This window comes from Callithrix jacchus, chromosome 4, assembly GCF_049354715.1.
Source record: "Callithrix jacchus isolate 240 chromosome 4, calJac240_pri, whole genome shotgun sequence".
NCBI classification, from domain to species: Eukaryota; Metazoa; Chordata; class Mammalia; order Primates; family Cebidae; genus Callithrix; species Callithrix jacchus.
Window position 1 is genome coordinate 110,189,639 of NC_133505.1, and position 144,179 is coordinate 110,333,817.

Consider the following 144,179-nt stretch of genomic DNA (forward strand, 5'->3'; position numbering starts at 1 on the left):
GATGGATTTTCTCTCTCAAGTCTTTGAAATTTAGCACTATGATTCAAAATTAGAAAATTTTAATTCAGTACTTATTCATTCTATAAGTAATAGCCTGACAAAACGTTGGACAGCCTCAAATTTCTGAGTTTACTTCCCATGTCTTCCAATTCTTGTTGTGGTATCTTTCCCTTAAGAGTTGGTACATGTTTCTTGTGAACAGACAAAAGAACATCCTTATTCATATTTTAAAAAGAAGAGAATAGATAGCCTCATTTGGAGATAAAATGAAATAAGAACTGGTAGTCCTCCATTAGATTTGGCATCAGAAGGACCTGAAACCTGATTGCAGTCGATCATGAAGATATGGGAAGTCAGGTAGTGGAGATCGTACATCTGGGTTTCTCTTTCTAAAGACAGTATGAGAAGACTATGATAAAAATAAGTTGTGTTAGAGGAAGACCTTTGAGTTTGAATTGTTTCATTAGATGTGAGAGACATAAGCCTATTTATAATCTTGGAAAAGCCAATAGAGAAGCATATTCTGAGGCTACAAGAGGGAGAAGATCGATGATAAGAACAAGACAGGAAAGAGGCAGGTTAAGAGGGTGTAAAATGTATGCATGGAAGAGACTAATGCTGAATAGGCAGAAGGGCACTGCGTTTCATGGACTGCATAGACTCTGAGATAGTATGAATCAGGAAGCAAAGGAAAATAGCCTGCTAACCTTACTTTTCTCCTTAAAGCAGGCAGCAAGGTCTGCAGCTGAGAATAAAGGTGCAAGAGCAAAATATTGGTTTAAAACTTATGGTTAGACTAACTTTGAAAGGAGGAGACTAACTTTTAAGGAGACAAAAGAATAAAGACAAAAGAATTAATCAAATACACTAAGAGTGGTGTTGACATAGAGACCATGAATATATGTAACTTTTCAGCTGCCCAGATAAAGGAGCAGAAAATGTAGATTTTTGACCTAGAAGTTGGAATTTGCTGTTAGATTGTTGTATTCAAAACAAGGTGCAAGATAAAACCAATGAATGAAGCAGATGGGGTTTCAGGGTGAAAGAGAAGAAAAAAGAGAAGAGAGTCTGATGTGGAAGGGCTGAGAAGGGTGGCTGCTGCTGGTTATCTGGAAGAAAATTGAGGGAGCTTGAGATATTTAACATGAGCATCATCTTTGAGCTTGAATGATATGTACAGTGGAATGAGAATCTGTGAAATCTAAAAACATAGGTGGTTACAACAAAGTGAATTATGGTCTGGAGTTCACATTACAGAAGCTGCTAATGAAGATTTGATCCATAACTGAGAAACAGAACAGAAAGACAGAAGTCTCTGGATTAAGTAGAGCCAAAAATGTAAAGACTAAATTACTGAATGGATTGAAATCCTCTAAGATATGGCAGGACTTTGAGTGAAGGAAAAGGAAACGTCTATACATAAGAAAGTCTGAATAAGAAGATGGTTGATTAAAAAAGAGTCATACATTAGTGCAGCTACATGAGAGGAACCACAGAGATGAAAAAGTATTCTTATGTAAGACTGGCTGAATAAAGGGGTAGAAGCAGCAGAAGGAAGCTAATTGAATGCAAACTCGTTCCTCTGAATCTATTGACAATAGGGATAAAATCAAAGAAGTGGAGAAAAAATAGATACATTTCTACATTTGATTAGATGAAAATTACATGCAAATTAAGTAGGTTACATCATCGTTCAACCGAATATAGCTGTTAGTCATCTGGGATATTTTGGTTGCGTGTTTTTTTTTTTTTTTGTGCGTGATTATTCACAATATGAAAATGATCATTCTTAGCTAACTTCCTCATTCTCCCCAAGACTTTTCTCATGGGCAAAAGTTTGGCAAGAATCGTATCACAATATTGGTGCCTCCGTCCTGATAGAAGGTCAGAGCTCAGCTACATGAGAAGAATCACAGAAGAAAAAGTATTCTTATTTAAGACTGGATGAATAAGGGGGTACATGGCAGCAGATGGATGCTAAGGAAATACAAACTCATGCCTCTTAATCTACAAACCATAAGGGATAAAATCAAAGAAGTGAAGAACAGAATTTTCTTGTATATTGCCAGCCTATTACATCAGAATGATCTGAGATGTCTTGCCCCTTAGCATTCTTTTTTGGAAACCACATTTTGATTGATTTACTGCAGATAGTTTTAGGATTTGCTTATGCCTAAAACTTTTACTCTCAAAATACAACCATTGTACAAAGCATAAAAAATACTCAAATATTGTATAGACAATATTTGGAGCTATAGCTTAATATGAATAATCACTTAATGGTGATGATTTTTGTACGGTGACTGAAATACATAATCTAATGGCAGTAACAGTAGAAAATTTAGGTTTAAGATATGACAAAGAAACATGTACAATTTTTTGATAAATGTATAAGGTATTATTTTCAAATATTTTTATTCTTAAAGTATTGGCTCCTAATTGGGAAGAATTAGTTGAAACAGAAGCAATTTTACAACATAAGCCCACCCAATTCTTTCAGGAAGATGTGTTCTAATTTCAGAAAGAAAAAAAAAACCAATGTGTTATTTGAAATTCTAAAAAGGTATGTGTATCACCAAACTATCTTAAGCTTCCTCAGCAGAGTACAAATATAATACATTCCATCATAAAATACTGTTTAAAAATTCTGAGTAAATGACCATTCCAAAAACAGTGTCACAGATCATATATGAATTTATGAACAGCATCACTAAAGTGTAACTTCAGCCAGATCCATAGGTTTCCATTTATTCAGTGTGGTGCACAGTTTTGTAAAGTTCCCTTTTGGCAAAATGTCAGAGCTGTTACTATTCATGAAATAAAACACAAATTTATATTAAACAAAATTAAGCAAAACTAACCATTTGGTTCTAAAGATACCTTCGAAATACCCTGACTCCCTCATTGAGCCATATTTTTATGATTTTATGTAGCCCTGATGTTGGTCATACTGGTAATGTTAACAATTGTATAATCATCAGAACTGGTCTCACAGCATCATTTCAGGGCCGTGTTCCCATAAGACAGGCAGGGTGATCTTCTCAAAATGCAATTCTAACCATGTTACTCCCCTCCTCAAATGTCTGCTGTGGCCATAACCATAGCACTATAGGTTTTAGCATTGTCTTTTTCTCTGATTCCACTTCAAGGCATTCTGCCTAGCTCTCCAATACAACCATATTCCCTGCATCCACAGGGCCTTTGCATTAGATAGCCCTCCTTCATGAACTGCTTTCTCTCTTCTCCCCCTCTCACTACCCGCTTCACCTATTTCACTGTTCCTTTAGGGCCTAGCATGTTGCCTCAGAGCATTTTTCTCTGACACCTCATATTCCATCAAACTTACCCTGTTGCATACTGTGCTGTGCTTTGCTAGCATCTATGACAGTTTCATTAATGAGTCCCCTCCTCAAGAGCTCAGTGAGACCAGGGCATGTGTACCATGCCTGTCACTATACTGTCTATATCTAGCTCAGCACCTGGCATATAACAGCCCTTCAATTTGTTTGGTTGAATAAATGAAGAAAACCCTAAATATAATTACATTGTACAGTAGCTTTCATTTCATCAATGCTCACTCTAAAATTTATTCAATTTTAATTTGGGAACTTAGAACATTTCTACATTTTCTAAATCTGAAATTAATTGCAAATAAAAATGTTGCTTAAGGAAAAATTGTGAAAAGAATTTGTAATGGGCAAAAGATTACTGAGTGTTCTTCCAATGGAATGCTGGTTATTGTATTTTTTTCCAGTGACAAATTTTTTATATTAAAAACAAAATCAACTTTGTCTCAACCCCCAAACAAATAAACAGATTAAATAAAATTTACAGTGAATATACATAGCAAACATCTTTATATGCAATTAAATACTGTGTCTGTCACTTTGGCACAAACATTAAACAAACAATATTCAAGTGTTCTTTCGGGTGAGGGGAGTTCCAAGTGTTAACACTATGGGGCATGGGAAGACAATTGAGGAAGTGAAAGAATGTGGAAATCAATTTTATCATAATTCTGTCCATATTTCTGTCCATATAAATACATGTATAAAGACAAAAAAGGGCCAGGTTCAGTAGCTCATGCCTGTAATCCCTGCACTTTGGGCGGCCAAGGCAGGCAGATCACCTGAGGTCAGGAGTTTGAGACCAGCCTAAGCAATATGGTGAAACCTCATATCTACCAAAAATAAGAAAATTAGCTGGGTGTGGTGGCATGCACCTGTGATCCCAGCTACACAGGAGGCTGAGGCAGGAGAATCGCCCGAGCCTGGGAGGTAAAGGTCACAGTGAGCCGAGAACGCGTCACTGCACTCCAGGCTGGGTGTCAGTGAGATGCCATCTCAAAAAAAAAAAAAAAGAAAGAAAGCTTGAGATACTTCTTCCTGACCAAAAAATAGAAAAGAGGTTAATTTTATAGTGGGAAAAGAGATTAAAATCATACAAGAGAATGTGAAGACAAGGGAAGCAGAAGGGGCCAACCAGAGGAAAAATGGGGACCTAAGAAAAGGGAGCCAGAAGGAGACCAATGCCAGTGTGGATGTTTTTGTCTGCTTCCATCTTCACCACTATTGTCTTAGGCTCTGGTTTAGTGTCAGTCTCCTTACTTCCTGTCTCCATCCGTGGTCTGTCAGGATCCTTCAATACCCTCTACCCTGACCCCGGCCCTTCTGTGCTGCTCCCTCCTTCTTCTCCTCCATTTATTGGGAGCTGACTCACTCTAGGATCCCCAGGTCATAGTTCTTTTTGGCCATTCAAAGTTTGATATAACTCAGGAGGTTGTTGAGATGAAGGGAGGCATTTTGGGCAGCCAGCGGGCTGGGGAAGACAGCCATGTACAAGGAAGCAAGGTCCAAGCAGTGGCCAACCTCAGCAGTTCCACCATTGTTCCTTCCTCCCGTGCCAGGCATCCCCTGAGCTAGGTCTTGGCAGTGGACATGGCAAGCTGTGTGAAAAGTTTGTCTGCCTCAGTACATATGAGACCCTCAGGGAGAACTGTCACCTACAGCACCTGCCCCAAGACAGCATCTCTTGTCCCCATGTCAGGGGAGGTAGATTTGAGTGCTTGTCTCTTGCCCTGGTTTCCATGCTTCAGTCCACACAGTCCCTGGTGCACTGCGTCAAGTTGACTTGCCATGGAGCAAGGGAGGACAGATGGACAGACTGTACTCTAAAGGCTGGCTTAAGAGGGAGTAGCACCTGTCACCCTGTGCTAGAACCCCAGGCCAGGGGAACCGTCTGAGGACAAGCAAGGAACTAAGTCCTGTGCAGACGCTCGCCACTGAGGCTGGTGACAGGAAAGGGTGGTGGAGCCTGCATAGGAGACATGTCAGGGCTGCTGCTCATTTGTGTGTTGGCCTGGGGGCTGATGTCAGGACTGAAAAGGTCTCCAGGCTTCTGCACCTCATGGTCCATGCTATGGTATTTACAGTGAATCCACTGGATGCTGGATGGGTTCTGAGAGGGTTGGGTTCCATTAGTGAAATTCAGGGGTGTGACAACTGTAGCTGGTCCAGACAACACTCCTGACTACTGGTGCAGCATTGATAGTAGACTGCAAGGAGAGGGAAACTGAAGCATCTGGTACGGCTGAGACCCCGCCCCCACCCCAACCAGGTTGCAGAAACCCAACAGAAGGGCTCATATGGTTCTGCTGAGCCAGTGGGATCATGCTGTGCCCCCTGCTGGGAGGCCTCCTTACCCAGTCACAGGGCCCAGCATGGGCTGCAGGCAGCTGGACCACATTTTGTGAGTCATTACCCAGTGAGACTTGGTAAGAAGGCAGTGGACTGCACTGAACCACCAGGCCTTGCATCTGGCCCCCCCATGCTGCTTTCTCTGACTAGTGAGCAGGCCCTGGTTCTATGGCTGCTGGACCCCAATCACTCCTTGGTAAGATGCCTGCTGCTGGTTAGGCATCATGGGATATAAACCAGGCTGCTGGGATGGCCCAGCCAGCTATTGACCACATTGGGATCTGTAGGCCACTGGGTGATAGAGAGGTCAATATGGCTGGTTGGGATTAGGATATTGTCCAGGGGGATTAGTAACAAACATAGATCTGTTGAGAGGGCTACATGTAGCCCCGGGATAGCCACACTTGCTGAGTAGGTGGTACATGGCTAGAGGTGGAATAGTTAGAAGTGGGGAGGGGCTGACCCATGAAGCTAGTCCACTGTCGGTGCTGGGAGATGAGTGGGGGCTGGAATAGAGCTGCGGATGAGTCAGTTGCTTCAGTAGAATCTTGGCAGCTAAGGCCCATTTGTCCCAAGGAGTTGCTGAGGTCATCTGCCTGTGAGATCATGTGATTATTCAAGGGTGGCTATTGCTGAGGCGTGGGTGGGAGAGCACAAAGTTGCTGCTGCATCAGCTGCCATTGCTCCTGCTGCTGTTGCTACTGTACAAGGGAGAAGGCCCTGGATAGACTGCAATGAGGTGATCTGGTTGCACACTCGGGGCATGTAGTGCCATACCTGGCCTGGAGATTCTTCCTGCATTGCCACCTTTACTGCTGCCAATGTGGTCACCTTGGGTGAAGACAGAGATTCTGCTGAAGCTGCTGGCATGGGGACAGGATGCTGGACAGAGCCATCAGTGTCCATACTGCTCCAGGGCCATGGCACCAAGGGATTTGAGTTCAATGTCTATGCTTCTCTGGCAGCTGCTTTAGGTGTAGCTGAACCCTCTGCATTTCCCCGTAATGTTATTTATATATCCTTTCTTGCCAGTCTCTTTGGGGAAAATATTCTCTCTCAGACCCTTGGATATTTGTCCCCTCTCTCTTCTATTAACTTGCTCCTCCATCCTAAAGCAACACTTTTATTTATAATTTCAGATTTTAGAAAAATGTATAAATGTTCTAAGTTTCCATATTAAAAATATACAAATTTTAGAGTAAGGATTGATGAAATGAAAACTTCTATACAATGTCATTTCATTTAGGGTTTTCTTCATTCATTCAACCAAACAGATTGAAGGACTGTCATATGCCAGGAGCTGAGCTAGATATAGACAATACAGTAATGAGCACAGTACACATGGCCCCGGTCTTACAGAGCTCTGTAGTCCTGTGGGGGAGACAGTCATTAATGTTTGACAGTTTCATCCATGAGATGGGCAAGTAATATTAAAATTTAAGGAACATATTTCCTAAAAAACACTTCCCATATACTTAATAGCTATTTTGTGTAATTACATATTGCTGCTTGGTTGTTTTGGGTTTTTTTGTTGTCTGTTTGTTTGTTTGTTTTCCCCGTTTAGTTGGGTGTCGTGTTTTACACAAAACTATTTTTGAATTAAGGCTATGTTACTAAGAAATTTGGACTGTTGTTCTGCTTTTCCTGGCACTCAAAATCATGATTAGGTTTGAGGTCAAACCTATGTTCATAATTGGAGGTTTTATAAGGATCAGTTGAGAAATGGAAGGCAGGTGAAGATATAAAACCCTAGAATGCTTAAATGTGCTGTAAAGCTATTGTAGATGTCACTGGATTTTACCAAGTAATATCCTTTCTTCTTTTTTTTTTTGTCTACTGTGGCTTTTCAGTTAAAATTTTGTTTATAAAAGGAATTTCTTTATTACAGCTCTATCTAGAGAAAAAAAAGGAACATATTCACAGGGACTGCTCAGTATTTAAAAATTAATTTAATCTTTTAAAGCCGCAGTATGGTATATATCTTGATTATTTATATGTCATTTCTTTGATCAGGATATTCTACCCTAGAGACATAAGCAGATGCTAATTTTTCCAGTGATTACAACAGGATTAATACTTATAATCATTTGCTGATCCTACAGGGAAATGATTATGTAAGTAATTGTACAAGTATGCTAAAGAATGCTTATGCATCAACAAAAAAATACAGCAAATCAACTGATGGGGACATTAAAAGACTACCAAGATATTTTACTAAGTGCAAAAATGTTTTAGGATAATATATATAGTATATGGTATGACATCACTAATTTTAAAACTCCACAGAAGTATACATTGATAATATATATAGGCATATATATATATATATAGAGAGAGAGAGACAATTAAATAAATTTGCAAATACATAGAAAAATAGTCTGGACTATATTCACCAATTAATAATAGTTGTTATGGGTGAGAAAGAAACTCAGATTAAAGCATCAGGCACTTAGTACTCAAAGATAAATCATTGGTGCTATTTGAATTAAAATTATGATACTGAATTTAAGTACAACTTATACATTCACAATTTTTAAAAGAGAAAGAGAAAAAATAAAGCAGACAAATTATACTGAAGAAGAAAATTAGTCTTGTAATGACTAATTTTAGCACCAGCAAGTGAAGGCAATCACAGAAGAAGAAAAATGATTTTATCTCTGACATCTGAACCAATGAAAAGATTCATATGTCAGAAAAGAGAATATGGTCTTCATTAAAGGAGAACTAAGAAGCTGTTGCCAAGATATTCTCCATTCATTCCACAAATGTGGGTAAGAATGCCATAGAAGGACAGAAATGCAGTGGTCCTCTCCCCAAGTCTCTATGGAGCTCTGTGCTCTAAGAGGTGCTTTTAGGACCACCTCCGAGGAGTGGCATCTAATATCACCTACCATCCAACTTAGATAGTGAAGAAATGTGGACCAGAGTCCATGAATGAAAACTGTATACTTCCTAAATTTTACAACTTTCTTAAGGTTGTCATTTTTATTTTCTCTTACCTGTTCACTTGTGCTTATTCTTAGGAAGAGAAAGAAAGTGGGAAATTGGGGAAAACAGTCAATATTAAAGGAGAAAAATTTGCCAAGATATTGAATTAATGACGGTAGCTTTATAAAGCAAAGGCAATCAAGATATTCAGGGTTCATTGGTATGGAGACAGAATCATAGCTCCCCAGTGAGGTCTCCATCCTAATCCCTGGAAACTGCAAATATATTACTTTCTATAGCAATGGGGATTTTGCAGATGTGAAAAATCATCCTGGATTACACAGGTGAGAGCAATGAAATCACACGGGTCTTTTTAATGTGTCAGAGAGAATGAGAGACAGAAAGAAGATTTAAAGATTACACTCCTGTCTTTGCAAATGGAGGAAGGAGCCAGGGGCCAAGACATCACACAGCTCCACCAACACCTTGATTTTAGCCCTGTGAGACGTTTTACATTTCTGACATGACAAACTATAAGACAAAGAGTCGTGCTGTTTTAAGCCACTAAGTTTGTAGGATCCTGTTTTTGTTTGTATACATTAATATAAATGCCCTTTAGGTACTAATGGGCCTTAGAAAAATTTTTGTCATACTCCTTTATATATTACAGATAAGAAAACTGAGGGCTAAAGAAGCAAGGTGATTTGGCACTCAGCTATTAATGAAAGCATTAGGACTAACATGTTCTGATAGCTCCAGATGATACGAAAGATGGAAAAGGAAGAGAAAGTGTTGCTCAGCTTCATTTTCTCTAAGTTTCTGTGATTTGCAAATATAAAAATTGGATAATATCAGGTACATGCTAAGGTTAACCCACACTGTATGCACAGCAAAAGCAACATATTAGTAAAATCTGGGGACTGTTCAATGCAGAGTTAAATTTTCAAGAGAAGATGTATGTAGAGCTAGATTTTAATGTAAATTAGAGATATTCATTTTCAGGTTTTCTCTAAATTTCTCTGTAGTAACTTTAAAAAGGTGCAGTAGTGAAAGATAAAGGCACTAAGATGGGTTCCTTTACATATTAATGGATAACTAACCAAAGACTAATAAAAATTCAATGATCATGCTGATTAGATTATTCTGGATTGTTTATCACTCTGCAGGCAGTGCCCATACCCAGCTTCTATTACAAATTACACAATTAAATGTAGCTTTGGAAGTTGTATCTGCATCTCTTTCAGAATGTCTAATTTGTTGCAATGGTGCAGAAGGATAATGTCTGGAAAGTTCCAAGGATCAAACTAATCATCTGAGGCCTTTTAAATAAATGTCTTTTGTATTGATAATTAACACACACAAAGGACAAGATAATAAAAAAATCTTTTCATGAATTTAGGAAAATTCAAGAATCATGAATTACAAGGCTTTTGCAATGATAGTTTTCTAACATGAACTTGCTTGGGGATTCTCTGAGCCTATGTGGTGCTTTTATTTCTGCCACTACATCTTGACAAGTAGACAACATGGAAAAATATGTATTCTGCCAAATAGGTATATAAAAATAAAAGTATTGAGAGGCTATGATGATTTGGATCCTTTTTTATATATGCTGGGATATCTGAAATCAATGTTTCTTAATCTATAAGAGGAGAGCTCCCAGCTGGTGTGTTTTCCATCTAATTGAAATGCATAAGTATGAGTCGACACAACAACCTTATTTGTAATTAAATTTTGGATTTAGGCTAAATCCACTTGCATCATAAAAGCTTGGGACAAATCTCTTCTTAGTGATAATGCAAATAGAAATATTCACATTTGATGAAATGCTAATTTTTGGACACTGGCAACAAATAATAATATACACAAAAAATACTTTGACTATTATAATGAAAAAACATTCATCCAAACTGACATGTACTTTATGATGAGTTAGTTTTGCAATTTCTCATCCTAAAACATTATTTCTGCCATCTAATATAATTCAAAATCCTTCACTAGCCTGTAAGACTGGGAATAAATTCACATGCTTATTATGTCTTAGGCATTTTTTGATTAATAGTATCTATTCTAATGTAGATCTATGACTAACTTAAACATAATGTGGATATTAGAGAAAAAAAGAAAAACATATATATCATTTAGGGAAATTCAATACCTTAGGAGCTTTTTTTAAAAGCTGAAATTAAAGTATAAAGCTTTTTTACAGTTGTGGATAGGTCTTGATCCTAAGCCCTACACTGAGGAGGGTCATTGTGAAGGTTTAGCCTTGAGTTTTAATATCTACTATAAAAGAATCACCCAGGGAAAACAAACTATCCTGAGAGGGCTTTTATTAAGAATGTTCAGCCATAATATTTTTTAAAGGCTCCCAGCATCTTTTAGACAACCTCTCTAAGGGGAAAAAAATGCTGATCACACATTTTAAATAGAAAGAGGCAGAAATGTACAATTTTCCATTCACCATTTTTTAAAGCACTTAAAGAGTTAAAAATAACTTATCCAGCTTCCTTTTAAATAGAATCTTAACTGGTAAATTCTAATCAATAATAACAGAATATTATAAGCTTAAACTATATGCAGGTTTGCTTCTTCCCAATGAGGGGCAGACCAGGTAACAGTCCAGGTGTAGTAGTCTAGCCTTGGTCTGGTGCCTTCAGGGTGTCAAGATCCTTCTATTTTACTCCATCATCCCGAGACTTCTGCCTACCATGCTACACCCTCAATTCATGGCCTCAAGAATTGCTCTTTACCCTATCTGATGCTGATCGTTAGGAAATGACCTAGGAGTCATTAAGCATCAATTCTTTTAATATACCAGGGGTCGCAGCTTAGTTACAAGGCCATACATAAATATTTTGTAAACTGGAAAATGCAGTCTTTACTCTGGTTGTCTTTTTATCCACCTAAGTTATCAGGATGTGATTATTTTAGAGGAGAGAAAGTAGATACTAGGAAAAAATAGCAGATCTTGGCCACATCATCCTAATAATACTTTGAATAAATCGATATAACTCAAAATTATTGGAGTTAATTTCCTTAGGAGATATGACTTTTTCAAATGTTTTCAAGTAAAACAATAAGACATTTTTAAAAGTGTTGATATGTACATATATACATAGACATATATACAATAGCCATGCACATGTGTATATATAATTATTTGTATTATAATTATGACCTATACTTGTTTTATTCAAAGAAAATTTTATATATAAAGCCTTATGTTGTCATAATTTCTGAAAGGTTAAACAAAAAACTCTTAAAGACTTTGCCTCTGAAGAATTATTTAGATAATCTTAGCACTGTATGCCCATTTTATTACATTTGAATTTCTTATGTGTACATATTATTTTTAATTTGAAATAATTGTTCTAAAATTAAAATATCAAATAAAAATAGTACTTTTACTCTCTGAGTCCTTAAAGTGGTCCTTAAATTCCTTAAACTACTTTTGAAAACGTTAAAAATGGTGACTGCACATAAAGAATAAGGAAAAGGAAAATCCAGCAATTTTGATACAAAAGCCGTTTTATGATAACTAACTCTCGCAATGGCCACTAACCTTTGATTTCCATGTGTGTGTCTGTTTTGTTTTGTTTTTGTATTAATACTGATTTTTTTTATTTCATTTTTATCCTTTTGTTTCCCTAATTAAAATACAGATATTTATAAACATCTCCAGTTTGGATATCAAGGCATATCTAAATATACTTTCTGCTCATAAGTAATTTTTTTGCCATTCAAATTTTTTTTAATAATACACTAGTTTATTTCCTATGTATATTTTTGTTTTCACATCATTTCCATGTCTGACCACTGCTTCTACTATGTCCTCCCTAATTTCATTCATACCTAAAACCAAGAAAAAAATAGTTTCATCTTTAACAACTGAACAGGCACTGTGGACAATATATTTTTGGCAATGGAACATGGGCAACATTTGTCAAACATGGCAGGGAAAGTTCCCACTCTGTATTATAAAAAGGAAAGCCAGATATTAACTGTTACAAAAATAAAATAAGATGGAAAATTTTAACAAACCTTAAACTATTTTCTTAAAGAGATTTCTGTATTCAGAGATTTAAATTGCCTCCTAATCAGTCATACAGAAGCAATTCTTTATATAATTTATGAACATGGTTTTCATTTCAGGAAAGGAACCACCTTTTTCTATCCTTGCTTATATTTTTGATTTAAGGTCTTCTATACGACTAGGTCTTTTTGGTGTTCTAAGTGTATTTTCTTCTTTTTTTTTTTTTTTGGAGGATTTTTGACCTTTTAATCTTGGTTTTATGTCTTTTCATTCTAGTTTGATTTTTGTGCATTTTTAGCTGGAGTGCCTTATATAGATTTCTTCACTGGAGTTTTTCTTCAGTTTCCTCATCATCAAAATTATCATCAATATCATATTCTTCTTCATCAGCAGTATGTTATACCTTTCTCTGAGGAAACTTGCTACCACTCCCAGGGACAGATCACTTTTCAGATATACTTAAGAGTTTAACCTCCTCCTCTTCATCTTCTGACTCCACATCTTCATCCACAGTCTAAAAGTGCTGTCTACTAATACGTACAAGGTCTTAACTACACTTCATTCATAAGACCATGTACAGTACTCTTTCAAAGCCCCAGGAAACCCATCTCACATGCAAGGATACACAAAGGCTCAAAATAAAGGGATGCAGGAAGATTTAACAAGCAAATGGAGAGCAAAAAAAAGCAGGAGTTGCAATTCTCATCTCTGATAAAATAGACTTTAAAGCAACAAAGATCAAAGGAGACAAAGAAGGTCATTACGTAATGGTAAAAGGATCGATACAACAAGAAGAGCTAACGATCCTAAATATATATGGACCCAATACAGGAGCACCCAGATATATAAGGTAAGTTCTTAATGACTTACAAAGAGACTTAGACTCCCACACAATAATAGTGGGAGACTTTAACACTCCACTGTCAATATTAGACAGACCAACCAGACAGAAAATTAACAAGGATATCCAGGGCTTGAACTCAGACCTGGAACAAGCAAACCTGATGGATATTTACAGAACTCTCCACCCCAAATCCACAGAATATACATTCTTCTCAGCACCACATCACACCTACTCTAAAATTGACCACATAATTGGAAGTAAAGCATTCCTCAGCAAATGCAAAACAATGGAAATCATAACAAACAGTCTCTCAGACCATAGTGCAATCAAGTTAGAACTCAGAATTCAGAAACCAACCCAGAACCACACAGCTTCATGGAAACTGAACAACTGGCTCTTGAATGTTGACTGGGTAAACAATGAAATGAAGGCAGAAATAAAGAAGTTCTTCGAAACCAACGAGAACCAAGACACAACACACCAGAATCTCTGGGACACATTTAAAGCAGTCTCTAGAGGAAAATATATAGCAATAAGTGCCTATATGAGAAGAGTGGAGAAATCTAAAATTGACACCCTATCATCAAAATTGAAAGAGCTAGAGGAGCAAGATCAAAAAAACTCAAAACCTAGCAGAAGAAAAGAAATAACTAAGATCAGAGCAGAACTGGAGGAGATAGAGACACAAAAAACCCTTCAAAAAATCAATAAATCCAAGAGCTGGTTTTTTGAAAAGATCTACAAAATAGACCACAAGCCAGAATGATAAAAAAGAAAAGAGAGAACAACCAAATAGATGCAATAAAAAAACGATAAAGGGGAAATCACCACAGACTCCACAGAAATTCAAACCATCATCAGAGAATATTACAAACAACTCTATCCACATAAACTAGTAAACCTGGAAGAAATGCATAAATTCCTGGACACCTGTGTCCTCCCAAGCCTAAACCAGGAGGAAGCCGAAACTATGAATAGACCAATAACAAGGTCTGAAGTTGAGGCAGCAATTAAGAGCCTACCACAAAAAAAAAAGCCCAGGTCCAGATGGGTTCACAGCCGAATTCTAACAGACACACAAAGAGGAGCTGGTACCATTCCTTCTGAAATTATTCCAAATAATCCAAAAAGATGGAATCCTTCCTAAATCATTTTATGAGACCAACATCATCCTGTTACCAAAACCTGGAAGAGAGCCAACAAGGAAAGAAAACTTCAGGCCAATATCCATGATGAACATAGATGCAAAAATCTTCAATAAAATACTGGCAAGCCGATTGCAACAGTACATCAAAAAACTTATCCATCATGATCAAGTAGGATTCATCCCAGGGAAGCAAGGCTGGTTCAACATACGCAAGTCTATAAACGTAATTCACCACATAAACAGAACCAAAAACAAAAACCACATGATTATCTTAATTGACACAGAGAAGGCATTTGACAAAATACAACAGCCCTTTATGCTAAAAACCCTCAATAAACTCAGTATTGGTGGAACGTATTTCAAAGTAATAAAAGCTATTTATGACAAACCAACAGCCAATATCATACTGAATGGGCAAAAACTGGAAGCATTTCCTTTGAAATCTGGCACTAGACACGGATGCCCTCTTTCACCACTCCTATTCAATATAGTACTGGAAGTTCTAGCCAGATCAATCAGGCAAGAAAAAGAAATAAAGGGTATTCCAATAGGAAAGGTGGAAGCCAAATTGTCACTATTTGCAGACGACATGATAGTATACCTAGAAGACCTGATCGCCTCAGCCCAAAAACTCCTGAAACTGATAAGCAACTTCAGCAAAGTCTCAGGATATAAAATCAATGTGCAAAAATCACAAGCATTCCTACACACCAATGACAGGCTGAAAGAGCCAAATCAAGACAAACTGCCATTCACAATTGCTACAAAAAGAATAAAATACCTAGGAATACAACTCACAAGGAACGTAAGGGACCTCTTCAAGGAAAACTACAAACCACTGCTCAATGAAATAAGAGAGGACACAAACAGATGGAGAAACATTCCATGTTCATGGTTAGGAAGAATCAATATTGTGAAAATGGCTATACTGACCAAAGTAATTTACAGAATCAATGCTATCCCCATCAAGCTACCATTGACTTTCTTCACAGAACTGGAAAAAACCACCATGAACTTCATATGGAACCAAAAGAGAGCCCACATAGCCAAGTCAATTCTAAGCAAAAAGAACACAGAGGGGGGCATCACACTACCGGATTTCAAGCTATACTACAAGGCTACAGTAATCAAAACAGCATGGTACTGGTACCAAAACAGAGATATAGACCAATGGAACAGAACAGAGGCATTGGAGGCAACACAACATATCTACAACCATACAGTCTTTGATAAACCTGACAAAAACAAGCAATGGGGAAAGGATTCCCTGTTTAATAAATGGTGTTGGGAAAACTGGCTAGCCATGACCAGAGAGCAGAAACTAGACCCCTTCCTGACACCTTACACCAAAATTAACTCCAGATGGATTAAAGACTTAAACATAAGACCCGGCACCATAAAAACCCTAGAAGAAAATCTAGGCAAAACTATTCAGGACATAGGAGTAGGCAAGGACTTCATGAACAAAACACCAAAAGCATTGGCAACAAAAGCCAAAATAGACAAATGGGACCTAATGAAGCTCCACAGCTTCTGCACGGCAAAAGAAACAGTCACTAGAGTGAATCAGCAACCAACAGAATGGGAAAAAATTTTTGCAGTTTACCCATCTGACAAAGGGCTGATATCCAGAATTTATAAAGAACTCAAACAGATTTACAGGAAAAAAAACAAGCCCATGCAAAAATGGGCAAAGGATATGAACAGACACTTTACAAAAGAAGACATATATGAGGCCAACAAACATATGAAAAAATGCTCATCATCACTGGTCATTAGAGAGATGCAAATAAAAAACACATTGAGATACCATCTCACGCCAGTTAGAATGGCGATCATTAAAAAATCTGGAGACAACAGATGCTGGAGAGGATGTGGAGAAAAAGGAACACTTTTACACTGTTGGTGGGAGTATAAGTTAGTTCAACCATTGTGGAAAATAGTGTGGCAATTCCACAAGGCCTTAGAAATAGAAATTCCATTTGACCCAGCAATCCCATTACTGGGTATATATCCAAAGGGCTATAAATCATTCTACTATAAGGACACATGCACACCAGTGTTCATTGCAGCACTGTTTACAATAGCAAAGACCTGGAACCAACCCAAATGCCCATTGATGATAGACTGGATTGGGAAAAATTGGCACATATACACCATGGAATATTATGCACCAATCAGAAATGATGAGTTCATGTCGTTTGTAGGGACATGGATGAATCTGGAGAACATCATTCTCAGCAAACTGACACAAGAACAGAAAATGAAATACTGCATATTCTCACTCATAGGCAGGTGATGAAAAATGAGAACACATGGACACAGGGAGGGGAGTACTAAACACTGGGGTCTACTGGGGAGAAAAGGGGAGGGCCAGTGGGTGGAGGGGGAGCTGGGGAGGGATAGCCTGGGGAGAAATGCCAAATGTGGGTGAAGGGGAGAAAGGAAGCAAAACACACTGCCATGTGTGTACCTATGCAACTGTCTTGCATGTTCTGCACATGTACCCCAAAACCCAAAATGCAATAAAAAAAATAAATATTAAAAAAAAAAGAAACTTTACATTGTTTCTTTTAACTTTCACCAAAAAAAATCCTCTGGTTAAGGAAAAACAAAGTATACTCATTCAAAGACCAATTTTCTTAGGAAGTTGTAAGAGTATGAAAGCAAGGTTGTGTTTCCAGGAATTTTATCAACTATAAAAGGGATTATCACCTCCTACAATGCCTTCATATGACTTGTCTTAACAAGATTTGCCATTAGTGTAACTTGCTACAAAGTAGTCTTTAGTGAACCTTTTAAAGCATACAGTCAGTTGTGATTATGATGTGCTATTAGACAAGACAAAATACAGAAAAAATACTTTTAACAGGGATTGTCTGTCAATGCCTGAAATTTATTTTTCTAACTTCACATCACTTTCTCATATACTGTAAATTGTCCAACCCACAATAAAAGCTTCAAGCAGGGAATTTTCTTAAAGATAAAGAATGAGCCATTATCTGAATATTTCTGAAACAGAAGAAGTAATCTTGATGATGGTATGCATGAGATATAAATAAGACATGTATGTAGTAATTAATTCTAAAAATATTATGCAGTGGAAAGTCGACTGGATAGAAATGCAACCCTGATGGCATTTCTGATTTGCTGCATGATTCAGAAGTAGCCTCAGTTTCCCCCCTTGCAAAATGAAGGTCCTAAGTGGAAATCCAGTAGAGAATATTTCTGATCATTGAGTCAGAGAACCTGAGCCTGTGTCACTGGACTGCCATTTCCCAACTTTGTGTAATAACTAGTTGTAAATCCACAAAGCAAGGAGATAGTGAATATAACTTTCCTCAATCTTGCCTATTCTATACTGGGAAACACTATGCTAACTCAAAGATTTGGTCCTAATTATAATATGAATCACTGTTCACTAAAAGTTCACATTTGTATCCTTTAAAAGTATAGCCATTTTATCCCGTCTTGCATGTTTAGATCCATTTGAGATCCAGACATATGATATACTTAACAGTTAATCCTTGCATTCTCCACTCTTAGCTGGCTGCTAAAACAGATGTTCAAAATGTGAGATATTTTAATCCAGTCTAGCATGTCTGAGGCCCCAAATCATCAACAGCCAGAATCTGGAATTCCTTTGCTACCTCCAGTCCTGAGTGGGTCTATTCAAGCCGAACATACCTGTAAAATGAGTGATATCTCATCTACTCCCCTTATTTTACCTGTACCAAATTAATAAAATTATACTCTTGCCCCATTTCCCTAACCCCACCTAATTTGATTAGGACCAGGAAAATCACCCCAAACCTTTTCAATCCCATATCCTAAGGAGTCAGCCTTATAGTTGCACCTCTAACTGCTGCTTGGTGTTTCACTTCAATATGGATAGCAACATCTTTACATAAACCAAACTTAGTATCAGAATAAAACAATGTCCCAAGGCATTCTGCTGCCCACACACTAGCAGCTTAAGCCAAAAGCCTAAATGGGCATAAGTATACTAGGTCTCCTTAGACATTTTGATTTGGCTTTCTAATCACTGTCCTTGGGGACTACTAAAGATAGTGGTCTAAATTGAGCTTAAAACATTTCTACTGTCCCCCTGGATGACAGGTGAAGATCCAAGATGTTTACACCTAAATCCTTGTGAATTATGACAATTAGATCTGCACCAATATCCTATTTCCTGCCACCTTCTCCTACAACTAGATGTTGACCTTATACTTGGAAAAGCTTTTCTCCATGTACATTTTTTAATGTCTTTATGATATGTCCAGGTAAAATAGTAAACGAAAATTTACTTATTCCAAAGCCTTTCAATGTTCTAAAATTTTTGAATTTTCAAATTTTCTTGGTAATTCAACATCTCTAAAGAATGAAAAGTGAACTCTTTGTTGAATGATTCATAACACGTATTCCATAAAAATGATATAAAAGAATGTATTTCATAGAATTATATAATCTATAGATTGTGTTATTTTTAAAATAACAAATTTTTCACTAACATATATATGGTTAGTAAATACTTATGTGTACATATAATATGGCATATATATTAATATAGTCTTTAATATCAGCTTTGTTCATAACATATTTTCTTTTGTTATACTTAATAGTTCAATAATCAGGTTAAAATCATTAGAAATGTAGTACTTTTAATGACTAAATAGTTGCTTCACTAATCTAACATTGCTGTTTCCAGAATTAATCCCCTAAATTCTATGCCAACCACTTTCTCTATACATAATGTAGGAAATGCTTAATCAAAGTAGTGAATAACTTCATAAAGCTGAAATATAATTAAGAATATACAAAATTAAAATCTAGTTTTCAAGCTATATGAAGCATATCGTTAAGTATTCAATGTGTTCCATTTTCCTACCAATTAGGAATACAATCATTTATATTAGAAGACTAAAACCCAGGTTTTCTGAAGTTAGAATGAAGAAATGTAGCCTTGAACTCAGAAAATCATAACTGGATAGAACCTACATTTTATGTAGATTTGGCTTATTGGCTTATATTCTTAAATTCCTTTGTGACAACTTCTTTCTGTGATCTACCACAACTTTAGAACCTTTGAGCCTGATGTCTTCGCAAAGGTTTAAACGCTGTCAATCATTCAACAGTCAGATTGGCCCTCCTTGAAAAAGATTTAATAGAAAAAGAAATCATGAATCAAGAGAAAAAAACTCAGGGAAGATGCCCTTAAGGAATTACCTTATAGAAAGATAAATCATCTTAGCCAAGAAAGGGGAGTTGTGGTTTTGTTTTCTGTTACTCTGTGTTTTTTTTAATAACTAATGCTATATTTTGCTTGCTTTTCATTTTCCAATATAGCTAAAACACATTAAAATCCTTCCAGACTATTTAAAATGAAATATTTCTACAAATAGATTTAAGTGACAGGAATTGCAATTTTTTTTTGAAATAACATTTCTGGAGCATAGAGGAATACCTGCCTTGTCCTTGCAGCCCTCCTGAAATTAGGTAACAAATAGGTCAGTCCTCACCACTCATCTTACTGACTGGAGAACTGAAAAGTTCCCTTCTGCCTCAATTCTAGACCTGCTTTTTTTTTAAAAAAAAAAAATATGTATCTTCAACACTCTTTTCAAATCTCAGAGTAAAAGGACTAGACAAAACCTAATAAAAAATCAGCAGTTCATTTTAGCGATTGCATTATTTTGGACTGGTATTCATGCTGCAATCAAATTTCCCAAGCCTATATGCTTTTCCCCACAGTAGTTTCAGATAGAGTCTTGGGTAGATATCTATATGATCTTGTTTCTTTTTACAAAAAAGACAGCATGATCATTCCTACAATAACAAGCCATGGTTCATCATATTTTCTAAAAGAGTGTATCATGAGATGTTACAGCAGTCAAGCAACAGAACGCTGAGTGCCTCCTGAGTTCCAGGCTGTGTACTGGGCACTGGATATAAAGGACTAGACATAGTCTGTTTGGCATCTTACTCAACCTTCAGCAACATGTAATGTAGACTATTGATTCTCAGAAACCTCTCCTCCTGGGTTTTTTGAAGTTATGCATTCTTGATTTTCTTCCTAGCCCTTCATATGCTTCTCGTCTGTCATTGTTGCTAAGCCCTCTCCCTGTGCCAGATTTCTGAATATTGGAATTTCCTATGAATTCCTCAGTGGAAGGGTTCTCTTCTCTCTCTCCCAGGTGATCCCATTCATTCTATAGGCCTTAAATACCATCAATATAGTAATAATCCATTTACATGCTTTTTAGTTTTTTTTTTTGAAAGTCAAAGAGTAAGACTCAAATTATTGCTGATCAAAATTATTTTGAGAATCTTTTGCAAAGCCACTTTCTTAGAGAACAATCTACCACCTTTTATTCCTTCAGCACTGACAGAGATTGCTGTTTCTTTGATAACCAAGTAAATTATCTGGCTTGTATTTCAGATTTATGTTATAACAAAGACAAGCTGACTCGTTATGCACTATAATGATAAAGTCTAGCAGGATGACAGACTTGCTACTATGAGAAGTCAGTAGAGATTGAGGCCGTTGAAGAACCTCTGGAACCAGCTCAAAGTGTCTGCATTTATCTGGGGCTTATTATCAGTAAGATAAAGGTGGAGAATTCTTCAAACTATGTAAATGAGTGTGAGTGTGTGTGTATGTGTTGTAATCTATGATTTATCTTTCACCTAGGCCTTCTTTCAAATTCCCAGATGCTTCAGTATCTCTACCTGAGCATTTCACAGTCATTTGAAATATAACATTCAAATCAAAATTCTGATTTTCCCACTGGAAACCAGTTCCTCCTGTAGTCTTTTCCATCTCAGCAACCTTTCACTAGTTGCTTAAAGCCAGAAACTGAATTATAATGCTTAATTCTTTTTTGTTTGATGTCAAACTTACTAAAACCATTTACAAATGTCATGACTACTATCATTAAAATGTATCCAGAATCTGTTCACACTTTTCCATCTGCACTTTTATCACACCCAATCCACTTTTATCACTCTCATTTGCCAGGATAATTAATCTTCTAGTTTATACTTTAATCCCCATCTCAGGTCTCACACCCTTATCCCCACTCAACACACAGACACATGGACTCATTATTCACATCGCAGACAATCTTTTGAATACATGAATCTGATTAGGTAAACACACAGCCCTGTTAAAAGCATTTAATAATTTCCTTTTATATTTCAAATAAAATCCAAACTTTTGATTTTGAAGAGCCCCTGACACCATTCTAATCCTATCCCTTGCTACTGTCTCACTTTTGGCTTCCTCTTAGTTTCCAGACTATTCCAAGTTCTTTACTATTTTGTAGCTGTTCTCACTGTCTGAATAAATCTCTTTCTGGTATTCCATGAACTTAGTTTCTTCTCATTTGTTAAGAGTAAACTTCATTGCTATTTCCAAAAAGTCTCCACCCACTGCCCTGATATTCTTTCACAAAGTACTCTTTTCTTTAATGCACCAACATTGGTTTGTAAACAGTTTTATTGAAATATAACTGACAAATCATAACTAACTCATATTTAAATGCTAAGTTTTGACGTATGTATATTTCCATGAGACCATCACAAAGGTAAGAGAGTATGTTAGTCTTTCTATAATTTTCCTCATACCATTTGTATTCTCTCTGTCCACACCTCCTATCTCTACACCATCCCCATCACCTGACAACTACTCATCTCTTTTTCATCACTGTAGATCAGTTCATGTTTTCTGGAATTTAATGTAAATGGAACCTAATCCAAACACTTTAAGCTGGAATTCCAAATTTGTGTAAAACAAACATTTTCTCTATTCGTAAGATGTTGAAAAGGAAGACACACAAAAAAACGCAGAATTATAATTAAGGTGAAAATGTAGCTGTGTAAGACAGCTAAAACACTCGTGCATGGCTGAAGGGGAGGCAAAGACCATATTTTGTCGCTAGAATCAAGAAAGGGTTTGTGAAGGTGAAAATATTCTGAAATCCACCTTGAACAAGATTTTATTCTTGACAGGTGGAGCTGGAAAGAGCTAGATAAGCTAGCAAAGGAGGTATTGCATGCTGGCTAGAAATAATACCAGGCAAAGGAATAATATGACCAATGGGATGAAAGAGAAAAAATGTAAAGTTTATGTGACAAGCACTTAGTGATCTGTTTTAAATACAAGTTTCTGAGAGTGTAAGGGAAACTACGCAGATGTATAAGAGCTGGTGCTTACAGGGCCTTTTAAGAGAGGTGAAAGAATTGGCCTTAATGCAGTAGGCATAAACCTTGGAAATCCAGTTCCATTAAGATTTGGTGTCAATTATAGAGAAGTCAACACTCTCAGAAATGTTCTTTTTAACACTCATTCTGTGGAATCTTGGGAAACATGTTGACATATTAACTGAAACCCTGGGATAATCAATGATGAAGCTCAGCAGTATGTCTTTTCAATTGCTTTCTTACCAAGAAATTGCAATCTAGCAGCCCAGAAATTTGTTATATTCCCCCAATCCCCAGATTTACACTATTCTTCTTAGTGATACTAGCTCACTTTTATAAAACTAATAAGAGAAGGTTACAATCTTTAGGAAACAAAAGAATTCTATGCATGACATAAATACTTAAAACTCTTCAATATATGTATAATACCATTAAACTTATGAAAATATGTATTTGTTTAATCTTTGAATAAAGAAGGGATTTTCTATAAGAAAAACAATCAATGATTTAATCATAAAATAATTTAAAATATCTATACTTACATAAACAACATAGGAAAAAACAAGCTAGGAAAGATGTTTCTAAAAGACAAATGGGCTTCTATGCACTTTTGCTTACTGACAATAAATCCTAAGTGCTTGCTAAAAGTTTTTAATGAAAATATAATTAAATCGCTGGGTTGGAATCTACCTGTCACCTCCCTCAATGAGCAAAGAGCTTCTGCCTGTAAGCTCTGGAATGTGTCTGATATGACATTTATAGGAAAATCAAGGTGACTTTCAAACTTGTGCTCATTCTGCAATCTTAAACTGAAATATGGAAAACACACTAAAGTACTGGAATCTACAAAATAAGTAAGTACGTCTTCTTGTTCAACAATTCTAGCAAAAATTGGGGGAAAATATTTTGTGTTTTGATATTAAAATCTTTCTCTATTATGGTTTATAGTACAAAATTCTCATAAATTTTAAAAATTAAAAGCCATGACCTTGAAATTTGAAAGACCAAAAGTATGATCATGCTTGGCTGATTCCTATTATGGTTGTGGGATCTACAGCATTTGTATTATTGCATTTATCTTGCATTTATTACCAATTCTTTCATTGCATTTTAAAAGACTGGAGAAAATCCCAGTATCTTTGAAGATTGAATCCACAACTTCAACATTTTCATAAAATCTGCAGCTACAAAAATACTTTTCTGTGTAATTATGTGGCATGTAACTTTGATAGTAGTTTGCTTGAATGCCTAAGGGTTATTTTACTGTTGTCCCAAAAGAGTCAATGTATTTCTTAGCAAAATAATAGCTTCATTTTAGTTTGCTGGTCAAATTTTCTTTGGGTAATTATATTTTTGACTGTCCTAAATGTAAGCCACTATGCTTTCAGTCAAACCTGATGTTGCTCCTGGGTAATAGAAGCATTCTGGTATGGTGTTGCGCATTGTGTCGCAGATGCCACATTTCGCCCTGGAGTATAATATAGTGGAAGGTGCAGCAGTTTCTACATAGCTACTTAGCAAACTTTGTGCAATCATTTGAAATAAAAGACACCATGCAAAGGATGTTTACTCAAATGAAATATATGCTGTACTAAAAAACACAATGATAGCAATGCCTTGTATATTTCTATATAACTATTTTATACAATCAGTTCTTTTTTAGTATCATCACCATTTTTATTCATTCTTTGAAAAAATAATTAAACTCCTACTATCTACAGTACATTGGTATTAAATTGAAAATAAAATTTTGCATAACTTCCAAAATTTATATTATAATAAGGAAAATAGACATACTCAGGATCATTGTAAAATAAAATAGCATATGAAATAAAGTCGGTAAGTTTATAGTCTACCTTGAGGGACCATAACCTTTCAGTCAAGAGTAAAAAGGATTCTTCACTTTCACACAAGGCAGTATTTCTTAACATTAATTGACTTGTGTAAATTTTCTGGTTTCTCCCTGGAAATTTATAGATTTTTAATTTTTGTATATCTTATGATAAAGTAGGGATTTGAATAAATATTTAAAATTTACATGTCTAAAGTATTTACAATGCAGAAGCAATTGTTTTTATGTGTTGAATGGTGTCACCTTTAAAATTTACATGTTAAAGTCCTTAACCCCCACTGTCTCGGGATGTAACCTTAATTATTAAAGATGTAAGTAGCAGTGTTATTCATAATAGACAAGATATGAATGAACCTAAGTGTCCATCGACAGATAAAGAAAATGTAATATGAATATACAATGGAATATTATTCAGCATAAACAAAAAGGAAATACTACCATTTGTGAAGATATCTTCACAATATTGGATGATCCTGGAGGATATTATGCTAAGTGAAATAAGCCAGACAGAGAAAAATGAATACTTTGTGATCTCTATTTATCTAAAATCTAAAAATGTTAAACTCATAGAAACATAGTGGAAGGGTGATTACCAGGAGAGAAGAAGGAAGGGGAAGTGGAAAGATAAAATGGGGATTGGTCAAATGTATAAACTTGCAGTTATAAGATGAGTAAGTTCTAGAGACTTAATATATAGCATGGTAACTATACCTAATAGTAATGTATTATATTCTTGAAATTTTCTAAAGACATAAATCTTAAATATTCTTACCATCAAAAGAAGAAGATAACTGTGTGAGGTGATGTTTATGTTAATTAGCTTGACTATAGTAATGATTTCACAATATACACATATATCTAAATATCACACTGCAAACCTCAAATACATACAATTTCTAATTGTCAATTATACCTCAATAAAGCTGTAAAAAAGAAAAAACAAATAAGATTATACTAGAGTAAATATGAATGGTGTTCTTATATAAAAAAAGAGAACTTGAAAATAGAGATGCAGAAAGTATGACACATGTGCATGAAGGCAGAGAGACTGGAGTGATGTTTCTATAAGCCAAGTAATGACCGATATTTCCAGGAAACCTTCAGACACTAGGAGATAAGCATGAAACAGATTGTCCTTTACAGCCCTCAGAATAAACCAACCCTGTTGATACCTTGATTGCATACTTGCAGCCTCCAGGACTGAGAGACAATAAATTTCCATTACACTACCCAATTTTTTGTAGTTTGTAATCTATTATATTTCTTAAAATATGTGTAATATGAGCACATAAGAAGACAAAATTTGGCGATTTTTTTGGTACAAATGATGCAATTGAACATTAATTATATAAGTATGTATTTGCTTATAAACACATTTTTACACTGGATATTTCATCACATTTTGTATTAGATATCAAAATGTATATTAATTGTATATTAAAACTTAGGTTGAAATCGTTTTGTGTTTTGGCAGCAGAAATGACAAAAAAATTACATTCTTGATGCGAATGTTTAGAATCCTTGAATTTTTTATTCAAGGGATAGATTATGAGTACACTACCATAGAGAGAGGGAAAGGGATAGGTACAAAAAAACAATTTTTTTAATGAGTGCACCACCATATTAATATGTGCTCAGAGTCAACCAAGTAATTTTAAAAAGAAATGTACTTAAGATTTTATATATTTATTTTTAAAGCATACAAACTAAAACAAATACTAGTAATTGAAAACTACAAAACACTATTTAAAGAAAAAAAAGAAGAACCTGGAGGAGGTTGGACAGCAGGTGGGAAGGTGGTGCAGTAATCAGTTTAAGTCCCAGAGTCCAGAGGCCCAAGAACTAGGCATTTCACTGTCCAAAGCCAAGATGGATATCCCAGCTAAAAGACACAGAAAAAGAAAATTCACCCTTCTTCTGCCTGTTTGTCCTATTTCATCCCTCAGGGGATTGGATGATGCCTACCCATCCATATTAGTGAGGATGGTCTACTGTACTCAGTCTACTCATTCAAATGCTAATCTCTTCCAGAAACAGCCTCATACACACCCAGAGATAATGCTTTACCAGCTATCTGGGCATCTCTTAGCTCAATCAAGTTGACACATAAAATTTACAATCACAGGGCTAAAACCAGTGTGGTTAGTATTTAAATGATATTTATTATTCTTTGAGATAGAGAATTTAAAAAACAGTCAATGCTGGGTACAATGTCTCACACCTGTAATTCCAACACTTTGGGAAGTCAAGGTGGTTGGATCAGAAGGTCAGGAGTTCAAGACCCTCCTGGCCAACGTGATGAAACTGTGTCTCTACTAAAAATACAAAAATTAGCCAGATGTGGTGGCACATGCCTGTAATCTTAGCTACTCAGGAGACTGAGGGAGAAGAATGGCTTCAATTCCTGGAGGCAGAAGTTGCCACGAACTGAGAGTGCGCCATTGCATTCTAGCCTGAGTGACAAAGCAAGATTCTGCTCAAAAAAAAAAAAAAAGCAGTCAAAAATCCTTTTAACTTATTCCTTATTTTAAAAGAACAAGAAAGAAGAATTCCCAAATCTCAGTAAGTCCTGAAACAGCAACTGTGAAACTCTTCATGAAGAACCCCACTTTTCAAGAGGTACTATCCTCCCATAGACTCCCCATTAGCGGATACACAGAGGTACAGCTTGAAAATCTTTGCACATTGGGCTAGAAAGACCAGCCCTGCACATACAAGTTTCCATTGTAAAAGTTGTTGGAGTGAAAATGGAGTAACTTGTGTTAAAAATCCTAACAAAAGATGCCAGAGAAGGCCATGAAAAGAAGGTTATCACACACAAAACCCTGATAACAAGAACTATCACAAAAGATTCTGCAAAAACCACAACCTTGCACAAAGATCATCACAATCTTTCATAAAAACAATACTTCTGCAAGGACATCTGCCCCGATTTGTCCAGCCTTGAACTGGTGCCACCCTTGTTATTCATCCTTATAACCCAGGATAATTATCTCAAAACAAGTATGCAATCCTCTCATTTTCCTTTAAAAGCCATTATCATCTTTTACCATCCTGAATACACACATTCCTATTGCTTTGCCTATTCCCAAATAAATATTATTTTCTTTAAAAAGAAAAAAAGAAAGAAATTAAAAGGACATACCATATTCATGAAAGACACAATCATTGTAAATGTATTTGTTCTTGCCAAAGTAATGTGCAGCTTCAATGAGATTTCAATAAAACAAGAACAATTTGCTAGGGGAATTGAAAGGCTGATTTAAAAACTTGTATGAAAATACAAATGACATAAAGACAACGAAAAACTACACAGTTGAAGTAACCATATTACCATATTTCCATGTATATTACATCAATATAGTAAATAAGATTTTATGGTATCTATACAACAATGGACAAATAGACTGATGGAATAATAGAGTTTATAGTCCCAGATCAATTTCTAACTTTTCCAGAAACCCATAAGACTCTTTCAATATAAAGATAGAAGTCTTTTCCCTGGAAAGTATTCTTGGATTAGTGTTAAATGTTAGTTAGGTTACATTGCTTTGTTTATCTTTTTCAAGGACTCTACTTTTTGCTAGTCTTCTATTTCAGTTACTTTCTCTCTGGTCTTTTACACTTTGTAGCTAACTCCCATTTCCACTCTGTTTATTATTTTCTGGCTTTTTCTCAATGCCTCTTACTAAATTTTTATTTCAAACCATATTTATTTCTAGCATTTTGTTCATTAGTCATTATTTCTCAAAAGCTTTTTGTCTTGTCATCTATGTCTTTCTTGAATTCAAACAACTCTCATTTTCTTTTTAATTTTTTTGTTCCACTTCTATTCTAAGGGTTTTTGTTTCAGATTAATAATTTTTCCATGTTTGTTTTGGTTTTTTAACATATATTCAAATGTGGGTTTGATATATTTGACTTAGTTCACAGTATTATGATAGAGATGGTAGATAGTTCTCTTTTTTCATATTTGATTTTAGAGATTTTTCATTAGGTAAAAAGTTTTCATTTTCTGTTTTCTTTTGATAGTGGTTTTGAATAGTGAAATTTGCTTGTGTCTATGGATTACATGAATGGGTTAAAATTTGGGGATTAATGGAAGGAAGTCTAGCTTAGGGATCCCTCTTACATAAGTTCAGTTACATGCAGTTTCTTTAATAAATAACTTTTTGGGAAAATTGCTAGGGGAGAAATTTGGATTCTTCCATTTTTCAGGATCCTAAATTTTCTCCCCCTTTTTCTTTTCCTTTCTCTCATTCATTCTCTTAATGCCACCTCTGCCTTCATCCAGTCTCTTAATGTCTCCTCAAATTCTATGTTTTAAGTCCCTTTTCTAATAGAACTTTAAGCTAGGGGATTTAATTCTTCAACATTTTTACTTTTGGGGTGGACTTTTTCTTAATGGGGATGATTTTAGCTTTGTGTTTTGTTTTTTTTTTTTCTATACAAAAACTTCAGCAAAAGCTTAAGAGAAAGCTTGTTTGGAAATTGATGTTTGTATTTATGGTTAAAAGCAACATTCTGCTTTCTAGTCATGATAGAGGCATGAAATTGTATGAATTTTTTTCCTGTTGATTTGTAGGGTTTTCAGTAAGATGAGTGGAGACTTTCAAATTTGGTTCATTACTTTAGCTACCAATGTTAATTTTTTTGTACAGTTCAGCAACATTCTTAATTGAAGAAGGTATTACTTAGAAGTTGATTTGGCAGCTAGCCAGACTAATAGCTTAAATTAGCAGAAGTTTATATTTTGCCCTCGGAAAAACCTGAAAGTAGGCAGTACAGTGGTGACAAGGCCACTGAAGGCTGCTACTTGTTGTCACCATTGCTCTCAAGATTCTTCACTTTTATCTGCATATCTACCATTGCTGTGTGGCTCCCTCCTTAGGGCTGCTTCCATGTTACAAGATGCTGAAGGTTCAACCATTACTTTAATGTTTTGAATAGGAAGAGAAAAATGAAAGTAAAATGGGGGCATTCTCTCAGATGACTTAGCCACTTTTTAGGTTACTCTCAAAAGTCTGCCCAATAACTCCTACTTATGTCTAATTAGCCACCACTGCCTGCAGGAAAAAAGGAAAAATGTACTGTTTTAGTTAAATAATCTTCTAACTCCATTAATGTCATTGTTCTCTTAATAAGGAAAAGGGTAAATGATAGCTGGTAGGTACTAGAGGAAATAAAAGTCTTTGTTTAGATAATATGAGTGCCTTGGTTTTACTCGAGGACTAATATATTTCCATTTCTAGGCATACGTTAACCTAAGTGATTATGTATTTGAAATGAATAATAGACAAGATATATTTGGTTCAGCTAACTCATTTTAAATCTGTGCATGCATTAACCATATTTTATACTAATATGTGTTTCAACTTTATAGAGCCTAAAAGTCTTAAGTCAGCAAAACATGGCTAGTTAAAAAATCTTATAAATTTGAGCAACTATTTTAGCCAGAGAAGTCAAATCATTGTAAAATTTTCGGTTATTTATATATTTGAATAATCGTTCATGTTAAATAACTATATTTTAGGCCTAATAGCTCTAATAATACTTTTGATATATTTCTTTCTACTTGAATCATTCAATATTTTACCACTGACTAGAAATTTCTGGTTAGCAGTAAAACTGTCATTCAGCTTCTAGTTTCAGAATTCAAATTTTAATTATTTGATTAATACTGAACTTTTACTACTCTGAAGACTGCAAGGCACTGAATGGCTAATTTATACCTGAAGGGAAGTAAAGGGAAAAAGAGATAAGGCAATAAAGAGAGAATAGAAAATGGAAGTAGAGAGCAGACAGTGACAATTTCCAGTCTGGACAGCATTCCTAGGCATTATTCTCTGAGCATGATTCATTAGGGAAGAAAGGGAGTTTCCCATTCCTTCCCCTTGGTGGCTGTGATAGTCATTTACCAGTAGTCAAATTGCCTCCCCAGTTTATTTTTTGGATTCCCAAATCACTGCATCCATTTTCCAAGCTATCCGTAACCTTCTTCTTTTTTTTTTTTTTTTTACAAAAATACATATTTATGCATTCATATGAAAGGAGTATAAAATTTTAGAGGGTTCACACATAATCTCTGAAGCTCATCCTGAAGTCTCAAAGTTGGAAACCACTAACTAAAAAGTTGAGTTTGTCCACTAGATAAAAGGGAGGAGGGAAGAGATTATATTAGGTGGATAAGTAGATAAGCAATACGTTCAAGTTGCTTTAATTTTAAGTTGCTGTATTTGGGCACTGATGATAATTTTATATTTATTTCCAAATTACAGGGTTTTGTAGACGAATTATGGGGATAAGGCATGGATAAAAGGTGTTGATATATGATGAAATTATGCTGAATTTTGAACTGTATTTATTTGTTTATTTTAGCAATGAATGGAAATGCTTTTGAATTTCCAAGGTGTCCTCCTGCAATAGACTTATTTTGTTGTCCTACTGTCTGCTATTTTACAAGCCTTTCTATGCCTTATTCCTGATATGATTTGAGAGTTCTGTTTTTCTAACTAATCATTTTCCAGGAATTTACCATTGGAAAGCCCTTTCTTCCTGAACATTCACTCAAAAAATACATTTTCTTATTGAAGACCCATGACACAGCCAATGAAGGCCAAGTGCTGAACAAGATGAACCCAATTCTGGCCCTCATGCAGGCTATCTTTCATCAAGAAAATGCAGCCATTAAAAAACTGATTAAGTCCTTGCCTACTCCTATGTCCTGGATGGCTTTGCCTAGATTTCCTTCTAGGGTTTTTATGGTGCCAGGTCTTATGTTTAAGTCTTTAATCCATCTGGAGTTAATTTTAGTGTAAGGTGTCAGGAAGGGGTCCAGTTTCCCATCTGACAAAGGGCTGTTATCCAGAATTTACAAAGAACTCAAACAGATTTACAGGAAAAAAACAAGCCCATGCAAAAATGGGCAAAAGATATGAACAGACACTTTACAAAAGAAGACATATATGAGGTCAACAATCATATGAAAAAATGCTCATCATTACTGGTCATTAGAGAGATGAAAATCAAAACCACATTGAGATACCATCTCATGCCAGTTAGAATGGCAATCATTAAAAAATCTGGAGACAACAGATGCTGGAGAGGATGTGGAGAAATAGGAACACTTTTACAATGTTGGTGGGAGTGTAAATTAGTTCAACCATTGTGGAAGACAGTGTGGCGATTCCTCAAGGCCTTAGAAATAGAAATTTCATTTGACCCAGCAATCCCATTACTGGGTATATATCCAAAGGACTATAAATCATTCTACTATAAGGACACATGCACACGAATGTTCATTGCAGCACTGTTTACAATAGCAAAGACCTGGAACCAACCCAAATGCCCATTGATGATAGACTGGATTGGGAAAATGTGGCACATATACACCATGGAATATTATGCAGCAATCAGAAATGATAAGTTCATGTCGTTTGTAGGGACATGGATGAATCTGGAGAACATCATTCTCAGCAAACTGACACAAGAACAGAAAATGAAATACCGCATATTCTCACTCATAGGAGGGTGATGAAAAATGAGAACACATGGACACAGAGAAGGGAGTACTAAACACTGGGGTCTATTGGGGGGAAAGGGGAGGGCCAGTGGGAGGGGAAGGTGGGGAGGGATAGCCTGGGGAGAAATGCCAAATGTGGGTGAAGGGGAGAAAGGAAGCAAAACACACTGCCATGTGTGTACCTACGCAACTGTCTTGCATGTTCTGCTCATGTACCCCAAAACCTAAAATGCAATAAAAAATTAAAAAAAAAAATCTGCCAACCAAGAAAAGCCCCAGACTAGATGAATTCACAGCCAAATTCTACTCGCTATACAAAACAGAGCTAGTACCAATTCTACTGAAAATATTATAAAAAGTCAAGGAGGAGAGACTCCTGCCTAACTATTCTGTGAAGCCAGGATCACCCTGATACTCAAACCTGGCAAAAAACAAAAATTTTTTTAAAAAGGAGAAGAAAAGGAAAGAAAACTACAGGTCATTGTCCCTGATGAACATAGACACAAAAATTCTCAAAAAATTTAACAAACTAAATCCAGCAGCACATCAAAAAGTTAGTATGCCACTATCAATTAGACCTCATTCTGAAATAAAAGGTTGGTGCAACAAATGTAAGTCAATAAATAAGATTCACCATATCAACAGAATCAAAAATTAAAACTATATGATTATCTCAATAGATGCAGAAAAGTGTTTAATAAAACCCAATATCCTTTCATAATAAAAGCCCTCAACCAACTAGATATTGAAGGAACTGTATTATTTCATTTTCACACTACCGTAAAGAACTACCTGAGACTGTGTCATTTATAAACAAAAGAGGTCTAAGAGACTCACAGTTCTGCATGGCTCATAGTTCTACATGGGGAGGCCTCAGAAAACTTAAAATTATGGCATAAGGTGAAGGGGAAGCAAGGCATGTCTTAGAAGCAAGGCCAGAGAGAGAAAGAGAGCAAGGTGAAACATACTACATCTTTAAACCGTTAGATCTCATGGGAACTCTATCTTGAAACAGCAGTAGGAGGATGGTGCTAACCCATTAAAAATCACCGCCATAGTCCAATCACCTCCCACCAGGTACCTCCCTCAGCCCAAGGGGATTACAACTCAAGATGAGATTTGGGTGGGAACACAGAGCCAAACCATATCAAGAACATACCTCAAAATAAGAGCTATCTATGAGAAACCCCCAACCAACATCATAATGAGTGGTCAAAAGCTGGAAGCATTCCACCTAACAACTGGAATACAACAAGAATGTCCACTCTCACCACTACCGTTAAACATGGTACTAGAAGTTCCAGCCAGAGCAATCAGGCAGATGAAATAAATAAAAGGCATCCAAATAGGAAAAGAAGAAGTCAAATTATCTCTTTTGGTGGGCAACAGAATTCTATATCTAGAAAACCCTAAAGATTGTGCCCTGGGGATCCTGGAACTGATACACAACTTCAGTAAAATTTTGGGATACAAAAATCAATGTGCAAAAATCAGTAGCATTTCTGTACACCAATAACATTCAAGTTGAGAGCCAAATCAAGAATTCAATCCCATCTACAATAGCCACAAAAACAATAAAATACCTAGGAATACATCTAACCAAGGAAGCAAAGGATCTCTGTACAGAGAACTACAAGACAGTGCTAAAAGAAATTATTGATGATACAAACAAATGGAAAAACATTCTATGCTTATGTATTGGAAGAATCAATATAGTTCAATTGGCCATACTGCCAAAAGCAATCTGCATATTCAATGTTATTCCTATCAAACTACCAATGTCCTGTTTCACATCATTGAAAAGAACTATTCTAAAATTCATATGGAATCAAAAAAGAACCCAAATAACCAAAACAATCCCACCCAAAAGGAACAAAATGAAAGCATCATATTACCAAATTCAAACTATACTATAAGGCTGCAGTAACCAAAACATCATGGTACTAGTACAAAAATAAACATGTAGACCAAAGGAACAGAATAGAGGATGCAGAAAAAAAGCTGCACAAGTACAGCCATCTGATCTCTGACAAAGTCATTTTAAAATGAGCAATGGGAAAATGACTTCATATTCAATAAATAGTGCTGGGACAGCTGGCTAGCCCTATGCAGAATAATAAAACTAGACTTCTTTCTTTCACCATTAACAAAAATTAACTCAATATAGATTAAAAATTTTAATGTAAACCTCAAACTGTAAAAATTCTAGAAGAAAATATAAGAAACACCATTCTGGACACTGGCCTTGAGAAAGACTTTATCATTAAGTGCTCAAAAGAAATTGCAACAAAAACAAAATTTGACAAGTCAGACCTAATTACACAAAAGAGCTTGTGTACAACAATAGAAACTTATCAACAGAGTAGACAGATAACCTACAGAATAGGAGAAAATATTAACAAACTATGCATTCAACAAAGGCCTCATCCAGAGTGTATAAGAAACTTAATTCAATAAGCAAAAAAAAAAAAAAACCTCTTTAAAACTTAGCAAAGGACATATACAGATACTTCTCAAAGACATCATGTGACCAACAAACATGAAAAATGCCAAATATCACTAATCATCAGAAAAATACAAATCAAAACCACACTGAGATTCCATCTCACAGCAGTCAGCATGGCTATTAAAAAGCAAAACAGTAACAAATGCTGGCGAGCCTGCAGAGGAAAGGGAAGGCTTACACACTGTTGGTGGGGATGTAAATGTATTCAGCCATGTGCAAAGCAATTTTGAATGTCTCAAAGAACAACTACCATTTGACCCAGCAATCCCATTACTTGGCACATATACAAAATAAAAGATATTATTCTACCAAAAAGACACATATACTAGTATCTTCATCACAACACTATTCACCAAAGAAACATGAAATCAACCTAGGCACCCATCAATGGTGCATTGGATAAAGAAAATGTGGTACATATACACCATGGAATACTATGCAGCTATATAAAACAAACGAATTCAAGTCCATTGCAGCAACATGGATGCAACTGCAGGCAATCAAGTGAATTAATGCAATAAGAGAAAAACAAAAACTACATGTTCTCACTAACAAGTGGGAGCTAAACATTGGGTACTCAGGGACATAAAGATGGCCACATTAGATACTGGGAACTATTAGAGGAGGGAAGGAGAGAGCAGAGCAATGGTTAAAAAACAAACTACTGGATTCTATGCTCAATACCTAGGTGATGGGATCAATCATACACCAAATGTCAGCATCCTACAATATACACAGGTAATAAACCTGCACATGTATCACCTGTAACTAAAAGTTGAAATTATAAAAATAAGAAAAAAATTAGTTATTTAGAGTCATAATGAATGCTATGTAGAGAAAGCACAAGTCTGTATTAGTCATCTTGGGCTGCCATAACAAAACACTACATACTCGGTAGTTAAACAACAAAATGTAGTCTCTTATAGTTCTGGAGGCTAGATCTCTAACATCAAGGTCTGGCAGTGTAGACTTCTGGTGAGACAGCTCTCTCGTAGATACCTGCCTTCTTGCTCTGATTTCATATGATCTTTCCTTGGTGAATGTACAAAAAAAAAAAGAAAAAGAACACGTTCTCTGGTATCTCTTCTTATTAGGATATTAATCTTTTGGAATTAGGGCTCCAACCTTATGACCTCATTTAACCTTAATTACTTCCTTAGAGGTTCCATCTCCAAATATAGCCACTCTTGGGTTAAAGCTTCAACCCATAAATTCAGCAGAACACAGATATTCACTGCATAACAAGATCTAATTAGAGTATTTAACAAGGCACCTAATTTAATCTGTATTATTAGGAAACCATCTATGAGCAGGAAATAATTAAGCTCTGAAAAAAAAAATTAAGAAAATAAGAAGGGGAAAATCATACAGACAGAGAAAATAGCATATAAGAAGGCCCTGGAGTGCTATGCATACCATATTGGAGTAACTAAAGCCTGGGCAGTATTGTTGGAGGAATGATGTGATAAAGAGTAGTAGGAGGCAAAGCTGGAAATATAGGCAGGATTCAGAATTTACAGGCCCCTGTAGGCCAAGATCATAAATGGGTACACACCGAGCAACTTTTAAGGTATAGGAGCAACATGATTAGATGTGCCTTTTATAAAGGAAATTCTCTGACAGCACTATAAAGAACCAATTAAAGAGGATCAGGAATAAAATTAGAGATTAATTATAAAGCTATGGCACTATTTCAAGTGAGAAAAAAAATGGTGGCTCAGGACACAGTAATGACTGGAAATGAGGAGAGATAGATTGAATTGGATATATTTTAGAGGTAGAATGGATATAGTTATAGAAGATTAGCTAAGAAAGGAGATAAAGAGAAAAAAGTTAAGAATGACTTGGGTTTCTGGTTGAACTGGGGTTCATTCACTATGATGGACAAGAATAATCTTTTTGGTAGGGGCTGAATAGACAGAGAGAATCAGGTGCTCAGTTTGGGACATGTTGAACCTGCAGTGCCTATGATACATTCAGTTGGATATATGTGCTGCTGAGGATTTTAAGAAGCTCTGGGATAGGGGTTTCCATTTGAGAATTATCAGCCATACATGATAAATAAAACTATTATTCCTAGCTCAGATTTCTAAAGGATAAAGTATAGAAAAGGAGAGCAAAAGCTTAGGACAGGACCTTGACAAAAAGCCAAGATTTAAAATTCAATAAGAAGCTGCTAAGGACACTTAGAAGGATTCATCAGACAGGGATGAGGAGACCCCAAGGGACATGTGTGTTTCAGCATAGTCATAGGCAATTGAGACAACTGCTAAGAATCAAGTAAGATGAGATCTGAAATTTGATACATGTGTTTAGCAAAATGGAGTGAATGGAGAGCCATTTAGGGAAAGAGTAGTGGTTGGAGCCAAATTGAGTATGCAGGAAAATGTGTGGGACACAATAGAAGATGGAGAGAACAGCAGCTCCAGGGACCTCCTGTCGCTCAACTAGATATATACCTGGGAATTCTTACAGCTTAAAACAAAAAGATGAATCTGAAACATAAAACAGCTGAATTTATCCAATTTCAAATCAAACAACAATGCTCACTTCCATTTTTTCCTGGTGCCTTGAAGATGATGGGAATATTTTGGATTTATGCATTCTCTGAGTAGCTTTTCAACACCTAAACAAAAGGACTGAAATTGAAATGTTATGTACCTTATCAGGGCACAAGGACACAATTCCCAAAGACTTTTATTCAAACAAGAATGAAACTCAATTTTGCCAGGAAAAAGAGCAATGATATTGAAAATAAATAGGTAAAAGTCTAAAAGAGAAATAAGATACTTTAAAAAATACTATGTATTGTGGTATTTAAGGGAGTAACTAGAAGATTGAGTCACCATGATAAATATAAATTATTTTATGGGTTCTCACAGAATATTTTTTAAAATAAGATTTTAGTAATGATCGAAATGTAATAATTGTAATCTTTTTGCACATGAGTGATGAGGTCTATAATAGACAGGTAAGAGGCATTTTCTGGGCAATGAATTACCCAGAGACGTTGATGAAAGCATTCAGGAAATAGTACGACTGCCACTAGGAGAGGAGGTAATTAATGCAGAGCAAATTTATTGCAAGGGCTTTAGTAAGAAGGCATGTTCTGAGAGCATGCTAGAAGCCTCGTTTACCAGGACAGACCATCAGAACGTATGAGAGCTGTTTTAAACACCAAAGGCAATCTTCATTATTCGATTCTCCCCAAACGTATTCATTTTTAAAACAATATTTTGGGGCTGACTTGTAGCAATTGTTCAATTTCCACTAAGGACCAGACAAAAGGGGATAGTTGTTATAAGAAAATATGTAGTTAGATTTCTTCGTTAAATGAAGCACTGCATTTGTCACTCGGTGTCTATGAACAAACCAAGTGCTAGTCATAAGAATAGGATAATAAGAATTGCTGTGCAATCAATTTCTTTGAAAATTTTAAGGAAAAAGAAAACATATTCCAAGGGAAGAGTGAAATACAGTCCTACAAATAGACAAGAGGATACTTGTATGATTTCGGCTCACTGTAAATTTCACTATGTTTAGGTGTGGAAGCAAACGGGAAGAAGAAAAATAGCTTTGTTGAAGAATCAGATAAACAGTTATGCTTTGGTGGAAAATTTTCCAAATAATATCTCCTATAACCAGACCTTGTGCAATTCTAAATGTTTACACACTCAGTGCCTATGGAAAACTTTCACATCTATAAACAACTCTTATTCCAAGCCCAAACATCTCCCTGCTGTGGGATAGTTAGTAAGCAAATACAAGCTGTCAAATAGCACCTTAGAGCCAGATTCCACATACAGAACAGCATGTATCTGTGTGCAGGCTGATTCATGTGCACAGCACAACATTTTCCAATAGCTGAAATTCAATTTAGAAAAAAGGATTTGGGAAGCCAAATCTGTTTCACCTAAATAAAATACAATTTTTTTCAAGCCATCTTTCTCTTCCTCTTTCTTCTCTTTCATAAATGTCATCAAGAAAACTCAAGTATCAATTAATTATTTATGGAAGTGAAAACCTAAAGCAGAGAAACTGTGTATGTTAGCTATTTGTCCCTTTGGTGGTCAGGAGAAAGAGAAGGAGCAGAAGCTCAGTAGGGAAGACAGTTGCAAGTGAATACTATGGACTCCATTTCAGGAGCATTTACTTAAAGATAAAATTTTTGGAAAGTAGGCACAAAACAAAAACACACAGATGCTAAGTGAAATGCAGAATACTGTTGCCCACGACGCTTACATAGAATGACAGCAGGGAGCAAAAATAATTGAAACGCTCTGTTCTGAAAGGTTTTGAACTTTGTCATTGTTTATCCTTTGCCTGTATTGGTTCCTTAAGTCAAAAACAAATCAAAAACACTGGCATATCTCAGCAGTGGGACCTGGTGTGTTTTCCAGCTCTAAATGTACAATTCTAAATTCTACATTTTTTAACTCTTAGCAGAAAACATGCCTCACTTCTTGAAACACTTTAGAAATCAATCCACAATGACATATAGTTTTATAATTTCATCACTGCATTCACATCACTAAAACAGTATCTGCCAAACATACAGTGACGTCTCCTTGCTTTGGTCATTACTGTTCTCAGATTCTTTTAACTGTATCAAAATTGGAATATCAGCATACCACTGCCAGACAAGGGTCAATGGGCTTCACAAATCCTTTGTTCACTATTCAGTATACTCTCCAGATGATATCCAGTCTGCTTTATTCCTCTCCCTTATGATGAGAATTGCCCTTAATAAGAAATGTCCTGAGTCTCAAGCTGGCCTTGCTTACATTGGAGGTTTCACACAACTGTTCAGTTGGGTATTCCTGGGCTAGACCAGAAAACACTAATGAAGAAGAAAAACATAGAGATCTTTATTTCCCTGGCGCTAGTCAAATTATAAACTTCTGATTAAATAAATTTTGTTTGCCGTTGTTTAGGAAAAATGGGCCATTCCCTTTCCAATCTATATAGCTACATACTTCTTTTTATCTATCAATTCTATATATCCACATATCCTCAGTGAATATATTCTATTTTCCAGCTTGAGCAACCACCACCAGGCTGATAACTTCATGATTTGGATCATCAGTTATTTTTTTTCTTGAGCTTTATAGACACATAGGCAAATAGAGATACTGATATACATATAGGTCAAGATGTAGATGTAAAGACAAAGGAGCAGGATTATTTCAATCACAGATTAGAAAGTGTTTCTGATTTTTCTTCAGAGTAGCCATGAAGCCTGTATTAAAAATCAAAGTACAGAGGGACTTTGGTTCACGTTGCACTTCCATGATCTGTGAGAGCTCTCTGTTTCTATAAGAAAGAAAAAGAAACATCTTGCCCTCAGCTTTGTAGGACTCATTTGGGGATGATGCTGAGCAACATCTCTAGCCTACCTGCGGGAAATGGTGCAAACTGTGATCTCCTGCTTTCAAGGCACTTAGAAGCAATTAATAGACAAGACTAACACATATAATAAGGTAATACAAGAGAATACCTTAGAAAAGCTAAATTATGTTATGCTAAACATGCCACAGGAGAGAGAATTTAAGGAAGGAGATATTGCTAGCATTTGCCCTATTCTTTTCTCTATCTCTCCTGCTGAGATAAAAGCCATCTTTCTTCCTTACTACTGAGAGGATAATCCTACTTTCTTATCAATATTAAAAATGGCTCTAGTCTCTCTCATTAAAAAAAACTTCATTAACTTTATAACCTTTCCAACTCCTCCATAATCAAATTTAATGAAAAAAAAAGGTTCACATTCAAAGTTTTGACTTTCTTATAAATGGTTTACTTTTCAAGCCACAGGTGTGATACTGTGGATTAAGAAATGACTAATACATGGGATGTTAAATTATAAAATAGTCCCTTTTTCCTGATACTTGAACATCTCTTATGGGTCTATAGGAGGCTATTGCTCTCTTTTCTCTGTGAATATATTCTACTTTCCAGTCTGAGTGATCATTGCCACGCTGATAACTCCATGATTTGGATCATCAGTACATAGTTTCTCTGTGCAGCTTCATATGCACATTTTTAACTATATACTGAATATCCCTTTGAAGATCCCTTTCATAATGCAATTGAGTATGTTCAAAACTGAAATTATCTTACTCTTCTCTCTTACCACGCAACGCCCTGTAAATTACTAAATCCCATTCCTTCCCTTTGTACTTCTTGCCAACATACTGATACTACTCTAGGTCATTATTTAGCTATACAAATACTGCCTGTATGATTTCAACGAGTCTCCATTTTCAAGTCTGAAAATTTTTATTTTTATTCCCTCTGATCATCTCCCACATACTAAATATAGCAATCTTAAAAAAGAAAACTTAAATCTGAACATGTTTGTCCCTTCTAAAATGCTTGAAGGTCCCCTGATTAGCTATAAGAGAAATATGATATTCTTAACAAAACTGACATGATTCACTTTCCCCTCCCAAGTGAAAAGCCAGACAAACACAGCTACCTTCAATTGTCCAAAGGCCCTAGACTTCAACATAGACTATTGCCTCTTGCCTAGTAGAGTCTTTCTTCATTATTTGTCACAGATTATTTAAATTACACTAATGTTTTTCTGTGGACATCCCTTCCTCTTAGTAGTCTTTCTTTGAATCTGCTATGATACTTTTGATTACATTTATCTCACTTCTCTTAGCTATATCCTCTGGTAAGCTCAATGGGGTCATTGTCTGTCTTAAATCCCTTACCTTCTTAGAACCAAACACAATGTCTGACATACAGTAGGTGCTCAATACATGTGATCAGAGAAAGATACATAAATAAAAGGCTCTTGAGTAGAATTTAAGTGGGGTTGATTTTTCAAGAAATAGTGTATATGAAAGAGTTCCCTCTGTAACACTTTAAAGCCTGGCCAAATTTAACAATCTACTTAGCAATCATTTTCTGGCAACACAAAGATATGATAAGACTTTGCATTATATATTGGACTTTGGAGACTCAGGGGAAAGGGTGGGAAATGGGGAGGAATAAGAAACTACACACTGGGTACAGCATACACTGCTCAGGTGGTGGGTGTACCAAAATCTCGGAAATCACCACTAAAGAACTTACTCATGTAACCAAACACCACCTGTTCCCCAAAAACCTATTGAAATAAAAATATTAAAAATAAAAAACTTTACAAATGTTGTTACAGAGAAAAAAATAAATCAGAACTGAGTGAAAATAAAATAATGGAATAATTTTAAAATGAATACCAATGTATAAGTTTTTACTAACATATGCCAAACTAGACTAAGAAAGCCTTAGTAGAAGTGCTAAGGAACTCAGTCTAAAAAAATCGAAACAATTTCAAGTTAGCATGTATATTGTAAGTATGTGGGCGTTTCTAAAAGTGCTTCAAAATCACCCATTCACTTAAGTATTTTAAGCATTCCTCCTACAATTTAGCTCAAGCTGCAATTTAGAACAATTTGAGAGAAAGATTTGCTAAGTTAAAGTAATTTCCAATCAGCCCTTTTACAAATTATTATAAACGTTAAATTTATATTAGTTGTTTTAATTAATGATATCTCAATGTCCTTAAAATTGGAAAATGAAGTGGTTGATCCTGGGGAGTATATGGTACTAAAAAGGAAGTACACAAATTTTACAAAGTATTGTCAACATCTATGGGATAAAAGAAAAACTTCTCAACACAACCAAATAATAGTATTTAAAAGTTGTCAGAGACACCTAATTTGTGAATCATCCTTTTAGTCCAGCAGTCCGAATGCAGAGAACTATAATCACAGACTACACCTAGACTAGCTCAGAGAACACTCAGAGCCTTTTGCTAAGGATGTCCCTAAGCAGTGATTCCCAAATCAGACTACATGTGCAGAGAGAGGAGAGAGGGTAGGCAAACAGTATCCGTGAGGGTAACATTTCAGAACAGTATAAATCAATGTCTACTTAGTTTATTTTAACAAGGAACTGCCTTCATTATATTTGTGTGTGAATTCTTACGTTTGCAAGGTCAAGTTATAGAGCACAACATTTTATAAGGTTTTCCTAAAGCAGTTTTATTTATGTGATTTTAATCATTTTACTTTTACATATGCATGTACAAACATACATTTGTGTACACAAATGTCTGCAAACATTTTGCATCAAAAAATGAAGTATTAAAAATATATATTTTACTATATTTATTCTCATAATCATTTCATAGAAAAAAAATGATCCTATTTTTAAGGCCATAAGAATTCAGGAAATGCCATCATTTTCATCCATACATGTTTTGTAGAATTACACATAAACAACACCAAACTGATGAGAAAACATTCTGTGTTTAAAGATCTTCAGACAAAGAGATCTGCAAAACACTTTCTACAATGCAACCCTGAAAAAATACCTAAAAACTTTTGCTGGAGTTAACTATTTTCTATAATAACATGAATTCCTCAGATAGCAGAAAAAGCCCATTTCCTGTTGTTAGGTTCTTAATGGAAAGGAGATGAATAATTTTTCTTCATATCTTTGAACAATGTTTAAATTATTCCACAATCTTTTCTGTTTTACACTAAATAATTTCTCACTCCCTGAGCACTTCTTCAAGGGTGTTATTTGAAATTATCATTGTTGATCTCTATTGCACCCACTTCAGAGTCTCTTTATGAATTATAGAAACCTGGACTCAAAAATGTAATAAGAGTAAAACTCAGATTTCACATTTTTTATAGTCTTATTTGTAGATCCCCATCTTCTAGTTAAAAAAGAAAAGAAAAGAAAGGAGAGAAAATAGCAACACTACATTCTGGAGCTTATTTTCTGACTAAATGTTTATTATTGCCTTCATCTCCACCTGTCATCCTCCCCTACCTGTCCCCACTCTCCTCTATTTCCAGAAAAGCACAATACTTTACAAACCGGAACCTCTAAGCACTATACATATCACTATCGTATAAGTCCCCATGAGGCTATTTAAATAAAATAAGAGAGCGCCAGAGCCCTTCATTAAGTTAAGACAGGATTCGGTTGTGAAGAACAACGCTGATTTTTCCAGTGGACAGAGGGAAATGGTTTTAATTGGATTACTAATGTGACCCTTGGGTCCACAGAGATCTATAGTGCTTAGTTAGATAACATTGTACCCAACAAAAAGGATTTGCTAAAGAAATGTGTTTTTTTTTTTTTAAGTTCCCTGGAACAAAATGTATTGTTGGAGCAGTATATCTTAGTCACATTGCAGGCTGTAGGATTTATGTTACATTTTACTGTTTGATCAGAAACTCGTTTAGTCTTGTGGAGGACAAGCTAGACATTCTCAGTATGAACTTATTAATAGTTGTACTTAAATAATTGCCCAAGAGCCTCATTACTTGCTGGGCTTAATACTATTTTTATGTAGTTGATGTAATTCTAATATTGAAAACACTTCCTTCATCTTGGTGAAAGGCAGTGTACTGCATTGTTAAAGGTTCTGTAAGGCTCTGGAGTTAGACTGCTTGAGTTTGAATCTTGTATTATGCATTTATTAACTCCGGATCCTTGGACTAGTTAAGTGTTACTTTTCTCATATGTAAAATAGAGATCGTTTTTCAAAGGGTTACTAGAAAGATTAATTAATACATAATTTTGAACATGGTAAATATTCAATAAATTATAGTTACGATTATTATCATCATTATCATTGTTTATATTTGTGACTTTTTTTCCTTAACATATACAAGAGTCTTATTCCAGACTGTGACCCTTCCTCTTACTTCCCTCTAATCTGGTAATCACTTTAAGTATGACTAGAAACTGAGTTACATGCAAAAAAAGTACTGAAAGTACTGAGGAACTTGAAATCACATAATGAGAGAATGTAACTATCAAATCCAAAAAGATTCATTAGCATAATTTCCTCTAGAGTATGTTTCAACAAATAAACAGATGAAAAGTTAAATTAAAAATCAATTATATGAAAACTTGAGTCCTAAACTTGAGAGCAGGCACCAAAATCTCTTCTCAGGAGGGCAGAGATGAATAGAGAGAGGAAGGAAGGAACAAGAACAAATTCCTTCTACTCGATATCTATGCCTCCTTCCCAAATCCTAGAGAAAATACCTAGTGGCTTCTGTCTTGAGAAGCTTGAAATCTAGCATGAGAAGCCCATGCAGGCCCATTATGAACATCTCTCAAAGGGAAAATTGGTAACCATGATAGAAGTAACACAGACCCAGATTATTTCAATATTGACCACACAGACCAGTTCAGGAGTTAAGATGATTCTTTATATGCAAATTCTCCTAAGGGTAAAGCTTATCATTCCTTCCTGTATCATTTTGACTAACTTTATTCTCATACTTTCTTTAGCTGTCATTTAGCTGAATCTGTATAAATGTTAATTTTAATATGAGGGGGGAAAAGGGGTCAGTTCACTCCATACATTTTTATTAGGCTAACTCTATAATGGATGCATTAGCTAGCCAGTGCAAAAGATAATATAATGAATATACATCTGCCATAAAGGAATACATGCTTTAATAAACTTGGAGAAATTTAGCATATATAAAAACATATAGAATGCAAAGAAAATATAATGTGTATATTAGTTCATTTTTATACTGCTGTGAAAAAATATCCAAGACTCAGTAATTAATAAAAAAAGAGATTTAATGATCTCGCAATTCCATATGGCTAAGGAGGCCTCACAATCATGGCAGAAGGCAAAGGAACAAAGGCACATCTTAAATGGTGACAACAAGAAATGCCTAGCTAAAAGGGGGAAAAGCTCCTTATAAAACTGTCAGATTTCATGAGAACTCACTCACCGTAACTGCCCCTATGATTCAGTTACCTCCCATGGGTCCCACTCATGACATGTAGGGAGTATGTTAATGTTCACTTAAGTTTTTATTTTCTAATCTGTTCAAATTGGTAATAAATGTTTTCTAGGAAATTATTTTCTGTAGGTTTTATATTGCCTTAATATTTACAGGAATGTGAATTAAGATAACAATATCACTTCATACCTACTAGATGGACAAAATAATTGTTGTTAATACTTAACAAGTATTAATTCAAATTGTTCCTGGGATTTCAGGTGATAATGATATAGTATATTGTCATTTTAGACAGTAAACTGGCAATATTTATTCACTGTAAAAACACAGTAATCTCACATGGAGGCATCTATTCCACAGAAACAAACTTGCAAATGTAAGGAAACACACCCAACACACACATAGAGGACATTTATTAAAGTTTTGTTTCAAGTGGCAAAAAAAATGTTATGTTTGGAGAAAAACTGAAGAAATCCAGCAACATAATATTTATGGAATACTATATATCAAGGACCAGCCAGGCAAACATGATAAAACCCCATCTCTACTAAAAATATAAAAATTAGCTGGGCATGGTGGCACACACCTGTAATCCCAGGTACTCAAGAGGCTGAGGCAGGAGAATCACTTGAACCCATGAGGCGGAAGTAACAGTGAGCTGAGATCATGCCAGAGCACTCCAGCCTGGGTGACAGAGTGAGACTCCATCTCAAAAAATAAAAAAGTAATAAAACAAATTACAGGTTAGACTTATACCAGTTGATTTGAAGAAACTGCCATGATACATTGTTAAGAAAGAAAAAAGGAAGAAATGCTGAAAAATGTTTTATAAGTCCATGTTCTCCAAAAAGCAGAAGCTAGATATGAAAGAAATTTATAACAACAATTCTGGAAAGGCAAGTGAGGTGGGTGCTGGGGGAGTCTGGGAAAGTCTTCTGTGAAGGAGAGAGGGAACAAGGAAGGTTTGAGGAATGAGACATTTACTATATTCTAGTTCTAATAAAGTTTGTGCAGAAGCTCTTAAGTTTAATTAGATTTCATTTGTCTATTTTGGTTTTTGTTGCCATTGCTTTTGGTGTTTTAGTACTGAAGTCCTTGCCCTTGCCTATGTACTGAATGGTATTGCCTAGGTTTTCTTCTAGAGTTTTTATGGTGTTAGACCTCATGTTTAAATCTTTAATCACTCTAGAGTTAATTTTTATATACGGTGTAAAGAAGGGATCCAGTTTCAGCTTTCTGCATATGGCTAGCCAGTTTTCCCAATACTATTTATTAAATAGGATATCCTTTCCCCATTGTTTGTTTTTGTCAGGTTTGTCAAAGATCAGATGGTTATAGTTGTGTGGCATTCTTTCTGAGGCCTCTGTTCAGTGCCATTGGTCTATATCTCTGTTTTGGTACCAGTATTATGCTGTTTTGAGTACAGTAGCCTTGTAATATAGTTTGAAGTCAGGTAGCATGATGCCTCGCATGGTCTCACTCATAAGTAGATGTTGAACAATGAGATCATGGACACACAGAGGGAAACATCACACACCAGGGCCTCAGGGATGAGGGGCTAGGGGAGGAATAGCAGGGGTGGGGTTTAGGGAGGGATAGCATTAGGAGAAATACCTAATGTAGATGATGGGGTGACGGATGCAGCAAACCACCACCATGGCACGTGTATACCTATGTAACAAACCTGCACAATCTGCACATGTACCCCAGAACTTATATAATAAATAAAATTAAAATAAATAAATAAATACAAATTAAGTTTGGCAAGGCCGAGAGAGAGTCCTCTAGCCAAAATTGCCTGCCAGAGGTCCATTCTTTGCAGAAATAAGCCTGCCATTGTTGTCTTTTTACTTTCAATCACTAGCTAGGTTCATGGGAAGTGTGGCTTTCATGCCAACAGGTGGATGGATTCCAGAGTTCAGTAGCAGGTCAATTAGGCTCCCTGCTATTGGAGGTCCCAGAGGTATATTTGCATTTTAAGATTATTTCTCTCAGCATGAAAATAATAATGACTGAATATATAAGGATTTTATGATTTGTTACATTATTTTTTAAGTGGGTAGGAAAAGAGAGAAAAGAGAAAAAAGGCAAAAAAATACCTACAAAACGTTTTTTTGGGGGAGGGGGTTCTTTTTTTGAGATGGAATCTCACTCTGTTGCCAGGCTGGAGTATAGTGACTCAATCTGGGCTCACTGCAACCTCTGCCTCCCGGGTTTAAGTGATTTTCCTGCCTCAGCCTCCCAAGTAGCTGGGACTACAGGTGCACACTACCACACCCAGCTAACTGTTGTATTATTAGTAGAGACAGTGTTTCTCCATGTTGGTCAAAATGATCTCCATCTGACCTTGGGATCTGCCTGCCTTGGCCTCCCAAAGTTCTGGGATTACAGACATGAGCCACTGCACCCGGCCAAAACTATAATTTTATTAATGCCCAAAAGATAACAATATCAATTTGTACAAAATATTCTATTAATTTAAATAAACTGATATTTTTGAATGTAAATGAGTATATTTAACAATAGGTTTAACACCACATTAAGATGTCAATTGCTCCCAATTGATTTCTAAATTCAAAACAATCCATATCAAACTACAGCATGGATTTTTTCATGAAAATTCATATGCTATTCTTAAATTCACATGAAAATGCAAAAGATTTAGAATATACAGTGCAATTTTGTATGAGAACAGAATCAAAGAGCTACCTAACTACAAAATCTATTATAAAGATATAATAGTTCAGATAGTGTGGTTTGGCATCAAAATAGAGAAACTGATCAATGAAACAGAATGGAAAGTTCAGTAATAGACCTACACACATGGTCAACTGACATTCGACAGAAATGAAAAGGTCATTCAGTGGAAAAAGTGTGCAAACATGTTGTCTTTTCAAGTGGTGCTGGAACAATTGCATATCGATATACAAAGAAAATATGTACTTAATTCATAGGTTCTACTACACTGGAAAAGAATACGTAAAGTAGATCATAGACCTAAATACAACCTTAAACTACAATACTTGTAGAATAAAACATAGGAAAAAATTACTGTGGCCTTGAGTTTAGGCACATAATTATTAAATATACCACCAAAAGAATGATCTATAAAATAAAAAATTAATAAATTTGACCTCATTAAAGTTAAAAACTATTTGGAGAAAGAAAACTCTTAAGACAAAATACAAGTAAAAATTGGAAGAAAATAGTTGAAACTCACGTAACTGGTAAACAGCTTATATCTAGAATATATAAATTTAAAAACCAAAAGATAAGAAAATAACTCAATAACAATGGACAAAAGATTTAAGTAGACATATCACTGAAGATATATAGACAGGAAGTAAACACTTAAAAATATGTTCAACATCACTAGTGTAGAAGCAGAGAGAAAGCTTCCCTTCTGTCTCTTCTGAAGGTTAGCTGAAATGATTGACAATTGACAAATTAGTAGAAAAAAATGTTTAAAAAATTACTAACATGCATGTGGACACAGAAGTTCTATAAATATGAAGAACCAGACAGTTAGACTGAAATACCCTCTTCATAAGCAGAAGGGAAGTCAGGGGGCTGTACGTAATTTTGGAGGGATAGTAAATGATTTTTAGGACAAATGAATGCACTTGAATAACAAAGACCTGGGACAAAGTTTCTCAGAGCTCCAGAAGCGATGGTGAAGAAGAGATGGCAGGAAAACAAGGAACAGATCTTCACTGTGAACAAAGGTTGTCTTATGTAGATAAGTCTCCCAGGTAATCTCTTGGAGGCGACCTCAGAAGAATAGATGAAAAGTTCTTCTGGCCATGGTAACTTTTAGTCTCTTCTCCAGTGGTTTATCTTTTCAAGTTATTTGATGATATTCAAAGGAGAAGGTTTAGAATAATTGTATGTCTTCTGGAAATACATTTCCTTAGTCAGATAAGAAAATTTCCGAATAAGTTTCTTCAGGTGCTTCAGAAAAGAAAGAGAGTCAGAGAGACAAGGGTCTTGTGGAAGGGCAGAGAAAGATGTTGGTCCTGGGGCTTATTTAGGAGGCCTTTTAATTTTCTTTAATTCAAAGCACTCAGCATACTAAGACACCAAATTTTTGCAGCATTTTCTGGGCTCCAATGCTAGTCACTAGGAAAATACAAATTAAAACCACAATGAGATAGCACGTACCCATTTGAATGTATTTAACAAAAAAGACTGACCATCAAAGAGTGGTTATGAGGCTTTGGAACTCTCATACACTGTTGATAAAAATGTAAAATAGTACAACAATTTTGGAAAAAAAATCTGGAAATATTCTTTAAAAATTAAGCATACACCCACCATATGACCAACTCATTCTGCTCTGTGTATTTAGGGGGAAGGAGAATGTATACCCACAGAAAGACTTGTATTCAAATGTTCACTGCAACTTATCTGTAATAGTCAAAAATGGAATAGAACTCAAATGTCCATCAGGAAGTTACTAGATATACTGTAATATAGCATTACTACTGTAGACTATTTGACAATAAGTGGAATATATTATTGATGAGTGATACATGAATGAACCTTAAAATAATTACGTGGGGTAAAGCAAATCAGATAGGAAAACGATATATGCTGCATGATTCCTTGCATATAAAATTATAAAATATGCAAAGTACCAGAGTGACAGAAAACAGGCAGGAGAGAGATTATAAAAGTTTATAAAAAACCTTTCAGCACAATGGAGGTAGTCATTATCTTGACTGTGGTGATGGTTTCATGGGTGTATACACATGTCAACATTTTTCAAACCATTCAGTTTAGATATGTGCAGTTTATTATATGCCAATTATATATGAATAAAATGTGTACAAGTATATATAATAAAAGCTTGTATAAAATATATGTACATATGTGCATATGAGTATAGAAACATTTAAAAATAATGAAAGGAAGGTCTATGAAGAATGATTAGTGACTGTCTTAGGTGGAATTCTGGATAATTTTTACCATTTTCCTCATATGTTTTATGAATAAATCATTATTTTTACAGTAAGAACATACTATTTATATAATCACAATATATCAATTTTCATTGGGAATAAAAGAGAGTTTTGAGTGATGAAATGTTAAACTATCAAATAACAACTACGCTTTACTCACATCAATTAATGGGGCAGATGTTAATTACATATTTAATGTAATTGAATCTGACCTTTAAAATCACTTGATGAAGTAAAATTATTAACTCCACTTTTCTAGTGAAAAAACTAAGCACATTGCCTAACATAACAAATTTAGTACATTTTGGATCTAGCCTATAAACACGCACTTGAATTATTTTGAAGGCTTGTGCTGTTTTCATTATTCATTATTTTATTGCTTTAGGAAAGTCACTACCATATAGCAACTACTAATAATAACATTACTATTCTCAATAACAAGCCTTCTGTGACAAACATTTTCCCAATGCTTAAGTGTGTTAACTCATCTGATCCTCACAACCACCTTCTAATAAATGCCGAAATTCTTCACGTTGTATAAATAAGGAAAACAGCACAAAGAGGTCTTTTCCACATATCCTAAACTACTAAAGCATGGAGCCATATTGTGAATGGCAGAAGCATCCATCTTGTTAGGTATGAGACAGGTAGTGAAGATTTAGGGCAGAAAGTATCATAATTCAAACTGCGCATTGGGAGATAAATCTTAGGTTGACAGCAGACAGGACAGAGAGAAGAAAGAAATTGAGACTTTATTATCAAGGAAACCTTAGGCACTTGCCTTTTACCATGCTCACAACTTGTGAAGAATTCTATTTTACTTCCTATTGCTTGAGGTGGGTTCAGTGGTGGCACTATTGATATCACTCTAACAGAGCCATTTATTGGTTAGTGCTCTCCACAATCTCAAAGATTTAGAGATACTTTGATGCAAAAAATAGACAGCATGACCTACAGTCCCCTCAGAGGAAGACTTGAGGCCTTATGTTTGCTAGTCTGGAGGAAGAGCAGACTCTGGGATGAGCAGAAAAAGACACCCAGCACTCCACCTTTCTGGCTCAGCTGGGGGCATTTATTCCTTAATTGCTCCACACAGTGATGTGCTGATGGAGAAGAGTGAGTGGGTGAGCTTATTTCCTGAGTTAACTGCAGTGAGACAGGGGCATGGTCTTTACAGAACAATAGACTTCACCTCATCCCTAAAATTTAAGGTGACTCTTCTTTTTTTCTCATTTTGGCAATGAAGAAACGAACCCCAAAATGGCAATGTCCATGGTGACATCTGATATATCCCCAAATCAGGATTTGAAGCTAGTTGTTCTGATTTAGAGTTCACAAATCATTCCTCTATAATATACACATAAGGTAAAGAATAACAGGGTCTAACTATAGTCTTTGTTCCATCTGCTTTAAAGATAAGTATCAGGTTTTTTTTTTTTTTTTTGAGTTCCTACCTACTTTTCATTTTTTCTGATTGGAAATAAAATTAAATGTAGTTCAAGAATAATTTCCATTTGCCTGCATGTGGGAAAATGGGATTAATTTTTTTTTAAGTTTTAACAGTATATGAAGTTTATGGAGAGCAACAGGCATTCTGAGCAGAGAGAACACGCACAAAGGTTTGGCTCCCTCTGTTTATGTGGATGCAGGGTCTCCTTCAGACCACTCTGTGATCTGTACACAAATATTTATTGGACAATTCTTGTGTGACAGGATTTTTCTGAACACAGAGGTTGCAGCAACAAGTAAGATAAATGTAGCCTCCACCATGGAACTTATGCTCTAATGAGGACTTCCAAAAATAAATAATTTCAGAACATGACAAGTTTAATTTTTAAAAAAAGCATAACTAGACAGAATGGTAACCAGAGTAAATGTTTTCAAGTGTGCACTCAATGAGTACTGCAAGAATCAATGCCAGGGATATCTGAACAACGATGAAGCCAGAAGCTGGGACACACAGGGCATTGCCCCTACTTCTGGAACAGCTGGCTGTGTTTGGGCCAAATAGTTTTGTTCTGATTCACATGAAGTTTCAATGGTCTATAAATACAAGCCCAAGTTGTGACAATAGGATGTTCCTAACTGCCTCATTACCAGAGACCATGAATTAGTACACTGATCCAATACCTTCTTGTACCTTCCCACACATTCAAGTCTGGATTTCTTAAACTGTTACCTCTTGGACAGTCTGATCCAGTTTTCTGGCTTTAAACACCAGCAATACAGTGATGATTGCACATTTTATCTTCAACTGCACTTCTCCACTCAAGATACTAATTGACATCTCAAATTTATTACAAACAAAATTGAGATGCTGATATTATTCTGTTTCCCTAAATCTGTTATTGTTGGTCTTCCTTCTAAGTAAATGTAAAGTCTGCAATTTTGGTAACTCAGGCAAAAACCAATTGGACCCCATCTTGATGTCTTTCTTTCTCTTACATCCTGTATCCAACACATTAATTAGTATTTTCCATTTAACTATAAAAATATAAACCAGGATCTGACATTTTCACCTTCTCACCAGCTCCACTGCTATCCTTTGGACATAACTTTTGCAGATCACTGCTACAACCCTGCCTGATCTTAATGCAACCCTTTCTGCCCCTACTATAGTTTTTTCTTCACACAACAACCAGAATGCCCCTATTAACACGTGGGCTAGTGCTTACTATATCCCCTGTACTCAGAACCCTCTTACGAGCTCACAGCTCACTTTGAGTAAAGGCCAAACTCCTTGCTACACCTATAAAACCTAAAGAAAGTCTTCTTCCTCCTCTGTCATCATTTCTTTTATAACTTCTTCTACTACTTTACTGCATTCACTAGGCTGATCCTGAGGGCTACTTAAACCCACCAGGCATGTTCTCCCTGACAGCCTTTTCATTCAGGGTTTCGTGGGAGGAGCTCCCTAGATAAGCACATGGACTGTTCCTCATTGTCCTTTGGGTCTTTGCTTGGTAATCAACTTCTTAAAAGGCCTTTCTTGACAACTGATGTAAAATTTGTCTCCCTCAATATTTCATATCCCTCTTAGCTGCTTTACTGTTCCTTGTTTCATTTATAACAATCTAATGTAGTTTATGTTTTACTTACTTATTTAGCTTTTAACCCATCTACCCCAACAGAATGAAAGCTCCATGAGAACTAACATATTTTCCCCTTTTTCTCATGGTTTTATGCAAAGTTCTTTAAAGGGTGACAGGTATATAATAGTTGCTTAATAAATATTTGTTAAATAAATGAATGAATATATGGTTATAGCTGAGGAAATTTTTAATCAAAAGGAAAATATAGCCTAATAAGTCTGATAATCTATTAGTTTTTATTTAGTATTTACCACAAGGGACACAATCTTTAATAAATGCATTCATACATATATACACACACATACATGTACATACACATATATGTATCTGCTTCACCTTGCATTTCCATTATTTCATTCCCTTGGACTCAGGAGCTGGTCTCTGCACAGGTCTCATACTTTACCAAGCATCTTATTATGTGTTTCCATTAATGGAAAGAATATAACTAGGATCTTATTTTACACAAAAGTCAGAAAATTCAAAGCGATAGTTGCCATCCCAACTACAGCTTGGCCCCTCAGCTCATATGAATTTTTGCTATTACTTATATCTGCTCTTAACTTTTATGCCTTAAAATATATAAAGGCAATTTGTCTGCCTTACTATTGCTGTGGGATTTGTCTACAATTTATGCTTCAGGGCTCACCACAGGACTATGACATAACAGAACACATAGAATTCTCTTTCTTTGGCATTGAACTAATGCACTTTCTTTACTACTGAAGTCCATCCATAAAAGAGATCATTCACTTTTTAAAGTTGCTGCTCCAAATTTGACAGGGGAGAAAAACTAAAATACTTTTATACTCCACATCTGCCTCAGTTCTCCCCAAAGCCTGCGTTTTATTAAGGCGCCTTCTCCTGACATATGTGATGCTCTTTTTATCCACTTTATGAGACTCCAGGCACAAAGTCTCAACCTTAATCTTGCAATTCATATGGAAATTAAAGCCATACAGATTTGTCTAATCTCTATGAGATTACTTCTTGTCTGGAGCTGTTTTTTTTTTTTAGAAGAAATAATAGAATCAAAGTAGTTAGGATGCCACTTTTTAGGACCTCCATGGAATGAATTTTCCATGGCAGCAATATTTCACAACTAATTTATTTCTGCTGTCACTATAGAAAACTAGGTTCCTAACTACTGCTTTTGAGCCTTTGGGTATTACTATTGTATCAAATTTGTGTGTGTTATGTTTGTAAGATTAAACACCAGTTAAACTAAAGGAGATGACAGGTAATATTCACCAAGATCTTTAGCAATCAGACAAATAAGAGGACCCCAAGAAAAATATTGTGCCATTAAACAAAACACAAACATTGAGCTCAGCAAACTGGGTCAGCAGATCTACTTGGACAAGATAAAACATGGAAAGAATCATTTGTTTTTTAAAAAAATTATTTTAAATCTAATCATTTGATAAAGTATGCATTTACATGGTCCTGAAACAAGAGACTGAAAAAAAAAAAAGTGTACATGACAAGTTTCCTTCCAATCTGGTTACCCATCTGCCCAGTTCTGCCATTCCCCAATCAACGCCTTAGAATAGGGAATCACTGTTCTTACTTTTGGGTATATATAAACTCTCTGTGTCACTCTATGCTTATACAAATAACTATGAAAAGTGAATCTGATCATTGCCCTTTGTAATTAAAAGTAAACAAGATAATAAAGCTGCAAAAGATTTTAAGCAGAGTTAACATTTGTTTATATTTTCCTTAGGATAATTGATTATGCTCACCAATTGCTTTCTTCATTTATTCTCATTTCAAATGGATTATGATATAGCAACATTTTCTTAAACTACTTCTTAGGTATTATTAAGAGCAATTTATTCTATAGCATGAAAGCTGTTTAAGATATTCTCTAATGAAAAATGTGTTTACCAATATTTCATTTTTCTAACAATAGAAAAAATTAAGAATTATATAGAAAAGTCTATTATGTACTGTGATATAGATTAGTTAAAATATTAAATACAAAAACTCAAAATTCAATTGCTTATTTTATTTTACTTTAGGTCATTAATAAGACATTAACATTATCTTAGATTTATAATTGATAATAAGCAGATTTTATATACAAATACAAAATACAGTTAATTACATAAGGATTAGTTTTATGTTACTTATGTAATTAATATCACATGTATTTTAGTTTTTGTTTTCTTTACAAAGCATTCAAATTTGAGGGCAATAATATGTTCTTTTTAGCCTGATCATTTTAAGGGGAATAGGCACATTGAAATATTCCTCTCTCAGTGATAATAATTTATATATACCAACTTTGTAATTCATACTATTTTAGTAGAAATATGATTGAATGTGAAGGGAGAAAAAATTATTTTATGTCTAGTTCTGCCATTCCTAACAGAATGTGACTTTGAGCAAGTTGCTTGATCTCTAATTTCTAAAGATTTTGGCCTGTTCCAAAACTTTAATTATTCTCTAGGAATTAAGTATGAAAGGTAAATGATGGAAAAAAGAAGAAAATCAGAACAAACTTACTAAAACTAAAAAGAGAGAAAATGAAATGAGACAAGTAAGAAAAAACATAACTTACAAGAATAAATATTTACAGTGGGCCTTTCCGACTTAAAAGTCCCACCTTATTTTGTTGTTGTCATTGCTGCTCTATTTTGTTTTTAGGCTTTAGCAGCCTGAAGTCATGGTTTTTAGTTTCTGTCTCTACTGATAAGTGAAAAAGAGGGATGAAGACGAGGCTTTACTGGTCCAATCAGAAACAGAATCTAAAAACCCATGACTGTATTCTCTCTTTTGTTCACTTACAAAAAAGAACAAGAAAATCTCCACGTTTCCTTTTCAAGATGCTGATGGAGCAATTGGTCGCTGCTAGAAGGATAATGCAAAGAGAACAATATGAACTTTTATTGCCTACCCATTACTGTAACCGGGGGAGGTACTCAGCTCTGCGTTCTGAAGAGGTTCTGAAGCTCGCTAACTTCGAAGGGTGGGGAAAGGGGCCCCGGAGGCTCAGTGAGTTTCCTGTTCAAATAAATATTGTGGACCCAGTTCGTTTTGCAGAAAAGTGATTTATTAGACAGAGAGAGAGAAAGGACAGCTCCCACACTGTTGTGGGAGGGGACCCAGAGAAGGTATCTGTACAGGTAGGGAGCAGCTAGAGTTTTAACCCTTGAGTTATTCCCTCCCCATTCATGTTCTCATCCAATGAGAGGAGTTCTTTCAAACTTCCTCTGGAGTGATTGATCTTTGACTCTGATACTGAATTGGCTGTTTAGTCCATAACTCTTGAGTTACAGAGACCACTCTTCTCAGAGCTTTTGGCCAGTTTTTTGGGACAAAGGAGCCTCACCTGGCTTTCTCTACCTTGCCTGCGTTGGGGAAACTCAGACAAAGAACTTTACATTTGAAACCCCTCTGGTTCCTGGATAAAGGTGTGGAACCAGGAAACTCCTGCCTTTGAAACAACACCTTTCGTGGACCAGGGAAGAGAAGTCCCTCATTACTACCTGAGCACTGTGCTGGTTCTTCACACCTGTGAGCTCATTCCATCATGGAGATATCGTGCCACCTATGAAATTATTACAGTCAGGAAAAGTCTGAGTGCCAGTGCTTTTTCCATCTGTTCAGTTATTACTGCACTGGATAATTTTGTGTTAACTTGATTGGGTCGTGGGATGCTGAGATATTTGGTCAAACATTATTCTGAGTGTGTTTTTTGAATGAGATTAACATTTAAATTGATAGACCTGGTAAAACAGACAGCCCTCCTCAGTATGAATGGCCCTCATCCATTCAGTTAAAAGCCTGAATAAAACAAGAAGACTGACCTTCTTCCTTGTGAGTGGGAGTTCTTCCTGCCTAACTGCCCTTAATTTTTTTTTCTTCACATTCAAAAGGAATCATAGACTCTTCCTGAGACTCAAGCCTACCAGGTTTCATACTGGAACCACATTTTTGGCTCTCCTGTTTCCCAGGTCTGCTGACTTGGACTAGAACTAAACCATCAGCCCTCCCAGGTTTACAGTTTACAGATTCACTCTGCAGATCTTAAGCTTTGCCAATCTCCATAATCACATGAGCCATTTTTTAATCTCTTTCTCTCTCTGTGTATATGTATATATGGACAAATCATATTGATTTCGTTTCTCTGGATAATCCTAATACAATTACCATTTTTATGTTGCCAATAATAAAAACTTAGTGTTATGAACCAAATGTTAGTGTTCTTTCTAAACCTATATGTGGAAGCCCTAACCTCCAATATGAAGTTATTTGGATATGTGGTTTGGGGGAAGTAATTAGGATTAGATGACATCATAAGGATGGGACACTCATGATGAGATTTGTACCCTTATAAGAAGAGACAGCAGAAAGCTTGTGAGCACATGCTCCCTCTCTTTTTCTCTCTCCCTCACCACATTGCCCACATACATAAAAAAGTCATGTGAGCACACAGCAAGACGACAACCATTTACAACAAAAGGGGAGAGCCCTCACTAGAACTGACCATGCTGACATTCTGATTTCAGAATTCCAGCGTTCAGACTGTGAAAAAGGCATTTCTGTTGTTTAAACAAACCTGTCTATGGTATTTTGTTTTGACAGCCCAAGCCGACTAATATGCTTGGATTTGTATAGTACTCTTTATTTTTAAATGTATTCATGATTGCACATGACTCTCTTGACAATTCTGTGAAATAGATATTTTACTTCATTCTAGCAATTCAAAAACTGAGACATAGAATATCTGGCCACAGAAGCTGACCTAATGTTCAGGCAATATAATACCACATCAATGTTTAAACTGGAGTTCGCATAAACAGAATTTAGAAGAAAATACCTTAGTATTCTGGATTGTACTTTCCTCATATCCACTTAGTCTAAGTGTCAATAAAAATAAGCCAAAATTCCATTTATCTTTAGCAGAAGCATAATCTTTCCCACCTTTTTGATTGTGCATGCCTGATGTTATTAATGATAAGCAACACTCCCATATTCTCTTATCTGTTAGGCTAACTGTGTCACAGGGCAAGTTCCAGTCTTGGTAAAGTATCTGAGATGCTAATCACATAATGAATTTCCAGATTATTTATTATACGCAGAAAAAACTTGTGAACTATAAGAGAGTATAGTAAAGCCCAGAAGTCTCCCCAAGTATCTAGTAAAACAAAAGAGCAAGACAGTGAAATATGTTCTCTGTTCAAAATCTGAGTCATTAATAAAGAGAGAAATGTGTGTTTGAGACCTTAGAGATGCAATTTTCCAGCCCTGTAAGTTACTTTATTGTTCAATTTAATTATCTATAGAACATATAATGCCATGGCTTTTAATGGATACAAATGACTTTAGGTTAAATTGACTATCAGACTTTTCTGCCTAAAGAAAAAAATGACCAACTTCAACATAAAATTTGGCAAAGATAAAAAAAAAAATTAGAGGAAACTCTAAAGGTTTGAGTTTATTGAGATAGTCAATTGTCTTCACTGGTGTTAAAAATATAATCACAATACAATTATTATAACACATTCTTTATATTGTCTCCTTATGTTCAAGTTCCAATCAAAGATACCACTTGTTAATTTTGCTGTACCTACACTTCTAAAAAGTTCTTTAATTTCCAAAATCCTGGGGATGAAAAGCTATAGGATGCAAAGTAAACATTTGTTGAAATGTCTTCATTAAAGTTAAATTAAACAGAAGAAAGTGTTGATTGCATGCAAGGAAAACTTAATGAGCTAAGTCTATGAGACTATGAAATAGACTCCCTGGGGGAAGCCTCTCGATGGTGTCTTTCACAATTACTCAAGCACGATTCTTTCAGTCAGAGACTGCACTTTTGGATTTTCCCCCCAACATATTTAGAAAAACAGTGTATGTAAATAAAAATACATTTTCCAAACCTATAAGATATTATGATTCTGAGTTTCCATTCTAACCTGACTATGAATATATTTCCTAATCTTTGGTGTAAAAATATCTTTGTAACTTTGGCTATCCTGTCACCTCTGGTGTAGCTGCTGCCATGCTAAGCATGTATGCCTAGAAACAGGACGCGGCTAGAAAATTCTCCCAAAGCAAATTTCCACTGTCTTAAAATTAGATAATGTTCAGAATTCCAGACAAATTACATCACCTTTCTACAGCTCCTTAGAAGGTAAATTTGTTTGCTGTCTTCCCCCAGCAGCAGCTTTCTATGAATTTTCTTATTCTTTTAGCAACTGCTTATAGAATCCTTGATCACTGGATTTTCCTCTGACGACAGTTCCTCACAATTTTCTGAATACTTAGAACTTTTTCCAGACTATAAATATAGATTTCTACTGACTCTAATTTTTTGTATTAAGACTATTCAGACTTTTGGTCCCTATGATCCTCTATCATTAAGTAATTTATTACAGCTGATTTACTATCTGTCCTTCACCACAAAACCTCTGACTCTCTTGTTAATTTTTTTTCTTACTTACTTGCATTTCTGTAACATTCCACTTACCTTTATTCCTGGGTTCATATTTGTAGGTTTTTTTCCTGTTCACCCCCATGATCTCTACCTTGTTATACTCTTGGTTTTAGAATTACATTAATCACATCTTCATGTAGATCATATTGGGCTGACTGAAAACAAATATATAATGTGGATAAAGTAATAACTTTCCTTTGATTATTTATGTGTCTCTGCTTTTGACCTGGTAACTGGTACATACTTCAGATAATATTACATGAAGAAACTGTAAAAGGCCCTGAGGCTAGGAATACTACTTTGACAGATTTGCTTTGTTGAAGTAAAGAAAATTGTTAACAGAAAGCTGGTGACCACAGGAAAAAAACAACAATAATTTCCCTTGGTAGTCTCTGATAAATTTTCTTGAAAAAATCTACAAACAGAAGACCAAATTTTATCATCCGTAGATACTTTAGGCTGTGGGGCACAGAAAACTTTATTTTAACAGAGATATATTTAAGCTGAGCTAAAGGGGAAACTCTAGCAGGGAGTAGAAAATGAGAGTTTCCAAATTTGTACCTGGAAGGTTGCTTTAATATTGCCCTTCTAGACGAAAAAAAATTAAGAAGAGTGTCTATTTAAGAGAAACTCTTTATAGAATTTTGATTTCTGGGAAGCACAGTTTCACATTATCTCATACCTGAGAGTTAAACCATAATACATATAAACAACTAAATTCAAACAATGTGAATAAAGTTCTAGTTATGCAACATAAAGCTACCTTTGTCACTGAGATAGTGCAATGCCAAAATTTCTGGTTCTACACTTAAAAACAGACACACACACACACACACACACACACACACACACACACATTTATCCTGTCCAGAAAACTTCTTTGCCACTGTAATGAGAGTTTAGGTATTACATTTAGGTTTTCATCCATTTTGAGTTAATTTTTGTATCTGATGCCAGGCATAGACTGAAGTTTATTTTTAAGGACCATTTGTTCAAAACATTATCCCTTTCCTGTGAATAGCTTTTGTGATTTTAAAAATATCAAATGCACGCGAGTCAGTTTCCAGAATCTCTATTCTATTCCATTGATCTCCATGCCTATTCTTTCACAAACCACCTGGTCTTCATTAATGTCGCTTTATATTTAGTTTTGAAATTGGATAGTGTAAGTCATCTGACTTTGTTGCTGTTGTTTTGTTAACTGAATTGGCTAAATTATTTGCCTTTCCACATGAATATTAGCATTCAGCCATAAAAAAAGAATGAGATCCTCTCACTTATAACAACATGAATGGAACTGGAGGTCATTATGTTAAGTATAGTAAGTCAGGCACAGAAAGACGAACTTCACATGTTCTCATATCTGACAGCCAAAAATTAAAACAATTAAATTGAACTCACAGAGAAAGAAAGTAGAACAATGGCAGGAAAGAGGCTAAGTGTAGCTGGGGAGGAGCGGTAATATGGTTTGGCTGTGTCCCCACTCAAATCTTACCTTGAATTGTAGTTCTCATAATCCCCATGTGTCATGGGAGGGACCCAGTAATTGAATTATATAGGCAGTATTCCCCATGCTACTTTGTTGCCAATGCTTTTGGTGTTTTATTCATGAAGTCCTTGCGTATGCCTATGACCTGGATGGTTTTGCCTAGGTTTTCTTCTAGGGTTTTTATGGTGTTAGGTCTTATGTTTAAGTCTTTAATCCATCTGGAGTTAATTTTAGTGTAAGGTATCAGGAAAGGGTCCAGTTTCTGCTTTCTGCACATAGCTAGCCAGTTTTCCCAACACTATTTATTAAACAGGGAATCCTTTCCCATTGCTTGTTTTTGTCAGGTTTGTCAAAGATCGGATGTTTGTAGATGCGTGGCATTGCCTCCAGGGCCTCTGTTCTGTTCCATTGGTCTGTCTCTCTGTTTTGGTACCAGTACCGTGCTGTTTTGATTACCGTAGGTTTGTAGTATAGTTTGAAGTCAGGTAGTGTGATGCCTCCAGCTTTGTTCTTTTTGCTTAGAATTGAATTGGTTATGTGGGCTCTCTTTTGGTTCCATATGAAGTTTAAGGTGATTTTTTCCAGTTCTGTGAAAAAGGTCATTGGTAGCTTGATGGCGACAGCACTCAATCTATAAATTACTTTGGGCAGTATGGCCATTTTCACAATCTTGATTCTTCCTAACCATGAGCATAGAATGTTTCTCCATTGGTTTGTGTTCTCTCTTATTTCGTTGAGCAGTAGTTTCTTGTTCTCCTTGAAGAGGTCCTTTACATTCTCTGTTAGTTGTATTCCTAGGTGTTTTATTCTTAAGTATTTCTTTTTTGTTTTTTTTTTTGGACACAGGTTCTCACTTTGCCATCCAGGCTGTAGTGCTGTGATGCAATCAATCACAGCTTACAGCAGTCTCAACCTCTCCAGGCTCAGATGATCTTCTCTCCTTAGTCTTTCAAGTAGCTGGGACTACAGGTGTGTGCCACCACACCTGGCTAAATTTTGTATTTTTTCTAGAGATAGGGTTTCATTATAGTCCCAGTCTGGTCTCAAACTCTTGGGCTAAAGCAGTTCACCCACCCTCACCCTCCCTATGTTCTGGGAATACAGGCACAAGTCACCATGTCCAGAAAGCATTTCATTTTGGAGGGTGCTATTATATACATGATTATGAATTTTTTGATAATTTGGTATTAGTGCATAGAAATGCAACTAATCTTCATATATTAATTTTGTATCTTGTAATATTAGTGAATTTGTTTTATAGGGTATTTTTTGGCAGTCTTCTTTAGAGTTTCTACAGATCATCTTATCTGCAAGCAGAGATAATTTTTCTTCCTTCTGATTTGGATACCTTTTATTTCTTTTTCTTGCCCAATTTTTCTGGTTAGTTCATCCAGTACTATGTTGAATTGAAATGGCTAGAGTGAGCATCTTTGGCCTTGTTCTAGATCTTAGGAGGAAAGCTTTCCGTTTTTAACCTTTGCATATGATGTTACATGTGAAATTTTCACATCTGACCTTTATTGTGTTGAAATAAGTTATTTCATATTGAATTTGTCAAGGGTGTTTATCATGAAAGAATGTTGAATTTTTTCAAATGCCTCTTTTGCCTTTCTTCAAATAATTATATGATGTATAGACCTCTCTCTTTAATGTGGTATATCATGTGGACTTATTTGAATATATTGAACCATCCATCTCAGGAATAAATAACACTTGCCTTATTGTATGATTCTTTTAATGTGCTTTTGAATTTGGTTTGTTAGTACTTTGTTGAAAATTTTCGCAACCATGTTTATCAGCAATATTGGTCTATAGGTTTCTTCGCTTTTCCTTTTTTAAATTTTGTTTGTTTGTTTGTGTGATAGTTAATTCTGAGTGTCAACTTCATTGAATTAAAGGATACAAAGTACTGATCCTGAGTTTGTCTGGGGTTGTTGCCAAAACAGATTAACATTTGAGGAAGTGGGCTGGGAAAGGCAGATCCCCAGATTCATCCGATTAGATTGTGCTCACAATCTAATCAGTTCCCAGCAAATATAAAGCAAGCAGAAAAGGAGAGAGAGGTGAAAAGGAGAGAAAGGCCTAGCCTCCCAGTCTACATCTTTCTCCTGAGCTGGATTATTCCTGCTCCAGAACATCAGACTCCAAATTATTTAGTTTTGGGACTCAGACTTGTTCTTTTTGCTCCTTGCAGACTGTCTATTATGGGAACTTTTGATCATGTAAGTTAACACTCAATAAACCCCCCTTTATATATATACAACGTATATATCCTATTAGTTCTGCCCCTCTAAGAGAACCCTAACTAATACAGATTTTGATACCAGGAGTGCTTCTAAAGGAACAGAATATTAAGGATGGAGATATTTTGTTGATTTGAGGGGTTACTGGAGTTGTCTGCTTAATATGATTAGACCCAAAAATGCTAAGAACTCTACATCTAATCATATGGAGAACACTTATAGTCATTGGCATAAACTGTTTAGAGAGTTATGCAAAATATATACATTTGACACTCCTGATTCACTGCTTGTGAGAGGCAAGGAGTTTAGTGACTCTGTACATAATACCTTTGAAAATATGTTGAGAACCAAGGAATGGTTGCTCCTAAGTTCAGTAGACAAAGTAATGAAAGAAAATGATGAACTCAGGGATTCTGTCTCCCAGCTTCAGAAGCAGATACTGAGCCTCAGATCTGCTAAAATTGCCAAGTAAGAGTCTTATGTCCTGTACAGAAAGAGCTGAAATTGTGGAAAAACAGACACAAGCTCTTATCATGTGAGTGGCTGACCTGCAACTAAAGATGCATGCACAGCCTCACCAGGTGTCTACTGTTAAAATGAGGGCACTGATTGGAAAAGAAAGGGATTAAAAGATGGCCCACTATGAGTGAACTGGAAATGCCATATCACCCTTGGCTTAACATAGAGGAAGGGATCTAAAGGCTTAGGGAGATTGGGATGGTGGAATGGATTAGTCACTTAAGACCTACTCATCCCAACTTAGAGGGTCCAGAAGATATACCCTTGACCATGTCTTGTGAAATAGATTTTTGAAGGCAGCACCTGAATCTTTGAAGAGCCCTATAATTGCTCTTCTCTGTATGTCAGATTTAATTATGGGAACCGCAGTCACTCAACTACAAAACTTAAATATGATGGGAATAATTGGATCCCAAGAGGGCAGAGACCAAGTGGTGGCACTCAATTGGCAAAGGCAAGGTGGGCATAGCTACTGTAATGGACAGCAGAGGCAGAGCACCAATCAGAATAGTCTGACTCATGTAGAGCTTTGATTGATAGAAAGGTGGAATGACCTTTTGAAAACACAATTACAATGCCAACTAGGTGACAATACTTTGCAGGGTTGGGGCAAAGTTCTCCAGAAGACTGTGTATGCTTTGAATCAGCATCCAATATATGGCACTGTTTCTCTCATAGTCAGAATTATTCACAGATTCAGGAATCAAAAGGTGGAAGTGGAAGTGGCACCACTCACCATCACCCCTGGTGATCCACTAGCAAAATGTTTGTTTCCTGTTCCCACAACATTATGTTCTGCTGACCTAGAAGTCTTAGTTCCAGAGGGAGGAATGCTGCCACCAGGAGACACAACAATAATTCCATTAAACTGGAAGTTAAGATTGCCACATAGACACTTTGGGCTCCTCCTACCTTTAAGTCAACAGGTTAAGAAGGGAGTTACAGTGTTGACTGAGGTGACTGACACAAACTATTAAGATGAAATCAGTCTATTCCACAAGGGAGGTAAGGAAGAGTATACCTGGAATACAGGAGATCCATTAGGGTATCTATTAGTATTACCATGCCCTATGATTAAGGTCAATGAGAAACTACAACAGCCCAATCCAGGCAGGACTACACATGACCCAGACTCTTCAGGAATGAAGGTTTAGTTCACTCCACCAAAAAAAAACAAAAAACAAAAAACAAAAAGCAAAACAAAACAAAACCAAAAACCCATCAGCTGCTGAAGTGCTTGGTAAAGCCAAAGGAAACACAGAAGTTTCCTTTAGTAGAAGGCAGTCATCAATACCAGTTATGACCACATGACCAGCTGCAGAAACAAGCACTGTAATTGTCATGAGTATTTCCCCCTTCTTTTGTTAAACACATGACTGTGCATACATACACTTGTACTAAGAAAATGTCTTTATTTCCTTTCTCCTTTATCGTATGACATAAAATTTATTAACTTCATATCAGCATTTATGTATTGTTAACTTTATGTAATAGTACTTAAGTTGGGAATTGGCACATTTCCAGTTGTACAAACGATAGTTATATTATGTTGGGCATAATTATGACCTCATTGTCCTCTCTATTTGAAGATTATGTATGACCTTAGGAAATGTTATGGGTTCAAGTTTACAAGGGGTGGACTCGTGATAGTTAATACCAAGTATTAACTTGATTGGATTGAAGGATACAAAGTATTGATTATGGGTGTGTCTGTGAGGGTGTTGCCAAAAGAGATTAACATTTTAGTCAGCGGGGTGGGGAAGGCAGATCCACCCTAATCTGGTGGACACAATCTAATCAGCTACCAGCAAATATAAAGCAGGCAGAAAAACTTGAGACGGAGAGACAGGCCTAGCCTCTAGTTCACATCTTTCTCCCATGCTGGATGCTGCCTGCCCTCAAACATTGGACTCCAAGTTCTTCCCGTGTGTGTGTGTGTGTGTATGTGTGTGTGTGTATCTCATATTAGTTCTCTCCCTCTAAGGGAACCCTAATACAGTCTTCTTCTGGCATTAATGTCAGGGTAATGCTGCCCTCACAAGGCATTAAGAAGTATTCATTCTTCTATTATTTGGGAAAGTTTGAGAAGGTTTTATATCCATTCCTCTTTAAATGATTGGTAGAACTCGTATGTATAGCCATCTGGTACTGGGCTTTTCTTTGTTGGGAGATTTATGATTATGGATTGCATCTCTGTATTTGTTACTGATCTGTTTAGGCTTCTTATGTCTTCCTGATTCAATCTTGATAGGTTGTATGTTTCTAGAAATTTATCTCTGTCTTTTAGTTGTCCAATTTGTGGGCTTCTTTACAATAGTCCCTCATAATCTTTATTTCTATAGCATCTGTTTTAATGTTTTGTCTTTCATTTCTAATTATATATGTTTTTATCTTCTCTTTTTTCTAGCCCAGCTAAGGGTTTGTCAACTTATCTTTTGAAAGAACCAACTTTTAGTTTTGTCCACTTCTTCAGTTTTTCTATCCTCTATTTCTTTCATTTCTTGCTAAGTTTGCTGTATTTCTTTTTCTAGTTCATTGAGGTGTGAAATAAGCTTATTTGAAGTCCTTTTTTAAATACAGGCATTTATTGCTATGAACTCTCTTAGTACTATTTTGCTGTATTCTATAACTTTAGGTATGTTGTACTTTTATTATTTATCTTGAGATATTTTATAACTTCCCATTTGATTTCTTCAACTCAATAGATTTTCAAGAATGTGTAATTTAATTTCCATGTATTTGTGAATTTTTCTATTTTCCTCTTGTTATTGATTTCTAGTTTTATTCCTTTGTCAGAAAAGATACTTGGAATGATTTTATTCATTTATAATTTTTGTCACACCTAGCACATCTACCATGTGTTCTATCCTAAAGAAGGAAAAGTAACAACAGAAATAAATAGTTTTAACATCAACAGAAAGGACGTCCACTCAGAGACCCCATTCAAGGTCAGCAACTTCAAACACCAAAGATAAATAAATCCACGAAGATGAAAAGAAACCAGTGCAAAAAGGCTGAATTCTCCAAAAACCAGAGTACCTCTTCTCCTCCAAGGGATCACAGCTTCTCACCAGCAAGAGAACAAAACTAGATAGAGGCAATTTAACCCCTAATGTGGCAATATTAAAAAGTGAAGCCTTTAAGATATTATTGGATCAAAGGACTCTGTTCTTATTAATGGATTAACTAATAGATTAAAGAATTCATGAGTTGTTAAGGACTGGTGACATTAGAAGAGGAGGAAGAGAAACCTGAGATAGCACACTCAGCTCCCTAGCCATGTGATTCTCTGCATCACCTTGGGACTCTGCAAAGGGTACCCACCAGCAGGAAGGCCCTTAATAGATGTAATCACTTGACCTTGGTCTGGAAAATTATTTCCCAGCCTTCATAATTTTAAGAAATAAATGTTATTTCTTTATAAATCACCCAGATATTCTGTTATGAGCAACAGAAAATGAACCAAGATAACCGTGCAGTATCAAGAAAGATCCCTTCATCCTAGGAATTCTCCCACAGGGGAAAGAGAGTGAAGTGAGTACCTTATCTTGCCATGGACCCTGGTCCCAGGCTCTAGTGAACTGAAGTGCCATAGCCATTCACATGTTCTCTGATGCCAGACTTACCAAGTAAATCCTGGTGCTAGGCCCACCCCTGCAGATCCAAGCTCCGGGACCACCTCCACGGACCCAGGTTTCAGGGAACCCACAAGGAACCAATGTCAGGCATTCACATTCATGGGCCCCAGCAGCAGGCTTTCCCTTGGACCCTGCCACTCAGCCTGCCCAGAATCTGTGGCTGTGCTGCCTGGTGAGGGGCTTTGGCTGACAAAACCAGTCATTAAAGAATGGAAAAGGTAACTACTTTTTCAAATATACACACACCAAAGCTATAAAAATCATGAAGAATCAGAAACATGACACCACTCAAGGAATAAAAGGAAGTTCTAGTAATGAACCCTAAAAATTAGAAATCTATGAACATCTTGACAAAGAACTGAAAATAATAGAGGTATACAATTTTTGTATGCAATTGAAGTTGTATTCAGCTCAAAATATACTTTTATAACAGGAATAAGTTTTGTGCATGTCTACAGGCAACCATAACAAAACTTAAAATGGCTATGAAAAAATAAAAATGATCAAAGTATATTACTACAAAAATCATCAAATTATAAGGAAGACAGAAAGGCTGAAATGAAAAATGAACTACAAAACAGACAGAAAGCAACAAAATTCAATAGTAAGTTCTTACCTGTCAATAATTACTTTAAAAGTAAATGGATTTTAAAGTAATGGGTTAAATGGCCAAATCAAAACACGGAATGGCTGAATAGATGAAAAATAGAGATCCAACTACATTGCTGTCTGCAAGAGACCCACATTAACTTTAAGCACACACATGGCTAAAAGAAAAGAGATGAAAAAGACAGTCCATGCAAATGCTAAAGAGTAGGGGTATCTACATCTATATCAGAGAAAACAAACTTGAAGTCAAACACTGTCATAGAAGACACAAAGATCAATACCTAATGATAAAGAATAAATTTAACACAAAGATATAACAATAAAAATATATATTCATCTAACATCAGAGAACCAAATTTGCTAAGCAAACACTGAAAAACATGAAGGGAGAAGTAGACAGCAATTGAATAATAGTAAAAGACTTCAATTTCCCATTTACAATAATTAACAGTCATCCAGTCAGAAAATCAATAAGAAAAGATTTGTAAACTTGACACTGTAGACTAAATGGACCATGCAGCTATCCCTCATAAGTAGATAATGAACAATTAGAACACATGGACACAGGGAGGAGAACATCACACATCAGGGCCTGTTGAAGATTGGGAGGCTAGGGGAGGGATAGCAGGGCATGGGGGTTAGGGGACAGATAGCATTAGGAGAAATACCTAATGTAGATGATAGGGTGATAGATGCAGCAAACCACCATGGCACGTGTATACCTATGTAACAAACCTACATGTTCTGTACATGTACTGCAGAACTTATAATAAAGAAAAAAAAAAGAAAAATTCACTTCCACATATATATTTTTTAACTGTGAACAATATGCTCCCTAAGAAACAAATTACTTATTCCCCTAAGAAAACAATAAATTTCCATAAAATATTTTCCAAAAAAATAATTTCAACATGAGTTTTAGAAGGGACAAATATTCAAACCATAGCAATAGGCTTTGGGAAAAAAGTGATTGGGTAAAGTGAAACTGTCCTTCCTACCCTCTTTAATATTTCTTATTTCTATGCTCCAACTGGATTTCATAATCTCTCACCTGGATTCTGGAGCACTCATGAAGATACCGTGATTCATGGGTGGTTGTCAAATTTGTTTTCTCTAGAAGGCGGCTGTAACTCCTATTCTACCATCTCCTGATGTCACTCTCCTAAATGGTACTGTTTTAAAATTGATTTTTGTATATTGTGTTGTAAGATGTTATAAACTTACTATTCTACAGTAAGTATATTCTTACTAAACTTACTATTTTTGTAAATTCTTGCTCTGTAATCAATTATGACTTCTACAAATAGAATTTGTTCTCTTTCTTTTCAATCTTTATATACTTAGGTTTTTTGTCTTATTACATGAGATAAGACATTCAGTACAATGTTGAATAGTCTTGGTAATAGATATCCCTGCCTAGTCTTTAGTCTTAAGAGAATACTGTTCAGTCTTCCATTGTTAAGTATGATGCTAATTATAGGATTTTTGTTAATATAACATGTCAGATTGGGGAATTTCTCTTCTCTTCCTATTTTGCTGAAGCTTTTTATGATAAATTAATGTTGATTTTTTTCACATGATTTTTCTGCATCTATTTAGATTATGTGATAACATACTAAGGATAAAAATAAAGTCATTGTGGCTGAAACATCATGTACAGATTTAGAAAACAAACTGTGATCATTGGTAGTTCTCTTTGATTGCTTTCCTTTTCTCTTCTCTCTTTCTCAAGATTTCTGAATATGTGTTCTTCAAGACAAAAGCAATGAAATTAGATATTCAAAATCCCTACTAGCACAAGAAATTCAAAAGTTATTCAGTGAATTGCAATGATTATTTACTCAGCATGTGGTTTTAAGTAGATGCTATGTTCTATGCACTGAGAGTTTTTTTTTTAAAAAAAACCAACAGTGTACATGACATGACCCCTGCACTTTAGAAGCTAATGGTTTAGTTGGAGAGGCTGACTAGAAATGGTTCAATTTCAGTGGACTGTGTCACATACCAAGATAGGAGAACACAAAAAGTTATAAGAGACATAGAAGAGACAACTAATTAAGGCTTAAGGGGTCAAAGATGGCTTCATGAAGAAAGTGGGAAGTATTAATAGAACATTACTATTTCCTCATGCTATTTGTGTAAACTTACTTGATTCTTCATAAAGGTCATTAAACTTCATAATGGAATTTTGAGGAGTTAATGTAGGTTTAAGTTTTAGAAAAGGAATGGTGAGTTTTTCAACTATTAGCTGTAAAAGTAATATTTTTATTGAATTTGTCTAAAAAGTAACAGAATCACAGATTTTAATTATTTTGATCTCTTTTTTAAATAAGATTTTTTCTTATTGTAAAAGCAATACACATTTACTGTAGAATTTTGAACACTCAAAAACTATAAACACAATAAAATAAAATTCTTAATTTTAAACCTTAAATGTCACTACTCTGAATATTTACATATATCTGAAATACATACATATATTTAGTGATATGGTGATTTTTACTTGCTTATACATCTACTGTAAATACAATAATAATTGTTTTCCAGTACCATTTAATATGCTATAAAATGCAAGTTTGATGATTTTAGAATATCCAGTAGATGAATATATCATAATATGTTTCACTAATCACCAGTTATTGGGCACTTAAGTTATTTCCATTTGTAAATGTATAAATAGCATGGTGATTTGCATTTTGAAAATTAAATCTTCACATGCATTTTTTAATTTTTTCAGAATAATTCCTAAAGGTTTATTTAGTAAAAAGTAAAAATATTATAGCAATTTTGCTGATTTGTCAAATTTTCCTCCAGAGAAAACCATATTGATGTATCTTTCTCCCAGTAGCTATGTCCAAAATTAACATCTTTTTATTTCAGCAGCACAGCTTCATTGACACTGTTTATTACAAATTGTTTTAATTGCCAGAATTTTTGTTTAAAATGACATTCTATTGTTTAAACTTGCATTGTTCTGATTAGAGTTTTCTGGAATTTGGCCAGCAAAATTAAACTGTATAGTAACCAATTAATGCTACTGAGTTTAACCTGCTACTTGTGGAAAATTTTCCTGTAACATTATAGCCATACTATTTTCATAACCATTGTATAACTATTAAAACCTGGCCTTAATTATAATATTTTTATGTTTGCACATTGGATATAGAATTACAATAATAAAATATTTGTTATTAAAAACAATCTTAAATTATTTAACTACTAGAAATATGAAAGGCATTGTATTTTTGAAAATACAGTTTTCCTAAGTAACAAAACATTATTTTCAATGGAGACATCTTAAATTGTACCTAAAATCTACAAACATATAATACATTTCTAAATATTGGTATATACTGAAAATAATAAAATACCTTTTAAAACATACCACATATAGCACTACAGAGTTAGTTCTGCTATAATTACTCCATAAAACACACATTATGCCTTCCTTCTTACATGGAGCATTACAAAAATGCTTCACTGGCTAGGGCAGTGGTTTGATATATTGTTAATAACATATTCTGACACAACTCAAAATGTGGATCATTAGGCATAATTTTATAGAAAGCATCTAAATAGACTGTGCAATGATATCAGAAAAAAAAAAAAAAAAAACCATGATTCTGCCCAACTGCGGTACTGCACTGTCACAGAGCAATTTCTCCTGGATTGCACACCTGCTTTCTGGCCCATTAAGTCCTGCTGTCTTTACAAGGAGCTGAGGTTGTAATCTCTTTCCCCAGTGCATATTTTTATGGGACCATGCATAACAAGTACACATAAAGTACATATGAATGAACATGCTGCCAACCTCATTTTTAACATGTCTGAACTGACTAGAAAAGAAAAATACTCAACTCAGAAAATAAATTTCTTAATTGCTTAAAGCTCTGTAACAGTTATTTCCTGACATGTATTGTAATAATTCCCTGTAGCTGTGTGGAATCATTATTCTGTTCACTTACACATTCCTAGAAACATGATCTGCTATCATTTTTCATAAAGAAGCAGTATTTAGGAATAATAATGTGCACATCAGATCTATTTTTGTGCACATCAAAATTCCACTGTGCCAAGCCCCTGCAGTCACCTATCATTAAAGTAATTCCAGTGAGGTGTATCTCCCCTTTCACTGATGTGCACAGACCACTTCTCAACAATATTTTCTTGTTTTGCAGAGTATATCAAGAGTTAGCTAAGAAATCATTTCAACAGTAGACTTCCACTGGGAATGTTAATAAGCTAAGGGCATTCTGGCCACACTATCTGCATTTCTGAGTTTTATTTTATTTGCAGGATTAAATAAGTTTGAGAAGGAAGAAGGAGTGATCTGTAGCTGATGGAGCAATGGTCTTTAATCAGAGACATCTGTAAATTGAAAAGGTGAGGTGGTAGTTGCAATGAAATTATACAGTTGGGTTCTAGAGCTCTTTGAAATTTAACCAAGAACCTAACTGCAATTTTCATGACCTTTAAATTTTTTGATAAATATTTTAAAAGTTATTGTTATCATACCACTTTTATTATACATTATACAATTGGGTTCTAAAGCTCTTTGAAATTTAACTGAGAAGCTAAATCTGCAATTTTCATGACCTTTAAATTTTTGATACAAGGTTTAAAAGTTATTGTTATCATATACTTTTATTATAAATACATATATCAATTTTGTTTTACTATCTTCCCTTATTAAACCAGCTAAAATGAAAAGTCAAGTAAAATTGCCTTGGCTGGCTAATTAAGGTCAAAATGGTCAACCCATTTTTCCCATGAAAATATAATAATAATTTATACTGACATTTGAAATTAAGTGACATATACAAAATTATTTTTCTCTCAGTATTTAGAAAATATTGCAAAGGGATAAAGTGTTTATCACAAGCCTATTTTTAAATTATTAGGAGAAAATTGTATCAATAAAAGGGAATAAATGACGAATCTAATTTCTGATTTAACTTTGAACAGAACAGCTGATTATTATTTTACATTGTTGCTTAATAATATGAATTTCAAAGAAATAATCAGAGATATCTTGGGAAATATAGATATCATGTTGACCAGAAAGTTATTTGAATGTCATTTTTAAAGTCTTATGTATTTTACTCAGTGTACTCCTTTTCTTGTGTTTTCTATCAATATATTTTCACCAGATTTTGTGCACTTGCCATTGTTATTATGAGGCAGCAAAGGGGAAAAAATTCTGTCCTTTTCAAGGACAGAATCAAGGTACCAAAGGGAAAATCGACCAGAGAAAGAATAACCATCTGTTCTGTTTCCTACAAAAATGTAAATCCACGTTATTTCATAGCAAAGGAAGCATGAGTTGAACAATGAGAATACATGGACACAGCATGCTGACTCATAGAAAGAATTTCCAAATTGTATCAAAAATGTTTTGAGATGTAACTGAAGGAGTATCTGCCTGTGCATACCATCAGGATTATGTCCCATGTGACAGAATCAAATTTTCTAAAAAGTATTCAGTTAAGTATTGTTTCTAAATGACACAAAACTATTTGGAAAGTAAAATTCTAACCATCTAGTTAATTTCCCGATCCAACTGACATCAAAATACATTTTTTTGTTTTGTTTTGACATGGAGTCTTACTCTGTTGCCCAGACTGGGGTGCAATGGTGCGATCTCAGCTCACTGTAACCTCCGCCTCCCAGGTTCAAGTGATTCGTCTGCCTCAGCCTCCCGAGTAGCTGGGACTACAGGCATGCACCACCACAACCTGCTAATTTTTGTATTTTTAGTAGAGACAGGGTTTTACCATATTGGTCAGGCTGGTCTCGAACTCCTGACCTCCTGATCTGCCCATCTTGGCTTCCCCAAGTGCTGGGATTACAGGCATGAGCCACAGCTCCCAGCCCAAAATACTTTTTTAACTGAATCTATCAAACACATTGTTTTTGCAGGCCAATGATTCCCAATTGTAATGTAATGTTACAGATCCCCAGCTAAATGTCTTAAATAATTGATTTTATTTCATTGAAAATATAATATATACTACAACTGCAGGGAATATGAGACTGAAATTATTCAAACATTTTTTTAGGTGTCAAAAACTGTATATTTATCTTATTAATTTTTTCACAATCTTATTAAATATTATCCCATACATTTTCTTAGATAAGGTACTTCATTTCAGAGAAGTTTGATAATTTATTCAATATTCCATAGCTCTGGTGTGAACCCATGTTGACCCCACACTGTGTTGTTAGTGAGGAATAAAGGCAATGGGTGATATCATATCATATTGTAAAGATGTAAAAATGGCTTGTAATCTGGGTTACAGAAAAACTTTGATCACTTCAGGAATAACTTTGATATTTGAGTTTTTCTTTACCTAATGTTAATTATATTAATTGAATAAAGAAAGCAAGTAGCCTTTCATCACATTCCCATTTCACCAAGAGAATCCAAGTTCTCTGATCCAGGAAGCAGTGCAGAATTAAAGGCTTAGGCTTGGGAGTTAGGAGGCTTGGACTCCAAATCTAGCTCCAAGGTTTGCCAGTTGTGTTATGATGGCTTGCTTTTAACTTCTCTCAATGTCAATTTATTCATGAATAAGAGAGAATAATAATCAATTATATAAAATAAATGTAAAAGCCAGAAGAAATAGATAGATGATACTTCCGGTTAAGATTAAATTTAATTTTATATCTCTAAACAGAGGTGCAAAAGTTCAAAGTCACGTGGAAGAGATTTTTATATAGTTTCATCTCTTTATTGTATGCAATAATTTCCAATACAATTTAACAAGAACAAAACAAAACAACACTGGGCAAAACAATGGAAGTGTTTCCTAATGTGATATCCATCATTTATTATTATATTTGGAAGCTTGCAACAAAATAAAAAATAAATCATTATTAATTGGGAAGATACTTTTTAAAACACAATAGAAGCCTCCAGAAAATCTGATTTTTTTTTTTTTTTGATCCAGAGAAACCCAGGGGTTTGACCATTCTTCATAGTATGGACAACCACAATGGAGCTAAAATTGTCTTGTGGCGAATGTGGTGATTGTGATATGTCACAATTCCATGTGGCTCTGAAATAATAAGATTATGAGAAAACCAAGTCCTGAGTATCATAAACTCTGATGCAAATAGTAAAACACAACTTTAGCCAATTCTGTCACAGTTGCCATAATAAAAACATATTATATATCTAAATATTCATTATGTGTACTCTATACTTAAAATGTATCAGAGGTATGTTTATTTCACTTCATCTTCATAATATTAAATGTTGAAATAGTTTTAATGAAATATCTTTTAAAAATAAATGAGAGTAATCTAAGTAGAACTAAATAAATAAATGTTCATGAATAAGAATACTCAATGTTGTCGAGATGTTAGTTCTTCCTAACTTTATCTATTAATTCAATGTGATCACAATCAAAATCACAGCAAGTTATTCTGTGAATATTACCAATCTGATTTTAAAATTTACAGGAGAGGCAAAAGACCCAGAATAGCCAACACAATATGGAAGAAGAACAAAGTCAGAGGACTGACACTAACAGACTCCAAGACTTACTATAAAGGTACAGTAATCAACACAGTGTGGTATTGGTGAAATAAGAAATTGATCAATGGAAAAGAATAGAAAGCCCAGAAACAGATCCACATCAATATAGTTAACCTATCTTTGCAAAAAAAGCAAAAGCAATCCAATGGAGAAAATACAGTCTTTTCAATAATAGAGTTTGAACTGGATATCCGCATGCAAAACAATAAATCTAGACAAACACCTTATACCTTTCATAAAAATTAGCTCATAATGAATCCAGACCTAAATTTAAAACTAGGCCAGGTGCAGTGGCTTACGCCTGTAATCTTAGCACTTAAGAAGGCTGAGGCAGGTGAATAACCTTAGGTCAGGAGTTCAAGACCAGCCTGACTAACATGGTGAAACCCCATCTCTACTAAAACTACAAAAAAGTTAGCTGGGCATGGTGACACACACCTGTAATCCCAGCTACATGGGAGGCTGAGGCAGGAGAAGTACTTGAACCCGGGAGGCAGAGGTTGCAATGAGCTGAGATAGCACCACTGCACTCCAGCCTTGGTGACAGAGCAAGACTCCGTCCCCTTGTTAAAAAAAAAAAAAAAAAAAGGCAAACAATGATAACATAGAAGAAAATAGAGATAATTTGGGACATGGTAATGACTTTTAGGACGAAAGGCATGATCTGTGAAATAAAAAATTGATACTCTAGACTTAATTAAAATTTAAAACTTCTGTCATATAAAAACTTCTGTTATATACTAGCAAAGGAATAAAAAGATCAGCCACAGACTGGGAGAAAAATATTTATGAAAGACACCTCAGGTTAAGGACTTTTATCCAAAATATACAAAGAATATTTAATGCTCAACAATAAATGAACAGTCCAATTAAAAATTGGCCCGAGACTTGAATAGATACTTCACCAAAGAAGATATATGGCTAATCAATAAGCAGATGAAAAGATGATACACATCTTATGACAGTAGTGAAATGTAAATTAAGAGGATATCTACTAGATGCCTGTTAGAATGACCAAAATTGAGAACAATGACAATACCAAATGCTGGAAAGAATGTACAGCAAGAGGAATTCTTATTCATTGCTGATGGGAATCCAAAATAGTACAGAAACTTTGGAACACAGTTTGAAAATTTCTTACAAAATTAAACATATTCTTACTGTATGATCCAGCAATCACATTTGGATGTTTGTAGCATCTTTATTCATAAATGCCAAAACTTAAAAGCAAACAACATCCTTCAATCAGTAGGGGAATGGATAAAGTATGATATATCCAGATAATAAAATATTATGCAGTGCTAAAAAAAATTAGCTATCAAGTCATAAAAATCATGGAGGAATCTTAAATGCATATTATAAGTGAAAAAAGCCAATCTGAAGACTATATAGTATATTATTTCACCTGTATCACATTCTGGAAAAGGCAAATTCTAGAGAATATCAAGGCAATCTCCTTTAGGACAAAGGACAGGCAAAGATTTTATGTTGAAATTACTAAAAGCAATTGCAACAAATGAAAAAACTGCCAAATGAGATCTAATTAAACTAAAGAGCTTCTGCACAGCAAAAGAAACTATCATCAAAGCAGACAGACAACCTACACAATGGGAGAAAAACTTTGCAATCAATCAATCAGACAGAGGTCTAATACCTAGAATCTACACGGGACTTAAGCAAATTTACATGAAAAAATAAACCCATTAAAAAGTGGGCAAAGGACATAAACAGACATTTCTTAAAAGAAGAGACACATGCAGCCAATGAACATGGAAAAAAGCTCAACATCACTGATAATTACAGAAATACAAGTCAAAACCTCAATAAGATACCATCTCATGCCAGACAAAATGGTGATTACCAAAAAGACAGATGCTGGCAAGGTTGTGGAGAAATAGGAACGATTTTACACTATTGATGGAAATGTAAATTAGCTCCAACATTGTGAAAGACAGTTTGGCAACTCCTCAAAGATTAAGAACCAGAAATATCATTTGACCCAGCAATCACATTACCAGGTATGTATCCAAAGGAATATAAATCATTTCATTATAAAGATACATGCATGTGTATGTTTATTGCAGCACTATTCATAATAGCAAAGTCATGGAATCAACCCAAATGCTCACCAATAATAGACTAGATAAAGAAAATATGGTACATAGACATCATGGGATACTATGCAGCTGTAAAAAGGTGATCACATCCCATCCAGGAACATGGATGAAGCCAGAAGCCATTATCCTTGGCAAACTAACACAGAAATGAAAAACTGAACACCACATGTTCTCACTTACAAGTGGGAGCTGAACAATGACAACACAGGGCCACAGGGAGGGAATCAACACACACTGGGGACTATCAGAGGAGGGCGAGGGGTGGGGTAGAGCATCAGGAAAAACAGCTAATGCATGCCAGACTTAACACGTAGGTGATGGATTGATAAGTGCAGCCAACCACTGTGGCACACGTTTATGTAACAAACCTGCACATCCTGCACATGTCCCCTGAAATTTAAAATAAAATAAAATTAATTTATATATATCAGTGGTTGCCAGGAGTTTGAGGAGAGGGAGGATGAATAGGTAAAATATAGAGGCATTTAGGGCAGTGAAACTATTCTGTATGATACTGTAATCATATATATAAATCATTACACAATTGTCAGAACTAATGAAATGTGCATCGCAAGGAATAAACCTTAATGTAAACTATGGACTTTGTGTGATGATGTGGCATTGTAGGTTCATCAGTTGGCATGACTCTGGGGCAGGATGTTGATAGCAAAGGAGGCTGTGAGATTGTGGGGGTAGGAGATGTGTGGAAATGCTGTACTTTCTGCTCAATCTTTCTGTTTCCTGAAACTACTCTAAAAAAAAAAAAGTACATTTAAAAGAAAAAATAAGATAATCAGAATAATAGTAAACTTTTGTAAGAATGTGAGACAAATGAAATTGTCACACACTGTTGATATATGAATGATACAGTTCAAAGTGGTTGTATCATTCAACCTCTTGGAAAACCATTTGGCAGGTCTGCTAAAGCCAATTTATACTTGCCCTTTGATCCCCAAAAATGTGAACTGTCATGGCCATAATAGCATTATTTTCATAGTCAAAATCCAGAAGCAACCGAAGTGTGCAACAGTAGCAAAATCAATAGTAAAATATTCACATAATAAAATACTCCACAGCAATAAGGATAAACTTTGTGTACAAGAGTGTGAAGGAGTATCATATACATAACTTTAAGCTAAACAGGTCAGACACAAAAATAGTTCAGACTTTATTATTCTATATTTATTATGCACCAAAACAAACTAATCCCTGGTAGAGTAGTGAGTGAGAGGAGGCTTGAGAGAGCCTGGACTGCTGACAGTGTTCTGTTTCTTGATCTAAGTGCTGTTACTTGATTGTGTATGGTATATAAAAATCTATTGAACCAAGTATTAATGATACACTTACTTTCCCACATGTGTATTGTATTTCAACAGAGAAAAATATTACACTAAATGTAAAGGCTTTTGTTAATGTATATGATAAGATAAAATTGTTTAACTATTTTACTGAAATACACATTTAAATAAGGAATCAAAGGATTTTAATCTAGCGTAACCTCCTTGTGTTTCTTCTCTTCATAATTATTTGGCAACTTCATAACCATGGAACGTTTAGGCTGCTGTGAACAGGAGAGAGAGGCAGGGCCACAGAAGCTGACCTAAAGTTCCTTTCAAACTGAAAATGATGGTACTTTTGCAATAATCATTCTCATTTTTCTATGGGCTGCAGTATTACATATTATGAACTGTTTGCTATATAATATATAACATTTAGAGTAAGATCTAATTCTGTAGTTATTCATCTAAAATTTTAAGATGCTAGCAATGGCCATGATGTGGAGACTTTCTATTTGCTGGGATACCGAAGGATATAGACACAAGATCATTCTCTAAATATGTTTTCCTCTACTAAACATTTTGACACATATAATAATAGGTTTATGATGAATTGTTTTAAGAATTAAGAGGATCTAACAAAGGAAAAGCTAGCATTTGAGAAACTATAACTTCTCAACTGAAGAAATTACTGTTATTTCATAAAATGGGTTTCTCTAGGCTAAGGTTAACAGCTTTAAGTGGTGATGTACTTTTGAGAATATATACATTTTTTATTGCTATTGATTATTCAATATGTTACTACTTTCGTATATAATGTATATGCCCTTCTCAAACTTTAATAGGTTTCTTAGGTTGGTTACCCAGAAACAGACCCTAAGAGGAAGATTTATGAAAATATGCTTTATTAGGTGAAGTTCTCAAGAAAACCAGTAGGGGAGAGGGAAGTGGGACTGGGAAGAAATAAAGCAAAATAAATCTGAGATATGAAGCAAAGTACTCCATGGATAATTTTTGCAGGGATCTATGGACACATTACAGAAAACACCTGAGTAATCCGGATCCAATGCAGAAAGCTGTAATATTGAAGTCTCCAGATCCAAAATCCTTGGCTACAAGCTGGCCCCCAAGAGGAATACATAGTTTTAGCATTTTTAGCACTTCTGACTCTTTGTGTGCATAGGCACAGCCGTTGTCCAAAAGAGAGAACTGTGAGCAGTTTTTCAAAAGAGGTAAAGATGCTGGCTTGGTAGTAAAATGACCAGCAAGAGCAGGCATGCATGGTAAGAAGATCCGAGGGCATTTGTTACCATTGCTTTTGGTGTTACAGTCAGGAAGACTTTACCCATGCCTATGTCTTGAATGGCATTGCCTAAATTTTCTTCTAGGGTTTTTATGGTTTTAGGACTTACATTTAAGTCTTTAATCTATCTGGAGTTAATTTTTATATAAGGCATAAGGAAGGGGACCAGTCTCAGTTTTCTGCATATGGCTAGCCAGTTTTCCCACTACTATTTATTAAATAGGGAATCCTTTCCCCATTCATTGCTTTTGTCAGGTTTTTCAAAGATCAGATGGTTGCAGATGTGTGGTATTATTTCTGAGTCCTCTGTTTGTTCCATTGGTCTATATATCTGATTTGGTACCAGTACCATGCTGTTTGGTTACTGTTGCCTTGTAGTAGTTTAAAGTCTAGTAGCATGATACCTCCAGCATTATTCTTATTGCTTAGGATTATCTTGCTATAGGGGCTCTTTTTTGGTTCCATATGAAATTTAAAATAGGTTTTTCTAATTCTATGAAGAAAGTCATTGATAGCTTGATGGGGACAGCGTTGAACCTATACATTATTCTGGGCAGTATGGTTATTTTCACAATATTGATTCTTCCTATCATTAAGCATGGAATGTTTTTCAAATTGTTTGTGTGCTCTCTTATTTCCTTGAGCAGTGGTTTGTAGTTCTCTTTGAAGAGGTCCTTCACATCCCCTGTAAGTTGTATTCCTACGTGGTTTATTCTCTTTGTAACAACTGTGAATGGAAGTTCACTGCTGATTTGGCTCTCTGTTTGTCTGTTCTTGATGTATAGAAATGCTTGTGATTTTTGCACATGATTTTGTATCCTGAGACTTTACTGAAGTTGTTTATCAGCTTAAGGAGATTTGGGACAATGTGATCTAATTAAACTAAAGAGCTTCTGCACAGCAAAAGAAACTATTATCAGGGTGAACAGGCAACCTACAGAATAGCAGAAAAATTTTGCAATCTATCCATCTGACAAAAGGCTAATATCCAGAATCTATAAGAAATTTAAATAAACATACAAGAAAAAACAAACAACCCCATCAAAATGTGGACAAAGGATATGAACAGACATTTCACAAAAGAAGACATTTATGTAGCCAACAAACATGGAAAAAAAGCTTATCATCACTAGTCTTTAGAGAAATGCAAATTAAAACCACAATGAGATAACATCTCACACCAGTTAAATAACGATCATTACAAAGTCAGGAAACAATAGATGCTGGAGAGGATGTGGAGAAACAGGAATGCTTTTACACTGTTGGTGAGATCATAAATTAGTTCAACTATTGTGGAAGAGAGTGCGGTGATTCCTTAAGGATCTAGAAATAGAAATTTCATTTGATCCAGCAATCCCATTACTGGGTATATACCCAAAGGATTATAAACTATTCTACTATAGAGACACATGCACACATGTTTATTGCAGCACTGTTCCCAATAGCAAAGACTTGGAACCAACCCAAATGCCCACCAATAATAGACTGAATAAAGAAAATGTGGCACATATACACCATGGAATACTATGCAGCCATCAAAAAGAATGAGTTCATGTCCTTTTCAGGACATGGATGAAACTGGAAACCATTCTCAGAAAACTAACATGGGAACAGAAAAACAAACACTGCATGTTCTCACTGATAACTGGGAGTTGAAGAGTGAGCACACATGGACACAGGGAAGGGAACATCACATACTGGGGCCTGTCAGGGGGCTGGGGCTGAGAGGAGTGATAGCATTAGGTGAAATACCTAATGTTGATGATGGGATGGGGGCAGCAAACCACAACTGCTCATGTATACCTATGTAACCAACCTGCAGTTACTGCACATGTATTCCTGAACTTCAAGTATACTAATAAAAAAATAGAGATAGAGTACTGAAAGTATTATTCTGAAGAATAAAGAGGCTATGTCAAGTGCCTCTTTTACAGTATAAACCTAATAAATCTTGATTCCTTAAAAAAAAATCAAAGGGCATTTGGACACAGCACTGACAGTTTCTGCTAGAGTGGATGTGCTTTTTTATTTTAAATCAAAGACAAATTAAGTGGTTGTTTGCTTAATTATGCCCTTTACAAAATTATTATTTTCCCTAAGGATTTCCTCTAAATAATAAGGATGTTAGACATTTGTATGACTTCTTTTAACAAATGTCTATTAAGGTCTTTTGCCGTTTTTAAAAATTGAGTTACTTGCTTTGTTCCTATTGAGTTGAGTTTCTTATATATTTTGATTATTAACCCCTTATCAAATGTATAGTTTTCAAGTGTCTTTTTTCCATTTTGTATGTAGTTGTCTCTTCATTGTTGATTGTCTCCTTTGCTGTGCAGAGGCTTTTCAGGAATAAGTTCAGGGGGTCTGTATACAACATGGTGACTATAGTTAAAAATCCTATTGTATTCTTGAAAATAACTAGAGAGTAGATATTAAGTGTTCACACCACAAAACTGATAGCTATCTGAGGAGATGCATATGTTAATTAGCTAGAGATAGTCATTCCACAATGTATGTGTATGTCAAAACATGAGATTGCACATGGTAAATACATCCATTTCATCTGTCATTTTTAAAATGAGGATGAATTTATACATTGATTTAATTAGGGTTTTAGGTATGTCCTAGGCACCAAACATTATCATAGACAGAAAAGACTAAAAAGGATTAATAGAAGATTGTCCTTTTAACCATCAGATTAATATCCCACCAATGAGAGAAGAACAAATACATTGCAGAAAGGTGAAGTACCTTACAAGGTGCCTGGCAAGGAACAGAAAGTACCTATGTATACTCAGTGGTCAAGCTTCACAGAGAAAGCAAGTTTCATCTGTATTGATCTATTGTTGGGAATTTGCACACTAATATAGAAGAAAGACAATTCACTGAGGGCCCTGGCAAAAGAGCAGTAGATGCGATTATACACTTTAGACTGACAGGAAAAGAAATGAGGCCACAATTCTAGCTGATAGACTGGAATAAGGAGCAAGTTTACTATCAGACATCTCTACGATAAATTTTAAAAGATCACTGTGAGAACGAAGGCATGAAAAAAGAGTAAAAATATCAAAGCATTGAATATAGGAATGTGAGATTTAAGAAGTAATAAAATTTAAAGCAATCATGAAGATATCTGATTATAGCCTGCAAATTGAGGTTGTATGTAAAAGTATTCAAAATAAAATATAAAAACTAGAGGGTTGAAAATTTGAATTTGAGTCATAATTAAAATTTTAACTAATTGTCATAGTCCTCAGCGAGATGAAGAATTTGCCTAGAGCTTGGTAAAGAAAAACCAAGAAGACTAAAAAGTGGTATATCCATATGGCACAAACCTCACAGAAATGAGGGGCTTTGTGCTAGGGAAGAAGAGTAATAACATTAAAATAGCCTTGGAAATCCAAGGAAATGTCAACATCATCTCTCAGATCTTTGATCAGCCGCCACCTGAGAAATCTACAGGGAAAGGAGCACATGTAAAATGTGCTGTGCTTCCATAGGGTATAGAAGTGTAGGCAATGATGCATGGGAGCTTGTTGCAATAGAAAGATTCTTAAAACCAGGCGCGGTGGCTCATGCCTATAATCCCAGCACTCTGGGAGGCCGAGGCGGGCAGATCACTAGGTCAGGAGATTGAGACCATCCCAGCAAACATGGTAAAACCCCGTCTCTACCAAAACACCAAAAAATCAGCTGGGCATGGTGGTGCACACCTATAGTCCCAGCTACTGAGGAGGCTGAGACAGTGGAATTGCTTGAACCTGGGAGGCAGAGGTTTCAGAGAGCCAAGAATATGCCATTGCACTCCAGCCTGGCAACAGAGTGAGACCTCTGTCTCAAAAAAAAGGAAAAGAAAAGAAAAAAAAAGAAAGATTCTTGAAGCACCATGAGAAAACTGTGAAGGGAGTAGATCTAAGGAAGAATGCGCCTTGGAAGCATAAATGGGATGATCAAGGAATAAGAATATGAGAAAGGCTGGGTAACAAAAGACCACTATTTGGGATGAAAACCAGCATTGAATGGTAGACTAGAAGTTAACTGTTCTTAGTGCTTTAATGAAACCTTTGAGGGAGATAAGTAAAAAGGAAGCATAAACAGGGAGTCATACCATAACATTACCCTCACCCAAAAATCATAGCAAAGAAATCAAGATTGAAAGAGCATTATCTGAAATGATCATGATTAATTTATGAAAACTAAAGACTTGGTTTTTAGTTTCTATAAATTTAAATACAAAAATGTCTTCAAACTATGTTTTAGAATTTGCGTAACTGGTATCAGATAAAATGATATTTTATGTTTTGTCAATTTTGAAGAGGTTACACATTTTTGGTGCTGGATGAAAATAGGATTGGGAGTTTAAGTGATAGAATGGAAAGGAATTTTGTGATACAGTGTGAGAAAGTATACACCACGTTTGACTATATACCACCTCTTGAGTGAAAAGCTGCTTTGATACAAGTTCACAGCTTCAGATAGGATTTCGGTGAAAGTTGGTTAATATTTCTCTTCAGGCTGGTGTTTGAGCATTGTTTTGAAAAGCCTCCTCTTTCTATTAGATCATTCTAAAGGTGCCCCTGACATTAAAGCTGAACACTTAAGATGTGTCTTCAGTTTTTTAAAAAAAATAAAATTAAACCACAGAAAAACAGAATTGGTTCATGAAATTAGTCAAAGAGCCAAACAGAGGGAGTATGAAGTTTAAGCTAATGATTTAGTCTATTTACTAACAGCAAATGCAAAGGGCATATTCAGCTTATTTATGACAAATAACATTTTAAATTTCTCAAAATTGAGTATTTGCTCTCATTCATTTACTGATACGAAATAATTGAATTTTTCTGAAAATTCAGTATGAAATCCTTGCCATGTGCCAGGATAAAATTAGGCAATAAACATGCCTATGAAGATTAATAGGAAACACACAGTCCATATATTCCCACCTCATATAGTTCAACTGAAATACCTCCAGGGATATAAATACCAACTATGGAAAATCACATAATTAGATAAACAGGAGACCAGTTTTCAAATATGATTAAAATATTTTAAAATCCTGAAATTATTAATTTTTACTCATGTATTTTCAACTGAACATGTATAATGTTATACACATATAGACATTTACATTTGTAATATATTTAAATATTTAATTATTGCCATGTTCCATCCTTAGTCAAATCCTTAATAACGTAAATGTGAAGTCCAAAGATATTTCCTCTTCATTTCAATACTAACATAAATTTTCTCTTTATATCTCTGTGTGGTGCTCACACTTTACTATGTAACCATGTTTTATTCTCTTATATTTTATTTCTATGGCTTTCTCACAGTCATGAATCAATAAATGATTGCATTAAAAGTCCATATTTCCTGACAGATGTGATTTTTAAACTGGATAGAGGAGAGATAAACAGTATACACCAGGGGTGCAATTGCTAAAGTCAATTTAAAGGGGATGGGAGCTTTAGTCTCTACTCTATCTGTTATGATCACATTCCAAATACAGTCACTAACAAAATGTATACTGGTGTCAAACAAGCAACTCACTCTCAGGGCATTCCGTTCTTTTTTATTTGCAACTGCTATCATGGCATCCTATATTAAATGAGCTCTGCTTACATGAATGGGTTTTAGTAATTTTTAAATATGAATTCTGGCTTCATGACAATTGTCATAAAATGGGTAGTGTAAAACATACTAAAAAATATTTTCGGAGTGGCAAGTTGTATGTCTTATTCAGTATTTGAAGATTTTTTTAAACCAAGGGTGAAAGACTCAAAGGATACACTAACAAGTCAAATTTATAATCTACATGTTCATTTATTGTACTAGTCTGTTATGAGCTGAGAACTCAGACAACAAAATAAATCTTGCTTGACCCCCACAAGTTGCATGTAGAAAATGTACTTTGCAGCATGACTTTATTGTTATTGGACTTCATTTTACATTTTCAGATCTTAAAAGGATAGCTGATTAAAGAGACAAATTACTTAATGAGTTTACATATATGTTTCAGTGTTTTCTTCAAAAATATTACACCTGTAAATTTTTGAACAATTTCCCAAAGTTGATTCTGATAATATTCTCCATTCATAGTGCCACCAGTACTTGTGAGATAAACTCCTCATTTACCAGAAAAACCACATTTTTTGATTGAAAAATTTATTTGATGAGTAACTGTTACATTCATTTTACTTAAGTCTACTGTCAACTATAATCTATAAAAACAAATTATGCTTAAATGATAGTATTCAATAAAGGGAATTAAATAAAATGTAGCTAAGCCAATGTATTTTCTATTTTCTTGCTATCTGTTCAAAAATTTTCTTTTATTTAACTGATTCATCACAAAACCTCTGCCTAAATTATGTTAAAACTAATTGTCAATCTAGTGATTTTTTAAAAGTCAAAGTATCTAGAGTAATTGGGGAAAATAGGCTCCCTTTCCTTTATTCCATTTAAAATTGCCTTTTTTATGCAGATAGCATTCATGATACAACAGTCCCAGTTTTATTATATGATAGCAAAGAAACCTTTTTTTTTCAGGTTTGGTGTGTTTCTACTAGTGTAGTATGTCTTACACAGAGACATACTCACATGGTCACTTGATATGCATATTCTCACATTTATGAAATTATTACTACATAGGAGACTGGATGGATTCAGAGTTCTTATTTCAAACTCAATATGCTACAGCCTCTCCTCGAGAAGGTAAAGAGTAGCTAAGTAATAGACTTCATCACTACCTGACTCAGCTATGATAACTCAAATATCATTGGCAAAAGAAAATAGTTTATATACTTGCTTTCTAGTCACATACATACAATTAAATCATAAGCATGGAATTTGTTCAATATCCCATATTTTTATACTGGCTTTGAGCACAGTATATTCAAAACTGAATTTGTTGTTTTGGAAATTCTTTTAACACATAAACAATTTCTAAATGTTTTAACTAAATGCCCTCAAGAACTAACAGAGTTGGAAATCACTTCACCAGAATAATACTTTTTTAAAATGCAGAAATAGGATTTTAACTAAGACTACTCTTTCTTTTTTAACAGATGGAACTCTGTCAAGGCATGCCATCCTTGTCTATTCAAAATGCACTATATTCTGTAAAAACTGCTATGCAATTATTAGGTCAAAAATTGTGTGTGTAGTCAGCTACAACTGTGACGGTTTTCTGTAGGGAATAACGGGTAGTCACCTCTACAGCATGCTTTATAAAAGTGGGCAGAGCTGCTATTTCAAAACCCAGTCCCTGTAATATGTGAGAGAATGCAATATGCATATCAATTTTCATTATGGGGAAGTGTCACTTGCTCCCCAATTTGAAGACGACATCAAAATACAGTTTATAAATATAAACATACGAAAGCGCATTCAACTGTGGGCAATATAAAAGGACACACAGCCTTTGGCATATGCGAGTCTGGCAAATATAGCCTATCTTATTTTATACTCAGAATAATCCTATGAGATACCTTGGTATCATTAAACTATAAATAAGGTAACCAACTGCCCAAGAGTTAAAGTGTTTTTGAGATATAGTGTACATTAAAATATAAATCCCTTCCATATGACTCATTTTCCCATTGAGGAGCCGGCCTTGTTTCACACATTTGCTGCAAAAACATATAGTAGAAGCTAGCTATCTTGTGGTTTCAAAAGATTCTCTTGGTGGATTTGGATACCAAGTTGTGAAACAGAGAAAAAGAAAAGTGAGTTAGGCTGAAAGAAATTATATCTTTCTTTCTGATCATTCATCTTGACCAGAACGTGTGTTGCTGTGGATACTTCTGGGGTTTAGGACAAGAACATGATCTGTATGCCTCGAGAACAAAATAGGTTCAAAAGATATAGGTGGGTTAATCATCATCACCCTTGGAAATCATTTCTGAGTTCTAACAAGTCTGCATCAAATTGTTCATGATGCAATATTTGTCATATGTTCACACATCTTTCAACACAGTAGTTATTTAAGAAGAATATAGGCCCAATGCAGTGGCTCATTCTGGTAATCCCAGAACATTGGGAGGCCAAGGCGTGTGGATCATGAGGCTAGGAGATCAAGACCATCCTGGCTAACATGGTGAAACTGCATCTCCACTAAAAATACAAAATTTAGCCAGGTGTGGTGGCACGCTCCTGTAGTACCACCTACTCAGAAGGCTGAATCAGGAGAATCACTTGAACCTGGGAGGTGAAAGTTACAGTTAGCCAAGATTGTGCCACTGCACTCCAGCCTGGGCAACAGAATGAGACTTCCTCTCAAAAAAACAAAACAAAACAAAGCAAAACAGGAATATAATATCAGAGCTTTATTCAATTGGCTGCTGGCAAATGAGAAGCTGAGGCTTTTGGAAACATAGATGGAAAGCTAGGAGAACATATCTAGGCTGTCCAAAGCAGGCTGAGAGTTAGCAATAGAGAAAAGAATCTGTCAGAATCCTGGTTGTAAGGATCACAGAAGTAGTGATCTTTACGTTAAGAGGTCAGGTTCAAGGAGATTTTAAAAATTGAAGACAAGGAATAGCATCAATATGTATGTCAAGGAGATTTGGTACTAAGCAAATCCCCAGAAAATTTTAAATAATGTCTGTTTTGGGCAAGATGAAATGTCCCAAGTTTAAGACTCACCAGATGAAGCATATATAACAAGAGATTTAAGAGATCATGACTGAATTCCCAGCATAGAGAATCGTATCTCTTTTCTCATGTAACCAACTTAGGTATACTTACATAAAATGAGAAATAATATGCTGACACTCTATATATGTTTTCATGTACTCCTTATAAAAATGTTCAAATCATTAACCAAGATAAGATATCTCTTATTTGGTCAAGCTTTGTTTGTTCCTTTTGTTTCATTTTGCTTTTCTGTTTTGGGATATTGATGATGTTGGGGCATAGCTGTTCTCTTCCCAGACAGTTTTAACCAAATTATGGTTTCTTTCTTGTCATATTCACTTTTGACTTTACTCAGTCTTTGTGCATGGTTAGGATCAAATGATTCCCACAGAAGTTAGTTTTACCCTGCACATTTACAGGTATGCTGGATGTCTGACCAATGGAATTGGATAGAGATAAGAGAGCCTAAATCAATACATTTACACTCAATTGATTTTTATCACAGGTGACAAGAACACACAATGCAAAAGGACAGGTTTTTCCAACAAATGGTATTGAATAAAACTGAATATCCACATGCCAAACATTTCATTGAGACTATGTTAAGGAGAAAAACCTCTTTTCCCGGGTCCACAGGGGGCATGGTTTCAAAGGCAAGAGCTTCCTAGTTCCATGGCTCCATCCACACACCCATCGGGAATATGAAGTCTTTGTCTGACTTTCCCTGGAGTGGGCTAGGTAGAAATTCCTGATGTGCTTCTTTCTTCAAAAAGCCATGAAAAGCTCTGGGATTAAGGGCCTCTGTTACAGACCTGGCAGCCAATCCACTATGGAAGTCAGAGATCAATCACTCCAGCAAAAGTTTGAAAGAACTCCTCTCATTGAATAAGAACATGGATGGGGCGGGTATAACTGCCAGGTTAAAATCCCATATCCACTTACCTGTGGGGACATCCCCTTTGGATTCCCCTCCCATGGCAGCATGGGAGCTCTCTCTCCACTTTTTCTCTCTCTGCCTAATAAATTTCTCTCAGCTAAACACTTTGGGTCCAAGATATTTATTTGAACAGTAAGCTCACCACACCTCTAGGGCTCCTTCCCCCATTCCTGGGGCAAGAGAGGCCAAGAACCTGGGCACATCAGATGGGGGAAACTGAAAGCCTCTTCCAGACATCTCTGCTCCTCCCCCCATTACATCTTCCCTTATATAAAAATCAATTCAAAATGGATCAAAGCTATAAGTATAAGACATAAAGCTGTAAAATGTTGAGAAGAAAACATAGGGGGAAAGCCCCATGATTTTGATCTGGGCAATAATTTCTTGGACCCCAAAACCACAGGAAATGAAGGCCAAAAATAGACAAATGGGATTGCATCAAACTAAAAAGTATCTGCCCATTAAAGGAAACATTTAACAGTGTGAAGAGACAATTCACAGATTGGGAGAAAATATTTGCAAGCCATATATCTGAAAAAGGGTGAATTTCAAAATATACAAGGAACTCAAATTTCTCAATAACAACAACAAATCCTATTAAAATTTGCAAATCAAGGCAATCTTAAGGAAAAAGAACAAAGGCAAAGGCATCACATTACCCAATTTCAAACTATATCATAAAACTACAGTTATCAGAACAGTATGGTACTGGTTCAAAAATAGACACATTGACCAATGGAACAGGTTAGAGAACCCAGAATTAAAGCCACACACGTACAGCCATCTGATGATTGACAATGTTGACAAAAATAAGCTACAGGAAAAGGACTCCCTATAAGTGATACTGGGATGGCTGGCTAGCCATATGCAGAGGGATGAAAGTGGACTCCTTCCTTTTACCATATACAAAAATTGAGATGAATTAAAGATGTTTGCATTCTCATGTTCATTGCAGCATTATTCACAATGACCAACACTATCCAAGATATGGAAATATTTAAAGTGCCTATCAACAAATAGAGATTTAAAATGTGGTACATATGCACAATAGAATATTCTGCAGCCTTAAAAAATAAATTTTGTAATTTGTGACAACATATATGAACCTAGAGGACTTTACGCTGTGTGAAATAATCAAGGTACAAAGAGATAGTTACTATATGATCTTATATGTGGAATCTAAAACAGTTGAACAGAAGCAGCGAGTAGAATGGTGGTTACCAGAGGCTGGGGAGGGAGTGGTAGATGGGGAAAGGGGAGGCTTTTGTCAAAGGGTACAAAGTTTCAGTTAGGAAGAATAAGTTCTGTTGCACAGCATGATAACTACGTCAACAATAATGTATTGCATATTTCAAAAAGCTAAAAGAGGATTTTAAATGTTCTCACCACAAAGAAATGATAAATGTTTAAGATAATGAACATATAACTACTCTGGTTTGATTATTCTGCAATGTGTACATATAAGAAAATATCACAATGTATCCTTATAAATATATGTAATTGTTATGTGCATCTATTAAAAAATATATTTAAAAATAAAACTTTAAAAATAATTTTAAAATGCTGGATGTCTGTTTATCTCACTTTCGGTCTGCACATTTTAAGCTTAACTATTGTTGTTCTCCATTATTTCAGCAAATGTTGGGTGGATCATACTTGTTTTCTTTTCATGAGGTGAATAATTTTCTGGTGGCCTTGAACTGAAAACTGATGTCCCATCTAGAAAAAGTAAGAGTGCAGTATTGCTTCCTATCCCCTATTGTGACATCTCTTTAATCATAACATAATGTAACAGCACATAGGTTACACACACCTGAGTAAACTGGCTGTTACTTGCTGTGTTCCTCAAGATCTGTAACATGAACAATCTGTATCAGTGTCGCCTGTGGAGCTTGCTAAAAATGCTTATTCCAGGGGACTATTGGGGTTTTCTAATATAAAAATAAATGTATGGGGGGACGGGTCCAATTTTGTTATAAGCATACATTGCAGAGTGGTGAAGTCACGGTTTTTAGAGTATCCATCATTTCAATAACACATTATACCCATTAAGCAATTTATCATTCACACGCCTCCCAAACCCTCATCATTCCAAGTCTCCATTGCCATTCAGGTTTTCTGAATCAGAAAATCTCAGATCAGTCCAGAGATCCTGCATATTTAGAACAAGTCCCCAAGTGATTTTAACACAAAATAAACTTGATAAAAATTATGAGATGACATTCTTTACAAATTCCAGTAAATAAAACACTCTTCTCAAGAGAGATACTTCCCGCTACTCATTTGATAGTATTCAGGATCTCACTGGCAAAAGTTAGAACACCTGGAATATTTTAGTTCAAGCTAAGTCTTAGTTCAATGTTGAACAAGAGCAAATTCTTAATTATTCTAAGCTTTGATCCTTAATTTGAACTAAATCATCATTAGAGAGGCGTGACAAATATTTAAAACAGACTTAGCACATATATAGAAACTACTATCAAGTTAATGAAAAATAGTTACTGAGAAATAAGTGTATGCATTTAAAAATGGGAACATAGCATATCACTAATTTAGATCATTAAATCTGGAAAATGTTGGAAACCTGTGATTCACCAAATTACTGTTATGAATTATGTAAATAAGAAAATCATCGTACAATCATAATTTGTCTTCCAAGTCAGATTAGTCATTGCAAATTTGATAAATTACTAAATGAGATATCACACTTTAAAATTTTCCAAACAGGGAAGATGAAATATAGATATTATTCTATATGCAAATTTTTTTCATAAATTATTTTGAATGTGATTATTTGTAAAATAACATATCATTTTATAACTATACACACACACACATATATATGATTATATTAAAAAGTATAAGACATATCAACCCTAAACAAAGCTGATACTTCAGTTGTGGAGAAAGGAGTAAATTTTAAGAGCTAAACTGCAAGGAAGTGAGAGATTATCCTTAGGAGTGAAGCTCTTCTAAGTTCTGCAATCCTTGATGAAATGAGTCAGGGCCAGTAAGCCTTGCCCGGCCATAAAGAGAGATGGATCTGAAAAAGCAGCAAGAAAGGCATGGAGGGGCCCAGGAGATAGAAAAACCATAAGCAAGACAGAAAGGCAGAAATGTGTGTGCACTGTGCAAGAATAAAACTAGTTTAATAAAGTTAAAGTTTAATGTGGGAGAAGCATGGAGAGAAAGCCTGCTTAATAAGTCACATTAGGGAAAGAAAGACAGAGATGAAATTGCTGTGGAAGAAAACAGAGCCGTTATTGGATTTTGAATATAGAAGTGAAAAGATTAAACTCGTATTTTGATAATTACCAATAAGGTATAGAAGCTCTTGGCTCTCAGATGATCGAGAAACAGGGACAACAGATAGGCCATCTTTATAATAACCTGGATACATGAAGCACTGCAGAAGAGGTAAATCACACATCTTAAAGGATGAAGTAAGATATTTTTTACTTTTTTAACACAGTACATAAAAGGAGAATGAAGAATTTATCACAGGAAGCAGCATTCGACTTCCATTTCTAAGCATTTGTGTTTTAGTTTTCTACTGCTGCTGTAACAAATATCACAGGATTAGTGGCTAAATCAACACAAATTTATCTTCTCCTTTGTAAGGACCCTTGTGGTTATAGGTGACTCACTCAAATAATTCAGGATAATATCTCCATATTAAGATCCTTAAGTAGGTCACATCTAAAAAGTTCCCTTTGCAATGCAAGAACATATTCACAGACTCCAGGGATTAGGATACAGGCATCTTTGGGTGTCCATTATTCTGCCTACTCTATCAAGGGATGAACAAAAGAATAAATTAATATTATTGAGCTCTTACCCCGTAATATGGTTTGGCTGTGTCCCCACTCAAATCTCATCTTGAACTCTTATAATTCTCATGTGTTCTGAGAGGGACCCAGTGGGTGGTGACTGACTCATGGTGACAGGTCTTTCTCATGCTGTTCTTGTGATAGTGAATACATCTCACAAGTTCTGATTGTTTTATAAAGGGGAGTTCCCCTACACAAGTTCTCTTGCCTGTCACCACATAATACATGGCTTTGCTCCTCTTTTCCTTCTGTGACTGTGAAATCTCCCCAGCCATGTGAAACTGTGAGTCCATTAAACCTCTTTTTCTCTCAGGTATGCCTTTATTAGCAGTGTGAAAACAAACTAACACACGCTGTGAGAGATATACAGTCTCACATATCCAATCTCATGAATCCCCAGAAACAGACAAAAAGGGAAAGAGAAACATTCCCTATAATCTGACAGTTAGTAAGATGCAAAACCGAGTTTGAACTCAGTTTGATTTCACTTCAGACACCATCCTCAGCATGGAAAAGCTGAGAATGTTTTGGGGTTATTTAGGGGGTATGGATGGTGAATTTTGTTTCAAACATACTGCATTTGGAGGAACAACTACAGAGAGTTGAAAATAAAGAACTTAAGCACAAGTGAAGTATCGGGGACATAGGTAGAAATTTAGGAATGTGTATCAGAGAAATAACAACATTACAGAACATGGATTATTAAAGATAATTTTGAACAGAAAAGTCAGGGTTATTAAGCTGGTTAAAACGAGGGGAAGAATGTCCAAAGAGGTAGAAGAATCAGAGGAGTACACTATCGTAAAAGGCAAAAAGGAGAACATGTGAATGAGAGATGGAAGGGAAAAAGGAAAATGAAAAAGGCCCTGACTTTCCATAAGGAGAAAGTAATCTTTTGGATCATTAGTGTCCTTTGATTCAAATTACTCGGATAATACTTTTTTTTTTTTTTAAGAAAAGAGATGTCTACATTTTAAGTAAACTTGATGTTGCTGTCCTATGAATCTTTTATCATTGAGGTACTATAAGAAAATATATTTTGGTATTTTCTTGAAATAGGGGATATTTTACTACATTTTAAGAATTTTTTAAACAATTACCAACATGTGCTTTAAGGTGCCTTTCTAAGATCCTTTGGAACAGTCTGACTGGGCTTTCCTCTCTTCCCATCCCCACTCTACTCCCTGCCCTGCCATGTTCTTCTCATTTGTTCACACCACTGATATGAGTGCTTTAATCTGTAAAAATCTCTCACTGGGAGTTCAGCTTTACAACGCTAAATTATATTCATTTCTTCAGAAATAATTTTATCTTCCTCAACATTATTCTGCTATCACTTCAATGTATTTCTCTGTTCTGCTATTGAGAGACATGTTCGTGGATCAAATCTTTCTTTTCAGATTTGGCTGGAATAACTAGTACTTGGGCCTCTAATGTCACCTGTGAAAAGTTAAGAATCCTTCTAAGATTTAGAGTCACATAGAATTACATTTTATAATAAAAATGGAGATACTGTCATCAAATTACAAAACTAAAGAATTTAAAAATATTAAATAATATAAAGTTGGGATGTGAGAGCATGAATGCTAGAGTGGCTTCTTTGAGCATGGATGAAGAGATAATATTATTCAAAACAAGGTTTCCATGTTGTTGCCATACAGATATTCACATATAGCTTATAACGTGTATGTGTATATATGTATACACGTACACAGCTTATGTATGCATATAGTTTATAACTATATCTTAATATAGACAAAACACAGTAATACGTATATATATATATATTATATATATATAATATTCACAAAGATTATTTTCTTTGGCAAAGTGAATATCCTTTCCTGGACTGACTGGACATATCATTGCTGAACTCCTGTATGATGAGAAAATAGTCTCCTATTATTTACTATTGTTTGGTTGTTGCTATTGTTACTGAAAGCTAAACCTAATCCCAATGAGTAACATAGTTATAAGTAATGTAACACTGGACAATTTTTCATCCAACATGAAAATATTTGTATATATGTAGCAAGTTTAGTTCATTTGTATCTACTGTGATTTTTGGCATTTATTTAAACGGTTTTTTCCTAGCTGAGTAGTATGTATGACTATATCCAAATTTTGAATCCATTGCTTTGATGGACATTCACATTTCGAATAGGTTTTGGGTATTGTCAATAGAACTATTATAAACAGTTTTGTATGCTTCTTTTGAGATCACGTTTTCATTAGTTTTACATAAATATCTAGAAGTAGAATTGTTAGTATATGCTTGCTTTTACTAGAAACTGCCAAATTGTTCTTCAAAATGCTTTAAAATTTTATATTCCTACTAACAGTGTACGGCTCTCTCAGTTGCCACATATGCTCTCTAACACTGGTGTTGTCATTTCAATGATTGTAGAGAATATAGTCATATTCCTTTATGGTTTTCGTCTTAGTTCATTTGTCCTGCTATAACCAAATACCTGAGACTGGACAACTTATAAAGAACAGAAATTTATTTCTCACAGTTATGGAAGCAGAGAAGTCTAAAATCAAGGCCCTGGAAGATTCAGTGTCTGGTGAAGTCTTACTCCTGCAACATGGTGCCTTGTTGCTGTGTTCTCTGAAAGGAGCAAATGCTGTCTTCACATGACAGAAGGAAAGGAAGGGAGGAAGTGGCTAGGGCACTCTCTCCCACTTCTTTCATATGATCAATAACCCTATTCATGAAGGCTCTACCCTCATGACTCAATTATCTCCTAAAGGTCTCACCTCTATAATATTATCACATTGGTCATTAAGTTTTAATACATGAATTTTGAAGGACACATTCAGACCATAGCAATTTTATTTGCAATTCTCTTATGATTGTTGATTGATTTTGAGCACCTTATCTTGTACTTACTGATAAGGTGAGTGCTGAGGGGGAAGGCAGGTGAAGGGGATGTGTGTACACATTTGTAAAGTGTTCACATATTTTGCCCATTTTAAATTGACTCATTTGTCTTTTCATTAATCATCAGTGAGCACTGTTTATCCATTTTGAATGCAAGTTTTTCTTCAGATGTGTGCATTGCAAATATTTTATCTCAGTCTGTCCATTTAAAATATATTAAAGATAACTTTTAATTCCCAAAGTTTCTTAATTTTGATTAAATCCCATTTATTACTTATTTTATAGTTGGTCATTTTTATATCTAAGGAATTTTTCCCTAGAAGACTGAGAAAATACTGTTCAACATTTTCTTCTATAAATGTTCTTGTGTTGGCATTTACATTTGGGCCTATGAGCCTCAAATTAAGTTTTTCTGTGATGGAGTTTTTTAAAGACTATTATCCAGTTGTTGTAGCACTCCTTGTTGAAAACATTCATTAAGATTTCATTTACATAATTATTCTTTTCATTTGTAAAAGCATTATTTGGTTTTTAAACATGCTGATAGTTTTTCATGATATCTTAATTTTCCATTCCAGTTTTGCTTATATCCTGTATTACTTTAATATATTTAAAACATACTCATGTTATATACAACAGAATCTTATGTTCTGACATTCTCGGGTGTCTAGTTTTGGACTTTTGAAATTTATCTAACTCTTACTCCTGTGGGTAAAAGTGAAAAAATTCTCCTGTAATCCTTTTGCCTTTTGCTTTCTTATCCAGCTTCTTTGAGTATAAGAGCAGCTACTGAGGTAGGTTTGCTGAGCTTGAGGACACATCTGAATGTCCAGGCTTTTCTGTGATCTCTGCAGGAGACAACAGCATGAGAGTTTGTTCATTAGTCTGCTAAGCAACTTTCAGGAGACTGGGTGAGGAGTCTTGGGAAAGGACCTAGATTCTTCCAAAGGAAGCAGAACATGTTAGGAAAGAGATTGACTAGAAGATTAAATAGAAAGCATATCTCAAAATATAGACAAAAGAGACAGCATGATTTGCAGTGAAAGACTTAAGTACAGATCCAGGAAATAGCTTCAGAGAAGTAGGAGTTGAAGGAAGAAAAAAAGAACAAATGGAAGAAAGGTGTTTATTTTTAAAAAATTCAAAGAGAACCTACTTTAACCTAAAGAAACACTTGATTCTGAACAATATATTGATGAGTCCTCAAATACATTAATGTCATAAGGGTACAAGGTGAAATATTTCTTCATTCTAAGGAAAAATCTGATGCGTCCAGTTGAAATTGCCAGGATCCCTGTCATTGCTACACCTGCCCTCAAAAGAAAGAAATCCAATTAGCATCAGACTCTCACCAGTAGTGCCTCAAGCTATAAACTAGAGCTAGGTGAGAAAATCAGCTCTTTCTGGGTTTCTAAAGGCAGGACCTCTATCTTCTCACATTAATTTATATCCCTGAAAATAGTTGTTATTGGAAATTAAAATCATAATATGGCCTTCACCTGCCATACCTTTGTTTTGCATTTTTCATATCATTCATGGGAAAAAAGAGTGTCATTTAACAGTCACCCTTAAAAACATGATTATTTTTAATACATTTTTAAAGAATACATTTAGTTTTACATAAAAATTACAAAGACAGTACAGAGAGTTCCCTTATACTCAAAACCCAAGTCTATCCATTATTAATACCTTATCTTAGCATGCTCCATGTATCACAATTAATGAATCAATATTGATACATTATTATTAATTAAAATCAGTTCTGTACGGAGATGTTTTTTAAATGATGTCTTTTTTTTCTTCCAGGATTTCATCTAACACAGCACATCACGTTTAGTCATCATACCTCTTTAGGCACCTCTTAGCTGTGACAGTTTCTCAGACTTTGTGTTTTTGAAGATTTTGACAGTTTTAAGGAGTGCTGGTAAGGTATTTTAGAGAATACCCATTAATTGGGTCTTTCTCTTAATTTTTATTAGACTAGGGTTTTAGATTTTTGGAAGGAAAACCTCAAAGATTAAGTGCCATTCTTACCACATCATATCAAGGATACAAACTTCCAATATGGTATGGATGTTAATTTTCATCACCTGGCTGAGGTAGTATTTGTTTGATGCCTCCATAATAAAGTTACTTTTTCACTTTCCCATGCTATATTCTTTGGAACAAAGTCACTATACACATCCTGTCAAATAATAGAAAGTTATGCTCAATCTGCTGAGAGCAGAGTAGCCGTATGCATATTTGGAATTCTGCATGAGCTATGTGTTTATTCTCACAATTCATTTATTTATACAATTATTTATATCACTATAGATTTGTGCATATTTTATACTGTGGGCTATAATACAGTGATATTTGTTTTATTGTTCAGAATTATTTGTGTTTGGGCATTAGAACCTCTATTATTTGGCTTCAATTTCACTTTGACATACCCAAATTATTGCCTATTTTTTTATTTTAGTTCTCCCTACTTTCAAGAAGTACAGGATGATCTGCACACATCTTGTTTACTTCCTGAGCCAGTCCTATAATCAGCTGTTGTTCTAAAGAGCCCTGATTCCTTTTACTGAAAAATGGTATTAGAAACCAAAATTTGGGTTATGAGTGTGCTAATTGCTATGGGGATATAATTGCTTCTTTGACCTCAGCTGTGAAAAATTTATATGTGCATATCAACCCACGTATATATATGTAGATGTAAATATTTTCATATGTGACCATTTGTATCTATATAAAAATAAACATGACATCACACTGATGTCTCTAACTCTAATCGCTTGCCACATAGATCACTCTAGCCTCTTCTCCTTGCTTGTCTGTCTATAATCCTCCATTCCAACAGTGAGAAACATGGCTCCCCCTATCTACAGTGACTTAATTGTTGAATTCCAGAAAATAAGTATTTACAGCAGTTTCTGAATTGTTATCCCACACCCCATGGGAAGCAATTTTCTCAGCTGGGGGGTGTGACTATATACAATACTTTTGCCTTTATCCTTACAGACTGTGCTCATTTCTTATGTCAACACCTTGTTCACACATCCTCTTCGGTGTTTACTTTATACAGTTGTAATATAGTTAGATTCTTTTGACACAATGTGCATTCCATTCTGAGCTCCACATTATCCTAGATGATTTTTTAAATTTCATGCATTAAACTTTATTATTTGTTTTATAAAATTCTGTGGATTAGACAAATAAGTGTCACATATTCACCATTAATATGGCTTACAGAATAGTTTCACTGATCTGAAATATCCTCTTTCATCATTGAATTCCTGAGCAAACAATTATGTATTATCTTTAGAGTTTTGTCTTTTTCAGAAGTCATTTAGCCTTATCTTATTATACTTCAGTTTATTGCTCTTTGAAGATATTGCATTCTTTACAAATTAAAGGTTTGTGGCAATCCTTCATTGAATAAGTCTATGGGCACAATTTTACCAAAAGCATCTTCTCACTTCATGTCTCTGTGTCACATTTTGAGAATTCTCACAATATTTTGGACTCTTTTGTTATTATTATTTTGAGACAGTCTCACTCTGTCACCCACGCTGGAGTGCAGTGGCACAATCATAACTCATTGCAGACTCCACCTCCTGGGTTTAAGCAATTCTTTCTTCTGCCTCAACCTCCCAAGAAGCTGGGACTACAGGTGCACACCATTACACCTGGCTAATTTTTGTATTTTTAGTAGAGATGTAGTTTCACCTTATTGGTCAGGCTGGTTTCAAACTCCTGACCTCAGGTGATCCACCCACCTCAGCCTCCCAATGTGGTGGAATTACAGGCATGAGCCACCATGTCTGGTCTCATTATTATCATATCTGTTATTGTGATCTGTAATCAGTGTTTTTAAATGTCACTGTTGTGATTGGCTTTGGGCATCAAGAAATGCACCTATATCATATGGCCAAATTCAACTAATAAATGTGTGTGTTCCAACTGCTTCATTAATCCCCCATATCTCATCCTTTCCCTAGTCTCCCTATTTGCTGAGACATAACAATATTGAAAGTAGACCAATTAAGAACTGAAAATGACCTCTCACTGTTCAAGTGAAAGAAGAGTCTCACATCTCTCATTTTAAACCAAAGCTAGAAATGATTAGTCTTAGTGAAGAAGATGTGTTGAAAGCTAGGCCTCAGCTAGGCCAACCTGAGTAAGTCAGGTTGTAAATGCAAAGGAAAAGTTGAAGAGAATTAAAAATATTACTGTAGTGAACTCATATATGGTTAAAAAAAAAAAGGTGGAGGGGGGACACAGCCTTGTTGTTGACATGGAGAAAGTTTGAGTGGTCTGGATAAAAGATCAAACCAACCACAAAATTCCCTTAAGCCAAAGCCTAATGTAGCACAAGCCCTAACTGATTCTATGAAGGCCAAGAGAGGTGAAGGGGCTGCAGAAGGAAAGTTTGAAAATAGCAGAGGTTACTTCACCATGTTTAAGGAAAGAAGTCATCTCCATTAAAGAGCAAGATAAAACAGCAAATAAAGGTGTAAAACTTGCAGCAACTTATCTAGAATATCTAGTTAAGATAACTGATGAGGGTAGCTGCACTAAACAACGGATTTTCAATGTAGACAAAACAGCCTTATAGTAGAAGACAGTGTCATCTTGGACTTTGGATAGCTAGAGAGAAGTCAATGCCTGCTATCAAATTCATTCAAAGGGCTCTTTTGTTAGGGGTTAATGCAGCTTGTGACTTTAAGTTTAAGCCAATGCACATTTACCATTCGAAAAATTCTAGGGCCCCCTAAAATTTAACACTACATCTATTCTCTATGCTCTATAATCATGGATACATGACACTTCATTTGTCTAACCCACAGAATTTTACAAAACAAATGTCCTGGAGATTCTTTTCCTTATTGTCTTTGTTATTAATATTTGGCTCCTCTTTACTTATGCAAATTTCAGCAACTGGCTTGACTTTCTCCTAAGGATATGGGTTTTCTTTTCTACCTCATGGTCAGGCTGCAAATTCTCCTAACATTTATGCTCCGCTTCCCTTTTAAATACAAGTTCCAATTTCAGATCATCTCTTTCTTCATGCAATTGAGTGTACACTTTTACAAACATCCAGATCAAATCTTGAGAAATTTGCTGCTTAGAAATTTCTTCTGCAAGATACCTTAAACAATCTCTCTCAAGTTCAAAGTTCCACAGATCTCTAGGGCTATCAGAGATCTGGTGGGAACTGGAGTAAAGGTCACTTATGCTATGCTTTAGCAAATGCTACCAGTCTCTTTGCCATAGCATAGCACAAGTGACCTTTACTCCAGTTCCCAATACATTTCTCATTTCCACCTGAGACCACATCAACTTGGACTTCACTTCCAAATCATGTTGAACATTTTTTGTCAAAACCATTCAACAAGTCCCTAGGAAGGTCCAAACTTTCCCGCATCTTCCTCTCTTTTTCTGAGCCTTTCAAAATGTTCCAAACTCTGCCATAACTCAGTTCCAAAGTTACTTCCACATTTTCAGGTATCTTTATAGCAGCACCCCATTCTCAGGACCAATTTTCTATATTAGTTTGTTCTTACACTGCTATAAACAACTACCTTGAGACTGAGAAAGTTATAAAGAAAAGATGTTTTATTGACTCACAGTTTTGCAGGCTTAACAGAAAGCATGACTGGGAGGTCTCAGGAATCTTACAATCATGGTGGAAGGTGAGGGGCAAACAAGCATGTCTTACCATGACAGAGGAGAGAGAGAGCAGAGTGGGGAATGCCATACACTTTTAACCCATAAGATCTCATGAGTACTCACTTTCTACCATGAGAACAGCAAGAGGGAAATCTGACCCCATGATCTAATCACCTCCCACCAGGCCCCTCTTCCAATTCAAAATGAGATTTGGGCGGGAATACAAATCCAAACCATATTGTCCATCTTGAGTTAATTTTTGTATATGGTGTAAGGTAGGAGTCCAGGAAGGGGTCCAGTTTTAATTTTCTGCTAACAGCTAGCTAGTTATATCAGCACCATTTACTGAATAGTGGATCCTTTCCTTACTGCTTTTTTTTGTTTGTTTGTCAGTTTTGTCAGATCAGATAGCTGTAGGCACATGGTCTTATTTCTGGAGTCTATATTGTGTTCCATTGGTTTATATGTCTGGTTTTCTACCAGTATTGTGCTGTTTTGGTTTCTGTAGCCTTGTAGTATAGTTGGAAGTCCAGTAACATGATGTTTTTGGCTTTGTTCTTTTTGCTTAGGATTGCCTTGGCTATTTGGGCTCTTTTTTGTTAACCAAATATTTCTATGTAAAAAACAAACAAACAAAAGTTTCAAAAACTCTAAAGTAAAAGAATTTTGTTTTAGACAGTCTTACTTACTCTACTGTATGGAGCACAGTGGTGTGATCATGGCTTACTGAAGTCTTTGGCCTCCTGAGTTCATGTGATTCTTCCACCTCAGTCTCCTGAGTAACTGGGACTGCAGATGTTTGCCACCGTATCCATCTAATTTTTAAATTGTTTTTGTAGAGACAGGGTCTTACTATGTTATTCAGGCTCATCAGGAACTTCTGGCCTCAAGCCATCCTTCTGCATTAGCCTCCCAAAGTGCTGGGATTATAGGCATGAGCCACTGCACCCACTTAAAGCAGTAGTATTTTCATTATTTGTCACAGAAAGAAATAAAGGAGAGAGATGAGAAGCAGAGATATCATTAGAATAAACCTGATATCCCAAGCAGTACTTCTACTTATCCCACTACATAGGATTTAAGAAGAAAACTTTAATAACTAAATAAGAACTGTCTACTTTAAACCAAAACTAACATTATACTCAGTAATAAAATAGAAACATTCTCATTAACATTAGAAACTTGCTATTATCATATTTTAAATGGCTCTGAAATCCCTTGGCAGTTCAGTAAAACAGGAAGAAGAAATAAAATGTATGGATCTCAAAAAGAATATACTATTTTTATTATTTACATGAAACATGTATTTGTAAGATTAAGTATATACATCTAGAAATCCTAAAGAAATTAAGTGAAAAAATATTTCAGCATTAATAAGGCACTCCTGTATATATGATGCAAATGAGGTATTAATAATTTCCCTTTATAGTCATAACAAAGTACAAAATATTGTGGAAAAACTATTCCAGTCAACATATCAATATAAACTATAAAATACCCACAAATAGTCTTTAAAAACTGTGGGACTTATCAATTCTTAAATGAGATAGTACATCATGATCCTACATATGCAGATTATTTTGATCAATATTTTCTAAATTAATTTATAGAATTAATAATCTTCAGTTCAAAATATATTTGAAATTCAACGAGGTGATTCTAAATTTCATTTGGAGGAAATCAAGACTGATGTTGAAAAAATATGAAAAGATGATTAAATGTGAGACAATCATTGACATCCTAGATATAAAAATACACTATGAAAATGAAAAAAATGTTGTCCTTGTCCTAATACAATGTGAGAGAAAATCCTGATTCGAATGATTGAAGAAACAATGCCAGAGAAGGAATTAATAAAGAGGATGCTAGGAAACTCTTTCAAGGATTTGGCATTTTAAAGGAAAGAAGAAAATGAGGAAAGAGAAGAAATCCAAAGGAGATTTATGTTTTCATTTGTTGATGTTACCACTGTACACAGGGAAACAAAAGAACACCTGCAGAGTGATGAGAAACTTTGAATTGAAAAGAGTACAGTTACAAGAGGGAAAAGACAAATTCCTAGAACATGTTCTTGAGTAGACTTGAGGGGATGAGATCTCACACGCACTTGAAGAGCTACCTTAGAGGTATATGAAGAGTTCATTTGCAGTAACAAGTGGGAAGGAAGAGTCTGTGGGCATAGATGGGTAAATGTGGAGAAGGGGTAAAAGTTATCTTTTAAGTTTCTCTAGTTTGTTCATGATAAAAGTAACATACTCATCAGCTGAGAGATGGTAGAATGATTTTAGAAGTCTATGAAAGAGAAGAAAGTAACACATTATCTTGAAGAGTGGAAGATTAATTGACTTAGGAAATATGAGTGCCAGACCATGATCATTATATTGATCATGACTCTAAGGTTAAACAATCAGCATGTATCTGTATTAGTTTTGTTTTTCAGCCATGTTCAGTTACAAGAATATATGCATGACATGGAGAAAATTTGTTTTTAACTGAGGTTGTGTTTTAGTGAAGAGAAGAGTGTGAAGCAAGAGAAGTGGGAATATAATCAAGGAAATAACTGAGTACTGAATTATGGAATTTATGATAAATAATAGGAAAAAGAAACACATGTCAAAGTTATAAGATCAGTGAATTTTGCATTTACTTGGTCAGAGTTTTATTAGATTTGGGCTATGAGAGAGAAGGAACTGGAAAGACAGAACAGGGTGGTCAGAAGAATGGAATGCCTCACAATAAGATTATAGAGGGGATGTAGTTATTTTTAATGACAAGGTCTAGAACATGACATGAAGGTGAGTGGCTGATGACAGGATTGCTGAGGCAGAGAAGACTGAGGAACAAGAGGCTAGGGGATTGGAATAAGAATCTACATTGATTTTAAATTCTCCAAAAATAATGATTTAGGTTGTGTTAGAGTAGTACTCAGTCATGAACCAAAATCATTAAATTTCTTATGGAACCACAAAAGAACCTGCATAGCCAAGACAATCCTAAACAAAACAAACAAACAAACAAAAAGCTAGACGCATCATGCTACCTGACTTCACAGTATACTACAAGGATATGGTGACCAAAACAGCATGGTACCGGTACCAAAACAGAGATCAGCCAATGGAACAGAGCAGAAGACTCAGAAGTAACACAACACAACTACAACCATCTGAGCTTTGACAATCCTGTCAAAAAGAAGCAATGGGGAAATGATTTCCTGTTTAGTAAATGGTGTTGGAAATATGGCTAGCCATATGCAGAAAGCTGAAACTGAATCCCTCCCTTAACCTTATACAAAATTAACTCCAAATGGATTAAAGATTTAAACATAAAACCTAACACCATAAAAACTCTAGAAGAAAACTTATGCAATACCATTCAGGACATAGGCATGGGCAAGGACTTCATAACTAAAACACCAAAAGCAATCAAAAGCCAAAATAGACAAATGGGATCTAATTAAAGTTAAGAGCTTCTTCACAGCAAAAGAAGCAATCATTAGAGTGAGTTGGCAACCAACAGAATGGGAAAAAATTTTTGCAATCTACCCATCTGACAAAGGGCTAATATCCAGATTCTACAAAGAACTTAAATTTACAACAAAAAAACAACCCCATCAAAAAGTGGGCAAAGGATATGAACAGAATCTTTTCAAAAGAGGACATTTATACAGCCAACAAACATATGAAAAAAACCTCATCATCACTGGTCATTAGAGAAATGCAAATCAAAACTACATTGAGATAACATCTCATGCCAGTAAGAATGGTGATCATTAAAAAATCTGGAGACAACAGATGCTGGAGAGGATGTGGAGAAATTGGAATGCTTTTACATGGTTGGTGGGAGTGTAAATTAGTTCAACCACTGTGGAAGACAGTGTGGTGATTCCTCAAGGACCTAGAAATAGAAATTCCATTTGACCCAGCAATCCCATTACTGGGTATATACCCAAAGGATTATAAATCAGTCTATTATAAAGACACATGCATACTCATGTTCACTGTGGCGCTGTTTACAATAGCAAAAACTTGGAACCAACCCAAATGCCCATCAATGATAGACCGGACAAAGAAAATGTGGCATATACATATATACACCATGGAATACTAAGCAGCCATAAAAAAGGATGAGTTCATGTCCTTTGCAGGGACATGGATGAAGCTGGAAACCATCATTCTCAGCAAACTGACACAAGAACAGAAAACCAGACACCACATGTTCTCACTCATAAGTAGGTGTTGAACAATGAGAACATATGGACACAGAAGGGGAACATCACATACCAGGGCTTGCAAGGGTTGGGGGGCTTGTCGAGGTTTGGGGGAGGGATAGCAGGGAATGGGGGTTAGGGGACAGATAGCATTAGGAGAAACACCTAATGTAGATGACAGGGTGATGGATGCAGCAAACCACCATGGCATGCGTATACCTATGTAACAAACCTGCAAAATATATTTTTAGTTTCAATAATAAAAGGCAAACTGATATAACAAAACACAATATTTTGTTTACAAAATTAACAAAGCTTTACTTAAGTACTATTACTTAATATTGGAAAAGCTAATATTGTCCTCTTAATACACTGATAGAAGTTTTTATTATCAGATATTTTAGGGGAAATAACTGGATAGCATTTATTTACATATTTATGTGCTGCGAACTAGTACTTACATTTTAATCCACTAAGTAAATTACACATTCAGGCATGATTGTATGCCAAGCTATTTACAGTAGCTCTTTTACCATATTTTTGCTGCATAACAAAATACCACAAATATAGCAGCTTTAATAGTTTAATAGTTCACAGTTCTGTAGGTCAGAGTTCTGGCATGACGTGCCTGAATTCTCTGCCCAAGGTTGAAATCAAGGTGTTCTCAAGGCTGCACTCTTTTCTGGAAGCGAGGGGGACGAATCCACTTTCAACCTCAGTCATGTTGCTGGTAAAATGTAGTTCCTTGTGGATAGAGAGCTACAGTCCCTTTACCTTGCCGGCTCCCCCCAGAACCAGGCAACTTCTAGAGGCACTGTCCATCTTCGAAGCTTGCAAGAGTGCAGAGAAACCTTCATGGGCTTTTAATCTCTGCCCATAATTTTTCCTTCTGCCACCAGCCCAAGTAATCTCTCTACTCCTAAAGGGGCTCATGTGATCAGAGTAGGCCCACCTGGATAATCTGCCTATCTTAATGTCAGCTGGGTGATCTACATAACAAATTCCTACAAATGATATCACATCATCTTCACAGGCTCCAAAAATTGGGCCAAGGAGACTTGTTCTGCTTGATATAACACATTATTTTTATTAGTAAAATTTAGAAAACAAGTTGGTTCATTACACTGGAATACTTAAATAAACCATGACATATCTATATTTTAGGATATAGGGCAGTTATAAAAGCTGATGCCTTCAAACAATAATCATTACATGAAGAATGTACTCAAAATGCAATGTTAAATTGAAAAGAAAAAAATCTTTCTAAAATACATAAAATGAAGATGCTACAATCAAATGTTTATGTATTTTTGACTTATGAGCTATTTTTAGAATCTAATAAAAGTTATATATCTTTTCCCAGAGAAAACATAGGCATACACAAGACTGAATATAATGTAGATTGTCTACAGAGTCCCTAGAGATTCCAGATTAAGAACCCGTAACTAATTCTATGTGTCTCTAAAAGTAATATTAAACTCAATACACTCTCCTATGTTCACTTTGATAATCAGCTATTATTATAATCAGACAGCACCCCATTCTGTGTTCCTGCAGGCAGTCTTTTATCTTATTCTGGATATCACCAGGGAAGGCCTCCAAGTGTACTTTCATTGTCCATTGCTACCTCTTGCTCTAGACTTCTGCCCTTAGCTTGTTGGTACCTGGTAACCATTTTGTGTGTGCACAGCTAAAGCTGCCTTCAAATTTAATGAGCCATGGAGGCAAACACAGCCTCCTGCTTGCATCCCTTGAAAGTTCAGTTACCATAGGCACTAGAGTCTGACTAAATTGTATAAAAGACTAGATAACATAAATATGTTACAAAGCAGAAAACAAACACCTGAGGTTAATTGTCAGATGCCCCTCTTCCTCAAGCCATTGGGCACCTACCTAGTCAGGGCATCCCAGACATAACATCTCATAGGTCATCTTGCTTCTGAACTTGGCCTGCAAACATGCCCAAGGGGTCCTCTTATTTCTAAGAAAAGAGTCTTTCTAGTCTGTCTTCTTTCTTCTAATACATGGGAGTTAAGAGGAAGTCACTTAGGCAGACAGTAAAGGTATGGGAGACCTCAGTAAGACTTTTATTTTTAATGAAAAGCAGCCCCAAATCATTTTCTAACCAAGAGTAGCCTGTAAAGTCAAGCTGCAGACATAGACAAGCAAGCTGGGAGCTTATATAGGTGAATGCCAGCAAGAACAAGGGACTAGACATGCTCAAGAAGGCGGCTCCATCTTCCCCTACCAGCCACATGTACACTAAGGACCAGACAAGATGGCCCAGGCCAAGGGGAGAATTTGTTTGCATAATAAGATTAGGTTGGGGCAACCAGCCTTCCCCACACACTACGTAAACATCACACCTGATAGAACCAGTTTGCTAGCCCTAAGTAAATCAGACACCACCTCCTCAAGCCAGACTATTTCAATGTTACTTAAATAACATGTTCATGTAAGCAACTGCCACCAGCCAGTCTTTCCACTTGGAAATCCCCTTTCTCAATAGAGAGATCTGTTTTTCTTTCTCTGTTCTTCTGCCTATTAAACCTCTACTCCTAAGGTCCTCATATGTGTCCATGTCTTAAATTTTCCTGGCACCAGAGGACGAACCTTAGATATATACCCCAGACAACGTAGCCGCTTCTCTAGGACCCAGCATACTACTTGGGCCTCCTTAGAATTCCTTTTCTCTTCCAATTCAAGATTCATTTCCTCTTATCTTGTCCCATGTCTTAAGGAACATGGCACAATATTTAACTTTTTCTAAGAATATAGCCAGGATGAGACAGGGAATCAACAGTAAACTTTCTAAATTCTTGCCTATTCAGTTGGTTAGATAGGCATTCAATTCAAGGGACACTGTCCAGTGGTTGTAACTCTATACCCAAGCTGGTTGTGTTCGTATTGGTAGTCTCTAATCCTGTCAAGATAGGGGGAATATAGGTTGTTCTGACTGCCTTGATTGGTCAGGCTTACAATATGCTTTGAGCACACCCTTCCTAAAAGCAAGCAGTATTTCTCAGATGGTCACTGTTAATCGCATTTAGAAAAATATTCTACAAATCCTCTGCTAAAATGTATTTATCCAACGTGTAAGACTAAGCAAATAACCAACAGCACAGTTTTAAATCTTTCATTTGGACTATTTAACTTGCTTACAACAGTCTCTGGAAAAAGAAAGGCCTCCTTAAGGAAAGCCTGAATTATATAGTCCTGACTAAAACTACTTTCAGAAATGCTTTTTTCAGAGCAAAGACAGGGCCTAACACCAAACTCTAGTTTCCCCTGTACAGAGCACAACATGTTTGGAAAATCCAAACTTCATCATTAGCAGCAGTAAAAACACACTGACAACTTTGAAGTAGTAGTTTATCTTTGTTCCACAAACATACTCAATTAAGGAATATACTAAAAGAATATACACAAGAAAATACAGATATCATTTTCTGACTTTTAAGTTTACCCTTACATATTTTTAGTATTACTTATATAATATGTTCATGTAAGAATATACTGTTTAAAAATCAATACAGATATATTGGATTTGGCTTAATTCTCATATAAATACTTGTAATATTCCTAGTGATAATCATACTTTCCAGGATAAATTATATTTTCACTATATTTAAACTTAAAAAAAACACTAATTCTTCAACTGTAAGTGAGTACTATTTCAGAATAAAAGAGCAGTCAGAAATCTGAGATTGTTTACTTTAAAATGAAAATATCTAATGATTAGTCAACTGCTTGTGATAAGAAACAAGAGTGGCCAAAACAATTTATGCAAACCTAGTGCTAATTATTTATCAGCTACATTTCGACATTCTGAATATAATTGGTCTGTGCGTCAATTAATGTGACAACAGAAAGATGTGAATCTTTACTTAATTTAGAAACATACTTTGAAGAAGAAATTATTTAAATATAAGTTTTAAATAAACTATTAAAATAACAGGAATATGAATAGATTTAACTAGCTCAGCAACAGAAAATGCAATCAGGAATGAGCGACTTACTGTTTACATTCTTACTCTTGATGATGAGCATAGCTATATGATCTTGAGCACATTGTTTCTCTTAATGTCAATTTTATTACCTGTAAAATAGGAATAAATATAGATATAAAAACTAATGTTTACAGAGTTAGACCAATGGAACAGAACAGAGGCCTTGGAGGCAACACAACACATCTACAATCATCCCATCTTTGACAAACCTGACAAAAACAAACAATGGGGAAAGGATTCCCTGTTTAATAAATGGTGTTGGGAAAACTGGCTAGCCATGTGCAGAAAGCAGAAACTGGACCCCTTCCTGACACCTTTCACTAAAATTAACTCCAGATGGATTAAAGACTTAAAAATAGACCTAACACCATAAAAGCCCTAGAAGAAAATCTAGGCAAAACCTTTCAGGACATAGGAGTAGGCAAGGACTTCATGACTAAAACACCAAAAGCATTGGCAGCAAAAGTCAAAATAGACAAATGGGACCTAATCAAACTCCACAGCTTCTGCACAGCAAAACAGTCACTAGAGTGAATCAGCAACCCACAGAATGGGAAAAAATTTTTGCAGTTTACTCATCTGACAAAGGGCTGATATCTAGAATTTACAAAGAACTAAAACAGATTTACAAGAAAAAAAAACAAGCCCATTCAAAAGTGGGTGAGGGATATGAACAGACACTCTACAAAAGAAGACATACATGAGGCCAACAAACATATTTAAAAATGCTCATCATCACTGGTCATTAGAGAGATGCAAATCAAAACTACATTGAGATACCATCTCACGCCAGTTAGAATGGCGATCATTAAAAAATTTGGAGACAACAGATGCTGGAGAGGATGTGGAGAAAAAGGAACACTTTTACATTGTTAGTGGGAGTGTAAATTAGTTCAACTATTGTGGAAGACAGTGTGGCAATTCCTCAAAAACCTAGAAATATAAATTCCATTTGACCCAGCAATCCCGTTACTGGGTATATATCCAAAGGACTATAAATTGTTCTACTATAAGGACACATGCACACGAATGTTCATTGCAGCACTGTTTACAATAGCAAAGACCTGGAACCAACCGAAATGCCCTGGACAGGGAAAATGTGGCACATATACACCATGGAATACTATGCAGCCATCAAAAACGGTGAGTTCGTGTCCTTTGTAGGGACATGGATGAACCTGGAAACCATCATTCTCAGCAAACTGACACAAGAACAAAAGACCAAATACCACATGTTCTCACTCATATGTGAGTGTTGAACAATGAGAAGACATGGACACAGGGAGGGAAGCATCACACACTGGGGTCTGTCAGGGGGAAATAGGGGAGGGACAGCAGGGGGTGGGGAGTTGGGGAGAGAGAGCATGGGGAGAAATGCCAGATATAGGTGATGGGGAGGCAGGCAGCAAATCACACTGCCATGTGTGTACCTATGCAACAATCTGCATGTTCTTCACATGTACCCCAAAACTTAAAATGCAATAAAAAAAAAGAATTACCTAAAATGAGGCCCATAAATACTTAGTACTGGATAATTTTGAAAACCAAGATGAGTTGTTTATACATCGCTAAATAAATTTTTAGTTAATTTGGTTTCTTTTTTGAAAAGGTAATATATCAATGTGTTTTAAAAATGCAAAGGAAATATATATATATATATATATATATATATGTATATATCTCATAAAAGTAATTTTCCTTGTTTCCTGGTATTTATTTACTACTGATAATGCCTATTTGATATATTATAATCTTAGATGTTATGCATAGGTAAGTAGAACTATTAATTTCCCCAAAATATAGATAAAATATTTAATCATATAAATTTAATATACCATGATTAATGTTTATCTTACTTTAGCTCTTAATTCTTTTTTGCATCAATCCTCTGCTGTTAAAGGAAAATATTTATTATAATTCTGTAGTCTAAATATACTTTTTACCTATTATAGCTTGCAGTAAGTTATATTAAGCCTTTTCTGAAAATATTAGCAGCCTTTTCCTTGAAATATGTTACATTCTTTCTTTACCTAGAGTAGCTCTTACATTCTTAGTTAGGAAAGGCTTTTCTATTTAAGCAGAAAGAATAGTGAAGTTCATCAACCAATATATTTAAAGAAAGAAATCAGTTTTAGAAGCATTCAGAAATGCTTTCTGATTTCTAAATATTATTCTTTGGAATCAAACAAAGAAATACATTTCTAATAAAAAAAATTTTGAAGTTTACCGGTTTTTTTTTTTTTTCCTTTGGAGACAGATCTCACTCTGTTGCCCAGGCTGGAGTGCAATGGCGTACTCTTGGCACACTGCAACCTCCACCTTCCAAGTTAAAGTAATTCTCCTGCTTCAGCCTCCTGAGTAGCTGGGATTACAGGCATATACCACCATGCTTGGTTAATTATCTTTTTTTTTTTTTTTTTTGGTATAGATGGGTTTTCACCATGTTGACCAGGCTGGTCTTGAACTCCTGATGTCTGGCGATCCACCCTCATTGGCCTCCCAAAGTGCTGGGATTACAGGAGAGAGCCACAGCATCAGGCCTACAGTTTATTCACTTTTGAATCACTAAGTAAAATTGCTAGGACAAATGGTACATACATCTAACATTTCTCCCTCTGTCTTGAAAGATCAGTAAGGAGATTACACACTTGGAGTAAGTCTGTCTCAATGTTGACCTTCTTGCTGTGCCTTGTGGAAGTTCTAGAGTCTGCTTGCTCTTGGCAAGACACAACTTCTGCTCCTCAATACTCATCATACTCATACTTATTATCTTTTTTCCCTGTTAGTGTCAACCTCCACAAGAAACTCAGATTGCCCTCTTCAGACCACATCTCTCACCCTGTTCTTCACATACCCTTCTCAGTCTACTATTTCTTCCCAATTCCTAAAGTCTTTCCACTAAATCATCTGGAATTCACAGGTAATCATTAGCAAAACTCCCTAAAATTTTATTTTAATGCTTCAATTAATTGAAACTTTAACTGCATCACCAAGTCTGTTTCCTGTTCTTGTTCTAACAGAAATATTACCTTTCCCTAAGGGAACTGCTTCCTCTGAAGACCATTCAAGTAGTTCTTCCATAGCCTTCCAAACACAAGGAATGACAACAGATTAGAGACTAAAGTGGGATATAACCCAAATGCAATACCTGATCCCAAATTTTATCCTGAACCAGGAAAAAAATGGATATAGTATTTTATCAATATTAGTTTTATAATTATATTAAATATATATAACATAATTATCTGTGGTGATGTAAAGTAATGTCCTTGTTTTTAGAAAATACATGGTGAAGTATTTTTGAGCAAAGGGACACCGTCCTCCAATTTACTGTCAGTTTTCAGAAATTATATATAGAAAGAGAAAAAGAAAGACAGAATGACATAAAGAAACAAGACGAATGTAAGCAACTTAAGAATCTGGGTAACCAGTATATAGGTAGTATATAGGTGGTTCTTCCACAAAACTTTTTGTAAAACTTTGAAATTTTATCCAAAGAAAATGTTTCAGTCAATCAATCAATCAAAGCTGACCCTAAAGTTTTGAGCCTGAATGAGCTAAATGTCAGAGGAAAAGAAGAAAAGGTCAGAAGGGAACATTGGATTGAATTGGGAATGTGAATTCTGAGTTTTGACACATACAGTGGAATGTTTTTCGAGCAGCGGATGGAACTGTATATCCAGAAAAGGGCCAGTGGCAGAGCCAGACCTCATCATGATTGCAAGGTACCTAATAAATATATCCAAAACTTTCCAAAAAATATTAAAGACAATTATGTACAAGTTATTTTTAAAACCCAGAAAACTGTCAGAAATTTCACTGAATGAGAAAACTCAGTGAAATATATCATTCACTGTTCAGAAAACTGCAGAAAAGGATGTTAAACTCTGAGTAAATTTAGCCTAATCACTGTCCTCTATTTTTCTACATTGTGTTGACTTCAGAGCTTGATGGTTGGACTGATGTTAGTTGTTATTTTGTGTGCCTATAATAAAAGGGACATTTGATGGCCAGGCACAGTGGCTCATGCCTGTAATTCCAGCAATTTGGGAGGGCGAGGCAGGAGGATCACTTGAGGCCAGGAGTTCGAGATCAGCCTGTCCAATATGGTAAAACCCTATCTCTATTAATAACACAAAAATTATGCAGGCTTGGTGTTGTGTACCTGTAATCCCAGCTACTCTCGGGCGGCTGAGGCACAAGAATGGCTTGAACCCAGGAGGTGGAGGTTGCAGTGAGCCAAGATCATGTCACTGCACTTCAGCCTGAGTGACAGAGTGAGACTCTGTTAAAAAAAAAAAACCACCACACAATAAAAAGAATAAAAGGGACATTTCAGAGAGAATATATGGCCTTTAAATTATACTTCAGAAGGAGCTTGAGACTGCAGACAATTCTGTGTTTTAATAGACAAGCTTAATTGACTCCTCTTCTTGAATGACTGATGTCTGGTCTCTTTGGTAATGCTGAATGCCACCTGTTCTGTAATCATTTTAATCATTGAATTGCCACACAGCACTAGTTATGGATGCTACTAGTCAGTAACATGACAAACATTTTAAGGGCCATTTGTGTTTCTATTTATATTGTACTGAGGAATTAAATTTGAGGAGACACTGATGGTCAAAAGGGGACTCATTTAGGGTAGGGAGGGACTCTCTTGTCTGTAAAACAGTGTTTCCCTAACACCAAGAACCCCTGAGCCCCTCTACCAAATCAAGACTAATATGTTTGTTTTGTAGAATTGCACAGAAACGTGTAAATGTAAAATTTAATTGAAACTATTTTTTCTTCTAAAAATACATCTTATTATAAAACTGCAATGTTACACAAACAACTATTTTAAGAAGTGAATAAGGATACTTCATACCGGAGGGAAGCTTTTCAAAAACTTCAGTCTACAATGCAAATTCATTTCTTAGATCACACCACACAGCTGTTATCTAAGTGTATGTGCTCTTGGCTATAGTTATAATAAATTCTTTGAATAAAGTTTCCTTCATAAGAATAACAGTCAAGAAGTAAGAAAACAGACCATGAATTCCACTACATTAGTTTTGTGCTTTCTGCTTTTACACACTGTAGTTTTATGCTTGTCTGAGAACTTTCATAGTTATATTTATTTGAAAAGAATTGATTTTATTATACATCTAAAATAACACCAGAGCAGATAAAACAAGAACCTATAAAAATATGAGATGCTCTCCTTATCATTTAAGCACAATGATGAAACTGTACCCCCATTTTAAAGCAAAAAAGAGCTATTTTGCTTTTAAATGTATCCCCATTTTAAAGCAAAAATAAAAATAGTTTTTGTTGTTTTACTTTTTACAGAAAACTATTTTGCAATTATCCTTTCTTTGTAGTGGTAGTTTAACCAATAGACTTGATCTCAAATCACAGTTCAGTTTATTTATTTTACCAACAATACTATTGTTAACTATATGGATTTAACACAGGAAAAAAATGATCAACATTGTGTTCCTGCTGCTTCAGAGTCTGTTTTACAGTGGTATTGCTAGGTCTTATGGAGCTACGCAAGCTGCAATGAAATTGATTCTTTTAATCATCTCATACAATATTTACTAAAGAAAAACTATTACATTAAACATATTTTCTGCCTCGTGAATATAAAACTATAGTAATTATATGGTGCATTTACTACACAAAAAGTGTGTATGGTTTAATTAAAAGGAGCGGATCTATTATTTGTTTCAATGGCACCCTACATTTTTAATGCTACTGAATGATAAAATTTTATTTCCAACGTATTACACTATATTCTGTATGGTATTTTTGAATAAGATACAAGTGACAACAATTCAGACTATGGTGACATTACGTGACTGAAATTAAGCTCTGTTTAAATAAGCAAACAAGTACAGATTTTAAAAATATAAGAAAAGGAAACTCACTAGTGAGAGAAAAGCAGAAAACTGAAATAAAAAACTAGGTAGACGACCAGCCCTCAGTGACTATGCAAGGCAGGTCCACCCTGCGTGTGCCTCACGGAGGAAACACAGCAGAAATGAGTATCAATCTTCGGGTAAGGAGGGCAGAGGGGAAATCAAAGCCTCTCCAGCTTCCAGTCTAAGTGCTAGAACCATTCATGGGCTTTTTCTTTCTTTCTTTTTTCTTTTTTTTTCACTTTTACAAATTTACTCTTGTGGACTCTGTCCATTAATTAAGTTCATCATAGAACTTTTTAAACTTTTAAAACAGAAGGTTTCAATTTCTCAAGCAGCCCCAGGGAGATACAAAAACGCTGCCTCTATTAGGAAATGTGAATACCAAACTGGCTTTTCTTTCTATTTGTGTTTTTTTTTTAACACATATAACCCACAGAAAAATTTGAGAAGGTATTTCACCACAAAAGACAAAAGTAGTTTGAAATTTAATTTATACTTATTTTTATTTTTAATAAATTGCTAATCTGTTATTTGGACATTATGTAAAAAGGAACCTATGTTAACACTAACAATTGTTTCTTACTCATATTGAAGATAACTTAATATACAATAATCAAAACATAATGCAGAGTCAGCATCTATCACTGAGTTACAAAAAAAGCAGTTTTTCTATACAACAGTCTTCATGTATTATCATTAAGGCTATTGAGGGTGTATTATGTATAAGACATTGGGCTAAAATGAGATGTCTTGAAGACATAGTGCTTGTCTTAAGTCTTAAGGAAGCTAAAAATCCACTAGAAACCAACAATTGGACTATTTACAGAGGCAAACACAGTGTCTATGAAGTACCCTGGCACACAGTGAGGGATTAGTGATAACAAGAACAGAGAGAAACAGAAGAAATTATAATATTGCAGATCCAGAAACATAGGTGCCAGAGGGAAGGAAGCAGAAAGGATGGAATTTGATGACTAATTGTGGAGAAAGAAAAAGATTCATGGAAGTTGTACAATAATGGTGTCAATAAAAATAGCTGTAGCTCTTTAATTGTGTATGGGAACACAAGCTCAAGTAGACAGAGATTCCACCCATAATTTTTACTGCTGGACCCTTAGTTCCTAAAACTATGTCTGACATATAGTAGATGTCCAGTAAAAGTCTGTTAGATGATTTAAAATGTGCCAAATGTCTTATGTACATCATGTTTAATCCCTATAACTTTTCTGAAAAGTTGCTAATTATATTCCCAATTTTTAACTAAACTAAGGCAATGTTAAAGACCATGCTAAAGTCAATCAGAGAGCTATCATTAAAACACAAGTTTTTCTATCTGTCATGGTGGTCTTTCTTCTGCCACATAAGGCAATTTACTAGGAATGATGCATTGAATTAGAAGGCAGATCTCTAGGCCTTACTCTGTCGGGTGACCTTGAGTAAGTTAGTTTCTCCGTGGAACCACTCCAGTTGCAGGGAGAGGACTGTATCTACCAGTACAAACATCTAGATGGCATAGTCTACTAGAGAGAGGCTATATGGTACAGCCTGTTGCTACTAGGCTACAAACCTATACAGTACATGTGTGACTATACTGAATACGGCAGGTAATTATAACACAATGGCAAGTATTTTTATATCTAAACTTATCTAAACAGAAAAGTTTCAGTAAAAATACAGGATAAAACAGAAAAAAAGGTACACCTATATAGAGCACTTACCACGAATGGAGCTTGCAGGACTAGAAGCCACTCTGAGTGAGTGAGTGGTGAGTGGTGAGTATATGTGAAGGACCATGGCATTACCGCGTATTGTAGATGTTAAAAACAATGTACATTTAATAATTTATATTTTTCATTTCTTCAATAATTAATCTTAGCTTACTATAATTTTTTTACTTTATAAACTTTTTATTTTTTTAACTTTTTGACGTTTTTGTAAAAACACTTAGCTTGTACCTCATTGTACAGCTACAAAAAATTATTTTCTTTCTTTACATCCTTACTGTATAAGCTTTTTTCTATTTTGTTTAATTTTTGCCTTTTAAACATTTTTTAAAAACTAAGACAAAAACTCACACATTAGCACAGGCCTACAGAGGACCACATTCATCAATATCACTCTTTCACTCCATATCTTATCCCAGTGGTAAGTCTTCAGAGGCAGTAACACACACGGAGCTGTCACTTTCTATGATAACAATGCCTTCTTCTGGAATACCTTCTGAAGGCTCTGCCTGAGGCTGTTTTACAGTAAACTTTTTTTTAATAAGTAGAAAGAGTATGCTGTAAAATAACAAACATAAAGTGTGGAAAATACACAAACCAGGAACATAGTCATTTATTATCAAGTATTATATACTGCACATAATTATATTGCTACATTTTTTAAAGATTAGCAGTACTTAGGTTTGTTTACATCAGTATAACCACAAGAATGGGATGAATGAGTTGCACTAGGACAACACAACATAATGTAACAGTGTTTGAGACATCACTAGGCAATACGAAATTTTCAGCTTCATTATAACCTTATGGGACCACCATTGTACGTGCATTCTGTCACTGACTGAAATGTCTTTATGAAGTGCATGACTATACAGAAATTTCTAGTAATATTAATAATATCTGATTCTGGTGGAGCAAGATGGTCAAACAGAATTCTCCAGTGATCACCCCCTCAAAGGAACACCAAATTGAACAATTATCCATACAAGAAAGCACCACCACAAGAATCAAAAAGTCAGGTAAGTGATCACAGTACCTCGTTTTAGCATTGTACCAAGGAAAGAGGCACTGAAGAGGGTAGTAAGACATTTTTGAATTGGTGACGCAACCCCTTCCCAATTGCCTGGCAACAGCCTTGTTGCACAGAGAGAGAATATATGTGCTCAGGGGAGGAAAAAGGCAGTGACCATGGGACTTTGCATTGGAACTCAGTGTCCTATCACAGCGTAAAGGAACAAAGGGCAGAATTCAGCCAGTGCCCAGAGAGAGAGAATTTAGACCACCCCTAGCTAGAGGAAAATCATATATCTCAGTGGTTAGAACTGATTTCTGGCTAGCCTGACCACTGCAGGCTAACATGCTCTGAGATTCTAAGCATACTTGAAAGGAGGTCTAGGCCAAAAGGACTGAAATTCTTGGGGAAGTCCTAGTGCTGGGCTGGGCTCAGAGCCAGTGGGCTTGGTGTGCATGAGACCTAGTGAGACACCAGCTGAGGTGGCCAAAGGAGTGCTTGCATCACCCTACCCCAACCCCAGGCAGCACAGCTTGCAGCTTTAAGAGACTCCTTCCTTCTGCTTGAGGACCAGAGAAGGGAAAGTAAATAGTTATCTGCCTTGCAACTTGGATATCAGCTTATCCACAGTAGAGGCAGACTCCTGAGGCCACATTCTATTTCATTCCATCCCCCAGACAAAATTTCTAAACACATACAGGGACAGAAGGGAACCTGCTCCCTTGAAAGAAGAACCCAGTTCTGGCAGAATCCATCACTTGCTGTCTAAAAAGCCCTCAGGCCTTGAATAAACTTCAACGATAGACACACAGTACTTGCCATGGGCTTTATGTGAGCCTCAATGTCATGCTGACTTCAGATGTGATTAAGCACGTTCCTAATTGTGGTGACCATTGGGAGACATATCTTCTGCTTGAGAAAAAGAGAGGGAAGATTAAAGGGGTCTTTGTCTTGTGGCTTCAGCTCAGCCATAGGGGGGTAGAGCATCAGGTGGACCACTGAGAGACCCAATTCCAGGCCTTCACTCCTAGATGGAATTTCTGGACTTGCCCTGGGCCAAAGGGGAACCTACTGTCCTGAAGGGAGTGCCCAGTGGTGCTCAAGCATGGCAGCATTTACCACAACCAATGACTGAAGAACCCTTGGGCATTGAGTAAACATCAGCAGTAGCCAGGCAGTACTTGCCATGGGCCTGGGGCATTTGTGGTCACAGGGAGAGACTCCTGTTGAGTAAAATAGAGAGAAGAGTGAGAAGGACTTTCTCATGGCTTGAGTGCCAGCTCAGCCACAGTAGAATAGAAGACCAAGAAGGTTCTTAAGGTTCCTGACTTCAGGTCTTGACTCCTGGACAGTGTTTCTGGATCAGCCCTCAGTCAGAGAGCAGCTCACCATGCTGAAGGGAAGGATATAAGCCTGGGTAGATTCACCACCTGCTGTCTAAAGAGCCCTTGGTCCTTAGGAGAACACTGATGGTAGCCAACCTGGTTGCTACAAGACTTGGGTGACATCCCAAGGTGACACAAGGGAGCTTATGTCATCCGTCCCCTAGCTCCAACTAGCTCAGCACAGAGAGACTGTTTGTATGGGGGAAAGTAAAGGAAGACAGTAAGAGTCTCTGCCTGATAACACAGGGAAATCTCTTGGATCTTTTCCAAGATCACCAAGGTGGTACCCCTATGTATCTGCAAAAGTCACAGTGTTACTAGGTTTGGGGTGCCTCCTAATGCACATATGACTGCAGTGACCAAAGACTTAGATCACCACACTCAATTCCCTTTGGATACTTGGAAAGCCTTCCCAAGAAGAAAAGGTACAAACAAACCCAGACTGTGAAGACTACAGTAACCAACTAATTCTTCATTGCCCAGACATTAATGAATATCCACAAGCATTAAGACTATCCAGGAAAACATGACCTCACAAAACAAACAATACAATGCCAGTAATCAATGACAGAGATACATGACCTTTCAGAGAGAGAATTCAAAACAGCTGTTTTGAGGGAGCTCAACAAGATTCAACATAACATTGAGAAGAAATTCACAATCCTATCAGATAAATTTAACATGAAGATTGGAATAATTTTGAAAAATTAAGCACAAATTTTGAAGCTGAAAAACTCAACTGACATTGTAAAGAGTGCATCAGAGTCTCCGAACAGTGGAACTGACAAAGAAGAAAGAATGCATGAGCTTGAAGACAGTTTATTTCAAAATACATACAAAAGAAAAAAAATAGAGGCATGCCTATAAAATCTATAAAATACAGTCAAAAGGGCACATCTAAGACTTATTAGCCTTAAAGAGGAGTTAGAAAAAGAAATAGGGATAAAGAGATTATTTAAGGAGATAATGAAAGAACTTTCTAAATCGAGAGAGAGAGATAAATATCCAAGTACAAGAAGGTTATAGAACACCAAGCAGATTTAATCTAAATAAGACTACCTAAAGAAATTTAATCAAACTACCAAATGGAGAAACTTCATATTTGAGAACAAGACAGTAGAATAGAAAGCTCCACTGATTGTTTCATAAGAAGCAAAAATCAGGTGAGTGCACATAGTACCTAGTTTTGACTTTATATTATTGAAAAACATCACTGAAGAAATAGGAAAAAACAGTCCAGAATCATTGATACCAACCCCTCTCTCACCCTCAGAAGCTGTAGTGTGGGACCTAGAGCATCTTGAGGCTCTAGGGGAGGAAAAGCATAGCAATTATGAGGCGTTTAACTTAGTGCTATCCTGTTAGAACAAAAAGAAAAACCAAAACAAATTCAGCTGCTACTCACCCACCTCAGCATTTTAACAAGCCCTATCCCGTGGGGAATCATCACGTTCAGTGGTCCAAAATCGAGTGCCTATTAGCCTTGTCACCAAGGGTTACAATACTCTATGTCTTCAAGTAAACTTGAAAGGTAGTATAGACCATAAGAACTACAACTCTTAGGTGAGTCCTAGTGCTGAACTAAGCCCAGACACATTGGACTAGGGGAGCACAAGACACTGAGACAACAGCTGGGGTGACCAAGGGAGTGCTGGCATCACCTTTCCATTAACCACAGGCTGCACAGCTGGAGGCTCTAAAAGAGACACCTCCCTTCTGCTTGAGGAGAGGAGAGGGAAGAAAGGGGAGAAATATGTCTTGCATCTAGGATGCCAACTCAGCCACAACAGGATAGGGCACTGGTCAGAGTTATAAGGCTGCCATTTGGGGACCTAGCCCAGATGACATTTCTAGACATACTCAGGGCCTAAACTCAACCTGCTACCTTGAAGGAAAGGTCCTAGTGTTGGCAGCATTCATCACCTACTAACTTAAGAGCCCTTGAACCCTGAATAACCAATAGCATTCCCCAGGTACTATATCAAGGGCCTTGGGTGAGCCACTGAGACTTGCTGATTTCAGGTGAGACTTAACACATTATCAGCTGTGGTGGCTATGGGGCAAACCTATAACAACTTTTCGAGACATAAAATACTATAAGATATAAGTAGAAACAAAAAAAAAGTTAAAAAGTAGAGTACAAAGATAAGGTGTAGAATTTTTATTGCTTTTCTTCTTACTGGTTTATTTGTTTATGCAAATAGTATTAAGTTGGTATCAGGTTAAAATAATGGATTATAAGCTAGTATGTGCAAGCCTCAAGGTAGCCTTGAACCAAAAGACATACAATGGAGAAACAAAAAATAAGAAGCAAGAAACTAAAGCATATTATCAGAGAAAATCACCTTCACTAGAGAAAGACAGGAAGGAAAGAAGACAGAGAACACCGTAAAACCACAAAAAATCCAAATAACAAAATGGAAGAAGGCCTTACTTATCAATAACAACAGTGACTATAAATGGACTAAATGCTCCAATCAAAAGACAGACTGGATGAATGAATGAAAAAAACAAGACCCATTGATCTGCTTCCTACAAGAAACACATGTCGCCTACAAAGACACACATAGACTGAAAATAAATGGAAAAAAGATATTTCATGGCAATGGAAACCAAAAAAAGAAAAAGGAGCCATTATACTTATATCAGACAAAATAGATTTCAAGGCATTAACTATTAGAAGAGACAAAGATGATTACTATATAATGATAAAGGGGTCAATTCAGCAAGGGAATATAACAATTTTAAATATACATCCACCTAACACTGGAGTACCCATATATACAACACAACATTATTAGAGCTAAAGAGAGAGAGATGCCCCAATGCAATAACAGCTGCAGACTTCAACACCCCACCTGCAGCATTGGACAGACCATCCAGAAAGAATCAACAAAGAAACATCAGACTTACTCTGCACTACAAACCAAATGAATCTGATAGATATTTACAGAACATTTCATCCAAGCGCTGCAGAATACACATTATTTTCCTCAGCTCATAGATTATTCTCAAGGATAAACTGTATGTTAGGTCACAAACATTCAAAGTCTTAAAACATTCGAAAAAAGTAAAACAATACTAAGCATCTTATCTGACCAAAATGTAATAAAAATAGTAATAAGATGAATTTTGGAAACTATACAAATACCTGGAAATTAAACAATATGCTCTTGAATGACCAGTGGGTCAGTGAAGAAAACAAAAAGAAAATTGAAAAATTTCTTGAAACAAATGATGATGGAATCACAACATACCAAAATCTATTGGATACAGCCAAAGGAGTACTGAGAGGAAGGTTTATAGCAATAAGTGTCTACATCAAAAAAGGAGTAAAAAACTTCAAATGAACAATCTAATAATGTACCTTAAAACTAGAAAAGCAAAAGTAGACAAAACCCAAAACTGAAAGAAATAATTAAGATCCAAGCAGAAATAAATGAAATTGAAATGAATAAATAATATATCAATGAAACAAAAAGTTTGGTTTTTTGAAAAGTTAAGCAAATTTGACAACTCTAGCCAGACTAAAAGTAAGATAAAAGATCCAAAAAAATAAAATCAGAAATGAAATAGAAGACATTACTAGTGACACTGCAGCAACTATTGGCCCATAAATTAGAAACTGTGCATAAATTGGAAAATATAAAAGAAACAGACAAATTCATAGATACCTACAAAGAATGAACCAGGAAGAAATCCAAAACCTGAACAAACCAATGACAAGTAATGAGACAAAAGCCTTAATTAAGTCTCCTAGTAAAGAAAACCCTAGGACCTGATGGATTCAATGCTGATTTCTACCAAACATTTAAGAAGAATTAATACTAGTACCACTCAAACTATTCCAAAAACAATAGAGGAGAGGGGAATACTTCCAAATTTATTCTGCAAAACCAGTATTACTCCAATTTCAAAACCAGAGGAACACATCAGAAAAAGAAAACTATCTCTGATGAATAATGATTCAATAATCCTCAACAAAATACTAGTAAGCCAAATTCAACAATACACTAGATAGATCATTCATTATGATAAAGTCATATTTATCCCTGGGATGCAAGAATGTTTCAGCATACACAAATCAATCAATATAATACATCATATCAACAGTATGAAGGATAAACACCATGTGAATATTCAATTGATGCTAAAAAAAGCATTTGTTAAAATATCACATCCCTTTATGATTCAAAAAGAAAAACTGCAACAGAGGAACATAACTCAAAACAATAAAAACTATATATGATAGATCCACAGTTAGTATCATAGTAAATAAAGAAAAACAGTCTTTTCACTAAGATCTGGAACAAGATAAGGATGCCCACAATCACCACTGTTATTCGACATAGTACTGGATGTCCTAGCTAGAGTAATCAGACAAGAGAAACAAATAAAGAGAAAGAAATACTTCCAAATTTATTCTGCAAAACCAGTATTACTCCAATACCAAAATCAGATGAACACATCAGAAAAAGAAAACTATCTCTGATGAATAATGATTCAATAATCCTCAAGAAAATACTAGTAAGCCATCCAAATACTAGTAAGCCTTACAAAATACTAGTAAGGCATCCAAACTGGAAAGGAAGAAGTCAAATTATACTTGTTTGCAGATGATATTATCTTATATTTGGAAAAACTTGAAGTCTCCACCAAAAAGCTCTTAAAACTTAGAAACAAATTCAGTTAAACTTCAGGATACAAAATCAACCTAAGAAAATCAGTAGTATTTCTATACATCAACAGTAACATTTTGAAAAAGAAATCATGAAAGTAATCCCATTTACAATAGCTACAAATAAAATACATAGGAATTATCTTAATCAAAGAAGTGAAAGATCTCTAAAAAGAAAAGTATAAAACATTGACTCAAGGAATTGAAAAGTGCACAAGAAATTCGAAAGGTATTCCACCTTCATGGGTTGGAAGCGTTGGAATGATCAATATTGTTAAAATGTCCATAGTACCCAAAGCAATCTATAGTTTCAATAAAACCCCTATCAAAACACTGATATTTTACAGAAATAGAAAAAATATTCCTAAAATTAATATGAAAACACAAAGGACCCAGAATAGCCCAAGTGTCCTAAGCAAAATGAACAAAACAGAAGGAATCACATTACCTGATTTCAAATTATACTACTGAGCTATTGTAACCAAAACAGTATGGTGTTGCCATAAAATCAGACACACAGATAAATGGAACAGAATAGAGAACTCAGAAGCAAATCCACACACCTACAGTGAACTCATTTTTGAAAAAGGGGCCAAGAATATATACTGGAGAAAAGACAGTTTCTTCAATAAATGGTTCAGGGAAAACTGGATATTCATATCCAGAAGAATAAAACTAGATTCCTATCTCTTGTCATATACAAAATCAAATCCAAATGGATTAAAGATTTAAATCTAAGACTTCAAACTATGAAACTACCACAAGAAAACATTGGGGAAAATCTTTAGAACATTTGCCTGGGCAATTATTTCTTGAGTAATACTCCAAAAGCACAGGCAACCAAGGCAAAAAATAGACAAATAGGATCACATCAAGGTAAAAAGCTTTAACACAGTAAAGGAAACAATCAACAAACTGAAGAGAAAATCCATCAAATGAGAAAAAGCAAAACTCAATGAATGACATTTCTATGATGTGTGGGTTATAATTTTTAAAGTACATATACTTTTTATGTTAAGTAGAACAAGGCTTTTAAGAAGTCTTTGATGAAAGCCAAGTTCTAAAAAGTATGTTTTCTATACAATAAATAGTATGAAATAGTTCATCAATGAACCAATACACGTATACCCATAGCAAGCATCAAAGATAAGGAGCTATCGTATTAGAAGAGTTTGAGAAAAATGAAACTAACATCTAAGATACAGGAAAGAAACAGTAAAGGTCAAATCTTTCTATCTCTATAGGGCTTACTCAAGCCAATCTGGCACAGAAATCAGTTTTTCCTACACAAGATACAACACTAATGTTAATAAATATCAAAGTATAAAGATGAACTATGAAAAAACAAATACCATATCTAACTTTACTGTTTAGTAAAGTGTTGGGTTAATATTTTTCTAGTCAGGAAGCATGAAGTAAAGGATCTGGCATGCTGGTGATGATAGGATGGAATAGCACTGAATTTTTAATGAGAAAGCTAAAGTCTGAAAGAAGCATGTAGCTGAAGAAGGAAATCTAAGAAAAGAGTTGCGATCACTTGGTTATGTAAACAGTGATTAGTAGGAGCTAAAGCTCATTAAGTTTGCAAATTGTTTTGTAATTATGGGTGTAACAGCTTTATGTCTCAACCTGACTAGATCATGGGATGCCAAGATATTTGGTTAAACATTGTTTCTGGGTGTGTCTGTGGAGATGCTTCAGGATGAGATAAGCATTTGAAACTGCAGACTCAGTAGATTCCCTCCCTAACGTGGGTGGACATTGTCAAACCCACTGAGGGTCTGAATAGAACAAAAGGTGGAGAAAGCAGGAATTCACTCCTTTGTTTCCTTTTTGCCTGCTTGTGCTGGGATATCTCATCTCATTATTTCCATCCGTAGGACTTGGATTTACACCATCAGCTCCCATTTCTCAGGCCTTTGGACTTGAACTGAATTATACCGCCAGCTTTCCTGGCTCCCCTAATTTGTGGTTGGCAGAGGTGAGACTTTAGCCTCCGTAAAGTTCTCATTATACATACATACGTGTGTGTGTGTGTGTGTGTGTGTGTGTGTGTGTGTGTGTGTGTGTGTGTTTGTATCTCCTATTGGTTCTCTGGAGGACACTAATACACTGAGCGAAATGTACTGCCTGATTTAGACTGAATAAAGGATGCTCACCAATGTGTGTGAACATTGTTCGATTCATAGAGGTCCTGAGCAAAACAAAAAGGTGGAGGAAAGGAAGATTCACTCTCTCTACGTGAATGCTTGAGTATGGACATTGATCCTTTTCTGCCCTCAGATCTCCCGGTTCTCAGACCTTCAGACTTGAATTGGAATCTACACCATTGGCTCTCTGGCTCTCAGGTCTTTAAACTATATAACCAGCCTTCCTGGGTCTCCACCTTGCAGTAGGCAGATCAAGTGTATTTCCTTTTGGTTGTTTTCCTGGAGAACCCTAATATATTGGGCTAATTTTTACATCTTTAAAGCTCAAGTCTATATTTACTAATATATAAAAATTTCATACCACTGAGGATTTTTAAAGGACCAATAAATAAGGCTTCTGCTTTTCCAACCAAGACCTGAAATAACTGAGGCAAAGGAATCAGGTCATCGAAAATGCCAGCCTTGACATCTGACAGCCTGATCTCCGTAAACAAAGCTTAGAGAAACTACAGGCTTCCTAATAACCCCCCAATTAGGCATACTTACAAAACGAATCACAGCAAACCTGCAAATAGTAGAGTGCTCTTAAAAGTTCAGGGCTATGGCTACCACATTTGCTACATGGCTGAGAACAAATGAGAGCTTGTGCTCCCTGAAGGGAGCTAGATGCCAGAGGGTAGAAAGATAGAGGAGCAAACTAGCTATATACGCAGATACACCTCCCTCTCCCTAATACCAAGGGAAGTTGGGCAAACGGAAGCCAAAAGTGAACAACAATGAAGACTCCTTGAAAAGAGAATAGGGTAAAAAGGCTCTCCTGTAACAATACGGAATTGTATTTCACAGAAAAAAAAAATCACTTTATAAGATAGGTATTCCCTTGGGGAAAGTGGCAAATTCAGCCTCAAAAGGACTGACCTTACAAAGCCTATATATAAGTGGCAGAAATAGCCTAGTCTTAAATGGTCTGTATAATTACCACTTCTCACTGCTCCATTTTGCCCTGGAAAACAATAAAATGGGGCCTATCTGGTTAGTCTCTTGTACATGATGGAAAAAAAAAGGCTGGGTTCCAGAAAGACGGTTTTATCACATCCATATCATTGAAATGAGCTCTGGAGAAATGTGTTTTATAATTCTATGTTTAATTCTTTATGTGCTATTATCCCTCTCTCTGTAAACACAGCCAAGCCTAATCCCCAGAAACACAGTTTTTTTAAAAAGCTAACCAAGAATGTCATATGAAATAATGCCAATATTCACAGCATGTGAATCCAAGTTCAAAATCCTCATCTTTCAACGAGTCTAGGAAAATCCTGATGGGTTGCTAGACTTTTTTTTTTTTAATCTCCTCTAGAATCTTTTCCAACTTAATTTCCAAGTATGAAAAGATACCCGATAAAGTTCCAAAACACTTCAAGACTTTGAAAAATCATCACTATAATGGATATATTTTCACTCCATTTCTGTCAGCGATAAACAGTATGATTATGGCAAGTGCTTTGATCTTTGCTACCATGTTTTCTATAAGCACAGAGTCTGACAGGAGATGGCTCATTAACTCTTCTCTTATTTCTTTTTTCCTTTTTTCCTCACTTCATTTTCTCAAAATAGTGCTATGTAGCTTACATTACTTTGAGAAGGTGCTTTATCATTCTTGGTTTTTATTAAGAATTATCATTGTTTGTGAATACATCAGTTATTCCTCCCCTCCTGTGTGCAAAAAACTGTGTGCTGTGGGCAAAAAAAAAAAAAAAAAAAATTCTCCAATCTGACCACTGCCCTCAAGATGTTTATATCATAATTGGAAAAATAACAAGTAAACGTGACATATAAGAACCTAATGCATGATATTGAAATCTACTTACATACATACAGAACCATGCTCTAATAATACATTATATAGTTCAAATATTTGACACTTCTGATGGGTAGATGTTTTAACTAGCCTCAAATTATCATCTCTCAGATCTTCAAACCAGTAACTTCTCTTTTGTTAAATGACATTGTGGCATAAAATTCTAAAATTAAGTTTGATTTTTAATTGTCATATCCCCGTAAGACATTTATAACCAAGTCATTTTATGTGTAAATCCCATTTCAATATTTATAACCAAGTCATTGTGTGTTTCAATGTGATTTCAGTAATTTTGCTTTTCTGTTAGAATTAGAGTTCCCCTCTATAACTGAAATGAACAGAAGATAAATTTATTTTAAAAACTAAAGGTTTCTAATACTTTAATTATGACTGTATTGCCTCATTCATTTCAAAATATGCAACTATTTGAAAATAAGCACCTTTCACATATATTGAATAGATAATTTCTGATAATTATAGTAAGTATAGAATAAAAACCTTCAGAACTCAAACTGGAGACCTTTCACAAAACACTCAAGTGGAGAAACCCATTATGCTCTCTTCTTGTAAAGAAATGACTTTCTTGTCTAAGAACTAAGATGCCTGATATAAGAAATTTTATTATTATATCAGCAAAAAGAGTTAATAGATTAGCAAAGAAAGGCTGTCACTTTGTGGAGTGCAACAAAATAATTCATAACTATGATAAAAGCAATTGCACTTACAGAGCTACATTACATATAGAATTAGACTGAATGCTTTTTTTAATCAAGGTTGTGAGTTATCACATTACATACTGTAAAATGTCAACCTTTTCTTTTGCTAATCTATTAATCCTTTAGGCTTGAATAAGACTTCTTATATCATAGGATAAGAGAAGAAAAAAACTGAGATGTAAAAAGAGACATTAACCTTGATATGTATTTTTCACAATAAACTGGAGAAAATTAAGGGATTTATTAACTTAGAAATACCTTAAAATAATCATATTGCTTATAGGGGGAAACAAAGCACTACTTAAAAATTGTCAGGCTTTGAAAGGTGGAAAACATCAGTACGTTTAATCACTCATTTGAGTAAGAGAAATGATGAGTAGCTAGGACATTCAAAAACATATGAATCCCAATAATAAGAGAGAATGGTTTATCAATCTTTGCCCTTTTGAAGTGAATTAACTGAAATTTTCTAAGAGTTTTTAACACTTTTTTTACTTGCTAATAACACTATGTAGAGACTGAGAGAAAATTCATGTTACTAATATGTTTATTCTGTATATCTAATTTATATAGAAAAATGAATATTAAATGTATAAATATTAAGGTTGATTAATCTAATTAATACTTTGATGACTTGAACAGGTTTTATGAGTATTCTGTTTGGAAGGGTATTTATTAATAAAGTTTTAGCATATCTGGATTTAAAAAGAGAAGAAATGGCACCACAATTTGAATGATGTTTTTTCTAATTACAGTTCCCACCTATGCTTCCAGTAATAAAATTAGAGGTTCTGGAGAGAAATTAATGATGTAAATAACAACCTTCCCTAATGATTTTTGCTAAAATAAAGTCAGCTTATTTAAAGGATGATTAGCTAATTATAGAGAAAGGCATTCCAAGAAAAAGTATAAAAATTAAATCGATCCATTACTAGCCCAAATTACTAATGATGAAGATCCTTTAACACAAGATAAAGTGAAAAGTTACAAGTATATTAAGACATTTATGGAGAAGAGATTCACATTGTTATTCTAAACCAACTTTTACTTATATATTTCAGTAGAGAAAATTCTACAGTGGCCCAAGGCAAGTGCACAATTTTACCAGTAAACTACTTTACTACATTTCTTAAAGATGTCAAGTTATATTTCTGTTAGGCAATTCCTGATTCTATTTTCATGTGTCTCTTAAAGACATTTAAACAAACTTTTTATTGTTGTTGTTGCCACAGCTACTACTGTTTATAGCCTATCTTTAAATAAGGAGGACCATAATTTCTCATTGATCTTACTTACACAACTTAAACTGTATTATTTTCTGAACATTTCTGGTTTTTCTAGAGACATAATTATTCCTGTTACCTCCTTCTAGTTCGTCAGTATTCTCTTCCATTGACTGAAGTTTTCTCAGTACAAGTGGCCCAAATTGAAAATCTACCCCTTTAATCATAAGAGGATGATCTGTACCTGTGGGCTTTAACATATTTGGACTGTTACAGGCATCCCAAAAGATGCAATTTCCCAACCCCCAAAGTCAAATGCTGAATTTCTAATTTTTTATCCAGTACCAACAATTATTCATCTAGAAGACTCTCAATCATTACTGCTTTCCAAATTCCTTTCTCCTATTGAATTACTAGCATTTTATCATATTTTCCAGATGGGTTCATTTGCATTTTTAAGAAATAAATCTCACTCTGTAATTTATTGCCTATATATTGTCATCTAAAGTTGTTTATACAGCTTGAACTCATATTTGCATTTGTAGATTAATAATTTGTTTTAAACATAACTGACAATAAATTTTATTATGCTGTTGATTCTCTCATATAAATGTTAAGACTACACAACTTTGAAGTCCAAAATGAAAGGATTTGCATACTTGATGTTTTGCAATCTTGCTTTAAGTTTGACATAACTTGAAGGTCTCATAAAGCTATGTCAGGTAAATTTTAACTGGAAATACAAATATGCTACCCAGCTACCAGGGAGGAACCTAGAGGAGGTACTGGTGATTGCAGAGTGGCATCAGATATTTAGAGATAACCTTTCATACTAGCCCTGTCCCCAGGAAAGTAGGACAAAGCTTCTCTATAGTACTTCTCTTTGTCCTCTTTGAAAATGTCTGTGCTTTCTGGACCAAGTGATCAATGCTATCGGTGTTTAGCATGCTATCATAGATTATTATGGCCTGGCCTACAAACACAATTTATTTTGCAGTTAATTTATTCATTATTTATTGAGCACCAGCTGAATGCTATGTACAGCATCTTTAATGAATGAACAAGAACATGAGTAGTGCCCTTAACTGGGTCATTTTCCAGGGGAAAAGAAAAAGCTGATATTTAGACTAGTAAATCCCAATATGAAAGATCTACATGCAGAATACATCAAGCTTAACTCTACCTGAAATAAATCAGTTCTAAACCCCAAACAGTTCATGTATAAACAAATTTTTTGAAACAGTGACTCATGAGTCAGATACTATTTCTCTAAATATACCACAATATCATACATGAAAGTTAATTTTGCAACCTAACTTAAAAACTATACGAACTCCAAAATCATTTTTATTAGCTCTGCTTAGGACCTTTCACAAGGATTTTGAGTATAAAATATTACAAATATAATTTTAAAATAATTATTTAGTTCCTTTTGCTTACAAAATAGAAAACGTACACAAGGAAAAGTAGTTTTATTCAGCAGGTAGCAGTTAAAGCTCATTGTTTTCTTTCTGTGGTTGTCTAATCTTAGCTTTTTTTAGTTCTTTATTCTGCACCATTCTCATGGATATTTTTCATCATTCGCACCTGATATGCATTCCCAGCCCTGACTAAGGATATGAACTGTCATTATTTTAAGCATTTTAGTGAAAATGTTTTCGCTTCCCTGAGGCATCATGCTGCATCAACAGTTCAATAAACCTGCCAAATGTTTTACTTACTTTGAAGGAAGAACAAGTTCAGAAAATATTAAGCACTTAATATTTTGTGGACTTATATGAAGTGACTCTCCAGTAGGAATAAATGTCAGAAATAGAATCTTTTCTTACAATGTCAAGTTCAGCCAGATACAGTATTTGTTATAGACCAATTTAATACAGGGATACATATCATTAATCCTTAGATCATATTTGACTCCTATTTTACCACAAATGATTTTACTCTAATTTGTTGGTAAGGCACCATGGAACTGAAATTATTCTCAAAAATGTGAATACAGAAATAGAAGCACCAAATAGCAGATGTAGCCTATACGACCACACTTCATTGGAGGGAGAGGAACTGAAGTCCTCTGCTGATATATTTAGAAATAAAACTTTATTCATTTGAAAACAAAACATTATAAACAAAGGTTATCCATTGCTAATTAATATAAACTACACAAGAGAAGTAGACTTCCAAAGATTCAAAAAAGAATACAATTTACAAAACATTTTTAAAGTAATTATTTAAGTTACTTTGTTTAAATATACCAAGTTTGATTTGACTAAAGATCTGAATGGATATTATTTCTGTAAGCAACTAGGAAAAATACCTACAGTGAAAGATTGTCCTGGGACTCACTAGCAGGTCTGTGATATACTTAAGCTTTCTTAGAAATAATATGGACAGCGATTCAGAATGAGATAATTATTAATGTTCAGGGATAATTTTTTCCCAGTTATAACCTATTCATACATTTAAAGCTATAATTTGAAACAAAGATATTATGTCCTTATACTATGCATCGAGTTTAAAGGAAAATAGCCTATGATTTATTTATGTTCTCCTTTCTAAAAGAGCAAATACAATTCATTTTAAAACACCATACTACATTTTTAATAAACTATATTGATTATATTTCTTATTCCTTTCAGAAAGATAACAAGGCAGTCAAGAACTACAGGGAAAGATATGGAAGAAAAAGGATATTTAGTGAAATGAATTAGGTGCTACTTTTCTCCTGGAAGTACCCGACCATTTCAGAAGAGGGAAGTGAGAATGTGAGCAGCTGAGCAAAACTTTTAATCGACTCAAAGCTAAAATTTCTACAAATTCATAGGGCTAGATTCACAAAATATAGGAGTTCAATCTATAAATCTCAAGATGTGCCACCCTCGCTAAGAGGTATGAATACAAACAAACACTCCTAGGCACACTGTGGTAAAGTAACTAAGAGCAAAAACCAAAAAATATTAAAAGCAGCCACAGAAAAGATATATTACCTTCAAAGGAGAGTCAATCAGACTTGCAGCTAGCTTCTCAACAGAAACAGTGGATGCCAGAACGTAATGAAATAACTTCAAGTTGCTAGAAGGAAATAGATATTAATTCTATACCAAAATATAGCTTTTGAAAATGAAAACTAAAACAGAAACATTTTCAGATAAAGAAACCCTCACAGAATTCATTATCAGTAGGCCACACGAAGTGAAATATTAAAGGTGATTCATCAGGAAGAAGAAACATAATGTCAGTTGAACTAAAGAGGTGCAGTTGGATATCAAGAAAAAGAAAAGGAAAAAATAAATACCAATAATATTTATGGAATTAAATAATAGTAATTATGTTTTCTGTTTTTTTAAATTTACAGAGAATTTCAGTGCTTGACGTTTATAGCCCATAACTTGAACAGAGGGGTAATGATGCTAAAGCATTTCAGGACTTTTACACACTCAAGGAAGGGTTAAGAGTACAATTTAGAATAGTCATTAATTAGTCAAGGAGGTATTTTTTACAACCACAATAATAGTTGTAAAACAGCATTAAAAATTACAGAACTAACTGGGAAGAGGGGAGAGGGGAGAGAAATATACAATAACCAAATACTATTTATAAGAGACATACCTAAAAAAATTTTATAAAAAGTTGGAAACAAAAGGTTGGACAAGTGGTACAGGATGATTTGTTAAACAGCACATGACGAATACTAACAATAATGGAAAGAGTTAATAAAAGGTGTTACATTAAAATTAAGAACTTCTGTTGATCAACAGAAATCTTTAAGTGAGAAAAGGCACCCAGAACAGTGAAAGTTATTTGCTAAACTTACCACTGATAAAATGCTCATATCTTGAATATTTAAATTTTAAATATTTTAAAAATAAGAAAGATTTACAAGCCAATAGAAAAATGGGAAAGATAATTCAACAGATACTCACAAAATGTAATATCCACATGACCATTAGACACATACAAAAAGTTTGTTTTATAGTCCGTTGTCAGTGAAGTATTATCTGTACTCTATTTTTTTTATTATACTTTAAGTTCTGGGGTACATGTGCAGATTGTGCAGGATTTTTACATAGGTATACACATACCATGGTGGTTTGCTGCATCCATCCCCCCTGTCATCTACATTAGGTATTTCTCCCAATCTTACCCCTCCCCAATCCCCTTACCCACTACTCTCCCTCCCCTACCCTCTCTACCACCCAACAGGCCCTGATATGTGATGTTCCCCTCCCTGTGTCCATGTGTTCTTATTGTTCAATACCCACTTATGAGTGAGAACATGCAGTATTTGGTTTTCTGTTCTTGTTTGCTGAGAATGGTTTCCAGCTTCATCCATGCCCTTGCAAAGAACACAAACTCACCCTTCTTTATGGCTGCATAGTATTCCATGGTGTATATGTGCCACATTTTCTTATCCAGTCTATCATTGATGGGCATTTGGGTTTGTTCCAGGTCTTTGCTATTGTGAACAGTGCCAAGTGAACATACGTATGCATGTGTCTTTATAATAGAATGATTTATAATCCTTTGGGTATATACGCAGTAATGGGATTGCTGGGTCAAACGGTATTTCTATTTCTAGATCCTTGAGGAATCACCACACTGTCTTCCACAATGGTTGAACTAATTTACACTCCCACCAAGAATATAAAAGCATTCCTATTTCTCCACATCATCTCCAGCATCTATTATCTCCAGATTTTTTAATAATTGCCATTCTAACTGGCATGAGATGGTATCTCAATGTGGTTTTAATTTGCATTTCTCTAATGACCAATGATAATGAGCTTTTTTTCATACCTTTGTTAGCTGCATAAATGTGCTCATTTTAAGTTCTCTTCTGCATCACAAAAAAATAAGTCAAGGCTACATTTTTAAGAATCACCTTTCCCCGATGGTTCTAGTATACAGTTTACCACTAAAAAATACTCACATTAAAGTTCAACAGTGAAACAGGAGACACAGCCAGAGGACAAGAGAGTGAGATGATATTTACTGCATGGTGAACTCTGGACAAAAACTCCTAGGTATATACTCCACCAAACTTAATACATACATGTACCAAAATACATGTACTACAATGTTTATAGCAACACTTTTCATAATGAAATAACCCAAATGTCCATCCATATCGATTGATAAATATATTGTGATTTATCCATAATTCAATACAACAGTAAAAATAGCTGAACTCTAGATGTATGTAACAAGTACTGTGTCTAAAGATAAACATTTTTAAAACAAACTCCATTTTTAATTGTTTTTTAAGATGTGTTACTGATAGAATCCGACGTGATGAAACATCCACCAAGAGGACCAAATAAGACATTGGAGGCTTTTTTTTGTTTGTTTTCCTTCTTTATCTTTACACTTTGCATCCAGTCTCTAAATTCCACTCAGTTCAATATTATTAGTAAACTATATTAAATACTTATGTGTCACTCTCTGCATTAAGGACTGTATGTATAAAAATCTAATTTAACCCTGGTAAAGATCCTATAAGTGCTCTTATCCCCAATGAGGAAACTGAGGCATGGCAACCTTAACAAGTCCCACAGCTAGAAACAGTTAAAGTCAGGATTCAAACCCAACAGCTTGACCAGAGAGACCATGACCCCACACTCCATCCAGTCAAGTTCTGACATATTTCTCAAAATCTGTTTCCCTCCAAGCTCTCAATCCAGTCTGAATTTTAAAAGCCTCCTACAGTCTTTGTGTTCATCACTCTTCTCCAACTCACTATCCGTTGTGTTACATGACACCTTTTGAACACCTACGCTAATTGCTAAGTCTACTATTGTCTTTTAAATCTCTAACTGGCAACATTATCAGGAATAGTAAGAAATGTGCCATTTTCCATGAAAATTATTTTGAGTTGAACTATATAATTCCATCTATTCAGTTTAATTGTATTAGCTAACGTACTTGGAAATTTAACTTTAGTAAATACATTTACCAGTATATTGGCCTTTTAAAAATTGTTTTCTTATTTTATTTTCTGAAGCTAAAAGCACTTCATCTGTATCTTACAAAAGTGCCATTATAATTCTGCTCTCACTTTTACATTTTTAACCCGTCTACTTCTAAGATGTCTTGAGAGGGTTACTGTGTTAACATTGCTCTACAGTGAGGCAACCCAGGAGAAAAGATGTTATAATGCACTGCTTATGACTGAACACTGAGTATACTTCTGACCACATCTCTGGGTAGGACTTCTGAAGTAACAGGGATAAAGGTTAAGTGAAAATTCTGATAGTAAAGAACCAGCAGCACTTTAACTTAATTGTTCTCTTGGGCCAGTTGGGTCCCATTGCCGGTAAAGGCAGATTGTAGAATAAACAGTACTTGTCAATATTACTGAAACAGCTCTTTACCTTCTGGTTCCAAAGCTGCCTACAGGCCTTATCTCTACTCCACGTTCTGCACTGCAACCTCCTCTGTGGCCCAGACTGCTACAGTGACATCCTGATCCCTCTCCTTGCTTCCATGCTTGCCCCACCTACAATCAGTTCTCCTCACAGTAGCTGGGGTTATGCTTTATTTTTTTTCCACTTCCACCTTTATTTTGAGTGTCACTATGGATTCATGGGTTCTTTTTTTAAATTATACTCTAAGTTCTGGGGTACATGTGCAGAACATGCAGGTTTGGTACATAGGTATACATGTGCTATGGTGGTTTGCTGCATCCATCCCCCCATCAACTACATTAGGTATTTCTCCTAACGTTAGCCCTCCCCAATCTCCCCACCTTCTGCTATCCCTCCCCTAGCCCCCCATCCCTGACAGGCCTCAGTATGTGATGTTCCCCTCCCTGTGTCCACTTGTTCTCATTTTCAACACCCACTTATGAGTGAGAACATGTGGTGTTTGGTTTTCTGTTCCTGTGTCTGTTTGCTGAGAATGATGGCTTCCTGCTTCATTCATGTCCCTGCAAAGAACATGAACTCATCCTTTTTAATGGTGGCATAGTATTCCATGGTATATATGTACCACATTTTCTTTATCTAGTCTATCATTGTTGGGCATTTGGGTTGATTCCAAGTCTTCGCTACTGTAAGTAGTGCCACAATAAACATACATGTACAGGGTTATCCTTTAAAGGTATGAAGCTGATAAAGGTGCAGCCTTGCTCAAAGCCCTGTAATACTTCCCTGTACATTTAAGATAGAATTCAAAATGTTTTCAATGGTCTTATAAGCCTGGATCTCTTTGACATCATCCCCTACCACCTATTCCTTGCCATTGCTGGAAAATACCAACCACACTCCCACTTTAGTACCTTTGCATTCACTGCTCCCTCTGTCTGAACTCTTCTTACCTCAAGTGTTTCTATCCCTCATTTCTCCCGAGAGACTTCCCTTAGCTCTCCTATGCAATAAAAGAGCAGTCCCTAATTCATTTGGCATGAGAAACTGGTTTTGCAGAAGATAACATTTCCTGGGGATGGTGGATAGAGGGTATGGTTTCAGGATGAAACCATTCCACTCAGATTATCAGGCTTTAATTAAATTCTCAGAAGGAGCATGCAACCTAGATTCCTCACATGTGCAGTTCATGATAGGGTTCATGCTCCTATGAGAATCTAATGCCACTGCTGATCTGACAGGAGGCAGAGCTCAGGTGGTAATACCCACCCACCCACCACTCACTTTCTGCTGTGCTACTGTGTTTCTAAGTCCAGGGATGGGTTAGGGATCCCTGTAATAAAATATTCCTCATAATTCCCCATGGCCTTGCCTCACTTCACTTCAGCTTCTAGCACTTGTCACTGTGTAACATTATATTATCCATTTGATAACATTTTCATAGCCTTCCTCCGTCTTTGGGATGTTAGCAGGAGCTTTGTTTCTCTTGTTTGCTATCAAATGCCAAACACCCAGAAAAGTACATAATACTCAATAAATTTTAAATGAATAAATAAGTAATAAATATATGAATAGGGCTTATAACTCACCTTCTTAAAAACCCTACTGTCTTTAGACAAAGACATTCTGGTCTCTCACAAGAAACCTCAACCTATCTTCTAGTATTTTTACACAGCCTTCTTACCTTTCAACCTGCAGGTTTACTCTAGATTGCTTGCTCTTTCCTAAGATGCTTTGAGATGTGTCTCTACATCTTTCCTTAAAATAATTCCTCTTCCTTGAAACCCCTATATCCTCTCTTCTACTTAATGAAATTCTACTTGTCCAGCCAGTTTTACTTAAACTACCATTCCTTTGTAAAGCTTCCCTGGCAAAAATGTATCTTTAGTTATGAACAAATACAGTTTTCGTTGCATAGTACCTCTTAATAGACACAAAAAGATCAATTATTTTTAAATGATACTCAATTTGCTTCAAGTCCACCTTTAGCCAGGTGTCTTGGACAGTTTTGTGTTCCTATAACAGATCACAACAGGCTAGGTAATTTATAAAAAGAAAACAATTTCTCACAGTTCTACAGGCTGGAAAGTCCAATATCTAGGTCCTAACACCCTCTGATAGCTTTCTTGCTGCATCAACCCATGGCAGAAGGTGGGAGGACAAAAGAGCATGCAAGAGAGGGTAATAGAGGGCCAATCTCTTTCTGTTATTAGAAACCCACTCTTGCAATAACCTACTTCTGTAATAATGGCATTAATCTATTCATAAAGAACTCTGCCCAATAACCTTTTAAAGGTTCTGCCTCCCTACACTGTTGCCTTGGGGATTAAGTTTCCAACACATGAATATTGAGAGACCCATTCAAACCACAGCACAAGGCTAGTAGCACATTCCTTCTCAATCATTATTGAGGTTTTCTCAGGATTATAAATGGGGTCTTAGGCCAGACATGGTGTCTCACACCTGTAATCCCAGCACTTTGGAAGGCCAAGGCAGGCAGATCACAAGGTCAGGAGTTCAAGACCAGACTGACCAACATAGGGAAACCCCGTCTCTACCAAAAATACAAAAATTAGCTGGGTGTGGTGGCGCACACCTGTACTCTCAGCTACTCAGGAGGCTGAGGCAGGAGAATCGCTTGAACCTGGGAGGTGGAAGTTGCAGTGACCTGAGATCACATCACTGCACTCTAGCCTGGGTGACAGAGTGAGACTCCACCTCAAAATAATAATAATAATAATAATAAATGAGAGTCTTGGCATTTTAGCAAGTGATCATTTGTGGAAGAGTTCTGTAGTCATTAGACCATACTTATCTCTGCCAATAGAATTGGCAGCAAATTGTCTAAGCTGGATTTCTCCAGAAAAGGAGTTTAGCTCCAGGACTTCCCAGTTGAGCTGAGACCCACACTTGAAATTCCAGGATGGTTAGTATTCCATGTCTCAACATGGGGAGAAATTCTTCATCTAATAACCTGCATGTAAATGAAGCCAACTAGTCTACTCTGAGTGGATCTCCAATAAAAAGCCCATGATTTCTGCCATCATCATCCTTATTCTTAGTATCAGAGAATTTTCAGGTATTTCACTTTTACTCAGGTCTAGCTGTAAAATCGAATACTCACATCAATCATTTCCTCTGTCTAGGACATTCAAGTACATTCTAATTAGCCAAATCAAAACCAATAGGGAGGAATGTCTACAAAAGAGCCATGACACCTTCTTGAGATGTGTGAAAAAGTATAAAGCAATGAGAACAAAGTAAAAATTAGCATCTTGAGAAATTATCCTTACTACCCAGTGCTAAATAAAAATTTTAAAAGTCAGATAATTCTATATACACAAGTAGAGACAGAAAAATCACTTAGAAGCACATTTTATTATATTATCATTCTACTTCAGCACAAATATAAGGCACCCATAAATATTGAATGCTGCTCTTCACTGTGACATTAGCATGGCTTATTGGAAAATGGATAAGAAAGTTTTTGCAAGGAACAAAGATGCCTATTGAGAAGGAATTGCCTGAGAACTCAATTACTTCTCCAGGAGAGTCACAATTATGGACATTTAGTTGGACAAAGGGACTCCAACTAATGCTGGAGTGTTAGGATTCAAAAATTCTCACTGGGCAATGACCATGAGGGAACAAGGAGCCTATGCTACTGACCAAGGCTCAGCACAACAGCCAAGCATTTCATGGACGAAGGCCAGTTCCATGAGCACATAAAGTTGACACAGTGAGATAGAATATAGTGGCTAAGCTTGAAGACGAACAAAGTTCTCTCATCTTGAATTCCAAGGATGGGTGCATTGCTGCAGCCTATGCAAAAGTCTGTTTCAATGAGGCATCACCAGGGTATGGACAAGTATTCATCCAACTCCGAAGAAACAGTGTTTAATGATGACATCACAACCAAAAAACAAAATCAAATTTCATAATTCAGACATACCTCTTTTGCCTATATAAACTTCAAGATGCTTGGAAAATCAGAAAGAATACAAGCACATAAGGACTTGCACAATTAATTGGAAAAAAAATACAAACATATGATCATTTTTTCCCAAAATGATGCAGATGAAACTGTTTAGACATGTCTATGTGAAATAGACTGAATTCCTTGCATATCTAGATTGCATTTTTAATCTTTGTAATCCTAGTATTTTAAAAAGTACAATAACATTATTGAAATAATAGCTGAATATTTTCCATTTTAACATTGTATAGACATGGAATATTTATATCACCTTATTTATTCAATATCCTGTAATTAATTATTGAGAGTTTTTAAAACTTATTCATTCCAGTAACCAGACTCTGGATGCACTATTAAGTTTTCCTTTTCTCCCATCCCTTACACCTTTCCACTTGTCTGACTCATCAAAAACACAAATATATACAGCTTGGGTTGTTTGTTTTTTTTTAAAGTGTATTAGTACATCACTTTAAAAATGATATTATTTGGTATTCATTAAATTATTCACAGGTACAACAAATTGGATTTTCTGCTGAACATTTAGAAAAGGAATTGGTTTTACCTAAATTGTGTCAGTAACAAAAGAGGGAAAACTATGTTTGGTCATAGAAGATTACTCTGTGTTAGTCTTCAGTTCAGTTTTCCTCCGACGTGAGTTAAAGCAGATTTGAAGGAACTGTGTGCCCACAGACATTGCTCATCACAGGCTTTTGGAAGCACTCATTTGTGTTTTGCTTTGACTCTAAGCAATCATTTATAAGCAGCCTACTCAGAGCAAAGCAGCAGTCCTCTCTCATTACCTCAGATACATTGATCTTTAGGGAGAGGGTGACACAATTGTGAACACAAAGTAAGCAGGCTGTAAAGTGGAAATACATCACTGGCATGAAACACACATAGAAACACACAGGCACTGTGTGGGATCTCTATAAATCAGGAAGAAAATCCTTTACAAGCCTCTTCCCCTGTCAATATCTATCACCCAAAGAACCAGGAAAGCCTTAGGCAAGCAACAATTACTTCAGACTTAGCAGGCTGGCAGGTTCACTGACACCCACCACTGGAGTTGATCCCATCTGAATATTATGAATGTCTTCCTTCAAGCTACCTGATATAACTGTCTGTCTCTTACCATCTCTCTGCTCAGATATAAAATGAAAAATGGTCAAAGTTTTTGGTGAGACTAAGTCTGTTTAAGTTATTCTCAAAAGAAGGACTGGCCAGAGGTCCAATGATTTAGCCTGACTTACAATTTCGCAAATAAGAAAGTGATCCTGGATTCAAAAACTTAAGAAATCCACTTACTATATACTGAGATAAAACTTTATCCTGAGATAAAGTCCATCAGGACTCACAGTTTTTCAGGCTCCAGAGAATCTGTTGGATATCACCAAACTCATATCAACCCAATAATTTGGGCTATATCTGGGCTTAATATATCTATTATGTTATACATGGGAATAGAGCACTACATTTTGATTTATGTCAAATCAACAAATCTGTTGATTTGTTAATCTGATTTTTTATAAAAGACAGTATCTTACTCTGTCCCCCGGGCTAGAGTTCAGTGGTGTGATTTCAGCTCACCAAACACATTTATTATTGTCAATAATAGCCGAAACAGAAGATATCTGTCCTTTGCTACAGGCATCTCCTGTATTTTCTTGCTTTGACTTACACATGGTTCTCCCTGGATTACATCATTTCACTTACAATTAACTTTAGAGCTGGGCTGCCCATTTTGCTACAGTGCAAATAACACATTTAGGCTTTGGTAAGATGGAAAAAATCAACCAACTATTTTCTCAGGATTATCACTTTCACATCATTGCTTTTTCACTTCCATAAAGTAGAATATTTGTAAAATAGAATCCATATTTTTTATAGTTTCATCTATACATATACCAGCTTCTACAGGGTGTCTACTTGACTGATAGCTATCTCACCTTTATCAAAAACTTGGACACTGAATCAGAGGTATTTTCTCCTGCTATAATTCTAGATGATAGGATTTTTTTCAAGATGGTAGATTGAAGACATTGTTAGCATGCCTCTTCCCCTTGGAACGACAAAATAATTACATAGAGACTCATGTGAACTATTTTGCAAGAAGCAATACAAGAATTTAACAGGAAAACTGGAAGAAACCACAGACTCTTAGAAATTAGCAGCAGGCTGCAGCCTACACTGTGAGCCAGTCAGAAAACTCTAAGTCCCAAGAGTGTGTGATGGGAGAGACTGCCTCTGGGCTATACATTGCCACTGGGAAACCTGACCATCCAGGC

At 35.4% G+C, this 144,179-nt stretch overlaps 1 pseudogene; it reads right to left on the minus strand.

Annotated features, from left to right (window-relative positions):
* Positions 1–4,923: 4,923 nt before the first annotated feature.
* On the minus strand, positions 4,924–107,751 carry LOC100895440 (R3H domain-containing protein 2 pseudogene; annotated as a pseudogene).
* Between the last annotated feature and the right edge of the window lie 36,428 nt (positions 107,752–144,179).